This window comes from Oncorhynchus keta, unplaced genomic scaffold (genome assembly GCF_023373465.1).
Source record: "Oncorhynchus keta strain PuntledgeMale-10-30-2019 unplaced genomic scaffold, Oket_V2 Un_scaffold_12605_pilon_pilon, whole genome shotgun sequence".
In the NCBI taxonomy this organism is placed as follows: Eukaryota; Metazoa; Chordata; class Actinopteri; order Salmoniformes; family Salmonidae; genus Oncorhynchus; species Oncorhynchus keta.
In genome coordinates this window covers 289238-394237 of record NW_026290766.1, presented here as the reverse complement: position 1 = coordinate 394237, position 105000 = coordinate 289238, and the positions used below count along the sequence as shown (strand labels likewise).

Below are 105000 nucleotides of genomic sequence, written 5' to 3'. Positions count from 1 at the left end.
TTTGAAATCAACAAAGCATGAGAAGACTTTGCCTTTGTTTTGGTTTGTTTGGTTGTCAATTAAGGTGTGCAGGGTGAATACATGGTCTGTTGTACGGTAATTTGGTGAAAAGCCAATTTGACATTTGCTCAGTACATTGTTTTCATTGAGGAAATGTACAGTCTGCTGTTAATAATAATGCAGAGGATTTTCCCAAGGTTACTGTTGACACATATTCCACGGTAGTTATTGGGGTCAAATTTGTCTCCACTTTTGTGGATTGGGGTGATCAGTCCTTGGTTCCAAATATTGGGGAAGATGCCAGAGCTAAGTATGATGTTAAAGAGTTTTAGTATAGCCAGTTGGAATTTGTTGTCTGTATATTTGATCATTTCATTGAGGATACCATCGACACCACAGGCCTTTTTGGGTTGGAGGGTTTTTATTTTGTCCTGTAACTCATTCAATGTAATTGGAGAATCCAGTGGGTTCTGGTAGTCTTTAATAGTTGATTCTAAGATCTGTAGTTGATCATGTATATGTTTTTGCTCTTTGTTCTTTGTTATAGAACCAAAAAGATTGGAGAAGTGGTTTACCCAGACATCTCCATTTTGGATAGATAATTCTTCGTGTTGTTGTTTGTTTAGTGTTTTCCAATTTTCCCAGAAGTGGTTAGAGTCTATGGATTCTTCAATTGCATTGAGCTGATTTCTGACATGCTGTTCCTTCTTTTTCCGTAGTGTGTTTCTGTATTGTTTTAGTGATTCACCATAGTGAAGGCGTCTCAGGTTTTCCGGGTCTCTATGTTTTTGGTTGGACAGGTTTCTCAATTTCTTTCTTAGATTTTTGCATTCCTCATCAAACCATTTGTCATTATTGTTAATTTTCTTCGCTATTTGAGATTTTTAGATTTGATAGGGAAGCTGAGAGGTCAAATATACTGTTAAGATTTTCTACTGCCAAGTTTACACCTTCACTATTACAGTGGAACGTTTTACCCAGGAAATTGTCTAAAAGGGATTGAATTTGTTGTTGCCTAATTGTTTTTTGGTAGGTTTCCAAACTGCATTCCTTCCACCTATAGCATTTCTTAATGTTACTCAGTTCCTTTGGCTTTGATGCCTCGTGGTTGAGTATTGCTCTGTTTAAGTAGACTGTGATTTTGCTGTGGTCTGATAGGGGTGTTAGTGGACTGACTGTGAACGCTCTGAGAGATTCTGGGTTGAGGTCAGTGATAAAGTAGTCAGTACTACTGGTCTGAGCTGGTGTATCTACCATAGGAGTCCCCTCGAAGCCTGACTATGTACATACCCAGCGTGCGACAGAGCTGCAGGAGTTGTGACCCGTTTTTGTTGGTTATGTTGTCATGGTGCCTGGGGGCATATGTGGGAGGGGATGCTGTCAGCCTGGCAGATGTTTGTCCCCCTGTGTGCTGAGGGTGTCAGGTTCTTGTGGTTCTGGCATTTAGGTGACAGACTAGCATGTCCTCTCTCTCTCTCTCCCTCTCTCTCTCTCTCACGCTCTCTGTCTTTCCTCTCTCTCTCTCTTTCACTCCCACTCTCTCTCTCTCTCTTTCACTCTCTCTCTCTCCCTCTCTCTCTCACGCTGATCTGTCTTTCACTCTCTCTCTCTCTCTTTCACTCCCTCTCTCTCTCTCTCTTTCACTCACTCTCTGCTCTCTGTCTTTCACTCTCTCTCCCTCTCTTTCACTCCCACTCTCTCTCTCTCTCTCTTACTCTCTCTCTCTCTCTCTCTCTCTCTCTCTTTCACTCACTCTCTCTCTCTCTCACGCTCTCTGTCTTTCACTCTCTCTCCCTCTCTTTCACTCCCTCTCTCTCTCTCTCTCTCTCTCTCTCTCTATGTGTGTCTTTCTCTGTGTGTGTCTCTCCTCTGTATGTCTCTCTCCTTCTTTCTTTCTACCTCTCATTCTCTCTCCTCCCATCACTCATTGCAACTGTGATCTTGTTGGCACCCATTAGATCCACCAGCAATGTGGTCACATATATCAGTGTTAAGTAGTGATATTAGAGTTCAGGTGGTCCTTCACGCTTCAGCAAACTAAGGAGGGGTGATCAACAACAATGACAAAAATCACGAAAATGACTTACCAAGAAAAATGTTTAAAAAATAACTAATTTGAGGTAAAAACTAATTGGAGCACTCATCAAAAAAGATAGATTTATTTTTGCTCACTTTAATCCATTGTAGTCACCTGTTCACATCCTGTACAATATTAACATTAGACTCAATATCTTAACTAACGTTAAGTCTAAGTGTAGCAGCCTGGTCCAGCTGAGTGTGAAGTAGCGGCCTTGGTCCAGCTGAGTGTGAAGTAGCGGCCTTGGTCCAGCTGAGTGTGAAGTAGCAGCCTGGTCTGGCTGAGTGTGAAGTAGCAGCCTGGTCTGGCTGAGTGTGAAGTAGCAGCCTGGTCTGGCTGAGTGTGAAGTAACAGCCTGGTCTGGCTGAGTGTGAAGTAGCAGCCTGGTCTGGCTGAGTGTGAAGTAGCAGACGTGGTCTGGCTGATTGTGAAGTAGCAGCCTGGTCTGGCTGAGTGTGAAGTAGCAGCCTGGTCTGGCTGATTGTGAAGTATCAGCCTGGTCTGGCTGAGTGTGAAGTAGCAGCCTGGTCTGGCTGAGTGTGAAGTATCAGCCTGGTCTGGCTGATTGTGAAGTATCAGCCTGGTCTGGCTGATTGTGAAGTAGCAGCCTGGTCTGGCTGAGTGTGAAGTAACAGCCTGGTCTGGCTGATTGTGAAGTAGCAGCCTGGTCTGGCTGAATGTGAAGTAGCAGCCTGGTCTGGCTGAGTGTGAAGTAACAGCCTGGTCTGGCTGATTGTGAAGTAGCAGCCTGGTCTGGCTGATTGTGAAGTAGCAGACTTAGTCTGACTGATTGTGAAAGTTAAGGCAGACTTGCTAGAACAGCATTAGCCGAAATCAAGCCGTAAAAGCACATTTCCTGCTGACCCTTAAGTACACCGGCCAAAGCAACTACTTATTTTTCAGCCTGGTCAACAGGCTCCCACATTTGTTGATGTTTGTCTAAGGTAGTTGTAGATTTGTTTTCAATAGAGAAACTCAATTTGAGTGAAACGTGTGCTGTGATAACCTAGTGCTCTACTCCTATACCAAACAGACTGGTTAAATCATCTATTACCCAACCCTTCTCTCTGTCAGTACAGTGTAGCTAGCCGTATAGCTAGCCTAGCGCTCCACTCCTATACCAAACAGACTGGTTAAATCATATATTACCCAAACCCTTCTCTCTGTCAGTACAGTGTAGCTAGCCGTATAGCTAGCCTAGCGCTCCACTCCTATACCAAACAGACTGGTTAAATAATATATTACCCAACCCTTCTCTCTGTCAGTACAGTGTAGCTAGCCGTATAGCTAGCCTAGCGCTCCACTCCTATACCAAACAGACTGGTTAAATAATATATTACCCAACCCTTCTCTCTGTCAGTACAGTGTAGCTAGCCGTATAGCTAGCCTAGCGCTCCACTCCTATACCAAACAGACTGGTTAAATAATATATTACCCAACCCTTCTCTCTGTCAGTACAGTGTAGCTAGCCGTATAGCTAGCCTAGCGCTCCACTCCTATACCAAACAGACTGGTTAAATAATATATTACCCAACCCTTCTCTCTGTCAGTACAGTGTAGCTAGCCGTATAGCTAGCCTAGCGCTCCACTCCTATACCAAACAGACTGGTTAAATAAACACAGCAGAACCAGAGCGGAGCTTGTTACCTCATAACGTTTGACATGCCGTTTGTTTGTTTAAATGTGCTTCTACTGAAATGCCTGGTTAGTGACCTAATGCCTTCTACACTGAGCACTTAGAGGAGTAGGAGGGATGGAGGAAGGAGGGACTTCAGAGGCAGAAAAATTACCTCCATATTTTTCCAATATGCTGGTATGACCGTAGGCCCTATGAGCAGACTGGGGTATATCCCAAATGGATCCCTATTTCTTATTGGTCCTCGTCAAATGTAGTACACTTCACAGGGAATAGGGTGCTGTTTGGACGCGTCCTATTCCATTCGTGAGGCGGACTGAAGGCTGACACACTACTTTAAACTGAGTACGATCAACAATTCGGTGGAAAAGTAAGAGGTGGAAGAAGGAAACTCAGCTCAACAAATGTCACCAGTAATCTGGGCGACAGACGGATGGTGAGAAGAGGAAAGTTCTGGAAAAGATGAAAAGATGTCATTCCTGGGGAACCAGCGTACAGTACATCACTACTTCCTGCTCTTGATTAGAGGGACAAACTGATTTGTTGCTGAATGTAATGAATTAAGACCAAGTCGACATTCCAAATTGGTGCCCTATTACCCATAGAGCTCTGTCTAAAGTAGTGCACTATATGTAGGGAATAGGGTGCCAGCTCTGGTCTAAAGTAGTACACTATATATAGGGAATAGGGTGCCAGCCCTGGTCTAAAGTAGTGCACTATATATAGGGAATAGGGTGCCAGCCCTGGTCTAAAGTAGTGCAGTAGTGCACTTGGTCTAAAGTATACTGTATGTAGGAATAGGGTGCCAGCCCAGGTCTAAAGTAGTGCACTATATTTAGGGAATAGGGTGCCAGCCCTGGTCTAAAGTAGTGCACTATATATAGGGAATAGGGTGCCAGCCCTGGTCTAAAGTAGTGCACTATATATAGGGAATAGGGTGCCAGCCCTGGTCTAAAGTAGTGCACTATATATAGGGAATAGGGTGCCAGCCCAGGTCTAAAGTAGTGCACTATATTTAGGGAATAGGGTGCCAGCCCAGGTCTAAAGTAGTGCACTATATATAGGGAATAGGGTGCCAGCCCAGGTCTAAAGTAGTGCACTATATTTAGGGAATAGGGTGCCAGCCCTGGTCTAAAGTAGTGCACTATATATATAGGGAATAGGGTGCCAGCCCTGGTCTAAAGTAGTGCACTGTATGTCGGGAATAGGGTGCCAGCCCAGGTCTAAAGTAGTGCACTATATATAGGGAATAGGGTGCCAGCCTTGGTCTAAAGTAGTGCACTATATATAGGGAATAGGGTGCCAGCCCTGGTCTAAAGTAGTGCACTATATGTAGGGAATAGGGTTCCATTTAGAATGCAATCAGAGACAAAGATCTCAACTACCCCAGAGAGAACTCCAGAAGGAGAGCGCTATGTAGGATGCTACCAAATTAACTTCCAGGAAATTAGTACTGTACATCAAGGCTTTAACAGTTGTTAGTTGAAGTTGACAGAAACAAGACGTATCCAATACAGACAGAGACAGTGATTTACCAACCAGAACCCACACAATCATCTACTATCTAAACACGGCGACATGTCTGATCTGCATTGACATCACCAGCGTTGCCTAGAGACAGTTTTCAGAGTGGTTCATTACAGCAGGCCACGTAAACTACATGTTGATGTATAAAGACACATCAAAACTATCAATCCAGTTCATTATATATTATATAGTTGGCACTGGCAGAATATTAGGATGTTCTGATGTTGTGATGTTCTGATGTGATGTAATATTAGGATGTTTTGATGTTCTGATGTGATGTAATATTAGTATGTTTTGATGTTCTGATGTGATGTAATATTAGTATGGTTTGATGTTCTGATGTGATGTAATATTATGATGTTCTGGTGTTGTGATGATCTGATATCAGGATGTTGTGATGTTCTGATGTGATATTATGATGTTTTGATGTTCTGATATTATGATGTTCTAATAATATGATGTTCTGATTTTGTGATGTTCTGATGTGATGTAATATCAGGATGTTGTGATGTTCTGATGTGATGTAATATCAGGATGTTGTGATGTTCTGATGTGATGTAATATCAGGATGTTGTGATGTTCTGATGTGATGATGTTCTAATAATATGTTGTGATGTTCTGATGTGATATTATGATGTTTTGATGTTCTGATATTATGATGTTCTAATAATATGATGTTCTAATAATATGATGTTCTAATGTGATATTATGATGTGATGTTCTGATGTTGTGATGTGATATTATGAAGTTGTGATAATATGATGTTCTGATGTTGTGATGTGATATTAGGATGTTTTGATGTTCTGATGTAAGTGTATTTCCTGCTTTTCCTTCCATCTGATTGTATTAATGAAATCCAGACAGTAAAATTGATAAACTCCCATTTGTGCACAAAAATGTGTGTGCATTACAAAACCTACAATGAATAATTAGTCAATTGCCCACCAGTAGTCCATAGTAATAAGGCTGTTCTTCCACCTATCCAGTCCTTTCAGATAGGAGGCCAAGGAAACGTGGTAGAAGCCAGCGAGCAACCAGCCCCTGGTGTTGCACCACCTCCTCTAAGCTGAGTCTGGTTTTGACTGATGCATGCCCCGACCATGGTGTCCACGGCCTGGCGTGTGGTGTGGTGTCCACGGCCTGGCGTGTGGTGTGGTGTCCACGGCCTGGCGTGTGGTGTCCACGGCCTGGTGTGGTGTCCACGGCCTGTCGTGTGGTGCGGTGTCCACGGCCTGTCGTGTGGTGTGGTGTCCACGGCCTGTCGTGTGGTGTGGTGTCCACGGCCTGTCGTGTGGTGTCCACGGCCTGACGTGTGGTGCGGTGTCCACGGCCTGTCGTGTGGTGTGGTGTCCACGGCCTGGCGTCGTGTGGTGTGGTGTCCACGGCCTGGCGTGTGGTGTCCACGGTGTCCACGGCCTGGCGTGTGGTGTCCACGGCCTGGCGTGTGGTGTCCACGGCCTGGCGTGTGGTGTGGTGTCCACGGCCTGGCGTGTGGTGTGGTGTCCACGGCCTGTCGTGTGGTGTCCAGGGCCTGGCGTGGTGTGGTGTCCACGGCCTGGCGTGTGGTGTCCACGGCCTGGCGTGTGGTGTGGTGTCCACGGCCTGGCGTGTGGTGTGGTGTCCACGGCCTGGTGTGTGGTGTCCACGGCCTGGCGTGTGGTGTGGTGTCCACGGCCTGGCGTGTGGTGTCCACGGCCTGGCGTGTGGTGTGGTGTCCACGGCCTGGTGTGTGGTGTGGTGTCCACGGCCTGGCGTGTGGTGTCCACGGCCTGGGGTGTGGTGTCCAGGGCCTACCGTGTGGTGTGGTGTCCACGGCCTGTCGTGTGGTGTGGTGTCCACGGCCTGTGTGGTGTGGTGTCCAGGGCCTGTCGTGTGGTGTGGTGTCCACGGCCTGTCGTGTGGTGTGGTGTCCAGGGCCTACCGTGTGGTGTCCAGGGCCTACCGTGTGGTGTCCAGGGCTTGGCGTGTGGTGTGGTGTCCAGGGCCTACCGTGTGGTGTGGTGTCCAGGGCCTACCGTGCGGTGTGGTGTCCAGGGCCTACCGTGTGGTGTGGTGTCCAGGGCCTACTGTGTGGTGTGGTGTCCAAAGCCTGTGGTATTTGTATTTATTATGGATCCCCATTAGCTGCTGCCAATGCAGAAATTCAATAATTTAAAAAAAACATTACAATACATTCATTACAGAATTCACAATACACTGAGTGTGTGCCCTCAGGGCCCGACTCCACTACCACATATCTCCAACACACTGAGTGTGTGCCCTCAGGGCCCGACTCCACTACCACATATCTACAACACACTGAGTGTGTGCCCTCAGGGCCCGACTCCACTACCATATATCTACAACACACTGAGTGTGTGCCCTCAGGGCCCGACTCCACTACCACATATCTACAACACACTGAGTGTGTGCCCTCAGGGCCCGAGTCCACTACCACATATCTACAACACACTAAGTGTGTGCCCTCAGGCCCCTACTCCACTACCACATATCTACAACACACTGAGTGTGTGCCCTCAGGCCCCTACTCCACTACCACATATCTACAACACACTGAGTGTGTGCCCTCAGGCCCCTACTCCACTACCACATATCTACAACACACTAAGTGTGTGCCCTCAGGCCCCTACTCCACTACCACATATCTACAACACACTGAGTGTGTGCCCTCAGGCCCCTACCACATCCACTACCCTCACATATCTACCTAACACACTGAGTGTGTGCCCTCAGGCCCCTACTCCACTACCACATATCTACAACACACTGAGTGTGTGCCCTCAGGCCCCTACTCCACTACCACATATCTACAATACACTGAGTGTGTGCCCTCAGGCCCCTACTCCACTACCACATATCTACAATACACTGAGTGTGTGCCCTCAGGCCCCTACTCCACTACCACATATCTACAACACACTGAGTGTGTGCCCTCAGGACCCTATTCCACTACCACATATCTACAACACTGAGTGTGTGCCCTCAGGCCCCTACTCCACTACCACATATCTACAACACACTGAGTGTGTGCCCTCAGGCCCCTACTCCACTACCACATATCTCCAACAAAACATACGTGTACGTGTGTATGTTATCATGTGTGTGTGTGCATGTGCCTATGTTCGGGTTACTTCACAGTCCTAGTGGTCCATAGGGTGTATTTTTACCTGCTTTTTAAATCTGATTCTACTATAATATATGTAAGGGAATACCCCCTGTATTGGACAAAAATGAATGGCATGTCATTGGCATCGGACAAACCATATACACATTGGCCAATACCACCCAATTCGGCGTTGATTCATGCAAAGTGTATTGCAAATGCCATATGGTAATTGCCAGTTGTAACACTTTAAAAAATTCAACAGGGGGCAAATGCGCTCCACCGGGGTTTTTCATATTGGAGATGTAATCCAAATTAATGTCCAAAAGTAAAATTTTGAAAAAATGAACTTTTTTCAAAAACTTATCACCCCTTAAAAAGTGCTTTCTGGACCGTTTTTCAAATTCTTTCGATTTTTTGTCATTACACATGTGTAAGAACTGTATGAATATACTTTTGTCCAATTTTATTATCATAATTTTTAATTTTTTTTTTATATGCGCATAAGGAATATGTTTTGTCCAATTCCAATATGATTTCATAGGAAGTCAAAAGTCAAAAGTCAAAAATGTCAAAATTTTGTAAAAACTTCACACACCCATAAAAAGTGCTTTCTGGACCGTTTTTCGAAATTCTTTCGATTTTTTGTCAATTACACATGTGTAAGAACTGTATGAATATACTTTTGTCCAATTTTATTATCATAATTTTTTTTTTTTTTTTACATGCGCATAAGGAATATGTTTTGTCCAATTCCAATATGATTTCATAGGAAGTCAAAGTCAAAAGTCAAAAATGTCAAAATTTTGTAAAAACTTCACACACCCTTAAAAAGTGCTTTCTGGACCGTTTTTTGAAATTCTTTCAATTTTTTTGTCAATTACACATGTGTAAGAACTGTATGAATATACTTTTGTCCAATTTTATTATCATATTTTTTATATATTTTTTTAAATTGTGCATAAGGATTTTTTTTGTGGGCCAAATGACGTAAGAAATTTGACATGCTCAAAAAATCCTGCAGAAATGCAAAATTGACTGGCCTGATGAACTCGGGATGGCCGGGCAGTGATAGTTGTTCCTTTCCATCACTCGTTGTGTTGACTTCATCATGTCCATTTTGTGATGTTTTTTCACTATATAATCATATTGCAAGTGCACGTGCATTTGCAATATGTTTCAATGTGCATTTACCATATGAAATTTGACCTTGCTCAAAAATGCAAAATTGACTGGTCTGATGAACACAGGATGGCCGAGCAGTGATAGTTGTACATTTCCATCACTCGTTGTGTTGATTTCATCATCTCCGTTAGGTGATGTTTTTACACTATAGAATCATATTGCAAATGCACGTGCATTGTTGTGCAACTGGTAACCCAAAATAAAAATATGGTTGTAAATGCATTTACCGGTCATTCTGATATTAATGCTCGCTATGGGAACACAGGATGGCCGGGCAGTGATAGTTGTACATTTCCATCACTCGTTGTGTTGATTTCATCATGTCCATTAGGTGATGTTTTTACACTATAGAATCATATTGCAAGTGCGCGCGCATTTGCAATATGTTTCAATGTGCATTTACCATATGAAATTTGACATGCTCAAAAATGCAAAATTGACTGGTCTGATGAACACAGGATGGCTGAGCAGTGATAGTTGTACATTTCCATCACCTGTTGTGTTGATTTCATCATGTCCATTTGTTTATGTTTTCTCACTTTTGCAAAGTCACTGTGCATTTGCAATATGGTTCAATGGGCAGGTACCATCACGAATTTGTCATGCTATAAAAATCCTGCAGGAATGTGAAATTGACTGGCCCGATGAACTCGGGATAGCTGGGCAGTGATTCTGGTTCATCTCCATGGCTCGTTAGGGTTGATTTCAGAATGTCACTTTTGGTGATGGTCCCTCTCCGTTTAAACATATTGCTAATGTACAAAAGTCAACTAGCAAGTCAGTGTCCATCAGTCAATTAGATGTCATTTTGACACCAAACTGATACCAATTGACACCAAACCCACTTTTTCCAACTCATTTAGAAGCCAACTATCATATATGTCAGAGCAGGCCCATAATTCACAGCGCCTTTAGTTTAAAACATAATAAAAACCTAAAACACATAGTTACGTTCTAGCTGCGGGTCCAGGTCAGACATTATGTGAAGGCCTATGTGAGGCGACCCCGAATCCCGAGTTTCGGCTCGATAGGTCCTTCGGTGCCCGAGTAAAACCCTAATTGGTGCTGAAAATCCACTTTTTCCATGCCTTGCTATGGGGTCCTTGAATGAGCTATCGGACCGAAACGTTGGGGTCCGTCTCTATGGGCCGAGCCGGTTCCAATGCACCTAGTCTTGTGTCTCTGAGACTTTTCTAAATGTCGCCATTTTCGTAATGGTCAAAATGAATTGAAATCATTGCAAATGTACGAGGCTATTTCTCGGTCCGAGAACCTTCTAGAGCCACCTAACTCACCACGCACTATCGACCCGAGGTCTAGAACAGGTTTCTAAAGTTTCGGAACTCTAGGTCTGACGGTTCTTTTTAGCTCGAACAAAGCTAACTATTGGAGGCACTGTCTGTCTCTACAACCCCCAATACGTCCCTCCTTCCAAGTTGTGTGTCTGTGTGATTTAGTTTTCCTTTGAAATTTTATGGGAAAAATGACTGATTTACAGTTCATGGGGGTTGCCTAATCACACATATGAAGTTTTGGACAGATCTGACTTTTTTAACCCCTCGAAACAGCCCCTGAGACACCAATTAAGGCACTTCCGGTTGGCACAGGAAGCTATAAGTCAACACATATCCTCACTGGGCTATGCTTTTACAGAATCCTGTGTTTTAAGTCCTTACGTTAAGAATTGACTGATTTACACAGGGTTGAATGCACTATGTCTATCAAACTGCAGGCAGGTAATGGAAAAACACTTTTAGGGTGATTTTAACCACTTCCGGTTGGTCCAGGAAGCTTAGAATCAACACAGGTAGACCTCATACTGGCCTGATGGACTGTCATCAAAGACAGGTTCATACGGCATTCATAACCCATATAGACTTCAGGTTGAATTTAGGGGTTCAGGCAATGTATTCCTATGGGGAGAGAAGTCAATGCAAACTCTTTGAAGTAAACACCTTCTTTTAACTATTAAGGGTTAATGCCACACGGTCAAGGTTAGGCTTGCACGGATCGGAAGGACCTTAGGAACGTACCTGAGGTCGAATTGTGCTTCTCACCCTAACGGTTCTCTCACTGTCACCCAAAAGCAAATGACGTTGTGGGGCAGGCTTCATTTTGGGCCTACTTTTCTAATGGTCGCTGCGCTCAGACCGAGCGAGCTACGGTCAAGCGGGATATCTCGTTGAACTCGGCACGGCCTAGAGATTATGTTTATGCCATTGCCTGCTCTCTGTGTCTTTGAGAACCGCACTTTTTCACTCCATCCTTGCTGTGTGTGCGTGTGAGAGCTTTTCTTTGACATCTGTTGGGAGAAATGACTGATTTACAGTTCATGAGGGTTACCTAGTCACACATATGAAGTTTTGAAAAGATCTGACCTTTTTAACCCTTGGAAACTGCCACTGTGACATCATTAAAGGCACTTCCGGTTGGCACAGGAAGCTATAAGTAAACCCATGTCTTGATTGACATAGAAACTTACAGAATCCTGAGTTTTAAGTCCTTACGTTAAGAATTGACTGATTTACACAGGGTTGAATGCACTATGTCTATCAAACTGCAGGCAGGTAATGGAAAAACACTTTTAGGGTGATTTTAACCACTTCCGGTTGGTCCAGGAAGCCTAGAATCAACACAGGTAGACCTCATACTGGCCTGATGGACTGTTACCAAAGACAGGTTCATACGGCATTCATAACCCATATAGACTTCAGGTTGAATTTAGGGGTAAAGGCAATGTATTCCTATGGGGAGAGAAATCAATGCAAACTATTTGAAGTAAACACCTTCTTTTAACTATTAAGGGTTAATGCCACACGGTCAACGTTAGGCTTGCACGGATCGGAAGGACCTTAGGAACGTACCTGAGGTCGAATTGTGCTTCTCACCCTAACGGTTCTCTCACTGTCACCCAAAAGCAAATGACATTGAGGGCCAGCCTTCCTTTTGCGCCTTCTTTTTTTCAAGGTCGCTGCACTCAGAGCGAGCTACGGTCAAGCGGGGCGTCTCGTTGAACTCTGCACAGCCTGGAGACTATGGTGATGCCATTTTTTGTGTTGATTTCAGAATGCCATTTTGGTGATGGTCCCTCTCCGTTTAAACATATTGCTAATGTACAAAAGTCAACTAGCAAGTCAGTGTCCACCAGTCAATTAGATGTCATTCTGACACCAAACTGATACCAATTGACACCAAACCCACTTTTTCCAACTCATTTAGAAGCCAACTATCACATATGTCAGAGCAGGCCCATAATTCACAGCGCCATTAGTTTAAAACATAATAAAAACGTAAAACACATAGTTACGTTCTAGCTGCGGGTCCAGGTCAGACATTATGTGAAGGCCTATGTGAGGCGACCCCGAATCCCGAGTTTCGTGGATAGGTCCTTCGGTGCCCGAGTAAAACCCTAATTGGTGCTGAAAATCCACTTTTTTCCATGCCTTGCTATGGGGTCCTTGAATGAGCTATCGGACCGGCGTTGGGGTCCGTCTCTATGGTCCGAGCCGGTTTCAATGCACCTAGTCTTGTGTCTCTGAGACTTTTCTAAATGTCGCCATTTTCGTAATGGTCAAAATGAATTGAAGTCATTGCAAATGTACGAGGCTATTTCTCGGTCCGAGAACCTTCTAGAGCCACCTAACTCACCACGCACTATCGACCCGAGGTCTAGAACAGGTTTCTAAAGTTTCGGAACTCTAGGTCTGACGGTTCTTTTTAGCTCGAACAAAGCTAACTATTGGAGGCACTGTCTGTCTCTACAACCCCCAATACGTCCCTCCTTCCAAGTTGTGTGTCTGTGTGATTTAGTTTTCCTTTGAAATTTTATGGGAAAAATGACTGATTTACAGTTCATGGGGGTTGCCTAATCACACATATGAAGTTTTGGACAGATCTGACTTTTTTAACCCATCGAAACAGCACCTGAGACACCAATTAAGGCACTTCCGGTTGTCACAGGAAGCTATAAGTCAACACATATCCTCACTGGGCTATGCTTTTACAGAATCCTGAGTTTTAAGTCCTTACGTTAAGAATTGACTGATTTACACAGGGTTGAATGCACTATGTCTATCAAACTGCAGGCAGGTAATGGAAAACACTTTTAGGGTGATTTTAACCACTTCCGGTTGGTCCAGGAAGCCTAGAATCAACACAGGTAGACCTCATACTGGCCTGATGGACTGTTATCAAAGACAGGTTCATACGGCATTCATAACCCATATAGACTTCAGGTTGAATTTAGGGGTGCAGGCAATGTATTCCTATGGGGAGAGAAGTCAATGCAAACTATTTGAAGTAAACACCTTCTTTAACTATTAAGGGTTAATGCCACACGGTCAACGTTAGGCTTGCACGGATCGGAAGGACCTTAGGAACGTACCTGAGGTCGAATTGTGCTTCTCACCCTAACGGTTCTCTCACTGTCACCCAAAAGCAAATGACGTTGTGGGGCAGGCTTCATTTTGGGCCTACTTTTCTAATGGTCGCTGCGCTCAGACCGAGCGAGCTACGGTCAAGCGGGATATCTCGTTGAACTCGGCACGGCCTAGAGATTATGTTTATGCCATTGCCTGCTCTCTGTGTCTTTGAGAACCGCACTTTTTCACTCCATCCTTGCTGTGTGTGCGTGTGAGAGCTTTTCTTTGACATCTGTTGGGAGAAATGACTGATTTACAGTTCATGAGGGTTACCTAGTCACACATATGAAGTTTTGAAAAGATCTGACCTTTTTAACCCTTGGAAACTGCCACTGTGACATCATTAAAGGCACTTCCGGTTGGCACAGGAAGCTATAAGTAAACCCATGTCTTGATTGACATAGAAACTTACAGAATCCTGAGTTTTAAGTCTTTAAGTTAAGAATTGACTGATCTACGATCTACACAGGGTTGAATGTAGTCATTTTCACCTTTGAAGGTTATGTACATCAAAACACCTTTTGGGTCAATTTAACCACTTCCGGTTGCTTCAGGAAGCTTAGAATCGGCACAGGTAGACCTCATAGTGAGCTGATGGACTGTCATAGAAGACAGGTTCATAAGGCATTCATAACCCACATAGGCCTCAGGTTGAATTTAGAGGTGCAGGCAATGTATTCCTATGGGGAGAGAAGTCAATGCAAACTGTTTGAAGTAAACACCTTATTTTAACTGTTAAGGGTTAATGCCACACGGTCAAGGTTAGGCTTGCACGGATCGGGAGGACCTCAGGAACGTACCTGAGGTCGAATTGTGCTTCTCACCCTAACGGTTCTCTCACTGTCACCCAAAAGCAAATGACATTGAGGGCCAGGCTTCCTTTTGCGCCTTCTTTTTTTCAAGGTCGCTGCACTCAGAGCGAGCTACGGTCAAGCGGGGCGTCTCGTTGAACTCTGCACAGCCTGGAGACTATGGTGATGCCATTTTTTGTGTTGATTTCAGAATGCCATTTTGGTGATGGTCCCTCTCCGTTTAAACATATTGCTAATGTACAAAAGTCAACTAGCAAGTCAGTGTCCACCAGTCAATTAGATGTCATTCTGACACCAAACTGATACCAATTGACACCAAACCCACTTTTTCCAACTCATTTAGAAGCCAACTATCACATATGTCAGAGCAGGCCCATAATTCACAGCGCCATTAGTTTAAAACATAATAAAAACGTAAAACACATAGTTACGTTCTAGCTGCGGGTCCAGGTCAGACATTATGTGAAGGCCTATGTGAGGCGACCCCGAATCCCGAGTTTCGGCTCGATAGGTCCTTCGGTGCCCGAGTAAAACCCTAATTGGTGCTGAAAATCCATTTTTTTCAATGCCTTGCTATGGGGTCCTTGAATGAGCTATCGGACCGAAACGTGGGGTCCATCTCTATGGCCCGAGCCGGTTTCAATGCACCTAGTCTTGTGTCTCTGAGACTTTTCTAAATGTCGCCATTTTCGTAATGGTCAAATGAATTGAAGACATTGCAAATGTACGAGGCTATTTCTCGGTCCGAGAACCTTCTAGAGCCACCTAACTCACCACGCACTATCGACCCGAGGCCTAGAACAGGTTTCTAAAGTTTCAACTCTAGGTCTGACGGTTCTTTTTAGCTCGAACAAAGCTAACTATTGGAGGCACTGTCTGTCTCTACAAACCCCAATACGTCCCTCCTTCCAAGTTGTGTGTCTGTGTGATTTAGTTTTCCTTTGAAATTTTATGGGAAAAATGACTGATTTACAGTTCATGGGGGGTTGCCTAATCACACATATGAAGTTTTGGACAGATCTGACTTTTTTAACCCCTCGAAACAGCCCCTGAGACACCAATTAAGGCACTTCCGGTTGTCACAGGAAGCTATAAGTCAACACATATCCTCACTGGGCTATGCTTTTACAGAATCCTGAGTTTTAAGTCCTTACGTTAAGAATTGACTGATTTACACAGGGTTGAATGCACTATGTCTATCAAACTGCAGGCAGGTAATGGAAAACACTTTTAGGGTGATTTTAACCACTTCCGGTTGGTCCAGGAAGCTTAGAATCAACACAGGTAGACCTCATACTGGCCTGATGGACTGTTACCAAAGACAGGTTCATACGGCATTCATAACCCATATAGACTTCAGGTTGAATTTAGGGGTAAAGGCAATGTATTCCTATGGGGAGAGAAATCAATGCAAACTTTTTGAAGTAAACACCATCTTTTAACTATTAAGGGTTAATGCCACACGGTCAAGGTTAGGCTTGCACGGATCGGAAGGACCTTAGGAACGTACCTGAGGTCGAATTGTGCTTCTCACCCTAACGGTTCTCTCACTGTCACCCAAAAGCAAATGACGTTGTGGGGCAGGCTTCATTTTGGGCCTACTTTTCTAATGGTCGCTGCGCTCAGACCGAGCGAGCTACGGTCAAGCGGGATATCTCGTTGAACTCGGCACGGCCTAGACATTATGTTTATGCCATTGCCTGCTCTCTGTGTCTTTAAGAACCACACTTTTTCACTCCATCCTTGCTGTGTGTGCGTGTGAGAGCTTTTCTTTGACATCTGCTGGGAGAAATGACTGATTTACAGTTCATGAGGGTTACCTAGTCACACATATGAAGTTTTGAAAAGATCTGACCTTTTAACCCATGGAAACTGCCACTGTGACACCATTAAAGGCACTTCCGGTTGGCACAGGAAGCTATAAATAAACTCATATCATGATTGGGGTATGCCTTTACAGAATCCCGAGTTTTAAGTCTTTACGTTAAGAACTGAGTTATTTACGGAGGGTTTAGTGAGTGTGTGTTATTTCAGAAAATCATAGAAAATCACAGAAATCTCGCAGAGCTCCGCAGCACACTTTAAAAAGATTCGTAAGAACAACCTGCAACTGGATCTGTAACCGTTGAAAAAAAAACACCTATCCGTGAACATCACCAAGGTGTCGTTGTACGATTTCTCTTAAATGACGATAGATAAATGGCTGGTTCTTTTTTATTGACACCGGAGGCCCTTGACTTTGACGTGAAGTGGAAAAATAATTTCTCTATTTTCATTTTGGACCTTTAATCCCAGATAAATGGCCATAACTCAAAAACCGTTGAGGCCTAGACGCCATCTTGTTCGGGGCCAACTGCCCATTATGCCGCCCTACGCTCACCGAGTTTCGGCTTCTAAATATTTTCAGTTTTCGAGATAAGGCCCCGTCGTGAATCGTGATGTTTTGTAGCAATAGCCATATGATTGCTTATGCCCTCTTGTGGGAATTTCCGGGACATGGGAAAAATGACATAAATCTTATTATTTTTGTAAAACGGAAACCGAATGTCCGACAACGTTCATTTGATGACTTCCTGGTAGGTCCGGCCCTGCCGCTCGGCCCGACGCCGTCCGCGAATTTTACAAACGATTTCGGACGTCTAGTAAGGGACCGTACATTTGCAATATGGACTTTCTCACTAACCATACAGGTACTGCCGAATTCTTCCCTTAAGGTATGATAACCCTACTACCCATCCCCTAACTGGAGGAAACGAATGGACAACAAGTCTACTTCCAGCTTGTACATACTATATACATACTATATACATACTTTATACATACTATATACATATATACATACTATATACATACTATATACATACTATACATTTTACAGACACAGTATATTTTATAATAGTTATCTTTTGATTGTTTTTAGTCCCATAGCTATCCCATCTATCTCTACACCATCCAGTCCCATCCTTCAGCTCCCTCAACCCTCCCATCTATCTCTGAACACCTTCTAGTCCCAGCCTTCAGCTCCCCTCAACCCTCCCATCTATCTCTGAACACCATCCAGTCCCATCCTTAGCTAACATCTATCTCTGAAGACCATCCAGTTCCATCCTTCATAACCCTCCCATCTATCTCTGAAGACCATCCAGTCCCATCCTTCATATCCCATCTATCTCTGAAGACCATCCAGTCCCATCCTTCATAACCCTCCCATCTATCTCTGAAGACCATACAGTCCCATAGCTCCCTCAACATTTTAAGACCATCCAGTCCCATCCTTTTATATCTATCTCTGAAGACCATTATCTTTTCCTTCAGCTTCAACCCTCCCATTATCTCTGAAGACCATCCAGTCCCATCCTTCAGCTCCCTCAACCCTCCCATCTATCTCTGAAGACCATCCAGTCCCATCCTTCAGCTCCCTCAACCCTCCCATCTATCTCTGAACACCATCCAGTCCCATCCTTCAGCTCCCCTCAACCCCCCCCATCTATCTCTGAACACCATCCAGTCCCATCCTTCAGCTCCCTCAACCCCTCCCATCTATCTCTGAACACCATCCAGTCCCATCCTTCAGCTCCCCTCAACCCCTCCCATCTATCTCTGAACACCATCCAGTCCCATCCTTCAGCTCTCCTCAACCCCTCCCATCTATCTCTGAACACCATCCAGTCCCAGCCTTCAGCTCAAACCTTCCCATCTATTTATTCATTTATTTATTTCCTTCCCATTCTATCTCTGAAGAAAGCAGTTCATCCAGTTCCATGCAAACATAGAAAATACAATAAACAAGTCTAATGGGGAGGTGAGAAAGGAAAGGCAAAATAAATAAATAAATTAAATACAGTTGGGTAAATGGAAGAATGTAAAGTAGAAATACAAATAATGGGGTGCAAAGGAGCAAAATAAATAAATAAATTAAATACAGTTGGGAAAGAGGTGTTTGGGCTAAATGTACAGGTGCAGTAATCTGTGAGCTGCTCTGACAGTTGGTGCTTAAAGCTAGTGAGGGAGATAAGTGTTTCCAGTTTCAGAGATTTTTGTAGTTTGTTCCAGTCATTGGCCGCAGAGAACTGGAAGGAGAGGCGGCCAAAGAAAGAATTGGTTTTGGGGGTGACTAGAGAGATATACCTGCTGGAGCGTGTGCTACAGGTGGGAGATGCTATGGTGACCAGCGAGCTGAGATAAGGGGGGACTTTACCTAGCAGGGTCTTGTAGATGACCTGGAGCCAGTGGGTTTGGCGACGAGTATGAAGCGAGGGCCAGCCAACGAGAGCGTACAGGTCGCAATGGTTGGTAGTATATGGGGCTTTGGTGACAAAACGGATTGCACTGTGATAGACTGCATCCAGTTTGTTGAGTAGAGTGTTGGAGGCTATTTTGTAAATGACATCGCCAAAGTCGAGGATCGGTAGGATGGTCAGTTTTACGAGGGTATGTTTGGCAGCATGAGTGAAGGATGCTTTGTTGCGAAATAGGAAGCCAATTCTAGATTTAACTTTGGATTGGAGATGTTTGATATGGGTCTGGAAGGAGAGTTTACAGTCTAACCAGACACCTAAGTATTTGTAGTTGTCCACGTATTCTAAGTCAGAGCCGTCCAAAGTAGTGATGTTGGACAGGCGGGTAGGTGCAGGTAGCGATCGGTTGAAGAGCATGCATTTAGTTTTACTTATATTTAAGAGCAATTGGAGGCCACGGAAGGAGAGTTGTATGGCATTGAAGCTTGCCTGGAGGGTTGTTAACACAGTGTCCAAAGAAGGGCCAGAAGTATACAGAATGGTGTCGTCTGCGTAGAGGTGGATCAGAGACTCACCAGCAGCAAGAGCGACCTCATTGATGTGTACAGAGAAGACAGTCTGTCCAAGAATTGAACCCCCATAGAGACTGCCAGAGATCCGGACAGCAGACCCTCCGATTTGACACACTGAACTCTATCAGAGAAGTAGTTGGTGAACCAGGCGAGGCAATCATTTGAGAAACCAAGGCTGTCGAGTCTGCCGATGAGGATGTGGTGATTGACAGAGTCGAAAGCCTTGGCCAGATCAATGAATACGGCTGCACAGTAATGTTTCTTATCGATGGCGGTTAAGATATCGTTTAGGACCTTGAGCGTGTCTGAGGTGCACCCATGACCAGCTCTGAAACCAGATTGCATAGCAGAGAAGGTATGGTGAGATTCGAAATGGTCGGTAATCTGTTTGTTGACTTGGCTTTCGAAGACCTTAGAAAGGCATGGTAGGATAGATATAGGTCTGTAGCAGTTTGGGTCAAGAGTGCCCTTTGAAGAGGGGGATGACCGCAGCTGCTTTCCAATCTTTGGGAATCTCAGACGACACGAAAGAGAGGTTGAACAGGCTAGTAATAGGGGTGGCAACAATTTCGGCAGATAATTTTAGAAAGAGAGGGTCCAGATTGTTTAGCCCGGCTGATTTGTAGGGGTCCAGATTTTGCAGCTCTTTCAGGACATCAGCTGAACGGATTTGGAAGAAGGAGAAATGGGGAAGGCTTGGGCGAGTTGCTGTTGGGGGTGCAGTGCTGTTGACCGGGGTAGGAGTAGCCAGGTGGAAAGCATGGCCAACCGTAGAAAAATGCTTATTGAAATTCTCAATTATGGTGGATTTATCAGTGGTGACAGTGTTTCCTATCTTCAGTGCAGTGGGCAGCTGGGAGGAGGTGTTCTTATTCTCCATGGACTTTACAGTGTCCCAGAACTTTTTTGAGTTAGTTATCTATCTCTGAACACCATCCAGTCCCATCCTTCAGCTTTCCTCAACCCCTCCCATCTATCTCTGAACACCATCCAGTCCCATCCTTCAGCTACCCTCAACCCCTCCCATCTATCTCTGAACCCCATCCAGTCCCATCCTTCAGCTTTCCTCAACCCCTCCCATCTATCTCTGAACACCATCCAGTCCCATCCTTCAGCTCCCCTCAACCCCTCCCATCTATCTCTGAACACCATCCAGTCCCATCCTTCAGCTCCCCTCAACCCCTCCCATCTATCTCTGAACATCATCCAGTCCCATCCTTCAGCTCCACTCAACCCCTCCCAAGCTTTCCTCCTATCAGTGATCTTTATCCAGAAGGGCTTTCCTCCTTTCAATGATCTTTATCCAGAAGGGCTTTCCTCCTTTCACTGATCTTTATCCAGAAGGGCTTTCCTCCTATCAATGATCTTTATCCATACAGGTCAAGCTGTCCTCCTATCAATGATCTTTATCCAGACAGTTTAGGCTTTCCTCCTATCAGTGATCTTTATCCAGAAGGGCTTTCCTCCTATCAGTGATCTTTATCCAGAAGGGCTTTCCTCCTATCAGTGATTTTTATCCAGAAGGGCTTCCCTCCTATCAGTGATCTTTATCCAGAAGGGCTTTCCTCCTATCAGTGATCTTTATCCAGAAGGGCTTTCCTCCTATCAGTGATCTTTATCCAGAAGGGCTTTCCTCCTGGTACATATAAATGGTGAATAAAAGGTAATATTTTCCTCGTACTGTTACTTCATGGAGATTCTCCTGACCCAAGATGTTACTGAAAACAGTCCAGACGAGCCTCGACAGGATCACACAAATTATTCAGTGAATAACACTGATCAATATGCTCCCAAAATGTCCATTTGTTTTCAATGAAATAGCTCAACATAAATACACCAACTGCATTCTCTTTCACTTTTATTGAATGATACCAGAACAGCGTTGATCACATTCAATCACTTTCATTCTAACAGAAACATCATGTCAAAGCACCACCCATCCAAGGCTCGGCCCGATACAACACATCCAAGTTCAGTCTCTGTCAAGGAGTTAAGCACATAGTCACACGTATTGTATGTGTGGAGGCTAGAAGTACAAGGTTGAGGGATGATATAAATATGTTTGCCCAGCTTTGTCTTGCTTGTCAGGAATGGGAACACCCACCTCAAGTGAAAATAAATATATATAAAATATAAAGGAACAATTAAGAGGAGGAGACTGAGGGGCGATCTGTGATGTTGACAGATATCCCCATGAACAATCCTGACTTTAAATAAAAATATGCCTCCATCAGAAGCAAGACAAAACATATTTTTAACATTCTGAATATGGAACAGAGCAAGATGTCTTCCTTACTTGGATGAGTGTCAATATGCTCTAGGAAATTACAATCCTCTTCTTCACACAAAAGCAACACATTTTTTATTGTGTCAGTTGAAAATATGTTTTCAAACTAAAAAGTGGGTAACAGCTGGTGTATGGTGCTAATAGTAGAACATATCGTTGTTGTTCAACTGTGTGGAAGGTTGAAGGTTTAACGAAGATGTAAAGTCAGACTGGAACGTCTTCATTTCTTTCTGTTTCCTCCGGACAGAATCATCACCATCCTCATGAAGATGTTCAGAGTGTCCATGTAGATCCCCATGCACCTACAAGACAGGATAACACCACAGAGCACCAACCGTCAGCTTCATATATCACTATACAAGACAGGATAACACCACAGAGCACCAACCGTCAGCTTCATATATCACCATACAAGACAGGATAAACACCACTAGGCCAGTATTCTACTGTATAGTAGGCCAGAATTATACTGTATAAATGGTATTTAGTATAATATACTGTATCATAATGTATTTAGTATATTAGGACAGTATTATACTGCATCACAGTGGTACTGACAGTATTATACTGCATCACAGTGGTACTGACAGTATTATACTGCATCACAGTGGTACTGACAGTATTATACTGCATCACAGTGGTACTGACAGTATTATACTGCATCACAGTGGTACTGACAGTATTATACTGCATCACAGTGGTACTGACAGTATTATACTGCATCACAGTGGTACTGACAGTATTATACTGCATCACAGTGGTACTGACAGTATTATACTGCATCACAGTGGTACTGACAGTATTATACTGCATCACAGTGGTACTGACAGTATTATACTGCATCACAGTGGTACTGACAGTATTATACTGCATCACAGTGGTACTGACAGTATTATACTGCATCACAGTGGTACTGACAGTATTATACTGCATCACAGTGGTACTGACAGTATTATACTGCATCACAGTGGTACTGACAGTATTATACTGCATCACAGTGGTACTGACAGTATTATACTGCATCACAGTGGTACTGACAGTATTATACTGCATCACAGTGGTACTGACAGTATTATACTGCATCACAGTGGTACTGACAGTATTATACTGCATCACAGTGGTACTGACAGTATTATACTGCATCACAGTGGTACTGACAGTATTATACTGCATCACAGTGGTACTGACAGTATTATACTGCATCACAGTGGTACTGACAGTATTATACTGCATCACAGTGGTACTGACAGTATTATACTGCATCACAGTGGTACTGACAGTATTATACTGCATCAGTGGTACTGACAGTATTATACTGCATCATAGTGGTACTGACAGTATTATACTGCATCACAGTGGTACTGACAGTATTATACTGCATCATAGTGGTACTGACAGTATTATACTGCATCATAGTGGTACTGACCATATTATACTGCATCATAGTGGTACTGACAGTATTATACTGCATCATAGTGGTACTGACAGTATTATACTGCATCACAATGGTACTGACAGTATTATACTGCATCATGATGGTACTGACAGTATTATACTGCATCATAATGGTACTGACAGTATTATACTGCATCATGATGGTACTGACAGTATTATACTGCATCATAATGGTACTGACAGTATTATACTGCATCATAATGGTACTGACAGTATTATACTGCATCATAGTGGTACTGACAGTATTATACTGCATCATAGTGGTACTGACAGTATTATACTGCATCATAGTGGTACTGACAGTATTATACTGCATCATAGTGGTACCGACACTATTATACTGCATCATAGTGGTACCGACACTATTATACTGCATCACAGTGGTACTGACAGTATTATACTGCATCATGATGGTACTGACAGTATTATACTGCATCATGATGGTACTGACAGTATTATACGGCATCATGATGGTACTGACAGTATTATACTGCATCACAGTGGTATTGACAGTATTATAATGCATCATAGTGGTACTGACAGTATTATACTGCATCATAGTGGTACCGACACTATTATACTGCATCATAGTGGTACCGACACTATTATACTGCATCACAGTGGTACTGACCATATTATACTGCATCATGATGGTACTGACAGTATTATACTGCATCATGATGGTACTGACAGTATTATACTGCATCATGATGGTACTGACAGTATTATACTGCATCATGATGGTACTGACAGTATTATACTGCATCATAATGGTATTCTACACTGAACAAAAATATAAAATGCAACATGGAACCACTGAGTTACAGTTCATATAAGGAAAATCAGTAAATTGAAATAAATTAATTAGGTCCTAATCTATGGATTTCACATGACTGGGAATACAGATATTCATCTGTTGGTCACAGATACCTAAAAAACAAAGGTAAGGCGTGGATCAGAAAACCAGTCAGTATCTGGTGTGACCATCGTTTGCCTCATGCAGCGCGACACATCTCCTTCACATAGAGTTGATCAGGCTGTTGATTGTGGCCTGTGGAATGTTGTCCCACTCCTCTTCAATGGCTGTGCGAAGTTCCTGGATATTGCCGGGAACTGGAACAAGCTGTCGTACACGTCGATCCAGAGCATCCCAAACATGCTCAATGGTTGACATGTCTAGTGAGTATGCAGGCCATGGAAGAATGGGCATTTTCAGCTTCCAGGAATTGCGTCCAGATGTATTATCATGCTGAAACATGAGGGGCGGCAGCGTAGCCTAGTGGTTAGAGCGTTGGACTAGTAACCGGAAGGTTGTGAGTTCAAACCCCCGAGCTGACAAGGTACAATCTGTCGTTCTGCCCCTGAACAGGCAGTTAACCCACTGTTCCCAGGTCGTCATTGAAAATAAGAATATGTTCTTAACTGACTTGCCTGGTTAAATAAAGGTAAAAAAAATTTTTAAAAATGAGGTGATGGCGGCAGATGAATGGCACGACAATGTCAATGTGCCATCAATAAAACGCAATTGTGTTGGTTGGTCCGTAGCTTATGCAGACAAATACCACAACCCCACCATGGGGCACTCTGTTCACAACGTTGGCATCAGCAAACCGCTCACCCACTCGACACCATACATGCTGCCTGCCATCTGCCCGGGTGTTGAAACAGGGTTTCATCTGTGAAGAGCACATTTCTCCAGCGTACCAGTGGCCACTGAAGTGAGCATTTTGCACTCTGAAGTCAGTTATGATGCCGAACTGCAGTCGGGTCAAGACCCTGGTGAGGAAGACGAGCACACAGATGAGCTTCCCTGAGATGGTTTCTGACCGTTTGTGCAGAAATTCTTTGGTTGTGCAAACCCCCAGTTTCATCAACTGCCCAGGTGGCTGGTCTCAGACGATCCCACAGGTGAAGAAGCCAGATGTAGAGGCCCTGGGCTGGCGTGGTTACACGTGGTCTCCGGTCAGACGATCCCACAGGTGAAGAAGCCAGATGTAGAGGTCCTGGGCTGGCGTGGTTACACGTGGTCTCCGGTCAGACGATCCCACAGGTGAAGAAGCCAGATGTAGAGGTCCTGGGCTGGCGTGGTTACACGTGGTCTCCGGTCAGACGATCCCACAGGTGAAGAAGCCAGATGTAGAGGTCCTGGGCTGGCGTGGTTACACGTGGTCTCCTAGAACTGGACTAGTTGACTATATGTTTAAACAGTGAGGAACAGAACTGGACTAGTTGACTATCTGTTTAAACAGTAAGGAACAGACCTGGACTAGTTGACTATCTGTTTAAACAGTAAGGTACAGAACTGGACTAGTTGACTATCTGTTTAAACAGTAAGGTACAGAACTAGAGTGACTATCTGTTTAAACAGTAAGGTACAGAACTAGTTGACTATCTGTTTAAACAGTAAGGAACAGAACTGGACTAGTTGACTATCTGTTTAAACAGTAAGGAACAGACCTGGACTAGTTGACTATCTGTTTAAACAGTAAGGAACAGACCTGGACTAGTTGACTGTCTGTTTAAACAGTAAGGAACAGAACTGGACTAGTTGACTATCTGTTTAAACAGTAAGGAACAGAACTGGACTAGTTGACTATCTGTTTAAACAGTAAGGAACAGAACTGGACTAGTTGACTATCTGTTTAAACAGTAAGGAACAGACCTGGACTAGTTGACTGTCTGTTTAAACAGTAAGGAACAGAACTGGACTAGTTGACTATCTGTTTAAACAGTAAGGAACAGAACTGGACTAGTTGACTATCTGTTTAATCAGTAAGGAACAGAACTGGACTAGTTGACTATCTGTTTAATCAGTAAGGAACAGAACTGGACTAGTTGACTATCTGTTTAATCAGTAAGGAACAGACCTGGACTAGTTGACTATCTGTTTAAACAGTAAGGAACAGACCTGGTTGACTAGTTGGACTATCTCTGTTTAAACAGTAAGGAACAGACCTGGACTAGTTGACTATCTGTTTAAACAGTAAGGAACAGAACTGGACTAGTTGACTAACTGTTTAAACAGTAAGGAACAGAACTGGACTAGTTGACTATCTGTTTAAACAGTAAGGAACAGAACTGACTGGACTAGTTCCGGTCAAACAGAAGAACAGAACTGGATCTGTTTAAACAGTAAGGAACAGAACTGGACTAGTTGACTATCTGTTTAAACAGTAAGGTACAGAACTGGACTAGTTGACTGTCTGTTTAAACAGTAAGGAACAGACCTGGACTAGTTGACTATCTGTTTAAACAGTAAGGAACAGACCTGGACTAGTTGACTATCTGTTTAAACAGTAAGGAACAGAACTGGACTAGTTGACTATCTGTTTAAACAGTAAGGAACAGACCTGGACTAGTTGACTATCTGTTTAAACAGTAAGGAACAGACCTGGACTAGTTGACTATCTGTTTAAACAGTAAGGAACAGACCTGGACTAGTTGACTATCTGTTTAAACAGTAAGGAACAGAACTGGACTAGTTGATTATCTGTTTAAACAGTAAGGAACAGACCTGGACTAGTTGACTATCTGTTTAAACAGTAAGGAACAGACCTGGACTAGTTGACTATCTGTTTAAACAGTAAGGAACAGACCTGGACTAGTTGACTATCTGTTTAAACAGTAAGGAACAGACCTGGACTAGTTGACTATCTGTTTAAACAGTAAGGAACAGACCTGGACTAGTTGACTATCTGTTTAAACAGTAAGGAACAGAACTGGACTAGTTGACTATCTGTTTAAACAGTAAGGAACAGACCTGGACTAGTTGACTATCTGTTTAAACAGTAAGGAACAGAACTAGTTGACTATCTGTTTAAACAGTAAGGAACAGAACTGGACTAGTTGACTATCTGTTTAAACAGTAAGGAACAGAACTGGACTAGTTGACTATCTGTTTAAACAGTAAGGAACAGACCTGGACTAGTTGACTATCTGTTTAAACAGTAAGGTACAGAACTGGACTAGTTGACTATCTGTTTAAACAGTAAGGAACAGAACTGGACTAGTTGACTATCTGTTTAAACAGTAAGGAACAGACCTGGACTAGTTGACTATCTGTTTAAACAGTAAGGAACAGAACTGGACTAGTTGACTGTCTGTTTAAACAGTAAGGAACAGACCTGGACTAGTTGACTATCTGTTTAAACAGTAAGGAACAGACCTGGACTAGTTGACCATCTGTTTAAACAGTAAGGAACAGACCTGGACTAGTTGACCATCTGTTTAAACAGTAAGGTACAGAACTGGACTAGTTGACCGTCTGTTTAAACAGTAAGGAACAGACCTGGACTAGTTGACCGTCTGTTTAAACAGTAAGGAACAGACCTGGACTAGTTGACCATCTGTTTAAACAGTAAGGAACAGACCTGGACTAGTTGACTATCTGTTTAAACAGTAAGGTACAGAACTGGACTAGTTGACTGTCTGTTTAAACAGTAAGGAACAGACCTGGACTAGTTGACTATCTGTTTAATCAGTAAGGAACAGACCTGGACTAGTTGACTATCTGTTTAAACAGTAAGGAACAGAACTGGACTAGTTGACTATCTGTTTAAACAGTAAGGAACAGAACTGGACTAGTTGACTATCTGTTTAAACAGTAAGGAACAGACCTGGACTAGTTGACTATCTGTTTAAACAGTAAGGAACAGACCTGGACTAGTTGACTATCTGTTTAAACAGTAAGGAACAGAACTGGACTAGTTGACTATCTGTTTAAACAGTAAGGAACAGAACTGGACTAGTTGACTATCTGTTTAAACAGTGAGGAACAGAACTGGACTAGTTGACTATCTGTTTAAACAGTAAGGAACAGAACTGGACTAGTTGACTATCTGTTTAAACAGTAAGGAACAGACCTGGACTAGTTGACTATCTGTTTAAACAGTAAGGAATAGAACTGGACTAGTTGACTATCTGTTTAAACAGTAAGGAACAGAACTGGACTAGTTGACTATCTGTTTAAACAGTAAGGAACAGAACTGGACTAGTTGACTATCTGTTTAAACAGTAAGGAACAGAACTGGACTAGTTGACTATCTGTTTAAACAGTAAGGAACAGAACTGGACTAGTTGACTATCTGTTTAAACAGTAAGGAACAGAACTGGACTAGTTGACTATCTGTTTAAACAGTAAGGAACAGAACTGGACTAGTTGACTATCTGTTTAAACAGTAAGGAATAGAACTGGACTAGTTGACTATCTGTTTAAACAGTGAGGAACAGAACTGGACTAGTTGACTATCTGTTTAAACAGTAAGGAACAGAACTGGACTAGTTGACTATCTGTTTAAACAGTAAGGAACAGAACTGGACTAGTTGACTATCTGTTTAAACAGTGAGGAACAGACCTGGACTAGTTGACTATCTGTTTAAACAGTAAGGAATAGAACTGGACTAGTTGACTATCTGTTTAAACAGTAAGGAACAGAACTGGACTAGTTGACTATCTGTTTAAACAGTAAGGAACAGAACTGGACTAGTTGACTATCTGTTTAAACAGTGAGGAACAGAACTGGACTAGTTGACTATCTGTTTAAACAGTAAGGAACAGACCTGGACTAGTTGACTATCTGTTTAAACAGTAAGGTACAGAACTGGACTAGTTGACTATCTGTTTAAACAGTAAGGTACAGAACTAGTTGACTATCTGTTTAAACAGTAAGGTACAGAACTAGTTGACTATCTGTTTAAACAGTAAGGAACAGAACTGGACTAGTTGACTATCTGTTTAAACAGTAAGGAACAGACCTGGACTAGTTGACTATCTGTTTAAACAGTAAGGAACAGACCTGGACTAGTTGACTGTCTGTTTAAACAGTAAGGAACAGAACTGGACTAGTTGACTATCTGTTTAAACAGTAAGGAACAGAACTGGACTAGTTGACTATCTGTTTAAACAGTAAGGAACAGAACTGGACTAGTTGACTATCTGTTTAAACAGTAAGGAACAGACCTGGACTAGTTGACTGTCTGTTTAAACAGTAAGGAACAGAACTGGACTAGTTGACTATCTGTTTAAACAGTAAGGAACAGAACTGGACTAGTTGACTATCTGTTTAAACAGTAAGGAACAGAACTGGACTAGTTGACTATCTGTTTAATCAGTAAGGAACAGAACTGGACTAGTTGACTATCTGTTTAATCAGTAAGGAACAGAACTGGACTAGTTGACTATCTGTTTAATCAGAAAGGAACAGAACTGGACTAGTTGACTATCTGTTTAATCAGTAAGGAACAGACCTGGACTAGTTGACTATCTGTTTAAACAGTAAGGAACAGACCTGGACTAGTTGACTATCTGTTTAAACAGTAAGGAACAGACCTGGACTAGTTGACTATCTGTTTAAACAGTAAGGAACAGACCTGGACTAGTTGACTATCTGTTTAAACAGTAAGGAACAGAACTGGACTAGTTGACTAACTGTTTAAACAGTAAGGAACAGAACTGGACTAGTTGACTATCTGTTTAAACAGTAAGGAACAGACCTGGACTAGTTGACTATCTGTTTAAACAGTAAGGAACAGAACTGGACTAGTTGACTATCTGTTTAAACAGTAAGGAACAGACCTGGACTAGTTGACTATCTGTTTAAACAGTAAGGAACAGACCTGGACTAGTTGACTATCTGTTTAAACAGTAAGGAACAGACCTGGACTAGTTGACTATCTGTTTAAACAGTAAGGAACAGACCTGGACCAGTTGACTATCTGTTTAAACAGTAAGGAACAGACCTGGACTAGTTGACTATCTGTTTAAACAGTAAGGAACAGAACTGGACTAGTTGACTATCTGTTTAAACAGTAAGGAACAGACCTGGAGTAGTTGACTATCTGTTTAAACAGTGAGGAACAGAACTGGACTAGTTTAAACAGTGAGGAACAGACCTGGACTAGTTGACTATCTGTTTAAACAGTAAGGAACAGACCTGGACTAGTTGACTATCTGTTTAAACAGTAAGGAACAGACCTGGACTAGTTGACTATCTGTTTAAACAGTAAGGAACAGAACTGGACTAGTTGACTATCTGTTTAAACAGTGAGGAACAGACCTGGACTAGTTGACTATCTGTTTAAACAGTAAGGAACAGACCTGGACTAGTTGACTATCTGTTTAAACAGTAAGGAACAGAACTGGACTAGTTGACTATCTGTTTAAACAGTAAGGAACAGACCTGGACTAGTTGACTATCTGTTTAAACAGTAAGGAACAGAACTGGACTAGTTGACTATCTGTTTAAACAGTAAGGAACAGAACTGGACTAGTTGACTATCTGTTTAAACAGTAAGGAACAGAACTGGACTAGTTGACTATCTGTTTAAACAGTAAGGAACAGAACTGGACTAGTTGACTATCTGTTTAAACAGTAAGGAACAGAACTGGACTAGTTGACTATCTGTTTAAACAGTAAGGAACAGAACTGGACTAGTTGACTATCTGTTTAAACAGTAAGGAACAGAACTGGACTAGTTGACTATCTGTTTAAACAGTAAGGAACAGAACTGGACTAGTTGACTATCTGTTTAAACAGTAAGGAACAGACCTGGACTAGTTGACCGTCTGTTTAAACAGTAAGGAACAGACCTGGACTAGTTGACCGTCTGTTTAAACAGTAAGGAACAGACCTGGACTAGTTGACCATCTGTTTAAACAGTAAGGAACAGACCTGGACTAGTTGACTATCTGTTTAAACAGTAAGGAACAGAACTGGACTAGTTGACTGTCTGTTTAAACAGTAAGGAACAGACCTGGACTAGTTGACTATCTGTTTAAACAGTAAGGAACAGAACTGGACTAGTTGACTATCTGTTTAAACAGTAAGGAACAGAACTGGACTAGTTGACTATCTGTTTAAACAGTAAGGAACAGACCTGGACTAGTTGACTATCTGTTTAAACAGTAAGGAACAGACCTGGACTAGTTGACTATCTGTTTAAACAGTAAGGAACAGACCTGGACTAGTTGACTATCTGTTTAAACAGTAAGGAACAGACCTGGACTAGTTGACTATCTGTTTAAACAGTAAGGAACAGACCTGGACTAGTTGACTATCTGTTTAAACAGTAAGGAACAGACTGGACTAGTTGACTATCTGTTTAAACAGTAAGGAACAGACCTGGACTAGTTGACTATCTGTTTAAACAGTAAGGAACAGAACTGGACTAGTTGACTATCTGTTTAAACAGTAAGGAACAGAACTGGACTAGTTGACTATCTGTTTAAACAGTAAGGAACAGAACTGGACTAGTTGACTATCTGTTTAAACAGTAAGGAACAGAACTGGACTAGTTGACTATCTGTTTAAACAGTAAGGAACAGAACTGGACTAGTTGACTATCTGTTTAAACAGTAAGGAACAGAACTGGACTAGTTGACTATCTGTTTAAACAGTAAGGAACAGAACTGGACTAGTTGACTATCTGTTTAAACAGTAAGGAACAGAACTGGACTAGTTGACTATCTGTTTAAACAGTAAGGAACAGAACTGGACTAGTTGACTATCTGTTTAAACAGTAAGGAACAGAACTGGACTAGTTGACTATCTGTTTAAACAGTAAGGAACAGAACTGGACTAGTTGACTATCTGTTTAAACAGTAAGGAACAGAACTGGACTAGTTGACTATCTGTTTAAACAGTAAGGAACAGAACTGGACTAGTTGACTATCTGTTTAAACAGTAAGGAACAGAACTGGACTAGTTGACTATCTGTTTAAACAGTAAGGAACAGAACTGGACTAGTTGACTATCTGTTTAAACAGTAAGGAACAGAACTGGACTAGTTGACTATCTGTTTAAACAGTAAGGAACAGAACTGGACTAGTTGACTATCTGTTTAAACAGTAAGGAACAGAACTGGACTAGTTGACTATCTGTTTAAACAGTAAGGAACAGAACTGGACTAGTTGACTATCTGTTTAAACAGTAAGGAACAGAACTGGACTAGTTGACTATCTGTTTAAACAGTAAGGAACAGACCTGGACTAGTTGACTATCTGTTTAAACAGTGAGGAACAGACCTGGACTAGTTGACTATCTGTTTAAACAGTAAGGAACAGAACTGGACTAGTTGACTATCTGTTTAAACAGTAAGGAACAGAACTGGACTAGTTGACTATCTGTTTAAACAGTAAGGAACAGAACTGGACTAGTTGACTATCTGTTTAAACAGTAAGGAACAGAACTGGACTAGTTGACTATCTGTTTAAACAGTAAGGAACAGACCTGGACTAGTTGACTATCTGTTTAAACAGTAAGGAACAGAACTGGACTAGTTGACTATCTGTTTAAACAGTAAGGTACAGAACTGGAGTTGACTATCTGTTTAAACAGTAAGGTACAGAACTAGTTGACTATCTGTTTAAACAGTAAGGAACAGAACTGGACTAGTTGACTATCTGTTTAAACAGTAAGGAACAGACCTGGACTAGTTGACTATCTGTTTAAACAGTAAGGAACAGACCTGGACTAGTTGACTATCTGTTTAAACAGTAAGGAACAGAACTGGACTAGTTGACTATCTGTTTAAACAGTAAGGAACAGAACTGGACTAGTTGACTATCTGTTTAAACAGTAAGGAACAGAACTGGACTAGTTGACTATCTGTTTAAACAGTAAGGAACAGACCTGGACTAGTTGACTATCTGTTTAAACAGTAAGGAACAGAACTGGACTAGTTGACTATCTGTTTAAACAGTAAGGAACAGAACTGGACTAGTTGACTATCTGTTTAAACAGTAAGGAACAGAACTGGACTAGTTGACTATCTGTTTAAACAGTAAGGAACAGAACTGGACTAGTTGACTATCTGTTTAAACAGTAAGGAACAGACCTGGACTAGTTGACTATCTGTTTAAACAGTAAGGAACAGAACTGGACTAGTTGACTATCTGTTTAATCAGTAAGGAACAGACCTGGACTAGTTGACTATCTGTTTAAACAGTAAGGAACAGACCTGGACTAGTTGACTATCTGTTTAAACAGTAAGGAACAGACCTGGACTAGTTGACTATCTGTTTAAACAGTAAGGAACAGACCTGGACTAGTTGACTATCTGTTTAAACAGTAAGGAACAGACCTGGACTAGTTGACTATCTGTTTAAACAGTAAGGAACAGAACTGGACTAGTTGACTATCTGTTTAAACAGTAAGGAACAGACCTGGACTAGTTGACTATCTGTTTAAACAGTAAGGAACAGAACTGGACTAGTTGACTGTCTGTTTAAACAGTAAGGAACAGACCTGGACTAGTTGACTATCTGTTTAAACAGTAAGGAACAGACCTGGACTAGTTGACCATCTGTTTAAACAGTAAGGAACAGACCTGGACTAGTTGACCATCTGTTTAAACAGTAAGGAACAGAACTGGACTAGTTGACTATCTGTTTAAACAGTAAGGAACAGACCTGGACTAGTTGACTATCTGTTTAAACAGTAAGGAACAGAACTGGACTAGTTGACTATCTGTTTAAACAGTAAGGAACAGAACTGGACTAGTTGACTATCTGTTTAAACAGTAAGGAACAGAACTGGACTAGTTGATTATCTGTTTAAACAGTAAGGAACAGACCTGGACTAGTTGACTATCTGTTTAAACAGTAAGGAACAGACCTGGACTAGTTGACTATCTGTTTAAACAGTAAGGAACAGACCTGGACTAGTTGACTATCTGTTTAAACAGTAAGGAACAGACCTGGACTAGTTGACTATCTGTTTAAACAGTAAGGAACAGACCTGGACTAGTTGACTATCTGTTTAAACAGTAAGGAACAGAACTGGACTAGTTGACTATCTGTTTAAACAGTAAGGAACAGACCTGGACTAGTTGACTATCTGTTTAAACAGTAAGGAACAGACCTGGACTAGTTGACTATCTGTTTAAACAGTAAGGAACAGAACTGGACTAGTTGACTATCTGTTTAAACAGTAAGGAACAGACCTGGACTAGTTGACTATCTGTTTAAACAGTAAGGAACAGAACTGGACTAGTTGACTATCTGTTTAAACAGTAAGGAACAGAACTGGACTAGTTGACTATCTGTTTAAACAGTAAGGAACAGACCTGGACTAGTTGACTATCTGTTTAAACAGTAAGGAACAGAACTGGACTAGTTGACTATCTGTTTAAACAGTAAGGAACAGAACTGGACTAGTTGACTATCTGTTTAAACAGTAAGGAACAGAACTGGACTAGTTGACTATCTGTTTAAACAGTAAGGAACAGACCTGGACTAGTTGACTATCTGTTTAAACAGTAAGGAACAGACCTGAACAGACCTGGACTGGAGTTGACTATCTGTTTAAACAGTAAGGAACAGACCTGGACTAGTTGACTATCTGTTTAAACAGTAAGGAACAGAACTGTTGACTATCTGTTTAAACAGTAAGGAACAGAACTGGACTAGTTGACTATCTGTTTAAACAGTAAGGAACAGAACTGGACTAGTTGACTATCTGTTTAAACAGTAAGGAACAGACCTGGACTAGTTGACTATCTGTTTAAACAGTAAGGAACAGAACTGGACTAGTTGACTATCTGTTTAAACAGTAAGGAACAGACCTGGACTAGTTGACTATCTGTTTAAACAGTAAGGAACAGAACTGGACTAGTTGACTATCTGTTTAAACAGTAAGGAACAGAACTGGACTAGTTGACTATCTGTTTAAACAGTAAGGAACAGACCTGGACTAGTTGACTATCTGTTTAAACAGTAAGGAACAGACCTGGACTAGTTGACTATCTGTTTAAACAGTAAGGAACAGACCTGGACTAGTTGACTATCTGTTTAAACAGTAAGGAACAGACCTGGACTAGTTGACTATCTGTTTAAACAGTAAGGAACAGAACTGGACTAGTTGACTATCTGTTTAAACAGTAAGGAACAGACCTGGACTAGTTGACTATCTGTTTAAACAGTAAGGAACAGACCTGGACTAGTTGACTATCTGTTTAAACAGTAAGGAACAGACCTGGACTAGTTGACTATCTGTTTAAACAGTAAGGAACAGAACTGGACTAGTTGACTATCTGTTTAATCAGTAAGGAACAGACCTGGACTAGTTGACTATCTGTTTAAACAGTAAGGAACAGAACTGGACTAGTTGACTATCTGTTTAAACAGTAAGGAACAGAACTGGACTAGTTGACTATCTGTTTAAACAGTAAGGAACAGAACTGGACTAGTTGACTATCTGTTTAAACAGTAAGGAACAGACCTGGACTAGTTGACTATCTGTTTAAACAGTAAGGAACAGAACTGGACTAGTTGACTATCTGTTTAAACAGTAAGGAACAGAACTGGACTAGTTGACTATCTGTTTAAACAGTAAGGAACAGAACTGGACTAGTTGACTATCTGTTTAAACAGTAAGGAACAGAACTGGACTAGTTGACTATCTGTTTAAACAGTAAGGAACAGAACTGGACTAGTTGACTATCTGTTTAAACAGTAAGGAACAGAACTGGACTAGTTGACTATCTGTTTAAACAGTAAGGAACAGAACTGGACTAGTTGACTATCTGTTTAAACAGTAAGGAACAGAACTGGACTAGTTGACTATCTGTTTAAACAGTAAGGAACAGAACTGGACTAGTTGACTATCTGTTTAAACAGTAAGGAACAGAACTGGACTAGTTGACTATCTGTTTAAACAGTAAGGAACAGAACTGGACTAGTTGACTATCTGTTTAAACAGTAAGGAACAGAACTGGACTAGTTGACTATCTGTTTAAACAGTAAGGAACAGAACTGGACTAGTTGACTATCTGTTTAAACAGTAATGAATAGAACTGGACTAGTTGACTATCTGTTTAAACAGTGAGGAACAGAACTGGACTAGTTGACTATCTGTTTAAACAGTAAGGAACAGAACTGGACTAGTTGACTATCTGTTTAAACAGTAAGGAACAGACCTGGACTAGTTGACTATCTGTTTAAACAGTGAGGAACAGACCTGGACTAGTTGACTATCTGTTTAAACAGTAAGGAACAGAACTGGACTAGTTGACTATCTGTTTAAACAGTAAGGAACAGAACTGGACTAGTTGACTATCTGTTTAAACAGTAAGGAACAGAACTGGACTAGTTGACTATCTGTTTAAACAGTAAGGAACAGAACTGGACTAGTTGACTATCTGTTTAAACAGTAAGGAACAGACCTGGACTAGTTGACTATCTGTTTAAACAGTAAGGAACAGAACTGGACTAGTTGACTATCTGTTTAAACAGTAAGGTACAGAACTAGTTGACTATCTGTTTAAACAGTAAGGTCAGAACTAGTTGACTATCTGTTTAAACAGTAAGGAACAGAACTGGACTAGTTGACTATCTGTTTAAACAGTAAGGAACAGACCTGGACTAGTTGACTATCTGTTTAAACAGTAAGGAACAGACCTGGACTAGTTGACTATCTGTTTAAACAGTAAGGAACAGAACTGGACTAGTTGACTATCTGTTTAAACAGTAAGGAACAGAACTGGACTAGTTGACTATCTGTTTAAACAGTAAGGAACAGAACTGGACTAGTTGACTATCTGTTTAAACAGTAAGGAACAGACTGGACTAGTTGACTATCTGTTTAAACAGTAAGGAACAGAACTGGACTAGTTGACTATCTGTTTAAACAGTAAGGAACAGAACTGGACTAGTTGACTATCTGTTTAAACAGTAAGGAACAGAACTGGACTAGTTGACTATCTGTTTAAACAGTAAGGAACAGAACTGGACTAGTTGACTATCTGTTTAAACAGTAAGGAACAGAACTGGACTAGTTGACTATCTGTTTAAACAGTAAGGAACAGAACTGGACTAGTTGACTATCTGTTTAAACAGTAAGGAACAGACCTGGACTAGTTGACTATCTGTTTAAACAGTAAGGAACAGACCTGGACTAGTTGACTATCTGTTTAAACAGTAAGGAACAGACCTGGACTAGTTGACTATCTGTTTAAACAGTAAGGAACAGACCTGGACTAGTTGACTATCTGTTTAAACAGTAAGGAACAGAACTGGACTAGTTGACTATCTGTTTAAACAGTAAGGAACAGAACTGGACTAGTTGACTATCTGTTTAAACAGTAAGGAACAGACCTGGACTAGTTGACTATCTGTTTAAACAGTAAGGAACAGAACTGGACTAGTTGACTATCTGTTTAAACAGTAAGGAACAGAACCTGGACTAGTTGACTATCTGTTTAAACAGTAAGGAACAGACCTGGACTAGTTGACTATCTGTTTAAACAGTAAGGAACAGACCTGGACTAGTTGACTATCTGTTTAAACAGTAAGGAACAGAACTGGACTAGTTGACTATCTGTTTAAACAGTAAGGAACTGGACTAGTTGACTATCTGTTTAAACAGTAAGGAACAGAACTGGACTAGTTGACTATCTGTTTAAACAGTAAGGAACAGACCTGGACTAGTTGACTATCTGTTTAAACAGTAAGGAACAGAACTGGACTAGTTGACTATCTGTTTAAACAGTAAGGAACAGACCTGGACTAGTTGACTATCTGTTTAAACAGTAAGGAACAGACCTGGACTAGTTGACTATCTGTTTAAACAGTAAGGAACAGACCTGGACTAGTTGACTATCTGTTTAAACAGTAAGGAACAGACCTGGACTAGTTGACTATCTGTTTAAACAGTAAGGAACAGACCTGGACTAGTTGACTATCTGTTTAAACAGTAAGGAACAGAACTGGACTAGTTGACTATCTGTTTAAACAGTAAGGAACAGACCTGGACTAGTTGACTATCTGTTTAAACAGTAAGGAACAGACCTGGACTAGTTGACTATCTGTTTAAACAGTAAGGAACAGAACTGGACTAGTTGACTATCTGTTTAAACAGTAAGGAACAGACCTGGACTAGTTGACTATCTGTTTAAACAGTAAGGAACAGAACTGGACTAGTTGACTATCTGTTTAAACAGTAAGGAACAGAACTGGACTAGTTGACTATCTGTTTAAACAGTAAGGAACAGAACTGGACTAGTTGACTATCTGTTTAAACAGTAAGGAACAGAACTGGACTAGTTGACTATCTGTTTAAACAGTAAGGAACAGAACTGGACTAGTTGACTATCTGTTTAAACAGTAAGGAACAGACCTGGACTAGTTGACTATCTGTTTAAACAGTAAGGAACAGACCTGGACTAGTTGACTATCTGTTTAAACAGTAAGGAACAGACCTGGACTAGTTGACTATCTGTTTAAACAGTAAGGAACAGAACTGGACTAGTTGACTATCTGTTTAAACAGTAAGGAACAGACCTGGACTAGTTGACTATCTGTTTAAACAGTAAGGAACAGACCTGGACTAGTTGACTATCTGTTTAAACAGTAAGGAACAGACCTGGACTAGTTGACTATCTGTTTAAACAGTAAGGAACAGAACTGGACTAGTTGACTATCTGTTTAAACAGTAAGGAACAGAACTGGACTAGTTGACTATCTGTTTAAACAGTAAGGAACAGAACTGGACTAGTTGACTATCTGTTTAAACAGTAAGGAACAGAACCTGGACTAGTTGACTATCTGTTTAAACAGTAAGGAACAGAACTGGACTAGTTGACTATCTGTTTAAACAGTAAGGAACAGAACTGGACTAGTTGACTATCTGTTTAAACAGTAAGGAACAGAACTGGACTAGTTGACTATCTGTTTAAACAGTAAGGAACAGAACTGGACTAGTTGACTATCTGTTTAAACAGTAAGGAACAGACCTGGACTAGTTGACTATCTGTTTAAACAGTAAGGAACAGACCTGGACTAGTTGACTATCTGTTTAAACAGTAAGGAACAGAACTGGACTAGTTGACTATCTGTTTAAACAGTAAGGAACAGACCTGGACTAGTTGACTATCTGTTTAAACAGTAAGGAACAGAACTGGACTAGTTGACTATCTGTTTAAACAGTAAGGAACAGAACTGGACTAGTTGACTATCTGTTTAAACAGTAAGGAACAGACCTGGACTAGTTGACTATCTGTTTAAACAGTAAGGAACAGAACTGGACTAGTTGACTATCTGTTTAAACAGTAAGGAACAGAACCTGGACTAGTTGACTATCTGTTTAAACAGTAAGGAACAGAACTGGACTAGTTGACTATCTGTTTAAACAGTAAGGAACAGAACTGGACTAGTTGACTATCTGTTTAAACAGTAAGGAACAGACCTGGACTAGTTGACTATCTGTTTAAACAGTAAGGAACAGAACTGGACTAGTTGACTATCTGTTTAAACAGTAAGGAACAGAACTGGACTAGTTGACTATCTGTTTAAACAGTAAGGAACAGACCTGGACTAGTTGACTATCTGTTTAAACAGTAAGGAACAGAACTGGACTAGTTGACTATCTGTTTAAACAGTAAGGAACAGAACTGGACTAGTTGACTATCTGTTTAAACAGTAAGGAACAGAACTGGACTAGTTGACTATCTGTTTAAACAGTAAGGAACAGACCTGGACTAGTTGACTATCTGTTTAAACAGTAAGGAACAGAACTGGACTAGTTGACTATCTGTTTAAACAGTAAGGAACAGACCTGGACTAGTTGACTATCTGTTTAAACAGTAAGGAATAGAACTGGACTAGTTGACTATCTGTTTAAACAGTAAGGAACAGAACTGGACTAGTTGACTATCTGTTTAAACAGTAAGGAACAGAACTGGACTAGTTGACTATCTGTTTAAACAGTAAGGAACAGAACTGGACTAGTTGACTATCTGTTTAAACAGTAAGGAACAGACCTGGACTAGTTGACTATCTGTTTAAACAGTAAGGAACAGACCTGGACTAGTTGACTATCTGTTTAAACAGTAAGGAACAGAACTGGACTAGTTGACTATCTGTTTAAACAGTAAGGAACAGACCTGGACTAGTTGACTATCTGTTTAAACAGTAAGGAACAGACCTGGACTAGTTGACTATCTGTTTAAACAGTAAGGAACAGACCTGGACTAGTTGACTATCTGTTTAAACAGTAAGGAACAGACCTGGACTAGTTGACTATCTGTTTAAACAGTAAGGAACAGACCTGGACTAGTTGACTATCTGTTTAAACAGTAAGGAACAGAACTGGACTAGTTGACTATCTGTTTAAACAGTAAGGAACAGAACTGGACTAGTTGACTATCTGTTTAAACAGTAAGGAACAGAACTGGACTAGTTGACTATCTGTTTAAACAGTAAGGAACAGAACTGGACTAGTTGACTATCTGTTTAAACAGTAAGGAACAGAACTGGACTAGTTGACTATCTGTTTAAACAGTAAGGAACAGACCTGGACTAGTTGACTATCTGTTTAAACAGTAAGGAACAGACCTGGACTAGTTGACTATCTGTTTAAACAGTAAGGAACAGAACTGGACTAGTTGACTATCTGTTTAAACAGTAAGGAACAGACCTGGACTAGTTGACTATCTGTTTAAACAGTAAGGAACAGAACTGGACTAGTTGACTATCTGTTTAAACAGTAAGGAACAGAACTGGACTAGTTGACTATCTGTTTAAACAGTAAGGAACAGACCTGGACTAGTTGACTATCTGTTTAAACAGTAAGGAACAGAACTGGACTAGTTGACTATCTGTTTAAACAGTAAGGAACAGAACTGGACTAGTTGACTATCTGTTTAAACAGTAAGGAACAGACCTGGACTAGTTGACTATCTGTTTAAACAGTAAGGAACAGAACTGGACTAGTTGACTATCTGTTTAAACAGTAAGGAACAGAACTGGACTAGTTGACTATCTGTTTAAACAGTAAGGAACAGAACTGGACTAGTTGACTATCTGTTTAAACAGTTTAAGGAACAGAACTGGACTAGTTGACTATCTGTTTAAACAGTAAGGAACAGAACTGGACTAGTTGACTATCTGTTTAAACAGTAAGGAACAGAACTGGACTAGTTGACTATCTGTTTAAACAGTAAGGAACAGAACTGGACTAGTTGACTATCTGTTTAAACAGTAAGGAACAGACTGGACTAGTTGACTATCTGTTTAAACAGTAAGGAACAGAACTGGACTAGTTGACTATCTGTTTAAACAGTAAGGAACAGAACTGGACTAGTTGACTATCTGTTTAAACAGTAAGGAACAGAACTGGACTAGTTGACTATCTGTTTAAACAGTAAGGAACAGACCTGGACTAGTTGACTATCTGTTTAAACAGTAAGGAACAGAACTGGACTAGTTGACTATCTGTTTAAACAGTAAGGAACAGAACTGGACTAGTTGACTATCTGTTTAAACAGTAAGGAACAGAACTGGACTAGTTGACTATCTGTTTAAACAGTAAGGAACAGAACTGGACTAGTTGACTATCTGTTTAAACAGTAAGGAACAGAACTGGACTAGTTGACTATCTGTTTAAACAGTAAGGAACAGAACTGGACTAGTTGACTATCTGTTTAAACAGTAAGGAACAGAACTGGACTAGTTGACTATCTGTTTAAACAGTAAGGAACAGAACTGGACTAGTTGACTATCTGTTTAAACAGTAAGGAACAGACCTGGACTAGTTGACTATCTGTTTAAACAGTAAGGAACAGAACTGGACTAGTTGACTATCTGTTTAAACAGTAAGGAACAGAACTGGACTAGTTGACTATCTGTTTAAACAGTAAGGAACAGACCTGGACTAGTTGACTATCTGTTTAAACAGTAAGGAACAGAACTGGACTAGTTGACTATCTGTTTAAACAGTAAGGAACAGACCTGGACTAGTTGACTATCTGTTTAAACAGTAAGGAACAGACCTGGACTAGTTGACTATCTGTTTAAACAGTAAGGAACAGAACTGGACTAGTTGACTATCTGTTTAAACAGTAAGGAACAGAACTGGACTAGTTGACTATCTGTTTAAACAGTAAGGAACAGAACTGGACTAGTTGACTATCTGTTTAAACAGTAAGGAACAGAACTGGACTAGTTGACTATCTGTTTAAACAGTAAGGAACAGAACTGGACTAGTTGACTATCTGTTTAAACAGTAAGGAACAGAACTGGACTAGTTGACTATCTGTTTAAACAGTAAGGAACAGAACTGGACTAGTTGACTATCTGTTTAAACAGTAAGGAACAGAACTGGACTAGTTGACTATCTGTTTAAACAGTAAGGAACAGAACTGGACTAGTTGACTATCTGTTTAAACAGTAAGGAACAGAACTGGACTAGTTGACTATCTGTTTAAACAGTAAGGAACAGAACTGGACTAGTTGACTATCTGTTTAAACAGTAAGGAACAGAACTGGACTAGTTGACTATCTGTTTAAACAGTAAGGAACAGAACTGGACTAGTTGACTATCTGTTTAAACAGTAAGGAACAGAACTGGACTAGTTGACTATCTGTTTAAACAGTAAGGAACAGAACTGGACTAGTTGACTATCTGTTTAAACAGTAAGGAACAGACCTGGACTAGTTGACTATCTGTTTAAACAGTAAGGTACAGAACTGGACTAGTTGACTGTCTGTTTAAACAGTAAGGAACAGACCTGGACTAGTTGACTATCTGTTTAAACAGTAAGGAACAGAACTGGACTAGTTGACTATCTGTTTAAACAGTAAGGAACAGAACTGGACTAGTTGACTATCTGTTTAAACAGTAAGGAACAGAACTGGACTAGTTGACTATCTGTTTAAACAGTAAGGAACAGAACTGGACTAGTTGACTATCTGTTTAAACAGTAAGGAACAGAACTGGACTAGTTGACTATCTGTTTAAACAGTAAGGAACAGAACTGGACTAGTTGACTATCTGTTTAAACAGTAAGGAACAGAACTGGACTAGTTGACTATCTGTTTAAACAGTAAGGAACAGAACTGGACTAGTTGACTATCTGTTTAAACAGTAAGGAACAGAACTGGACTAGTTGACTATCTGTTTAAACAGTAAGGAACAGAACTGGACTAGTTGACTATCTGTTTAAACAGTAAGGAACAGAACTGGACTAGTTGACTATCTGTTTAAACAGTAAGGAACAGAACTGGACTAGTTGACTATCTGTTTAAACAGTAAGGAACAGAACTGGACTAGTTGACTATCTGTTTAAACAGTAAGGAACAGAACTGGACTAGTTGACTATCTGTTTAAACAGTAAGGAACAGAACTGGACTAGTTGACTATCTGTTTAAACAGTAAGGAACAGAACTGGACTAGTTGACTATCTGTTTAAACAGTAAGGAACAGAACTGGACTAGTTGACTATCTGTTTAAACAGTAAGGAACAGAACTGGACTAGTTGACTATCTGTTTAAACAGTAAGGAACAGACCTGGACTAGTTGACTATCTGTTTAAACAGTAAGGAACAGACCTGGACTAGTTGACTATCTGTTTAAACAGTAAGGAACAGAACTGGACTAGTTGACTATCTGTTTAAACAGTAAGGAACAGAACTGGACTAGTTGACTATCTGTTTAAACAGTAAGGAACAGAAATCCGACAGCAGGACTGATTACTCTGCAGACGTCACTTACGAGTTGATGGGGTCGTATTTCTGCATCCCGTACATGGGGTACGTCTCCGCCCTCTTGATGACCTTCTGGGTGTCGTAGAGCAGGAACATGCTGAAGAGGACCAGACCTCCGTAGATGGCGATGGAGTAGAGGCCTGCTCCCATCGCTGAGGTAGGGGGCAGAAACATTGAGCCTGGGGACAGAGAGAGGACATTACATTAACACCATGTCCTCAAGCTCAATTAATAACTGAGGGGAAATTATGTGTCAAGGGTGTTTGTCACCAGAGAGCCAGATCCTAAATAATGCTGTTTGAAAGAAGAAGAAACTCCAGCACAATACTCCACTAACAATGTACTGGGATTGATGAAACAAAAGGCTACGGTTCAACAGACTTCAATGATGTCTGTCTACCATGTTGATGTCTGTCTACCATGTTGTTGTTCATTGATGTCTGTCTACCATGTTGATGTCTGTCTACCATGTTGTTGTCTGTCTACCATGTTGTTGTTCATTGATGTCTGTCTACCATGTTCATTGATGTTGTTGCTCATTGATGTCTGTCTACCATGTTGATGTCTGTCTACCATGTTGTTGCTCATTGATGTCAGTCTACCATGTTGTTGCTCATTGATGTCTGTCTACCATGTTGTTGTTCATTGATGTCTGTCTACCATGTTGTTGTCTCATTGATGTTGTCTGTTCATTGATGTCTGTCTACCATGTTGATGTCTGTCTACCATGTTGTTGTTCATTGATGTCCGTCTACCATGTTGATGTCTGTCTACCATGTTGTTGTTCATTGATGTCTGTCTACCATGTTGATGTCTGTCTACCATGTTGTTGTTCATTGATGTCTGTCTACCATGTTGTTGTTCATTGATGTCTGTCTACCATGTTGTTGTCTGTCTACCATGTTGTTGTCTGTCTACCATGTTGTTGTTCATTGATGTCTGTCTACCATGTTGTTGTTCATTGATGTCTGTCTACCATGTTGATGTCTGTCTACCATGTTGTTGTTCATTGATGTCTGTTGTTGATGTCTGTCTACCATGTTGTTGTTCATTGATGTCTGTCTACCATGTTGTTGTTCATTGATGTCTGTCTACCATGTTGTTGTTCATTGATGTCTGTCTACCATGTTGTTGTCTTGATGTCTGTCTACCATGTTGTTGTTCATTGATGTCTGTCTACCATGTTGTTGTTCATTGATGTCTGTCTACCATGTTGTTGTCTGTCTACCATGTTGTTGTTCATTGATGTCTGTCTACCATGTTGATGTCTGTCTACCATGTTGTTGTTCATTGATGTCTGTCTACCATGTTGTTGTCTGTCTACCATGTTGTTGTTCATTGATGTCTGTCTACCATGTTGTTGTTCATTGATGTCTGTCTACCATGTTGTTGTTCATGTCTGTCTACCATGTTGTTGTTCATTGATGTCTGTCTACCATGTTGTTGTGTCTCTATTGATGTACCATGTTGATGTCTGTCTACCATGTTGTTGTTCATTGATGTCTGTCTACCATGTTGTTGTTGTCTACCATGATTGATGTCTGTCTACCATGTTGTTGTTCATTGATGTCTGTCTACCATGTTGTTGTTCCATTGATGTCTGTCTACCATGTTGTTGTCTGTCTACCATGTTGTTGTTCATTGATGTCCATCTACCATGTTGTTGTCTGTCTACCATGTTGTTGTTCATTGATGTCTGTCTACCATGTTGTTGTTCATTGATGTCTGTCTACCATGTTGTTGTTGATGTCTGTCTACCATGTTGTTGTTCATTGATGTCTGTCTACCATGTTGTTGTTCATTGATGTCTGTCTACCATGTTGTTGTTCATTGATGTCTGTCTACCATGTTGTTGTCTGTCTACCATGTTGTTGTTCATTGATGTCTGTCTACCATGTTGTTGTTCATTGATGTCTGTCTACCATGTTGTTGTTCATTGATGTCTGTCTACCATGTTGTTGTTCATTGATGTCTGTCTACCATGTTGTTGTTCATTGATGTCCATCTACCATGTTGTTGTTCATTGATGTCTGTCTACCATGTTGTTGTTCATTGATGTCTGTCTACCATGTTGTTGTCCATTGATGTCTGTCTACCATGTTGTTGTTCATTGATGTCTACCATGTTGTTGTCTGTCTACCATGTTGTTGTTCATTGATGTCCGTCTACCATGTTGTTGTCTGTCTACCATGTTGTTGTTCATTGATGTCTGTCTACCATGTTGTTGTTGTCTACCATGTTGTTGTCTCTACCATGTTGATGTCTGTCTACCATGTTGATGTGTCTGTCTACCATGTTGTTGATGTCTGTCTACCATGTTGTTGTTCACCATGTTGATGTCTGTCTACCATGTTGATGTGTCTGTCTACCATGTTGTTGTTCATTGATGTCTGTCTACCATGTTGTTGTGTCTGTCTACCATGTTGTTGTTCATTGTGTCTGTCTACCATGTTGATGTCTGTCTACCATGTTGTTGTTCATTGATGTCTGTCTACCATGTTGTTGTTCATTGATGTCTGTCTACCATGTTCATTGATGTCTGTCTACCATGTTGTTGTTCATTGATGTCTGTCTACCATGTTGTTCATTGATGTCTGTCTACCATGTTGTTGTTCATTGATGTCTGTCTACCATGTTGTTGTTCATTGATGTCTGTCTACCATGTTGATGTCTGTCTACCATGTTGTTGTTCATTGATGTCTGTCTACCATGTTGTTGTCTGTCTACCATGTTGTTTCTGTCTACCATGTTGATGTCAGTCTACCATGTTGTTGTCTGTCTACCATGTTGTTGTCTGTCTACCATGTTGTTGTTCATTGATGTCTGTCTACCATGTTGTTGTTCATTGATGTCTGTCTACCATGTTGTTGTTCATTGATGTCTGTCTACCATGTTGTTGTTCATTGATGTCTGTCTACCATGTTGTTGTTCATTGATGTCTGTCTACCATGTTGTTGTTCATTGATGTCTGTCTACCATGTTGTTGTTCATTGATGTCTGTCTACCATGTTGTTGTCTGTCTACCATGTTGATGTCTGTCTACCATGTTGTTGTTCATTGATGTCTGTCTACCATGTTGATGTCTGTCTACCATGTTGTTCATTGATGTCTGTCTACCATGTTGATGTCTGTCTACCATGTTGATGTCTGTCTACCATGTTGTTGTTCATTGATGTCTGTCTACCATGTTGATGTCTGTCTACCATGTTGTTCATTGATGTCTGTCTACCATGTTGTTGTTCATTGATGTCTGTCTACCATGTTGTTGTCTGTCTACCATGTTGTTGTTCATTGATGTCTGTCTACCATGTTGTTGTTCATTGATGTCTGTCTACCATGTTGTTGTTCATTGATGTCTGTCTACCATGTTGTTGTTCATTGATGTCTGTCTACCATGTTGATGTCTGTCTACCATGTTGTTGTTCATTGATGTCTGTCTACCATGTTGTTGTCTGTCTACCATGTTGTTGTCTGTCTACCATGTTGTTGTCTGTCTACCATGTTGATGTCTGTCTACCATGTTGATGTCTGTCTACCATGTTGTTGTTCATTGATGTCTGTCTACCATGTTGTTGTTCATTGATGTCTGTCTACCATGTTGATGTCTGTCTACCATGTTGTTGTTCATTGATGTCTGTCTACCATGTTGATGTCTGTCTACCATGTTGTTGTCTGTCTACCATGTTGATGTCTGTCTACCATGTTGTTGTTCATTGATGTCTGTCTACCATGTTGATGTCTGTCTACCATGTTGTTGTCTGTCTACCATGTTGTTGTTCATTGATGTCTGTCTACCATGTTGTTGTCTGTCTACCATGTTGTTGTCCGTCTACCATGTTGTTGTTCATTGATGTCTGTCTACCATGTTGTTGTCTGTCTACCATGTTGATGTCTGTCTACCATGTTGATGTCTGTCTACCATGTTGATGTCTGTCTACCATGTTGATGTCTGTCTACATGTTGTTGTTCATTGATGTCTGTCTACCATGTTGTTGTTCATTGATGTCCGTCTACCATGTTGTTGTCTGTCTACCATGTTATTGATCTAAAGATACTAACCGATAGAGACCACTGAAACCCACAGCCAGGGTTATTGATCTAAAGATACTAACCGATAGAGACCACTGAAACCATGCCAGGGTTATTGATCTAAAGATACTAACCGATAGAGACCACTGAAACCCACAGCCAGGGTTATTGATCTAAAGATACTAACCGATAGAGACCACTGAACCCACAGCCAGGGTTATTGATCTAAAGATACTAACCGATGAAACCCACAGCCAGGGTTATTGATCTAAAGATACTAACCGATAGAGACCACTGAAACCCACAGCCAGGGTTATTGATCTAAAGATACTAACCGATAGAGACCACTGAACCCACAGCCAGGGTTATTGATCTAAAGATACTAACCGATAGAGACCACTGAAACCCACAGCCAGGGTTATTGATCTAAAGATACTAACCGATAGAGACCACTGAAACCCACAGCCAGGGTTATTGATCTAAAGATACTAACCGATAGAGACCACTGAAACCCACAGCCAGGGTTATTGATCTAAAGATACTAACCGATAGAGACCACTGAACCCACAGCCAGGGTTATTGATCTAAAGATACTAACCGATAGAGACCACTGAAACCCACAGCCAGGGTTATTGATCTAAAGATACTAACCGATAGAGACCACTGAAACCCACAGCCAGGGTTATTGATCTAAAGATACTAACCGATAGAGACCACTGAAACCCACAGCCAGGGTTATTGATCTAAAGATACTAACCGATAGAGACCAGAAACCCACAGCCAGGGTTATTGATCTAAAGATACTGAACCACCCACAGCCAGGGTTATTGATCTAAAGATACTAACCGATAGAGACCACTGAAACCAGAGACCACTGAGACCACTGAACCCACAGCCAGGGTTATTGATCTAAAGATACTAACCGATAGAGACCACTGTTATTGATCTAAAGATACTAACCGATAGAGACCACTGAACCCACAGCCAGGGTGGAGGAGACCACTGAAACCCACAGCCAGGGTTATTGATCTAAAGATACTGAAGAGACCACTGAAACCACAGCCAGGGTTATTGATCTAAAGATACTAACCGATAGAGACCACTGAAACCCACCAGCCAGGGGTTATTGATCTAAAGATACTAACCGATGGAGAAACCCACAGCCAGGCTAAAGATACTAACCGATAGAGACCACTGAAACCCACAGCCAGGGTTATTGATCTAAAGATACTAACCGATAGAGACCACTGAAACCCACAGCCAGGGTTATTGATCTAAAGATACTAACCGATAGAGACCACTGAAACCCACAGCCAGGGTTATTGATCTAAAGATACTAACCGATAGAGGAGGCGAAGACCACTGAAACCCACAGCCAGGGTTATTGATCTAAAGATACCAACCAATAGAGACCACTGAAACCCACAGCCAGGGTTATTGATCTAAAGATACTAAGACCACTGATAGATAACCACTGAAGCCAGGGTTATTGATCTAAAGATACTAACCGATGGAGGAAACCCACAGAGGGTTATTGACTAAAGATACCCGAAGACCACACAGCCAGGGTTATTGATCTAAAGATACTAACCGATGGAGGAGGCGAAGACGACTCCGAAGCCCACCGCCAGGGGTCCTCCCATGTTGAGGAACTTCTCACTGGGGGCACACATGGCCACTGTGGACAGACCCCCCACTATGCCCGCTGTGTACCAGGCTGCCCTCATCATCAGGGGCCCACCTAGCAGAGTCATGGGGGCTATGACCGCTCCCATCACACCTGGAAACACAGGGACAAATGGATGGATTTATTTATTAGGTGTGTTTTTTTAAAGGGACCATGTACGTACATCAAACATGAAAAAGCACCAGATTTTAGCTACACAGCTATTTATCATCTGAGGTCCAAATAAAGAGGTTTTATATATATATAACAAGATGTTCTACTTAAAGAAAACAGATCTGGTATTTAACAGTCTTCTCAGAATATTCTCACAGGCACAGAACCGGTGTCAGTAAGTACGAGAAAACCCTGTTCCATTCAAGTCGACTGCTGCTGCATAGTGAGGGTATTCTGAACCTTTATAGTACTGCCCTCTAGTGGCGAAAACAAGCAAGTGGGACGTTTCAATTGACAAATGCTTGGTAAAGTGAGAAGGTGAAGCAGTCCAACACCTGCATGTAGCATCCAGGCTAGATGTTTGGGTCCTGGGCTCTGGTCATAAGAGATAGATCTGACCAGCATGCCTGCTCCAATCATGGCTGCAAAGGTAGCTCCAATAGCCTGGTGAAAAAAATGACAAATGTCTGTATTATTTGAACAAAAAAAATACCCACAGTGGCTATTGAAAAGTGTCTCGAAATCATACACAATGGTTTGAAAATCAGCACCAGTTTTGGTTCCTTGGCTACCCTGCTGTTTTGGTCTCTTGGCTACCCTGCTGTTTTGGGTCTCCTGGCTACCCTGCTGTTTTAGGTCTCCCGGCTACCCTGCTGTTTTGGTCTCTTGGCTACCCTGCTGATTTGGGTCTCCTGGCTATCCTGCTGTTTTGGTCTCCTGGCTACCCTGCTGTAACAGCTATCCTGCTGTTTTGGTCCCTTGGCTACCCTGCTGTAACAGCTACCCTGCTGTTTTGGTCCCTTAGCTACCCTGCTGTTCTGGTCCCTTGGCTACCCTGCTGTTCTGGTCCCTTGGCTACCCTGCTGTTCTGGTCCCTTGGCTACCCTGCTGTTCTGGTCCCTTGGCTACCCTGCTGTTCTGGTCCCTTGGCTACCCTGCTGTTCTGGTCCCTTGGCTACCCTGCTGTTCTGGTCCCTTGGCTACCCTGCTGTTCTGGTCCCTTGGCTACCCTGCTGTTCTGGTCCCTTGGCTACCCTGCTGTTCTGGTCCCTTGGCTACCCTGCTGTTCTGGTCTCCTGGCTACCCTGCTGTAACAGCTATCCTGCTGTTTTGGTCCCTGGCTACCCTGCTGTAACTACCCTGCTGTTTTGGTCCCTTGGCTACCCTGCTGTTCTGGTCCCTTGGCTACCCTGCTGTTCTGGTCCCTGGTCCCTGCTGTTCTGGTCCCTACCCTGCTGTTCTGGTCCCTGGTCCCTGCTGTTCTGGTCTACCCTGCTGTTCTGGTCCCTTGGCTACCCTGCTGTTCTGGTCCCTTGGCTACCCTGCTGTTCTGGTCCCTTGGCTACCCTGCTGTTCTGGTCCCTTGGCTACCCTGCTGTTCTGGTCCCTTGGCTACCCTGCTGTTCTGGTCCCTTGGCTACCCTGCTGTTCTGGTCCCTTGGCTACCCTGCTGTTCTGGTCCCTTGGCTACCCTGCTGTTCTGGTCCCTTGGCTACCCTGCTGTTCTGGTCCCTTGGCTACCCTGCTGTTCTGGTCCCTTGGCTACCCTGCTGTTCTGGTCCCTTGGCTACCCTGCTGTTCTGGTCCCTTGGCTACCCTGCTGTTCTGGTCCCTTGGCTACCCTGCTGTTCTGGTCCCTTGGCTACCCTGCTGTAACAGCGTAAAGCTAAATCTATGCAAATGGCAGATCTTGCATCTCGCTTATCTCAATATCTGTGGTGCTGCTCATGACAACGTCATTTAGCTGAATCTACCTTTTAAAAACAATCTGTCTTGACTGGTTAAATCCAGGTGAAATAATAAAAATGTGAATTACCAGCCAGGATCCTCTCATCATGACACCCATGAGGGCTGGGGTCCTGCTGACGGCTACAGCCGACAGAGCTGTCATCCCCACACTGCCTGCAAAGTACATGTAGGTCGAGTGGATCCTGTCCTTCACGTACTGGGGCCAGATCCTGGGGCAGGAGACACAGGGGAAATAAACATTTACAGAGGACAGCACGTTGATATCAGAGGTCGACCGATTCACCCGAATGGACGATTCATTAGGGCTGATTTCTAGTTTTCAGAACAATCGGTAATCTGCATTTTTGGACACCGATCATGGCCGATTACATTGCACTCCACGAGGAGACTGCGTGGCAGGCTGACTACCTGTTATGTGAGTGCAACAAGGAGCCACGGTAAGGTGCTAGTTAGCATTAAACGTATCTTATAAAAAACAATCAATCTTAACATAATCACTAGTTAACTACATTACTAGTTGATCTAGCTTGTCCTGCGTTGCATATAATCAATGCGGTGCCTGTTAATTTATCATTGAATCATAGCCTCCTTCGCCAAACGGGTGATTTAACTTCACTAGGGTAGGGGGCAGCATTCGGAATTTTGGATGAAAAGCGTGCCCAAATTAAACTGCCTGCTACTCAGGCCCAGAAGCTAGGATATAGAAAACACTAATGTTTCCAAAACTGTTAAAATAATGTCTGTAACAGAACTGATATGGCAGGTGAAAAACTAAGGAAGTTCTATTATTTTCAAAATCTGTTTTTCCATTGAAAGCCTATCCACCATACAAAGACTTAGGACCCAGTTCACGATCTCTATGGCTTCTTCTACATGTGGCCAGTCTTTAGGCATTGTTTCAGGATTTTACTCTGAAAAATGAGGGAGATACAGCACTTTCAATGAGTGGACAGTGGACATTTACAGACATGAGCCAAGCGTGTGATCGGGAGCGCGCCTTTCTTGTTTCTCCTTTTCTATTGACGAAGCTTTTGTCCTGTTGAAATATTACTGATTATTTATGACAAAAACAACCTGAGGATTGATTTTAAACATCGTTTGACATGTTTCTACTAAGTTTTATTGTATTTTTTAAAAACTTTGTCTCGATGTTGAGAGCGCGCAATGTGCCTTTGGATTACTGAACTAAACGCACCTACAAAACTGAGGTTTTTGGACATAAAGATGGACATTATTGAACATTTATTGTCCTAACATAAATCGCGTTGTGTGCTTTCGCCGTAAAGCTTTTTTGAAATCTGACACAGAGGTAGCCTTAAGGAGATGTTTATCTGTATTCGTATGTTTAACACTTGTATCTTTCATCAATGTTTATGATGAGTATTTCTGTAATTTGACGTGGCTCTCTGCATTTTCACCGGATGTTTGTTTGAGACAGTGTACAAAACTTTACAACTGTACAAAAAACGCGCCAATTTCAACTGAGGTTTTTGGACATAAAGATTAACTTTATCGAAAAAAAACACACATGAACATGAAGTCCTGTGAGTTCTGATGACCCGTCTGGTACAGCAGGGTACCAGACAGGTTAACAAGCGCATTCGCGAAAAAAGCACTGTCGTTGCACCAGTGTGTACCTATCCATAAACATCAATGCCTTTCTTAAAAATCAATACACAAGTATATATTTTTAAACCTGCATATGTAGTTAATATTGCCTGCTAACATGAATCAGGGTATATGCAGCAGTTTGGGCCGCCTGGCTCGTTGCGAACTGTGCGAAGACTATTTCTTCCTAACAAAGACAGCAAACTTCGCCAAAGGGGGAATTATTTAACAAAAGCGCATTGTGACAAAGCACAATCGTACCTAAGTATAAAGTCAATGCACAGAAATATATTTTATTAAACCTGCATATTTAGTTAAAAAGAAATTCAGGTTAGCAGGCAATAATAAACTAGGGAAATTGTGTCACTTCTCTTGCGTTCATTGCACGCAGAGTCAGGGTATATGCTGCAGTTTGGGCCGCTGCCTCGTTTTGAACTAATTTGCCAGAATTTTACGTCATTATGACAGCATTGAAGGTTGTGCAATCTAACAGCAATATTTACACTTATGGATGCCACCTGTTAGATTAAATATGTAACGTTTCCGTATTTCACTGAAAGAATAAACATTGTGTTTTCGAAATTATAGTTTCCGGATTTCACCATATTAATGACCTAAGGCTCGTATTTCTGGGTGTTATTATATTATAATTAAGTCTATGATTTGATAGAGCAGTCTGACTGAGCGGTGGTAGGCAGCAGCAGGCTCGTAAGCATTCATTCAAACAGCACTTTCGTGCATTTCCCAGCAGCTCCCGAGATTAGGCTGGCAATACTAAAGTAATACTAAAGCAATACTAAAGTACCTATTAGAACACCCAATAGTCAAAGGTTAATGAAATACAAATGGTAGAGAGAGAAATAGTCCTATAATAACTACAACCTAAAACTTCTTACCTGGGAATATTGAAGACTCATGTTAAAAGGAACCACCAGCTTTCATATGTTCTCATGTTCTGAGCAGGGAACTTAAACGTTAGCTTTTTTACATGGCACATATTGCACTTTTACTTTCTTCTCCAACACTTTGTTTTACATTATTTAAACCAAATTGAACATGTTTCATTATTTATTTGAAACTAAATAGATTTTATTGATGTATTATATTAAGTTAAAATAAGTGTTCATTGTTCATTCAGTATTGTTGTATTTGTCATTATAAATATATATATATATTTTAAATCTGCCGATTAATCGGTATCGGATTTTTTTGGTCCTCCAATGATCGGTATCAGTGTTGAAAAATCAGAATTGGTCGACCTCGAGTTGATATACCTGCACAATAGGCACCCTGTTCCCAACATAGGGCACTATACTCAACCAGGAATCATTAGGGCTCCGAGTGCACTCTGTAGGGAATAGGGTGCCATTTGGGACACAGGTAAAGTAACACTTTCCTTTGAGTTGTGGTGAAACCTATGGAACTACACAGAAATAGCTGCAGTAATAACAATGACACAAGCACTTGATACCGGTTGAATTGTTAAACCACTGTACCTTCATGGGACAAGACCAGTACAACAACACACTACCATGGGACAACACCAGTACAACACACACTACCATGGGACAACACCAGTACAACACACACTACCATGGGACAACACCAGTACAACACACACTACCATGGGACAACACCAGTACAACACACACTACCAATGGAAGCATTAGCACTCACACTGCCCTCTCGATGGCTCCGATCTCATTGGACATTCCTAGTCCGTAGTAGCACAGAGCTCCCAGGCCTACAGCAGCCCCTCCAGCCAGGAACATCCTGCCCATGTTATCCACTGCAAGGGAATACAGAGCACATTTACACCAGTTAAAACCTGCTGCTGACCGGCACAAGGCACTGACTTCATGATGTAACTGTGAGGGGTGTGAGACGGGCCTGTGTTTACATGACAGGTCCATCCTGCCCCCCCCCCCTAGCAAGCAGACGTTTGTGTTGCGAGGTGACATTTTTAAAAATGGTTTAGTAAGTCAATATATTCACTTCTGATGGCAGTATCAGTTGCTGGTTGGAAAGCTGCCTGTTGGAGCTGGTCCTTGGCCGTTTTCCCACGGCGGAAACCAAATCTGGATTTGGTGGAATAGCCCTGATGAAAGAGGAAAGTAAAAGGTTAGTATTACACAGAATCAGTTATTATTACGGCATGTTGACCTACAATTGAAGACATATAATTTGTCCACGGGTCGGGTCTTTCAGAGAAAAACGAGTCACGAGCCCCACGGATATCTTAGAAATGATAAATTTTACATTTAAATTATTTATATATATTTTTTAAATCGCCATAAAAATATGTGTCAGTTTAAAACTGGTTAAACTGGTTAAATCACAGCTGTGACTATAACAGAACGTGTGTTTCGTGAAAAAACCCAAGGAAAACTGATCACCAAAAAAATATATATATATCAATGCGCCAGTTGCCTGTATTGTCTATGGCAAGGCAAAATAGATAGCTCCCAGTTTATACAAGTCCTACAGCTTCCACACGATGTCGCCAGTCTTGGCAATTGCCTTGAGGTTGTTCCTTGGTCAAATGAAGAAGAGACACCCCATGTCATCCGGTACACGACATGATGTTTTGGAAGAGAGATTTTCGACCATCATTTGTAGACGTGGAGCTATTGAATACACATCGCCCCGTGATCAATTTGATAGATTATTAACGTTTACTAATACCTAAAGTTGGATTACAAAAGTAGTTTGAAGTGTTTTGTCAAAGTTCATAGGCAACTTTTTTAATTTTAAAAAATGACGTTGCGTTTTGAAACAGTGTTTTTTCCTGGATCACACAGTCTTCATAAACGGACATTTTGGGTATATATGGACCGATTTAATCGGAGAAAAAGACCCAATAGTGATGTTTATGGGACATATAGGAGTGCCAACAAAGAAGCTCGTCAAAGGTAATGAATGTTTTATATTTTATTTCTGCGTTTTGTGTAGCGCCGGCTATGCTAATTATTTTGTTTACGTCCCCTTCAGGTATTTCGGGGTGTTGCATGCTATCAGATAATAGCTTCTCTTGCTTTCGCCGAAAAGCATTTTAAAAATCTGACTTGTTGGCTAGATTCACAACGAGTGTAGCTTAAATTCAGTACCTTGCATGTGTGTTTTAATGAAAGTTTGAGTTTTAGCGAGTGCTATTAGCATTTGGCGTTGCGCATTTCCATTTCCTGTTGGCTAGTTGGGACGCAGACGTCTCACTTATCACTAAGAGGTTAAACAGGTTAACATTCAGATTACCAGGGCTCGTACTCAGAGCTAGCGCTGACCAGCTGGCAAGTGTCTTCACTGACATTTTCAACCTCTCCCTGACCCAGTCTGCAATACCAACATGTTTCAAGCAGACCACCAAAGTCCCTGTGCCCAAGAACGCCAAGGTAACCTGTCTAAATGATTATCATCCTGTAGCCATGAAATACTTTGAAAGGTCGGTCATGGTTCACATCAACACCATTATTCCAGACACCCTGGACCCACTTCAATTTGCATACCACTCCAACAAAACCACAGCTGACACAATCTCTATTGCACTTCATACTGGCCTCTTCCACCTGGACTATGTGAGAATACTGTTCATTGACTATAGCCAAGCTTTCAACACCATAGTACCCGCCATGCTCATCACTAAACTAAGGAGCCTGGGACTGACCACCTCCCTCTGAAACTGGGTCCTGGACTTCCTAACGGGCCGCCCCCAGGTGGAGAGGGTAGGCAACAACACATCCCCCAAACTGATACTCAAGATGGGGGCTCCTCAGGGCCGCGTGCTAAGTCCGCCTCCTGTACTCCCTGTTCACCCACGACTGCGTGGCTACGCATAGCTCCAACACCATCATTAAGTTTGTTCAGCCTCCCGAGGGGGAGCTGAGAATACTTGGCATGGGGCCCTCAGATTCTCAAGAAGTTCTACAGCTGCACCATTGAGAGCATATTGACTGGCTGCATCTCCGCTTGGTATGGCAACTGCTTGGCATCCAACCACAAAGTTCTACAGAGGGAAGTTTGTACAGCCCAGTACATCACTGGGGTCGAGATCCACACCATCCAGGACCTCTATACCAGGCGGTGCCAGAGGAAGGACCTAAAAATTGTCAAAGACTCCAGCCACCCAAGTCATACTGTTCTCTCTGCTACCACACAGCAAGCGGTACCAGCGTACGAAGTCTGTAACCAATAGGATCCTAAACAGTTTATACTCCCAAGCCATAAGACTGGTAAATAATTAACCAATAGCTACCAGGACTACCTGCATTGACCTGAAAAGATCCTGAGACATGACATGCTAAAGATCCTGAGACATGCCAGCTGAAACATGGCATGCTAAAGACCCTGAGACATGTCAGCTGAAACATGACATGCTAAAGACCCTGAGACATGTCAGCTGAAACATGACATGCTAAAGACCCTGAGACATGTCAGCTGAAACATGACATGCTAAAGACCCTGAGACATGTCAGCTGAAACATGACATGCTAAAGACCCTGAGACATGTCAGCTGAAACATGACATGCTAAAGATCCTGAGACATGCCAGCTGAAAACATGACATGCTAAAGACCCTGAGACATGTCAGCTGAAACATGACATGCTAAAGACCCTGAGACATGTCAGCTGAAACATGACATGCTAAAGACCCTGAGACATGTCAGCTGAAACATGACATGCTAAAGATCCTGAGACATGCCAGCTGAAAACATGACATGCTAAAGACCCTGAGACATGTCAGCTGAAACATGACATGCTAAAGACCCTGAGACAAAGAAGGGGGCATTGGAGGGTGCCAACACGTGACAGGGACAATACCAGAGAAAAAAATATATATATATTTTTTTTTAAACACACACACCTGCAAAACAAGCTACACATATCCAAATATTTGCCGCCTTAGGGGACTTACATATGCAAATATTTGCAGTCTTAGGAGAGATTCAAGCTCTCATTGAGCCTGTGCCAGCAATGTGACTGCATGGGAATGTATGTGAAGTAGCTATAGAAACCTTCACGCTTTGGGGCCAAAACATTTGGACTTGGAGAAGTCGGTAACCAAGGAGTAAATCAGCAGCATAACAAACCAGGGCAGGGAGCCACCAGCTACAGAGAGACTGGTCTCTCTTCATCTCCCCCTCTCAGAGAAAACTCAACAGATATATAGCAACTACATACAGACAAGAGTTGTTCTGTATGGCTCAATCAATTCCAACCGTGTGTCTTCATGTAGTGTAATTAATTAATCTAGTGTTGATTATTAACTTTGTTATCTTATGACTTATTTCTCTATTTTATGTCTATCTGTATTACTGGTAAGGACAAAACAGAAGAAAACCAAGCCAAGCATCCCACAGTTCTTCTCCCTAAACTCCCTTTCCCCTCGGTGTCTCACTCAACTGTGTTTCCAACCACTCCCTGTAAACACAAGCTCCCGTTAGACCTACAGAAATAAACGCCTATAAAAACGAGTCTAACTGATTCTGCATCTGCATTACTTGCTGTTTGGGGTTTTAGGCTGGGTTTCTGTAAATGCCAACATCATTATCACAAACTCAAACTGGACTTGTTGAATAAAGTTGGGGAATATGTGTTCCAACAACAACCTGCAGGTTGGTAATAACTGCGTCCAGTCTATTTTCCTCTTAGGCTACTTTGTGGTTGTCACTAGTTACCACAGCCACAAAGTAAAAATTGGCTATAGAGTAAAAAATCATGGGGGGAAAAAAGTGCTTTTGGTCTTCTTTAGGTTAGGGTTAGCAGTGCGGTTATGGTCTATGGTTAGGTTTAAAATCTGATTTTAATCAGACCAAATTGTAGAAATAGGCAGGGTTTATGACTTTGTGGCTGTGGTAACTAGTGATGACCCTACTTTGTGAACTGCTAGTCCCTCTTTGGCTTTACGTTTTGGATTTAACTGACCTGGAAGACCTTGTGTATTTCATTTAGGGAATAACTGAACTGAACAACTGATTGGGAGTCCAATAGGGCGGCACACAATCGGCCCAGCGTTGTCCGGGTTTGGCCGTCATTGTAAATAAGAATTTGTTCTTAACCGACTTTCTAGTTAAATAAAGCTTAAACAAAATCAATAAAAAGGTGTGGTGCCTAGTTGGAACAAAATCCCACAGTGCAGGTAACAGGATTAACAGGATTGATTAGCAGGTTTATAGCCTAGGCCAGTGGTAAACATAGACAGGTTTCACACTGAAAATATGCTAAAACATTACATTCATAAAAAGCGTATTTTAAATCAGAATCATTAAGCCTGGGCCTACTCTCCAAACAGATGTCGTAGCCGTAATTCATCCCCATGCAGCGCTCAATGTGGAATTGCTAATCCACTTAGAAAATTCCAAAGGGCAGGCGGAATAAACTACATTGAACAGCTGTATATCGAAAATAATAAATTGTGTTTTGTAACCCTGATTTTTTTTATCTACTTACCAAATTGAGCCGCGTTTCAAATTCTCTTCTATTTTATTCTGTAATATTACAATGTTTTTTTTTACAATAAAATAGGTGTCTTGACTGATAAGGCCTCGGGAAATAAGAGCATATTGTCTGCTAAATTAACAAAACAAGGCTATTCCATTGCATAGGCTTCTACAAGCAAGCGCCACTTATGACATCACTGCCTTATTGAATATGGTGTTCCACGATACAATTTAATCAAATGTATTTGTCACATACACATGGTTAGCAGATGTTAATGCGAGTGTAGCGAAATGCTTGTGTTTCTAGTTCTGACAATGCAGTTATAACCAACGAGTAATCTAACCTAACAATTCCAAAACTACTACCTTGTACACACAAGTGTAAAGGGATAAAGAATATGTACATAAAGATATGAATGAGTGATGGTACAGAACGGCATAGGCAAGATGCAGTAGATGGTATCGAGTACAGTATATACATATGAGATGAGTAATGTAGGGTATGTAAACAAAGTGGCATAGTTTAAAGTGGCTAGTGATACATGTATTACATAAAGATGCAGTAGATGATCGAGTACAGTATATATATATACATATGAGATGAATAATGTAGGGTATGTAAACATTATATTAAGTAGCATTGTTAAAAGTGACTAGTGATATATTTTACATCAATTCCCATTATTAAAGTGGCTGGAGTTGAGTCAGTGTGTTGGCAGCAGCCACTCAATGTTAGTGGTGGCTGTTTAACAGTCTGATGGCCTTGAGATAGAAGCTGTTTTTCAGTCTCTCGGTCCCAGCTTTGATGCACCTGAATGTCAACCAGTTGATATTACGGTTTCAATAAATTAAACAAAAAGGTACTTGTCTTTCATTGTTTAAGTATGAGGCAATTTAACAATTAGGATGTTATCTGTACTGGTTATGATCATTAAAGGCATTTTTTAAAACTGTTGGCAGTGCAAGCATTGTGTTCTATAAATGTCTTACTTTATTTTAGTAAAAATGTGAGTGTTGGAACAGTCCAACAATGTCAAAAGCCCTGATGTGTTACCTGGTGGACCTTGAGGAGGGGCGGGCAGCTCTTCAGGGTGGAGCTCCTCAGGGCTGGAGAGCCCTGGGTCAACACAGGACGCAGCCCGGACACAGGGAGACTGCGCAGGCATGCTAGCCTCACCAACATGGTCATGATGAAGCTCTGGAATTACAGCTCTGAAAACAGGCCCGATTTCTATCAACTGAAGCATGAGGTAAGCAGAGAGGAAATGGGTCTACAACAGATACACGTTTTCAAACGTTCCTTTAGATATTTTGTCTCAAATTCCCCGTCATAATGACCAACTGTCCTGCCCATCGGCACAGTAAGTTGATTGAATTGTATTTAAGATTCTGGCTTCCCACTGACTATTTTTGTGCCACCCAATAGGGAGCAACACTTGTCTATGTAAATACAACCGTGTGGCTAAAGCTAACTTTAGCACACGAGCCTGAAAACCAAATGTTGAATTGCATTGATTTCTATGTCGGGCATTAATGAGCGTTTGGATCAGGAAAGTTTCTTCATGACCTCAGCAAGCCAGATTGTCAAATAGATAAAATATATTAACTTACTTTCATTTTTAGGAATGTGATACATAATCTCTACAGGAAAGTATAATTAAAGTCAACTTTTCAAAGCGCTGGTAGTGAGTTAACATTTCTATCACCTGAAGCATGAGTGCAAGATGAAAATACAGACAGGAGAAGCATGGGATACTTAAATACAGGCAGGAGAAGCATGGGATACTTAAATACAGGCAGGAGAAGCATGGGATACTTAAATACAGGCAGGAGAAGCATGGGATACTTAAATACAGGCAGGAGAAGCATGGGATACTTAAATACAGGCAGGAGAAGCATGGGATACTTAAATACAGGCAGGAGAAGCATGGGATACTTAAATACAGGCAGGAGAAGCATGGGATACTTAAATACAGGCAGGAGAAGCATGGGATACTTAAATACAGGCAGGAGAAGCATGGGATAAAATACAGGCAGGAGAAGCATGGGATACTTAAATACAGGCAGGAGAAGCACGGAAACTTAAATACAGGCAGGAGAAGCACGGAAACTTAAATACAGGCAGGAGAAGCACGGAAACTTAAATACAGGCAGGAGAAGCAGGGATACTTAAATACAGACAGGAGAAGCATGGGATACTTAAATACAGGCAAGAGAAGCATGGGATACTTAAATACAGGCAAGAGAAACATGGGATACTTAAATACAGGCAAGAGAAACATGGGATACTTAAATACAGGCAAGAGAAACATGGGATACTTAAATACAGGCAAGAGAAACATGGGATACTTAAATACAGACAGGAGAAGCATGGGATACTTAAATACAGGCAAGAGAAACATGGGATACTTAAATACAGACAGGAGAAGCATGGGATACTTAAATACAGACAGGAGAAGCATGGGATACTTAAATACAGACAGGAGAAGCATGGGATACTTAAATACAGACAGGAGAAGCATGGGATACTTAAATACAGACAGGAGAAGCATGGGATACTTAAATACAGGCAAGAGAAACATGTATACTTAAATACAGGCAGGAGAAGCATGGGATACTTAAATACAGACAGGAGAAGCATGGGATACTTAAATACAGACAGGAGAAGCATGGGATACTTAAATACAGACAGGAGAAGCATGGGATACTTAAATACAGACAGGAGAAGCATGGGATACTTAAATACAGACAGGAGAAGCATGGGATACTTAAATACAGACAGGAGAAGCATGGGATACTTAAATACAGGCAGGAGAAGCATGGGAAACTTAAATACAGGCAGGAGAAGCACGGAAACTTAAATACAGGCAGGAGAAGCACGGAAACTTAAATACAGGCAGGAGAAGCATGGGATACTTAAATACAGACAGGAGAAGCATGGGATACTTAAATACAGACAGGAGAAGCATGGGATACTTAAATACAGGCAGGAGAAGCATGGATACTTAAATACAGGCAGGAGAAGCATGGGATACTTAAATACAGGCAGGAGAAGCAGGAGGCAGGAGAAGCATGGGATACTTAAATACAGACAGGAGAAGCATGGGATACTTAAATACAGACAGGAGAAGCATGGGATACTTAAATACAGACAGGAGAAGCATGGGATACTTAAATACAGACAGGAGAAGCATGGGATACTTAAATACAGGCAGGAGAAGCATGGGATACTTAAATACAGGCAGGAGAAGCATGGGATACTTAAATACAGGCAGGAGAAGCACGGATACTTAAATACAGGCAGGAGAAGCACGGATACTTAAATACAGGCAGGAGAAGCATGGGGATACATTAAATACAGACAGGAGAAGCATGGGATACTTAAATACAGACAGGAGAAGCATGGGATACTTAAATACAGACAGGAGAAGCATGGGATACTTAAATACAGGCAGGAGAAGCATGGATACTTAAATACAGGCAGGAGAAGCATGGGAAACTTAAATACAGGCAGGAGAAGCACGGAAACTTAAATACAGGCAGGAGAAGCACGGGCAAACTTAAATACAGGCAGGAGAAGCACGGAAACTTAAATACAGGCAGGAGAAGCACGGAAACTTAAATACAGGCAGGAGAAGCATGGGATACTTAAATACAGGCAGGAGAAGCACGGATACTTGTAAATAGGAGCAGGAGAAGCACGGATACTTGTAAATAGGAGCAGGAGAAGCACGGATACTTGTAAATAGGAGCAGGAGAAGCACGGATACTTGTAAATAGGGGCAGGAGAAGCACGGATACTTGTAAATAGGAGCAGGAGAAGCACGGATACTTGTAAATAGGAGCAGGAGAAGCACGGATACTTGTAAATAGGAGCAGGAGAAGCACGGATACTTGTAAATAGGAGCAGGAGAAGCACGGATACTTGTAAATAGGAGCAGGAGAAGCACGGATACTTGTAAATAGGAGCAGGAGAAGCATGGATACTTGTAAATAGGAGCAGGAGAAGCATGGATACTTGTAAATAGGAGCAGGAGAAGCATGGATACTTGTAAATAGGAGCAGGAGAAGCATGGATACTTGTAAATAGGAGCAGGAGAAGCATGGATACTTGTAAATAGGAGCAGGAGAAGCATGGATACTTGTAAATAGGAGCAGGAGGAGCATGGATACTTGTAAATAGGAGCAGGAGAAGCATGGATACTTGTAAATAGGAGCAGGAGAAGCATGGATACTTGTAAATAGGAGCAGGAGAAGCATGGATACTTGTAAATAGGGGCAGGAGAAGCATGGATACTTGTAAATAGGAGCAGGAGAAGCATGGATACTTGTAAATAGGGGCAGGAGAAGCATGGATACTTGTAAATAGGAGCAGGAGCATGGATACTTGTAAATAGGAGCAGGAGGAGCATGGATACTTGTAAATAGGAGCAGGAGGAGCATGGATACTTGTAAATAGGAGCAGGAGGAGCATGGATACTTGTAAATAGGAGCAGGAGGAGCATGGATACTTGTAAATAGGAGCAGGAGGAGCATGGATACTTGTAAATAGGGGCAGGAGGAGCACGGATACTTGTAAATAGGGGCAGGAGAAATATGGATACTTGTAAATAGGGGCAGGAGAAGCATGGATACTGGATACTTGTAAATAGGGGCAGGAGAAGCATGGATACTTGTAAATAGGGGCAGAGAAGCATGGATGCTTGTAAATAGGAGCAGGAGAAGCATGGATACTTGTAAATAGGGGCAGGAGAAGCATGGATACTTGTAAATAGGAGCAGGAGAATGGATACAGGAGTAAATAGGAGCAGGAGAAGCATGGATACTTGTAAATAGGAGCAGGAGAAGCAGGAGAAGCAGGATACTTGTAAATAGGGGCAGGAGAAGCATGGATACTTGTAAATAGGAGCAGGAGAAGCATGGATACTTGTAAATAGGAGCAGGAGCATGGATACTTGTAAATAGGAAAGCATGGAGGAGCAGGAGGAGCATGGATACTTGTAAATAGGAGCAGGAGAAGCATGGATAGGGAGCAGGAGAAGCATGGATACTTGTAAATAGGGGCAGGATACTTGTAAATAGCATGGAAAAATAGGAGCAGGAGAAGCATGGATACTTGTAAATAGGGGCAGGAGAAGCATGGATACTTGTAAATAGGGGCAGGAGAAGCATGGATACTTGTAAATAGGGGCAGGAGAAGCATGATACTTGTAAATAGGGGCAGGAGAAGCATGGATACTTGTAAATAGGGGCAGGAGAAGCATGGATGGATAAATAGGAGCTTGTAAATAGGAGCAGGAGAAGCATGGATACTTGTAAATAGGGGGAGAAGCATGGATACTTGTAAATAGCAGGAGAAGCATGGATACTTGTAAATAGGAGCAGGAGAAGCATGGATACTTGTAAATAGGAGCAGGAGAAGCATGGATACTTGTAAATAGGAGCAGGAGAAGCATGGATACTTGGATATACTTGTAAATAGGAGCAGGAGAAGCATGGATACTTGTAAATAGGATACTTGTAAATAGGAGCAGGAGAAGCACGGATACTTGTAAATAGGAGCAGGAGAAGCATGGATACTTGTAAATAGGAGCAGGAGAAGCAAATAGGAGCAGGAGAAGCATGGATACTTGTAAATAGGAGCAGGAGAAGCATGGATACTTGTAAATAGGAGCAGGAGAAGCATGGATACTTGTAAATAGGAGCAGGAGAAGCATGGATACTTGTAAATAGGAGCAGGAGAAGCATGGATACTTGTAAATAGGAGCAGGAGAAGCATGGATACTTGTAAATAGGAGCAGGAGAAGCATGGATACTTGTAAATAGGAGCAGGAGAAGCATGGATACTTGTAAATAGGAGCAGGAGAAGCATGGATACTTGTAAATAGGAGCAGGAGAAGCATGGATACTTGTAAATAGGGGCAGGAGAAGCATGGATACTTGTAAATAGGAGCAGGAGAAGCATGGATACTTGTAAATAGGGGCAGGAGAAGCATGGATACTTGTCGCTCTGGATAAGAGCGTCTGCTAAATGACTTAAATGTAAATGTAAATGTTGTAAATAGGGGAAGGAGAAGCATGGATACTTGTAAATAGGAGCAGGAGAAGCATGGATACTTGTAAATAGGAGCAGGAGGAGCATGGATACTTGTAAATAGGAGCAGGAGGAGCATGGATACTTGTAAATAGGGGCAGGAGAAGCATGGATACTTGTAGCAACGTTGAAAGACTTCCGGGAACACTTGCGAAACAGACCAAGCAGACCAGGTTGGGGTTTGAGAAGTCAACGAGAGAAGTGAACAATTCTTCCTTAGTTGTTGACTTTCTCAATCTAAAAAGGCACAATGTCTTCAGTAGTTGAACATGTCATTACTTCAACCTCGTGACAAACTGACACGTTTTCATTTTCTTCTAAATCAACTTTAAAATCGAAGGAGTGCCTTTGATTTGACGGCCTACATATCTGCAGTTTGGCGCGAGCCGATGACGTTTCTGTGTATGAGCTAATCAACGTCGCCACGATCTGGGATTTCTATTGGAGAAGCAGTCTCTGCCTGTCTCTATACTGTAGGTCTTTGCTTGCAGAGTTCGTCCATGTGAATACATGTTTCTGCCCATGTTTCAGGTGATAGAAATATTAACTCAATACCAGCGCTCTGAAAAGTCTGTAATTAAACCTTCCTGTGGATATATTGTCTCACATCCCAACCTGCAAAAGGAGAAACTGAACAGACAACTGGTAAAGTAAGTTCAAATAGAATTGTATTCAACATTCTGGTTTGTAGTAGAGCTTGTGAGAATACATTTTCCAGACAAATATATGCCAATAATCTCAGACTGTGAACCAGAGGTATCACCACAGATAGAACAATGAGCCAGATATTTTAAAGGATGTATAAATATGAAGCATCCAGTTGGCGTTTCCACTCACTACCAAATATGGTGATGAGGATGCCCAGTGGCCGGAATTTTCTCATCAATTAAATATTTTATCTCCATACAGTTCATTTCCAAAACTATGATTCATTTGCTCCCATTGGAAACGACATGTTCTGGTCTATCTTGGGTTAGTTATAAAAATATATATTTGCTATCACAGTCATTGTCAGGCAACTAGCTCGTTTTCTATAGTGAACCAAATATAAACAACATGTAAAGTGTTGCTCCCATGTTTCATGAGCTGAAATGTTTCAGAAACCCAAGATGCTTACTTCTATCAAATTTGGCTCTCAAATTTGTTTACATCCCTGTAAGTAAGCAATTCTTCATTGTTTGGCATATCAAGAAGTTGATTAAACAGCATGATCATTACCCAGGTGCACCTTGTGCTGGGGACAAAAGGCCTCTATAAAATGTGCAGTTTTGTCACAACACAATGCCACAGATGTCTCAAGTTGAGGGAGCGCGCAATTGGCATGCTGACTGCAGGAATGTCCACAAGATCTGTTGCCAGAGAATGTAATGTTCATTTCTCTACCATAAGCCGCATCCAAAATCATTTTACAGAATTTGGCAGTAGTCCAACCGGCCTCAAAATGACTACATGTAACCACACCAGCCCAGGACCTCCACAGCCGGCTTCTTCACCTGCATGATCATCTGAGACCAGCCACCCGAACAGCTGAAGAAACTGAGGAGTATTTCTGTCTGTAATAATGCCCTTTTTTGTGGAAAAACTCCTTCTGATTGGTTGGGCCTGGTATGCCCACCAATGGCTGTGCCCCTGCCTAGAAACTTGAACTCGTTAGATTAGGGCATAATGAATGTATTTCAATTGACTGATTTCCTTATAAGAACTGTAACTCAGTCAAATCTTTTAATTGTTGCTTTTATATTTTTGTTCAGTATACAAAGGGGAGTGATAAACATAGCTCGCTTACAAGCTGATCATTCTGGTTTTCATAACACAGTATGTTAGCTAACATTAGCTAACTACAGAATCCCAAAGCTTGGAAAAGTTCAATTAAATAACGAGGATCATGAACACAAAAGTACCATAACTATCTATCATAGTCACAAAAAATATACATTTAATTTGGCAGAGAATGTTCCTTGCTTTGTAACCATTGCGTAAGTCATTTAACTTAGCAGGTTGCTCGCTATAGTAGCTAGTCGCTGTTGTGAATCATATCGAGTTGACAAGTTAGCAACGCATTCAAGGAGGAAACGAGAAAACAAATATATACATTGATAGAGCATGTCAACAATAAAACACAGTAATCCTACTTACAATGTTTAAAAGACAAGTCAAATCGCTATATATTACATACCAAGCGTGTAGCTAGATTTCTGTTCACCTTCCTTAAGATAAGTGCGCACTTCACCGACGTAATATGACGCAATTTCTTGAACGTTCTGACAGATGTCGTCATAATCAAGGGACGAATTTCATCGAAATTATGTGACTTGTAGTTCTTAGGTCAATTTTTTCTTCTTCTAGAGATTCTAAAGAAGTGTAAAATGAATTCCAACAGGTGGCGGCACATCTTCATCCACCAAAAAGTGCTGCAACCTTTGCAAGTCAACTTTTTAGGATAGCATATCTGTCAGTTTCAACTTGCTTATGACTCTTTGGAAATCTTTTTTTATTTTTTAACGGGCCTTTGCACATTTACGTTGACAAAGAAATACATATGTTTACTATGGGTGTAATGTTTACTGTCATTTCTGATTGTTTATTTAACTTTGATCTATTTCACTTGCTTTGGCAATGTAAACATATGTTTATCATGCCAATAAAGCCCTCTGAATTTAATTGAATCGAGAGAGGGAAAGATGGAGTGAGGGAGGCGAAAGCGAGCGAGACAAAGAGTGGCCCTCTATATTCGGCTATGTAAAAACAGCGATGGGTGAGGGGCCAACCTCTCCACATGTGACTACAGTGTCCATTTTTAGAGGAAGAGCGGCACACTCGGTCACGGTGTGTTCTTGCCCTTTCGTTGGGATTAGAGATGTAAAATAATAATAATTCAACCGTTAATGCGTTTTTTTGTTTGTTTGTTTCATATATCTTCACAAGTTTATTTCATCTCATTATTGATCGGATTTTTCCACCTTTTTTTTCGTGTGGACATTTAGAGAAAAATACTTTTTTGTATTTCTAAACTTTTATTTCTAAAATGTCAAAGTTTGCTCGCGTGTTTTTGTAGCCCACCTTCGTCTATGGAATCATCTTGGGGATATTAGAAATAGCCTAACGGACATGGAGGAGTTTATCAACTTTTCCCACACAAGGTGCCTTTTGTTCGTGAATAAGGCAGCGTGCTTTTGGAAGACTAGACCATGAGGGAACCTATCGAGCGCACAACTGTCGATTAGGCGACTGGTCGCTTGAGAGCGTCAAAATAAAATGGTAAGGAATGCTCCGTTTTAAACCAATTTCTTTTTTATAAATGTTTTCATTTTTTAAAAAGTTGTTGCTTTAGGGTTTTCATTATTTTTTTAAAGTATTTGCTACTTTTCATTATTTGAGAACAAATAACATGGTATGGTCTATTGATTTATTTATGACCTATTCCTACTTTATTACTAGCCTATTAACTTATTACTGTATAAGGACTTCCTGCTGTATAAATGATGTACTGTATCCAGTGTATCCATACACAGGATTTGTGTTGTTTCTTACCTGATAGCCCTTGGCTTGATTTCTAAAGACCAAACACTATATTTTACTGTCTGGGTATACCTGCATGAGCTTTCTAAAGACCAAACACTATATTTTACTGTCTGGGTATACCTGCATGAGCTTTCTAAAGACCAAACACTATATTTTACTGTCTGGGTATACCTGCATGAGCTTTCTAAAGACCAAACACTATATTTTACTGTCTGGGTATACCTGCATGAGCTTTCTAAAGACCAAACACTATATTTTACTGTCTGGGTATACCTGCATGAGCTTTCTAAAGACCAAACACTATATTTTACTGTCTGGGTATACCTGCATGAGCTTTCTAAAGACCAAACACTATATTTTACTGTCTGGGTATACCTGCATGAGCTTTCTAAAGACCAAACACTATATTTTACTGTCTGGGTATACCTGCATGAGCTGGAAGCACCACCAATGGATGAGGACTTCTAGGGTATCAAACAACCCACAGTGATATGAGACCAGCGCTGCCCTCTGTCAATGTGCCAGCCTGTCAAGATCCAATACAGCCTGGTGCGGCAGGTAGCCTAGAGTGGTTAGAGGCGGGCCAGTGGCCGCAAGGTTGCTGGTTTGAATCCCGGGTCTGATAGGACAAATCTTTCTGGAAGTGAGCTGGCAACCTGGATGGTTGCTGGTGTCAAGTCCTAGAGGCATTACCTGCTGTTGTGCTCTTGACCAAGGCACTTAACCCCTCTCAACAACAGCTCCCCGGACACCCAGTGTGACAGCGCTGCTCCAAAACCTGTACATGTATGTGTTTCCTTCGGAGGGGTTGGTTAAAGGCAGAAGTGACATGTCGGTTGGACCTTGTGTGCAATTCACCAATAAAGTCATCTTGATCTTAATCTTAGCCTGGTCCCAGATCTGTTTGTACATTCTTGGCCATAGGGTTTGGTAAGACAGCACAAACCTATCTGAGTCCAGGCTAGATCCATTACAGAGTACCACTGAACTGCTCTCTGTAAATATGATGCAACCTGCCATAGGGGCATGGGGCACAGCCTTTACTTTATCATGCTTTAAATAGCCCTGTGTAATTACAGTATGCTAAGCTAAACGTCTGTTGATAGGGGTAAGGCAAAATCACCCCAAGTGAAGTCATGTTGCTATATGTCTGTGGTGCCTATGGTCGCCTAATGTACCTGCAATGGTAAACTGTTAATTACTTTGTCAAGGTAGGGTAAAAAAAACTCAAATAAAACAGCTGATAGTTTCTATTCTGAAATGATTCAAGATTTCACTTGATACACTTCTTTGCACCGCCAGAACAGGTGAAAATTAAACCATATGCTCTTCAAGCTTCGCTGAGTGCATTAATTGAAATTTCACACAGAGAAATGGTTACAAATGTGATTGTCATGCTGGCTCTTCTATCTTCAGTCCCCTTTCATTTAAAAAAAATAAATAAATAAAAAATCCTATTTGAGCCTTAAGAAGGAGGCATCCATTAAAAGCATTTGTAACATGCTGATAAATGGGGAGATGGTGGTTCCTTCATGAGCTGATCATCAAATGTGTCATACGCCTCGGTGGGTTGTGAATGTTTCCATGGCAGCTCGATAAAGATGAGTTCTGACACCACGCTTCTACGGGATAATAAGCTCAGATAATTGGTGTGTACTGGCTTACATTATAAATCATGAAACCATTTGAAAGAAAATACTATTTTTGTAGATGTTCTTTTGATGGTTTGCACAGTGATCTATGATCCCTAGTGGCGCAAGCGGTCTAAGGCACTGCATCTCAGTGCAAGAGGTGTCACTACAGTCCCTGGTTCAAATCCAGGCTGTGTCACATCCGGCTAGGATTGGGAGTCCCATAGGGCGGCTCACAATTGTTCCGGGTTTGTCCAGGGGTAGGCTGTCATTTAAAATAAGAACTTGTTTTTAACTGACTTGCCGAGTTAAATAAAGGTTAAAAAAATTAAACATGCTATTCCATTCTATAGCTCATGCTATGGGACTTAGCGACAATGTTGTACATGTAGTGTAGTAGAGTTTTTACTGAAGATACAAATACAACATGTTAGAGAACAACCGTTGGACCCAACACAGTCACGTGGTGTTATTAGACTATGCCAAAAACCACCCGTATGACACATAGCAAATGAAGCAATCTTCGTCCAGCTATGGGCAATTGTTAAGCAATCGTCAGGAAGCTCTCAATGCATTTCCCTTCTCATTTCCCCTGGCATGTCTCCCATTGGCTGAGGTCTGTGGCTATATGATGATGGCATGTCTCCCATTGGCTGAGGTCTGTGGCTATATGATGATGGCATGTCTCCCATTGGCTGAGGTCTGTGGCTATATGATGATGGCATGTCTCCCATTGGCTGAGGTCTGTGGCTATATGATGATGGCATGTCTCCCATTGGCTGAGGTCTGTGGCTATATGATGATGGCATGTCTCCCATTGGCTGAGGTCTGTGGCTATATGATGATGGCATGTCTCCCATTGGCTGAGGTCTGTGGCTATATGATGATGGCGTGTCTCCCATTGGCTGAGGTCTGTGGCTATATGATGATGGCATGTCTCCCATTGGCTGAGGTCTGTGGCTATATGATGATGGCATGTCTCCCATTGGCTGAGGTCTGTGGCTATATGATGATGGCATGTCTCCCATTGGCTGAGGTCTGTGGCTATATGATGATGGCGTGTCTCCCATTGGCTGAGGTCTGTGGCTATATGATGATGGCATGTCTCCCATTGGCTGAGGTCTGTGGCTATATGATGATGGCATGTCTCCCATTGGCTGAGGTTTGTGGCTATATGATGATGGCATGTCTCCCATTGGCTGAGGTCTGTGGCTATATGATGATGGCATGTCTCCCATTGGCTGAGGTCTGTGGCTATATGATGATGGCATGTCTCCCATTGGCTGAGGTCTGTGGCTATATGATGATGGCATGTCTCCCATTGGCTGAGGTCTGTGGCTATATGATGATGGCATGTCCCCCATTGGTTGTGGTATGTGGCTACATGATGATGGCATGTCTCCCATTGGCTGTGGTCTGTGGCTATATGCTGATGGCATGTCTCCCATTGGCTGTGGTCTGTGGCTATATGATGATGGCATGTCCCCCATTGGTTGTGGTCTGTGGCTACATGATGATGGCATGTCTCCCATTGGCTGTGGTCGGTAGCTATATGAGGATGGCATGTTTCCCATTGGCTGTGGTCTGTGGCTATATGATGCTGAGTACCTCTCATGCATGCACTCAAATGTCCTCCTCGATTAGTCTTTCCACGATTCCTGGCGTCCTCTTCCTTCTGAAACAGCGTTGGAGGAAAAGATCCAAGGTCCATCCCTCCTGACCTTATCCTCCAATGTGTTTTGAGGAGAAAGGACGCAGGGAATGGAGAAAGGATGAAATGGGAAAGAGTCACAGAGTGAACTTAAAAAGGCCTGAGTTGGGATCTTTAGTGACTGACCAGTTGAGGGACACTGGGCCCTCTCTGTGCGGACAAACTGTATTGTGACTGACTGGTTTTACGCACCAACAACCCTTTGGGAGAGTACAATGGTTTTCCAATGAGTAACATGTTACACCTTAGGCCTTGGCATGGCAGGGATCCAAACGGGCCAGGGGGTTGTCAGTCTCTGACCAGCTGACGTGCAGGTGACTCTAGGGCTGGTCGGCATTTATTGAGATGATTCATGTATTGGAGGCAGCTCTACAGAGTGGTCACTAGCTGACACAGCCACAAAGTCATACAATCTGATTTTAAACCTAACCCTAACCTTAACCATTCTGCTAACCCTAATTCCTAACCCTTACATTTACAATATAGATCATTTTGACTTTGTAGCTGGCCAATCTAGTCGGAAGCGTCTCATTTCTGCCTCCAAATCAAGACTATTGACAAACTTCAACCTGTGACCTAAAAATGTTTTAGCCTGTTGCGACGAGCAATCCCGTATCCGGGAGCGTAATTATAGCCTCAAGCTCATTACCATAACGCAACGTTAACTATTCATGAAAATCGCAAATGAAATGAAATAAATATATTGGCTCACAAGCTTAGCCTTTTGTTAACAACACTGTCATCTCAGATTTTCAAAAAATGATTTTCAACCATAGCTACACAAGCATTTATGCAAGAGTATTGATAGCTAGCATAGCATTAAGCCTAGCATTCAGCAGGCAACATTTTCACAAAAACAAGAAAAGCATTCAAATAAAATAATTTACCTTTGAAGAACTTTGGATGTTTTCAATGAGGAGACTCTCAGTTAGATAGCAAATGTTCAGTTTTTCCAAAAATATTATTTGTGTAGGAGAAATCGCTCCGTTTTGTTCAGCACGTTTGGCAAAGAAAAAATCCCGTATCCGGGAGCGTAATTATAGCCTCAAGCTCATTACCATAACGCAACGTTAACCTCTTCGAGATAGGGGGCGCTCTTTTCATTTTGGATAAAAACGTTCCCGTTTTAAACAAGACATTTTGTCACGAAAAGATGCTCGACTATGCATGGAATTGACAGCGTTGGAAAGATAAAACTCTGACGTTTCCAAAACTGCAAAGATATTATCTGTGAGTGCCCCAGAACTAATGCTACAGGCGAAACCAAGATGAAGTTTCATACAGGAAATGCCCCAGATTCTGAAGGCGCTGTGTTCCAATGTCTCCTTATATGGCTGTGAATGCGCCAGGAATGAGCCTGCGCTTTCTGTCTATTCCCCAAGGTGTCTGCACCATTGTGACGTGTTTGTAGGCATATCATTGGAAGATTGACCATAAGAGACTACATTTACCTGGTGTCCCGCCCGGTGTCCTGTTTCGAAATTATTGCGTAATCTGTAGGTCCATGCGCGTTCCATTTCTTCAGAAGAGAAAGTCAACTGCCACGATGGATTTTATCGTCGATAGATATGTGAAAAACACCTTGAGGATTGATTCTAGACATCGGTTTGCCATGTTTCTGTCGATATTTTGGAGTTAATTTGGAAAAAAGTTTGCGTTTTAATGACTTAATATATATATTTTTTTTTTTCCTTACCCAAACGTGATGAACAAAACAGAGCGATTAGTCGACACAAATAATATTTTTTGTAAAAACTGAACATTTGTTATCTAACAGAGTCTCCTCATCGAAAACATCTGAAGTTCTTCAAAGGTAAATTATTTTATTTGAATTATTTTCTGTTTTTTGTGGAAAATGTTGCATGCTGAAATAGAGGCATGATCCTATGCTAGGCTACCAATACTGTTACACAAAAGCATATTTTGAGAATCTGGGATGACAGTGTTGTTAACAAAAGGCTAAGCTTGAGAGCAAATAGATTAATTTAATTTAATTTGCGATTTTCATGAATAGTTAACGTTGTGTTATGCTTATGAGCTTGCGGATAGATTTACACAATCCTGGATACAGGTTTTTTTTCGTAGCTAAACGTGACGCAGAAAACAGAGCGATTTGTCCTAAACAAATAATCTTTCAGGAAAAACGGAACATTTGCTATCTGAGAGTCTCCTCATTGAAAACATCCGAAGTTCTTCAAAGGTAAATGATTTTATTTGAATGCTTTTCTGGTTTTTGTGAAAATGTTGCCTGCTGAATGCTAACGCTAAATGCTACGTTAGCTATCAATACTGTTACACAAATGCTTGTTTTGCAATGGTTGAGAAGCATTTTTTGAAAATCTGAGATGACAGTGTTGTTAACAAAAGGCTATGCTTGAGAGCAAATAGATACATTTCATTTCATTTGCGATTTTCATGAATAGTTAACGTTGCATTATGGTAATGAGCTTGAGGCTGTATTCACGATCCCGGATCCGGGATGGCTCGACGCAAGAAGTTAACTATTCATGAAAATTGCAAATGAAATGAAATAAATATATTGGCTCACAAGCTTAGCCTTTTGTTAACAACACTGTCATCTCAGATTTTCAAAAAATGCTTTGTAAATTTAACTAGACAGGTCAGTTAGGGCCTATACCCCCATGGCTGTGCCCCTGCTTAGAGACTTGAAATCCATTGATATTTTTATTTATTTAACAAGGCAAGTCAGTTAAGAACAAGTTCTTATTTGACGGCCAAACCCAGACAACGCGGGGCCAATAGTGTGCTGCCCTATGGGACTCCCAACCACAGCCAGATGTGATACAGCCTGGATTCAAACCAGGGACTGTAGTGATGCCTCTTGCACTGGGCTGCAGTGCCTTAGACCACTGTGCCACTCGGGAGCTGAAAAAGATCGCAATGCTGTCATCTCAGGCCAGAAGTTTTTTTACAGTCTGAACTCTGTGAGAGATGTTTGTGTCTGTGTCATGTGGGCAGACGGTGTAAGACGGAGATGGTCAGAGGGAGATTTCCTCTCTGGAGAAAACACAGACTCAGTGTACTCTGTGTAAGTCCAACTTGTGATTACCAACTAGTCCACGTCAACAGTGAGTGCTGGGTCTAGTTCCAATTCAAAACTTTTACTCTAAGTCCTACAACTCATTCACTTTTTGAGAGGGTTTCACAGGATTTGTCTAATCATTTTGGGAGTTAAGATTTGCAGTGTTTTGGGCAGGCTACTGTAGCAGCCTGAGGCAGACAGAGGTTGCAACAGGGTGTTGGAACTCAGCCTTCATAGCACCAAAAAAAATAGATAGGAAATCTGAGACATCATGGGAATTCAGAAGACAGAAAGGGGGGAACATCAGGTATACTGGGATTTTGGATGAATACATGGATACCATTTTTATGCCTCTGCATCCAGAATAAAATAAGTTAGAGGTAGTTTCGCAAGCTAATGCTATAACTAGCGATGGCACAAAGGACGTTAGAGGTAGTTTCGCAAGCTAATGCTAACTAGCAATGGCACAAAGGACGTTAGAGGTAGTTTCGCAAGCTAATGCTAACTAGCGATGGCACAAAGGACGTTAGAGGTAGTTTCGCAAGCTAATGCTAACTAGCGATGGCACAAAGGACGTTAGAGGTAGTTTCGCAAGCTAATGCTAACTAGCGATGGCACAAAGGACGTTAGAGGTAGTTTCGCAAGCTAATGCTAACTAGCGATGGCACAAAGGACGTTAGAGGTAGTTTCGCAAGCTAATGCTAACTAGCGATGGCACAAAGGACGTTAGAGGTAGTTTCGCAAGCTAATGCTAACTAGCGATGGCACAAAGGACGTTAGAGGTAGTTTCGCAAGCTAATGCTAACTAGCGGTGGCACAAAGGAAGTTAGAGGTAGTTTCGCAAGCTAATGCTAACTAGCGGTGGCACAAAGGAAGTTAGAGGTAGTTTCGCAAGCTAATGCTAACTAGCGATGGCACAAAGGACGTTAGAGGTAGTTTCGCAAGCCAATGCTAACTAGCGATGGCACAAAGGAAGTTAGAGGTAGTTTCGCAAGCTAATGCTAACTAGCGATGGCACCATGACTGGAAGTCTGTTATGACAAAGCACAAACCTAATGTCAAAGACTATAGTGTCAGAGTGAAAATGTCTAAAATACACCAAGGCTGCAGTGTATTTGGGTCGGGAGTTACAACAAGAGCTTCATCCTCAGCTTTAATGGCAGCTGGCGTATCTCTGGGTTGTGTCCCAAACTGCTTTCAAACATAGGCTCTGATCTGATCTGAAAAAATACCAATTGTTGGAAAAAAGATCCGAATTTGGCTGCCTGTCTAAACGCAGCCAGGGACAAGTGAATACGAGTCAGTTGTTGTGTTTGCAGCAGTTTGTATGAATCTGAGTGGTTACATACAGTACATGTTAAATGGTTACGAGACAGAGATAATGAGACTCTTGCTCTACTCGAAGGGAAGGTACCACTGAAGGCCTCCGTATTCAGGCAGGCAGCTTGAAGCAGAAGTGTGTCACCATCCAGGCCCTGAAGAAGGCACAGTTATACCGAAACATTGGTGATTTACCTAATCAATTACATAGAGTTTATATATACAGTCATGGCCAAAAGTTTTGAGAATAACACAAATATTAATTTCCACAAAGTTTGCTGCTTCAGTGTCTTCAGATGTTTTTTGTCAGATGTTACTATGGAATACTGAAGTATAATTACAAGCATTTCATAAGTGTCAAAGGCTTTTATTGACAATTACATGAAGTTGATGCAAAGAGTCAATATTTGCAGTGTTGACCCTTATTTTGATGGCAGCCCATTCTTGCATAATCAATGCTTGGAGTTTGTCAGAATTTGTGGGTTTTTGTTTGTCCACCCGCCTCTTGAGGATTGACCACAAGTTCCCAATGGGATTAAGGTCTGGGGAGTTTCCTGGCCATGGACCCAAAATATCGAAATGTTGTTACCCTAGCAACTTAGTTATCACTTTTGCCTTATGGCAAGGTGCTCCATCGTGCTGGAAAAGGCATTGTTCTGGATGGTTGGGAGAAGTTGCTTTCGGAGGATGTGTTGGTACCATTCTTTATTCATGGCTGTGTTCTTAGGCAAAATTGTCAGTGAGCCCACTCCCTTGGCTGAGAAGCAACCCCACACATGAATGGTCTCAGGATGCTTTATTGTTGGCATGACACAGGACTGATGGTAGCGCTCACCTTCTCTTCTCCGGACAAGCTTTTTTTCCGGATGCCCAAAACAAACGGAAAGGGGATTCATCAGAGATAATGACTACCCCAGTCCTCAGCAGTCCAATCCCTGTACCTTTTGCAGAATATCAGTCTGTCCCTGATGTTTTTCCTGGAGAGAAGTGGCTTCTTTGCTGCCCTTCTTGGCACCAGGCCATCCTCCAAAAGTCTTTGCCTCACTGTGTGTGCAGATGCACTCACACCTGCCTGCTGCCATTCCTGAGCACGCTCTGTACTGGTGGTGCCCCGATCCCGCAGCTGAATCAGCTTTAGCAGATGGTCCTGGTGCTTGCTGGACTTTCTTGGGTGCCCTGAAGCCTTCTTCACAACAATTGAACCGCTCTTCTTGAATGCATATTGCCATCATACAAACTGAGGCAGCAGACTGTGAAAATTAATATTTGTGTCATTCTCAAAACATTTGGCCACGACTGTAGAATGTGACTGTCTTTATTTCCATAGCTCAGGGAACTGATTTCTCAGGAGCAGTGGTGTAAAGTACTTAAGTAAAACTACTTGAAAGTACTACTTAAGCTATTTTGTTGGGTATCTGTACTTTACTTTACTATTTATATTTTTGACAACTTTTATTTTTACTTCTCTACATTCCTAAAGAAAATTATGTACTTTTTACTCCAAACATTTTCCCTGACACCCAAAAGTACTCATTACATTTTGAATGCTTAGAAGGACAATAAAAATTGTCTAATTAAAAAAAAAACTTTATTTAACTAGGCAAGTCAATTAAGAATTAAGAAGAAATTCTTATTTTCAATGACAGCCTAGGAACAGTGGGTTAACTGGTCTAGGATCAGTGGGTTAACTGGTCTAGGAACAGTGGGTTAACTGGTCTAGGAACAGTGGGTTAACTGGTCTAGGAACAGTGAGTTAACTGGTCTAGGAACAGTGGGTTAACTGGTCTAGGAACAGTGGGTTAACTGGTCTAGGAACAGTGGGTTAAGTGGTCTAGGAACAGTGGGTTAACTGGTCTAGGAACAGTGGGTTAACTGGTCTAGGAACAGTGGGTTAACTGGTCTAGGAACAGTGGGTTAACTGGTCTAGGAACAGTGGGTTAACTGGTCTAGGAACAGTGAGTTAACTGGTCTAGGAACAGTGGGTTAACTGGTCTAGGAACAGTGGGTTAACTGGTCTAGGAACAGTGGGTTAACTGGTCTTGGAACAGTGGGTTAACTGGTCTAGGAACAGTCTAGGAACAGTGGGTTAACTGGTCTAGGAACAGTGGGTTAACTGCTTGTTCAGGGGCAGAACAACATATTTGTACCTTGTCAGCTTGTACCTTAGCTTCCGGTTACTAGTCCAACGCTCTAACCACTAGGCTACCCTGCCGCCCTGGTCACACACATCCCCGGTGAACATTCCTGGTGATCCCTACAGCCTCTTATCTGGTGGACTCACTAAACACACCCTTCGTTTGTAAAGGATATCTGAGTGTTGGAGCGTGCCCCTGGCTCTCCTTAAATATATATATTTTTAAATAAAATGATGCCACCTGGTTTGCTTAATATAAAGAAATTATTTATACTTTTACTTTGATACTTAAATATATTTTATCAATGACATTTACTTTTGATACTTAAGTATATTTAAAACCAAATACTTTTAGACTTTTACTCAAGTCATTTTCTATTAAGATATCTTTACTTTTACTCAAGTCATTTTCTATTAAGGTATCTTTACTTTTACTTTATGAATAAATTGGGGACTTTTTCCACCACTGGTCTGGAGTAAAAGGTCCTGTCCTCAGAGCTGCTCAAATCAAAACATATTTTACTGGTCTGGAGTAAAAGGTCCTGTCCTCAGAGCTGCTCAAATCAAAACATCTTTTACTGGTCTGGAGTAAAAGGTCCTGTCCTCAGAGCTGCTCAAATCAAAACATATTTTACTGGTCTGGAGTCAAAGGTCCTCAGAGCTGCTCAAATCAAAACATCTTTTACTGGTCTGGAGTAAAAGGTCCTCAGAGCTGCTCAAATCAAAACATCTTTTACTGGTCTGGAGTAAAAGGTCCTCAGAGCTGCTCAAATCAAAACATATTTTACTGGTCTGGAGTAAAAGGTCCTCCTCAGAGCTGCTCAAATCAAAACATATTTTACTGGTCTGGAGTAAAAGGTCCTCAGAGCTGCTCAAATCAAAACATATTTTACTGGTCTGGAGTAAAAGGTCCTCAGAGCTGCTCAAATCAAAACATCTTTTACTGGTCTGGAGTAAAAGGTCCTCAGAGCTGCACAAATCAAAACATATTTTACTGGTCTGGAGTAAAAGGTCCTGTCCTCAGAGCTGCTCAAATCAAAACATCTTTTACTGGTCTGGAGTAAAAGGTCCTGTCCTCAGAGCTGCTCAAATCAAAACATATTTTACTGGTCTGGAGTAAAAGGTCCTCAGAGCTGCTCAAATCAAAACATATTTTACTGGTCTGGAGTAAAAGGTCCTGTCCTCAGAGCTGCTCAAATCAAAACATATTTTACTGGTCTGGAGTAAAAGGTCCTGTCCTCAGAGCTGCTCAAATCAAAACATATTTTACTGGTCTGGAGTAAAAGGTCCTCAGAGCTGCTCAAATCAAAACATATTTTACTGGTCTGGAGTAAAAGGTCCTGTCCTCAGAGCTGCTCAAATCAAAACATATTTTACTGGTCTGGAGTAAAAGGTCCTCAGAGCTGCTCAAATCAAAACATATTTTACTGGTCTGGAGTAAAAGGTCCTGTCCTCAGAGCTGCTCAAATCAAAACATCTTTTACTGGTCTGGAGTAAAAGGTCCTGTCCTCAGAGCTGCTCAAATCAAAACATATTTTACTGGTCTGGAGTAAAAGGTCCTCAGAGCTGCTCAAATCAAAACATCTTTTACTGGTCTGGAATAAAGGTCCTGTCCTCAGAGCTGCTCAGTCAATCAAAACATCTTTTAAGTAAAAGGTCCTGTCCTCAGAGCTGCTCAAATCAAAACATATTTTACTGGTCTGGAGTAAAAGGTCCTCAGAGCTGCACAAATCAAAACATATTTTACTGGTCTGGAGTAAAAGGTCCTGTCCTCAGAGCTGCTCAAATCAAAACATATTTTACTGGTCTGGAGTAAAAGGTCCTGTCCTCAGAGCTGCTCAATCCATTTTTTACTGGTCTGGAGTAAAAGCTGCTTTCACAATCAAAACAATTTTTTGGTTTTAGTCTGGAGTAAAATTGGTCTCTCAGAGCTGCAAAGATTCAAAACATATTTTACTGGTTTTAATCTCAGGAACTGTGAAATCATTGAAAGAACCTCAGGCTGCAAAAGGTCCTCAAAGACAAATCAAAACATATTTTTTTGTTTTTGTTCACTGGTCTGGAGTAAAAGGTCCTCAGAGCTGCTCAATCCAGAGCGCACGGAGATTCAAAGACAAATACAATTTGATTTGGTTTTAGTCTCTTGGTAACGTGACAACATTGAGAGAACTCCAGCGCGCACGCAGATTCAAAGACAAATACAATTAGATTTGGTTTTAATCTCTTGGTAACGTGACAACATTGAGAGAACCCCAGAGCGCACGCAGATTCAAAGACAAATACAATTTGATTTGGTTTTAATCTCTTGGTAACGTGACAACATTGAGAGAACTCCAGAGCGCACGCAGATTCAATGTCTGCAAGTGTATTTTTGGATTCACAGCAGAATATTCGTACTCTTTAAATGGATTTGTAATAATTCTGAAAATGTCAAGTCACAAGTTTTCGGCCGTTGTTAAATATTTAACACATCGTGATACAACTTTGCAAAATTCAATTACACATTTGCTAATTGTACTTGCAAACACAAATCTCAATGTGCCACAAATGTCAAATACAAGCTGGTGTAGTTCTGTCATCATTATAATCCCATACTTAGGAGGCTCTATTCAACAGTAGTGTACTATATGGGGTGCCATTTGTTCCATATGGAGGAGTCAGCCAGGCCTTGGATCTTTCACGGTCTCAGGATACTTTTATTGTCACCCCCTGACCTTAGATATCTCTGTTTTTCTATATATTTTGGTTAGGTCAGAGTGTGACTAGGGTGGGTACTCTAGTTTTGTATGTCTGGGGTTTTTGTATGTCATGGGGTTTTGTATGTCTATGTTGGCCTGATATGGTTCCCAATCAGAGACAGCTGTTTATCGTTGTCTCTGATTGGGGATCATATTTAGGTAGCCATTTTCCTCATTTGGGGTGTGGGATCTTGACTATGTGTAGTTGTCTGTCAGCACTAGTTTGTATAGTGTCACGGTTTGGTTGTTATTTTGTTGGTTTGTTCAGGGTTCATTCAGTTAATAAAGAGAATGTACGTTTACCACTCCGCCTTGGTCCGATCCTTACAACCAACATGACATTTATATTTATTTAACCTTTATTGAACTAGGCAAGTCAGTTAAGAACAAATTCTTATTTACAATGACTGCCTACCCTGGCCAAACCCTAACCCTGGACGACACTGGGCCAATTGTGTGCCACCCTATGGGACTCCCAATCACGACCGGTTGCGATACAGCCTGGAATCAAACCAGGGTCTGTAATGACACCTCTAGGACTGAGATGCAGTGCCTTTAGACCCCTTCGCCACTCGGGAGCCCCTACTTAATGATCACAGCCTTTTACTGTAGCTACTGCCAGGGGGACCTCATAAACTGATACATTATGTGGCCCTAATTGCTCCTTGTTCCCCATATAGGGCACCTCTTTAGGGGCCGCTCGTCAGAAGTCGTACACTATGTAGCGAATCGGGTGACATTTAGGACACAGTATTAATGATCACGGGTTACTATAGCAACCATTAAAGGGACCTAATGAACTGACCTTTTCACACACACACAGATGTGTCTTTTGAAACATACAGTTTACACGTTTTAGCCAGCTATACGATTCAAATCAGATGGTTTACACGTTTTAGCCAGCTATACGATTCAAATCGGATGGTTTACACGTTTTAGCCAGCTATATGATTCAAATCAGATGGTTTACACGTTTTAGCCAGCTATACGATTCAAATCAGATGGTTTACACGTTTTAGCCAGCTATACGATTCAAATCAGATGGTTTACACGTTTTAGCCAGCTATACGATTCAAATCAGATGGTTTACACGTTTTAGCCAGCTATTTTCAAATCAGATGGTTTACACGTTTTAGCCAGCTATACGATTCAAATCAGATGGTTTACACGTTTTAGCCAGCTATACGATTCAAATCAGATGGTTTTACACGTTTTAGCCAGCTATACGATTCAAATCAGATGGTTTACAGCTTTAGCCAGCTATACGATTCAAATCAGATGGTTTACTGTTTTAGCCAGCTATACGATTCAAATCAGATGGTTTACACGTTTTAGCCAGCTTTTCGATTCAAATCAGATGGTTTACACGTTTTAACCAGCTATACCATTCAAATCGGATGGTTTACACGTTTTAACCAGCTATACCATTCAAATCGGATGGTTTACACGTTTTAGCCAGCTATACCATTCAAATCAGATGGTTTACACGTTTTAGCCAGCTATACGTTCAAATCAGATGGTTTACACGTTTTAACCAGCTATACGATTCAAATCGGATGGTTTACACGCTTTTTTTAACCAGCTATACCATTCAAATCGGATGGTTTACACGTTTTAGCCAGCTATACGATTCAAATCGGATGGTTTACACGTTTTACCAGCTATACGATTCAAATCAGGTTTACAGTTTTAGCCAGCTATACGATTCAAATCAGATGGTTTACACGTTTTAGCCAGCTATACGATTCAAATCAGATGGTTTACACGTTTTAGCCAGCTATACGATTCAAATCAGATGGTTTACACGTTTTAGCCAGCTATACGATTCAAATCAGATGGTTTACACGTTTTAGCCAGCTATACGATTCAAATCAGATGGTTTACACGTTTTAGCCAGCTATACGATTCAAATCAGATGGTTTACACGTTTTAGCCAGCTATACGATTCAAATCAGATGGTTTACACGTTTTAGCCAGCTATACGATTCAAATCAGATGGTTTACACGTTTTAGCCAGCTATACGATTCAAATCAGATGGTTTACACGTTTTAGCCAGCTATACGATTCAAATCAGATGGTTTACACGTTTTAGCCAGCTATACGATTCAAATCAGATGGTTTACACGTTTTAGCCAGCTATACGATTCAAATCAGATGGTTTACACGTTTTAGCCAGCTATACGATTCAAATCAGATGGTTTACACGTTTTAGCCAGCTATACGATTCAAATCAGATGGTTTACACGTTTTAGCCTCATGTTTATACACTTTTCCCGATATCGATATTAGATAGACATTTGAATAGAAAGAGACCATAGTGCTGTCGGCCTACAGCTGGTTTGTCACAACACCATGGTAGTTGTGGTGGCAGACACATAGACAACGGGTTAACCTGTCTCTGTTCATTGAATGGGCCATTATATCAAACCGGTTCAATAATGATGTACATTTTCACCTCAATCATCACCTCAATCTATGTAGTAATTGTTACTGTGGGTGAATAGCCACAGTCTCTCAGCATGTAACATACCCTTTCTAATGTTGTTACTGTGGGTGAATAGCCACAGTCTCTCTGCATGTAACATACCCTTTCTAATGTTGTTACTGTGGGTGAATAGCCACAGTCTCTCAGCATGTAACATACCCTTTCTACTGTTGTTACTGTGGGTGAATAGCCACAGTCTCTCAGCATGTAACATACCCTTTCTAATGTTGTTACTGTGGGTGAATAGCCACAGTCTCTCTGCATGTAACATACCCTTTCTAATGTTGTTACTGTGGGTGAATAGCCACAGTCTCTCAGCATGTAACATACCCTTTCTAATGTTGTTACTGTGGGTGAATAGCCACAGTCTCTCAGCATGTAACATACCCTTTCTAATGTTGTTACTGTGGGTGAATAGCCACAGTCTCTCGGCATGCATACCCTTTCTATGTAACATACCCTTTCTAATGTTGTTACTGTGGGTGAATAGCCACAGTCTCTCTGCATGTAACATACCCTTTCTAATGTTGTTACTGTGGGTGAATAGCCACAGTCTCTCTGCATGTAACATACCCTTTCTAATGTTGTTACTGTGGGTGAATAGCCACAGTCTCTCAGCATGTAACATACCCTTTCTAATGTTGTTACTGTGGGTGAATAGCCACAGTCTCTCAGCATGTAACATACCCTTTCTAATGTTGTTACTGTGGGTGAATAGCCACAGTCTCTCGGCATGTAACATACCCTTTCTACTGTTGTTACTGTGGGTGAATAGCCACAGTCTCTCTGCATGTAACATACCCTTTCTAATGTTGTTACTGTGGGTGAATAGCCACAGTCTCTCTGCATGTAACATACCCTTTCTAATGTTGTTACTGTGGGTGAATAGCCACAGTCTCTCAGCATGTAACATACCCTTTCTAATGTTGTTACTGTGGGTGAATAGCCACAGTCTCTCTGCATGTAACATACCCTTTCTACTGTTGTTACTGTGGGTGAATAGCCACAGTCTCTCTGCATGTAACATACCCTTTCTAATGTTGTTACTGTGGGTGAATAGCCACAGTCTCTCTGCATGTAACATACCCTTTCTACTGTTGTTACTGTGGGTGAATAGCCACAGTCTCTCAGCATGTAACATACCCTTTCTAATGGCAGGCAGTGAGTTTAAAGGGGCAATCTGGAATTGGTACATTGGTACATTTTTCTGAATGATATAATAGCCATTGATATTTGAAGAATATAACTTAATTTAAGAGTGGTTACATTTCTCCAGCCACATCCTTCAGTTGTTTACAACAACAAAAACCACAGTGGTGTGTTGACCGCTTTGGTTTAGTTTAAAACCCAGATCGCCCGTTTCATCTTGGATCATTAGTCAGGGATTACAGCCAAGCTAACATTATCCCAACAGTAACATTATAGTAATCCTTCAGCAGAATGGGCAGGATATCCCTAAATAGGCCTCATTACATCTGTCTTTGTCTTCAATGGATAGACTCTACTCACTCTGCAAGCCAGGTACTGCTGCGGATGCATCCCAAATGGGACCCTATTTCCTACAATGGACCCTGGTCAAAAGTAGTGCACTTTAAAGGGAATAGGGGTCAAAAGTAGTGCACTATATAGGGAATAGTGGACAAAAGTAGTGCACCATAAAGGGAATAGTGGTCAAAAGTAGTGCGCTATAAAGGGAATAGTGGTCAAAAGTAGTGCACTATAAAGGGAATAGTGGACAAAAGTAGTGCGCTATAAAGGGAATAGTGGTCAAAAGTAGTGCGCTTTAAAGGGAATAGTGGACAAAAGTAGTGCACTATAAAGGGAATAGTGGTCAAAAGTAGTGCACTATAAAGGGAATAGTGGACAAAAATAGTACACTATAAAGGGAATAGGGGTTCATTTGGGACCGATACCAGGTTTTATATCCTGCTGCAGTTCTGCTTGCTCACAGTCTCATAATGTTTACAATTTATGGCCACGTGACCAGCAGGTTTTCCCCCTTCCATTTCTGTTTACTTTCTGCCTCTGTGCTGTTTCCCATATATCCCCCGTTCAAAGGTAACTGTTTTACTGCAGTGTTAGGTCACTGTTTAGGTGCTCAGTCTGGGAGCTCTCTGTTGGAATAATGAAAGCCCTTCTTCGCTATTCATAGCCCCTCCATCACTCGGTCCCGTCAAGAACATTCTCAAGCCGCCCTCTGCCGGCGGCGCAACAGTGGTGCCTTAATAAGGATCTCTACAGATCGGTGTCCCATCCTCGGGACGGTTGAGCTAATGTGCGCTAATGTGATTAGCATGAGGATGTAAGTAACAAGAACATTTCCCAGGACATAGACATATCTGATATTGGCAGAAAGCTTAAATTCTTGTTAATCTAACTGCACTGTCCAATTTACAGTAGCTATTACAGTGAAATAATACCATGCTATTGTTTGAGGAGAGTGCACAATTATGAACTTGAAAAGTTATCAGTAAACCAATTGGGCACATTTGGGCAGTCTTGATATCACATTTTGAGCAGTAATACAATGGTTCATTGGATCAGTCTAAAACTTTGCACATGCACTGCTGCCATCTAGTGGCCAAAATCTAAATTGTGCTTAGCCTGGAATAATACATGATGGCCTTTCTCTTGCATTTCAAAGACGGTGGTACAAAAAAAAACGTTTGGCTTTTACTTTGTACTATCTTTTACCAGATCTGTTATATTCTCTCCTACATTCAGTTCACATTTCCACAACCTTCAAAGTGTTTCCTTTCAAATGGTACCAAGAATATGCGTATCCTTGCTTCAGGTCCTGAACTACAGGCACGTAGATTTGGGTATGTCATTTTAAAAAAATGGGCAGATCCTTTTAAAGTGGTGATAAGCCCAGTCATTCTGGACGGAGGCTAAATTTACACTACAGTGCCTGGAAAGGCGATGAAATTGCTAAAGTAGTCAAATATTTAGTAGGAAATATCTTTGCTAGCATTAACATCTAGTCAAATTGACTTTAGACAGATGTCAATGTTGTCATTAGCTAGTTCTTAAAGAATAGCTGGCAATACTGACGCTAGCTAGCTAAAATCCGATGGACTCCCCTCAAGCTTAGCTAGCTAGTTAACGTTATACTGCATCTAAAGTCAATCTGGTGACATCAAAATGATGACAAAAGGTTTCCCCACTAATTATTTGACTCCTTATGAATGCGATGGCATTTACATGCCACTGTAATGCACTTTTGATGAAATCTTCATCGGTGCTCATTGACGATACATTGAGTAGAATGCTCAGTCCAAAACAAATTGTGACAAAACCAACAACCCATGAATAGCCTGGTCCCAGATCTGTTTGTATTAACTTGTGAACTCCTATCTCCATCATTGAATAAATAATTAGGGGTTGGTAAGACAGCACCAACATATCTGAGACCAGGCTACAGTACGTCTTCACCAGACAGTGGTTTGTTCTAGTAGCCTGCTGGACATGTCACTGAGTGCTCTTGAGTCTTCTCTTAAAATACCTCATTGAGTGCTGACATAAAGGAGCAGCTGGTGGATTGGGTACCTTGGTGACATACATTACATGGACAACAGTGGATTAGGTTATTTCAGCCACACCCGTTGCTGACAGGTGTATAAACTCGAGCACACAACCATGCAATCTCCATCTGCTAGAGCTGCCCCTGCTAGAGCTGCCCCCTGCTAGAGCTGCCCCTGCCTGCCCCTGCTAGAGCTGCCCCTGCTAGAGCTGCCCCTGCTAGAGCTGCCCCTGCTAGAGCTGCCCCTGCTAGAGCTGCCCCTGCTAGAGCTGCCCCTGCTAGAGCTGCCCCCTGCTAGAGCTGCCCCTGCTAGAGCTGCCCCCTGCTAGAGCTGCCCCTGCTAGAGCTGCCCCTGCTAGAGCTGCCCCTGCTAGAGCTGCCCCTGCTAGAGCTGCCCCCTGCTAGAGCTGCCCCCTGCTAGAGCTGCCCCGGTCAACTGCAAGCGCTGTTACTGTGAAGTGGAAGTGTGTAGGAGCAACAACGTCTGTTTCAGTATAACAATGCCCCTGTGCACAGAGCGAGGTTCATACAGAAATGGTTTGTCGATGATTTTGGAATGAGATGTTCATTGAGCAGGGGTCCACATACCTTTGGCATGTCGTGTTTGACAGTATTGGTTGCATTCAAAGCCTAGATATTTTGTTCCTCTGTGTGGGTCATGTTACAACACATTTTTATGCTATTATCGCCATGTAGATGCAATATGATCGACCTATATGCAATATTAAATATTATTGTACTTGATTTGAGACAGAGAGATTGAGAGACAGAGAGATTGAGAGAGATTGAGACAGAGAGATTGAGAGACAGAGAGATAGAGAGAGACAGAGAGACAGAGAGATTGAGAGACAGAGAGATTGAGAGACAGAGAGACAGAGAGATTGAGAGACAGAGAGATTGAGAGACAGAGAGACAGAGAGAGAGAGAGACAGAGAGATTGAGAGACAGAGAGATTGAGAGACAGAGAGACAGAGAGAGAGACAGAGAGATTGAGAGACAGAGAGATTGAGAGACAGAGAGATTGAGAGACAGAGAGAGAGACAGAGAGACAGAGAGATAGAGAGACAGAGAGACAGAGAGATTGAGAGACAGAGAGATTGAGAGACAGAGAGATTGAGAGACAGAGAGACAGAGAGAGAGAGAGAGAGACAGAGAGACAGAGAGAGAGAGAGAGAGACAGAGAGATTGAGAGACAGAGAGAGGCTCAGTCCGAGCAAACATTATTTTATCTCTAGAGGGACACCAGCTTTCAACACTTTGCATTGTGGGTGGGTTCTTTAAATCCCCCTGTAGTCCTAAAGAAAACACAGACAGACCCAAGGGATGTAGCAGATTAAATTCCCCCTGTGAAACCACTCTGACGCTTTCTATTCTTACACCACTGTGGTATGAAATGATATTATCGTCTCCGAAAATGGGTCCGACACCAATTGACGGGAAGCTGGCATGACCCATAAACACAGCTATTAAACTCCCACCTCAAACCACCAACATGCTGACCAAGCGACGAGGCACTGATACATTTACATCAAGCTATACTATAGCATACTGTGTGTAGAACCTGGGATACTTTCTCCTCCATTTCACTGGTTATCAACAGATTTGTTTTCAGAAGATTTAATCTAACACAACTATACAGTTGAAGTCCTCTATACTGTAACAGTTGAAGTCCTCTATACTATAACAGTTGAAGTCCTCTATACTATAACAGTTGAAGTCCTCTATACTATAACAGTTGAAGTCCTCTATACTATAACAGTTGAAGTCCTCTATACTATAACAGTTGAAGTCCTCTATACTATAACAGTTGAAGTCCTCTATACTATAACAGTTGAAGTCCTCTATACTGTAACAGTTGAAGTCCTCTATACTGTAACAGTTGAAGTCCTCTATACTATAACAGTTGAAGTCCTCTATACTATAACAGTTGAAGTCCTCTATACTATAACAGTTGAAGTCCTCTATACTATAACAGTTGAAGTCCTCTATACTATAACAGTTGAAGTCCTCTATACTATAACAGTTGAAGTCCTCTATACTATAACAGTAAGTCCTCTAGTATAACAGTTGAAGTCCTCTATACTATAACAGTTGAAGTCCTCTATACTATAACAGTTGAAGTCCTCTATACTATAACAGTTGAAGTCCTCTATACTATAACAGTTGAAGTCCTCTATACTATAACAGTTGAAGTCCTCTATACTATAACAGTTGAAGTCCTCTATACTATAACAGTTGAAGTCCTCTATACTATAACAGTTGAAGTCCTCTATACTGTAACAGTTGAAGTCCTCTATACTATAACAGTTGAAGTCCTCTATACTGTAACAGTTGAAGTCCTCTATACTATAACAGTTGAAGTCCTCTATACTATAACAGTTGAAGTCCTCTATACTGTAACAGTTGAAGTCCTCTATACTATAACAGTTGAAGTCCTCTATACTATAACAGTTGAAGTCCTCTATACTATAACAGTTGAAGTCCTCTATACTGTAACAGTTGAAGTCCTCTATACTGTAACAGTTGAAGTCCTCTATACTATAACAGTTGAAGTCCTCTATACTGTAACAGTTGAAGTCCTCTATACTATAACAGTTGAAGTCCTCTATACTGTAACAGTTGAAGTCCTCTATATTGTAACAGTTGAAGTCCTCTATACTATAACAGTTGAAGTCCTCTATACTGTAACAGTTGAAGTCCTCTATACTGTAACAGTTGAAGTCCTCTATACTATAACAGTTGAAGTCCTCTATACTATAACAGTTGAAGTCCTCTATACTGTAACAGTTGAAGTCCTCTATACTGTAACAGTTGAAGTCCTCTATACTATAACAGTTGAAGTCCTCTATACTGTAACAGTTGAAGTCCTCTATACTATAACAGTTGAAGTCCTCTATACTATCCTCTTACTGTAACAGTTGAAGTCCTCTATACTATAACAGTTGAAGTCCTCTATACTGTAACAGTTGAAGTCCTCTATACTATAACAGTTGAAGTCCTCTATACTGTAACAGTTGAAGTCCTCTATACTATAACAGTTGAAGTCCTCTATACTGTAACAGTTGAAGTCCTCTATACTATAACAGTTGAAGTCCTCTATACTATAACAGTTGAAGTCCTCTATACTATAACAGTTGAAGTCCTCTATACTGTAACAGTTGAAGTCCTCTATACTATAACAGTTGAAGTCCTCTATACTATAACAGTTGAAGTCCTCTATACTATAACAGTTGAAGTCCTCTATACTATAACAGTTGAAGTCCTCTATACTATAACAGTTGAAGTCCTCTATACTATAACAGTTGAAGTCCTCTATACTATAACAGTTGAAGTCCTCTATACTATAACAGTTGAAGTCCTCTATACTATAACAGTTGAAGTCCTCTATACTATAACAGTTGAAGTCCTCTATACTATAACAGTTGAAGTCCTCTATACTATAACAGTTGAAGTCCTCTATACTGTAACAGTTGAAGTCCTCTATACTATAACAGTTGAAGTCCTCTATACTATAACAGTTGAAGTCCTCTATACTATAACAGTTGAAGTCCTCTATACTGTAACAGTTGAAGTCCTCTATACTATAACAGTTGAAGTCCTCTATACTGTAACAGTTGAAGTCGTTTGTGTTCTTGTTTACAGTACTGTAGCGTGTTCATTTCATTTTGCAGAACGATGCAGCCGTGTATACGATGTAAAACAACGATCAACCGGAGGACTGTTTGAATAGGCAACGGGAGTCTGGAGAAGAGAAGGAGATTGGCAGAAGCTATTAAAGAAGACACTCCGTGACAGCAGCAGATCCCGACACAGCTACATCACAGGATGAGGATGAAATACACAATCTCCCTTGTCTTCATTGTGGCACTGGTCATCATTGAGAAGGAAAACAACATTATCTCACGGTAAACCTAAGCCCATCTCCATGATCAACAGAGAGAGGGAGTGTGTGTGTGTGTGTGTGTGTGTGTGTGTGTGTGTGTGTGTGTGTGTGTGTGTGTGTGTGTGTGTGTGTGTGTGTGTGTGTGTGTGTGTGTGTGTGTGTGTGTGTGTGTGTGTGTGTGTGTGTGTGTGTGTGTGTGTGTGTGTGTGTGTGTATGCGTTAGGCCTGTCTGTTATACTGATCTCCCTCAGATTGAAACAGGCTCACCTTTATTCATAGCGGTGTGTTTGAGACATTCGTTTCAGCTACTCGGCCTCAAGTGTCATGCCGTGTTTTCCAAGTCGTCTGATTGGATGAAGTAGTCATGTTTCAATTGCATAGATTGTTTACTCACCTTTAATTGATTTCACTGTCTGTGGATAAGATGGTCTTGTAAAACTATAAAACATGTTGTTTAACACTGCCAACCCTGTCTTGTAGGGTTTCAGACAAGCTCACCCCAAAGCAGACCCCCCAGACACCCCTTCAGCCCAGTAACTCTGCCTCAGCCTCAGCCCTGGGTCTCCTGAAGTACAATGGCTCCTCCTTCTCTACCCTGAGCAAGCTGGACCCTGTCTTCGCCCTCATGAAGAGACGCCTGGAGAACGACACCGAGCAGAGGTCTGTGTGTGTAGCATGATATACTATTTATCATACAGTAAGACAAGCAGTCTGGCCTTAATGGCTACATGTACTCCTAAATCTACACCCTGTACAGCCAGGAGAGGACTGGCCACCCCTCAGAGCCTGGCTCCTCTCTACCCTGTACAGCCAGGAGAGGACTGGCCACCCCTCAGAGCCTGGCTCCTCTCTACCCTGTACAGCCAGGAGAGGACTGGCCACCCCTCAGAGCCCGGCTCCTCTCTACCCTGTACAGCCAGGAGAGGACTGGCCACCCCTCAGAGCCTGGCTCCTCTCTACCCTGTACAGCCAGGAGAGGACTGGCCACCCCTCAGAGCCTGGCTCCTCTGTACCCTGTACAGCCAGGAGAGGACTGGCCACCCCTCAGAGCCTGGCTCCTCTCTACCCTGTACAGCCAGGAGAGGACTGGCCACCCCTCAGAGCCTGGCTCCTCTCTACCCTGTACAGCCAGGAGAGGACTGGCCACCCCTCAGAGCCCGGCTCCTCTCTACCCTGTACAGCCAGGAGAGGACTAGCCACCCCTCAGAGCCCGGCTCCTCTCTGCCCTGTACAGCCAGGAGAGGACTGGCCACCCCTCAGAGCCCGGCTCCTCTCTGCCCTGTACAGCCAGGAGAGGACTAGCCACCCCTCAGAGCCCGGCTCCTCTCTACCCTGTACAGCCAGGAGAGGACTAGCCACCCCTCAGAGCCCGGCTCCTCTCTACCCTGTACAGCCAGGAGAGGACTAGCCACCCCTCAGAGCCTGGCTCCTCCTACCCTGTACAGCCAGGAGCTGGCCACCCCTCAGAGCCTGGCTCCTCTGTACCCTGTACAGCCAGGAGAGGACTGGCCACCCCTCAGAGCCTGGCTCCTCTCTACCCTGTACAGCCAGGAGAGGACTGGCCACCCCTCAGAGCCTGGCTCCTCTCTACCCTGTACAGCCAGGAGAGGACTAGCCACCCCTCAGAGCCCGGCTCTTCTCTAGATTTCTTTCTATGTTCCTGCCTTCCAGGGAGTTGTTGTACACACTGTGCTTCTGCCTCTGCATTGCTTCTTCTCTGGGGTTTTAGGCTGGGTGTCTGTAAAGCACTTAGTGACAACTGCTGATGTAAAAAGGCATTTATAAAATATATGTGATTGAATGACACTACAGTGCCTAACATATCATGTTTGATCTCAGTAAAGAAATTCCTGAAGCCAGCATAGTGGTGTCCCCACTCCTGATCAGTATTTGTATGTGTGATGTCCAAGTGGTTGGGAATAATGTTTTTTTATTTTTATATCCGATTCGATTGACATTGGACAATAACGTTTTATATTTTGTACTGTATTGTAGGTCAGAGGTCATAGGGTCAGCTGGAAACAGAAAGCACATCCTCCTATTGGCCACCACGCGGACAGGCTCCTCCTTCGTGGGCGAGTTCTTCAACCAGCAGGGAGACAACATGTTCTACCTGTTCGAGCCGTTGTGGCACGTGGAGAGGTCGCTGACATTAGAGAGCGGCGGGACCAACGCCACAGCCGCCGCCCGGGCCTACCGGGAAGTCCTCCAGGGGCTCTTCCTGTGTGACTTCACCCCTCTGGAGAGCTTTATTGACCCACTTCCTGTAGACCACGTCACCTCAGCCCTGTTCAGGAGAGAATCTAGCAGCTCTCTCTGTGAGGAGTCCGTCTGTAGCCCGTTCGTTAAGAAAGTCTTTGAACGCTACCATTGCCGGACCAGGAAGTGTGGTCCCCTCAACCTGACCATGGCGTCCGAGTCCTGCCAGCAGAAGGAGCACAGGACCATTAAATCCGTCCGGGTGCGCCAGCTGGAGACCCTGAGACCCCTCGCCGAGGACCCTCGTCTGGACATCAAGTTCATCCAGCTGGTGAGGGACCCCAGGGCGGTTCTGGCCTCCCGCATGGTGGCCTTCTCCGCCAAGTACAACAACTGGAAGAAGTGGGCGGTGGACGGAGACGTGCCCGTTGACGACGACGAGGTGAGGAAGCTGAAAGGCAACTGCGACAACATCAGGATGTCTGCGGAGGTCGGCCTGAGGCAGCCGTCTTGGCTGAGGCGGAGGTACATGCTAGTACGGTACGAGGATATCGCTAGATTCCCTATGAGGAAGGCAGCGGAGATGTACAAGTTCACCGGGATCCCGTTCACTCCTCAGGTGAAAGACTGGGTGTTAAAGAACACCCAGGCTTCCAATGAAGCTAGTGGAGTGTATTCAACACAGAAGAACTCCTCCGAGCAGGTGGAGAAATGGAGGTTCGGCATACCCTACAAACTAGCCCAGGTGGTGCAGAGGGTTTGCGGACCCACGATGAAACTGTTTGGGTACAAGTTTGTGAACAGCGAGGCGATGCTGACGGACAAGTCTATCAGTTTGATCGAAGAAAAGATTTTCATACAAAACTTTTCATAGACATTTTACGGTAACTCTGAACTCTGCTCATCAGACAAAGGGACCAACAGATATGATTATGAAGTGATAGTTGTGAGGATATTTATTGGGGACTGTACTAGTATACAACAATGTATGAGACACTTTATAGATACATATTAAATTATAACATGTTACACTCCAGGGTGGAGAAGGAAATACACATTTTTGTGTGTAATAAAAAGGAACGAATACAAAAACGAGTACTACCTTTTAACTGTTTACAGGGACATTTAACAAAAGAAAACCCTTGTTACATGAGTACTACATGGTAGAAATCCCCTTGTTACATGAGTACTACACGGTAGAAAACACTTGTTTTATAAGTACTACATGGTAGAAAACACTTGTTTTATAAGTACTACATGGTAGAAAACACTTGTTTTATAAGTACTACATGGTAGAAAACACTTGTTTTATAAGTACTACATGGTAGAAAACACTTGTTACATGAGTACTACATGGTAGAAAACACTTGTTATATGAGTACTACATGGTAGAAAACACTTGTTTTATAAGTACTACATGGTAGAAAACACTTGTTTTATGAGTACTACATGGTAGAAAACACTTGTTTTATGAGTACTACATGGTAGAAAACCCTTGTTTTATAAGTACTACATGGTAGAAAACACTTGTTACATGAGTACTACATGGTAGAAAACCCTTGTTACATGAGTACTACATGGTAGAAAACCCTTGTTACATGAGTACTACATGGTAGAAAACACTTGTTTTATAAGTACTACATGGTAGAAAACACTTGTTTTATAAGTACTACATGGTAGAAAACCCTTGTTACATGAGTACTACATGGTAGAAAACCCCTTGTTACATGAGTACTACACGGTAGAAAACCCTTGTTACATGAGTACTACATGGTAGAAAACACTTGTTTTATGAGTACTACATGGTAGAAAACCCTTGTTACATGAGTACTACATGGTAGAAAACACTTGTTTTATAAGTACTACATGGTAGAAAACCCTTGTTACATGAGTACTACATGGTAGAAAACCCTTGTTACATGAGTACTACATGGTAGAAAACACTTGTTTTATAAGTACTACATGGTAGAAAACACTTGTTTTATGAGTACTACATGGTAGAAAACACTTGTTTTATGAGTACTACATGGTAGAAAACACTTGTTTTATGAGTACTACATGGTAGAAAACCCTTGTTACATGAGTACTACATGGTAGAAATCCCTTGTTACATGAGTACTACATGGTAGAAATCCCTTGTTACATGAGTACTACATGGTAGAAATCCCTTGTTACATGAGTACTACACGGTAGAAAACCCTTGTTACATGAGTACTACATGGTAGAAAATCCCTTGTTACATGAGTACTACATGGTAGAAATCCCTTGTTATATGAGTACTACATGGTAGAAAACACTTGTTTTATGAGTACTACATGGTAGAAAACACTTGTTTTATGAGTACTACATGGTAGAAAAGTTGTTTGTTATCACCTTTGCCAAGTAGTTGAAGCTTTTTAAATCTGGTTTTAGGGTGACCAAGCTCGAGTCCTTGCACAGTTTCCCTGTTGAAGTGTATTGTTTCTCTGTTCAAGCCACGGGTTCATAACAGTAGCTGATTTTGAACTGAGCTGTAGAGAAGGGAGTTAAATGACCGGCTTTGCTCTGTGTGTGTGGAAAGCAAGACAGTGGCAGGACATTCCAATGTTTTGCTCTTGTATGTTCTATAGCATTTTACCTATAAAGAAGGGATGTTTCTTTTTCATGTTAATTTAATATATGATTTTATTTGTATTGAGATGGAGAGATTATGGCCATGGCTTTTGCACATGCTACATAGATGGATAGTCTTCTCCCCGCTAACTGATGGGACCCCTTACTTCCAGACCTGGGTTCAAATAGTAGTCGAAATCTTTCATACGGTTTCAGCATTTGCTTTAGCCTGCCAGGAGTGCCATATGGATGGGTTTTGCTGTTTTGAGATTATTCTATTGGTTAATAACAGCAGCTAAAGTATTTGAAATGATTTTGAATACTATTTGAACCCAGGTCTGCTTCGTGAACACATCGGCTAGGTGAGTGAGTATCTGTACATGCATGTTGCTGTTTTAGTTTTAATTGGCTGTTAGTGTTTCACGTCGAGGAAGTCGACGGTGAGCGTAGCGACTCATTCTGTAAAAACAGATGTCTTCGGTGGTCCTGTATGTACAGACAATGTGTGTCCCAAAAGGCACCCTGTTCCCCATAATGCACCATAGGGAATAGACACATACATTCCTCCTGCAGCTGGTTTGCAGAATTGTGTGAGGTTTATCAGCAGCTTTCTGTCCTTTGACACAAGTCTCCTGGCTGGTGATGATGGACGAGAAGAGGACCAGGGGACTAAAAGACTGGGGGTACGTTCCAAATGGCACCCTATTCCGTATATGGTGCACTATTTTTGACCACTGCCCCATTGAGATCTGGTCATAGGTAGTGCACTATGTAGGGAATAGGTTGCCCTTTGGGAGGCGTTATGGTTTTTGTCTATATGTATGCCTATGCCCTTTCTCATTCCGGTGTTAAAGTTAAGTTTGCTTTTCATTTCAGTGGAATTCACTGTTGTTGTATGTGGTTGTTTGGCCTTTTACTGTACGAGTAAATTGAATACTGACAAGTCTACATTTGTTGTTTCCTTGTTTTGCTGTCAGATGTATTTTAAACTGTTAGGTGACATTTCTTCAAATATATGTTCTATGTGTAGTGCTTATTCATATGGAGAAATCTCAAACCGATTTGAAGCAGACTAGCCACGAACATCGGAGACATTCATTAAGCCCAGAGCTAGGCTCTTCAACCCAGTTTTTGGTAAGAGCAGGACTCTCCAACCCTGTTCCTGACCAGAGCAGGACTCTCCAACCCTGTTCCTGACCAGAGCAGGACTCTCCAACCCTGTTCCTGGCCAGAGCAGGACTATCCAACCCTGTTCCTGACCAGAGCAGGACTCTCCAACCCTGTTCCTGACCAGAGCAGGACTCTCCAATCCTGTTCATGGCCAGAGCAGGACTCTCCAACCCTGTTCCTCGCCAGAGCAGGACTCTCCAACCCTGTTCCTGACCAGAGCAGGGCTCTTCAACCCGGTTTTTGGTAAGAGCAGGACTCTCCAACCCTGTTCCTGACCAGAGCAGGACTCTCCAACCCTGTTCCTGACCAGAGCAGGGCTCTCCAACCCTGTTCCTGACCAGAGCAGGACTCTCCAACCCTGTTCCTAGCCAGAGCTGGGCTCTTCAACCCTGTTCATGGTCAGAGCAGGACTCTCCAACCCTGTTCCTGACCAGAGCAGGACTCTCCAACCCTGTTCCTAGCCAGAGCAGGACTCTCCAACCCTGTTCCTGACCAGAGCAGGACTCTCCAACCCTGTTCCTAGCCAGAGCAGGACTCTCCAACCCTGTTCCTGACCAGAGCAGGACTCTCCAACCCTGTTCCTGACCAGAGCAGGACTCTCCAACCCTGTTCATGGCCAGAGCAGGACTCTCCGACCCAGTTTTTGGTAAGAGCTGGGCTCTTCAACCCGGTTTTTGGTAAGAGCAGGACTCTCCAACCCTGTTCCTCGCCAGAGCAGGACTCTCCAACCCTGTTCATGGCCAGAGCAGGACTCTCCAACCCTGTTCTTCACCAGAGCAGGACTCTCCAACCCTGTTCCTCGCCAGAGCAGGACTATCCAACCCTGTTCCTGACCAGAGCTGGGCTCTTCAACCCTGTTCATGGTCAGAGCAGGACTCTCCAACCCTGTTCATGGCCAGAGCAGGACTCTCCGACCCTGTTCCTCGCCAGAGCAGGACTCTCCAACCCTGTTCCTGACCAGAGCTGGGCTCTTCAACCCGGTTTTTGGTAAGAGCAGGACTCTCCAACCCTGTTCCTGACCAGAGCTGGGCTCTTCAACCCTGTTCATGGTCAGAGCAGGACTCTCCAACCCTGTTCATGGCCAGAGCAGGACTCTCCGACCCTGTTCCTCGCCAGAGCTGGGCTCTTCAACCCGGTTTTTGGTAAGAGCAGGACTCTCCAACCCTGTTCCTCGCCAGAGCTGGGCTCTCCAACCCTGTTCCTGACCAGAGCAGGACTCTCCAACCCTGTTCCTGGCCAGAGCAGGACTATCCAACCCTGTTCATGGCCAGAGCAGGACTCTCCAACCCTGTTCCTGACCAGAGCACGACTCTCCAACCCTGTTCTTGGCCAGAGCAGGACTCTCCAACCCTGTTCCTGACCAGAGCAGGACTCTCCAACCCTGTTCCTGACCAGAGCAGGACTCTCCAACCCTGTTCCTCGCCAGAGCTGGGCTCTCCAACCCTGTTCCTGGCCAGAGCAGGACTCTCCAACCCTGTTCCTGACCAGAGCATGACTCTCCAATCCTGTCCCTCGCCAGAGCAGGACTCTCCAACCCTGTTTCTGACCAGAGCAGGACTCTCCAACCCTGTTCCTGACCAGAGCAGGACTATCCAACCCTGTTCCTGACCAGAGCAGGACTCTCCAACCCTGTTCCTGACCAGAGCAGGACTCTCCAACCCTGTTCCTGACCAGAGCAGGACTCTCCAACCCTGTTCCTGACCAGAGCAGGACTCTCCAACCCTGTCCCTCGCCAGAGCAGGACTATCCAACCCTGTTTCTGGCCAGAGCAGGACTATCCAACCCTGTTTCTGGCCAGAGCAGGACTCTCCAACCCTGTTTCTGGCCAGAGCAGAACTCTCCAACCCTGTTCCTGACCAGAGCAGGACTCTCCGACCCTGTTCCTCGCCAGAGCAGGACTCTCCGACCCTGTTCCTCGCCAGAGCAGGACTATCCAACCCTGTTTCTGGCCAGAGCAGGACTCTCCAACCCTGTTCCTGGAGAGCTACCATCCTGTAGGTTTTCACTCCAACCCTGTTCCTGGAGAGTTACCATCCTGTAGGTTTTCACTCCAACCCTGTTCCTGGAGAGCTACCATCCTGTAGGTTTTCACTCCAAACCTGTTCCTGGAGAGCTACCATCCTGTAGGTTTTCACTCCAACCCTAATGTAGCACATCTGATTCTAATAATTAGCTGGTTAATAAGCAGAATCAGGTTAGTTGGAGCAAACACCTACAGATCGGTAGCTCTCCAGGAACAGGGTTGGAGCAAACACCTACAGATCGGTAGCTCTCCAGGAACAGGGTTGGAGCAAACACCTACAGATCAGTAGCTCTCCAGGAACAGGGTTGGAGCAAACACCTACAGATCGGTAGCTCTCCAGGAACAGGGTTGGAGCAAACACCTACAGATCGGTAGCTTTCCAGGAACAGGGTTGGAGCAAACACCTACAGATCGGTAGCTCTCCAGGAACAGGGTTGGAGCAAACACCTACAGATCGGTAGCTCTCCAGGAACAGGGTTGGAGCAAACACCTACAGATCAGTAGCTCTCCAGGAACAGGGTTGGAGCAAACACCTACAGATCGGTAGCTCTCCAGGAACAGGGTTGGAGCAAACACCTACAGATCGGTAGCTCTCCAGGAACAGGGTTGGAGCAAACACCTACAGATCGGTAGCTCTCCAGGAACAGGGTTGTTATTTGTATTTATTATGAATCCCCATTAGCTGCTACCAAGGCAGCAGCTACTCTTCCTGGGGTTTATTATGAATCCCCATTAGCTACTACCAAGGCAGCAGCTACTCTTCCTGGGGTTTATTATGGATCCCCATTAGCTACTACCAAGGCAGCAGCTACTCTTCCTGGGGTTTATTATGAATCCCCATTAGCTGCTACCAAGGCAGCAGCTACTCTTCCTGGGGTTTATTATGGATCCCCATTAGCTGCTACCAAGGCAGCAGCTACTCTTCCTGGGGTTTATTATGGATCCCCATTAGCTGCTACCAAGGCAACAGCTACTCTTCCTGGGGTTTATTATGGATCCCCATTAGCTGCTACCAAGGCAACAGCTACTCTTCCTGGGGTTTATTATGGATCCCCATTAGCTGCTACCAAGGCAGCAGCTACTCTTCCTGGGGTTTATTATGGATCCCCATTAGCTGCTACCAAGGCAGCAGCTACTTTTCCTGGGGTTTATTATGAATCCCCATTAGCTACTACCAAGGCAGCAGCTACTCTTCCTGGGGTTTATTATGGATCCCCATTAGCTGCTACCAAGGCAGCAGCTACTCTTCCTGGGGTTTATTATGGATCCCCATTAGCTGCTACCAAGGCAGCAGCTACTCTTCCTGGGGTTTATTATGGATCCCCATTAGCTGCTACCAAGGCAGCAGCTACTCTTCCTGGGGTTTATTATGGATCCCCATTAGCTGCTACCAAGGCAACAGCTACTCTTCCTGGGGTTTATTATGGATCCCCATTAGCTGCTACCAAGGCAACAGCTACTCTTCCTGGGGTTTATTATGGATCCCCATTAGCTGCTACCAAGGCAGCAGCTACTCTTCCTGGGGTTTATTATGGATCCCCATTAGCTGCTACCAAGGCAGCAGCTACTTTTCCTGGGGTTTATTATGAATCCCCATTAGCTACTACCAAGGCAGCAGCTACTCTTCCTGGGGTTTATTATGGATCCCCATTAGCTGCTACCAAGGCAGCAGCTACTCTTCCTGGGGTTTATTATGGATCCCCATTAGCTACTACCAAGGCAGCAGCTACTCTTCCTGGGGTTTATTATGGATCCCCATTAGCTGCTACCAAGGCAGCAGCTACTCTTCCTGGGGTTTATTATGGATCCCCATTAGCTACTACCAAGGCAGCAGCTACTCTTCCTGGGGTTTATTATGGATCCCCATTAGCTACTACCAAGGCAGCAGCTACTCTTCCTGGGGTTTATTATGGATCCCCATTAGCTGCTACCAAGGCAGCAGCTACTCTTCCTGGGGTTTATTATGGATCCCCATTAGCTGCTACCAAGGCAACAGCTACTCTTCCTGGAGTCCGGCAAAATTAAGGCAGTTTATACAATTTTAAAAACATTACAATACATTCACAGATTTCACAACACACTGTGTGCTCTCAGGCCCCTACTCCACCACTACCACATATCTACAATACAAAATCCATGTGTACGTGTGTGTGTAGAGTGCATATGTTATTGTGTGTGTAGAGTGCATATGTTATTGTGTGTGTGTGTGTGTGTGTGTGTGTGTGTGTGTGTGTGTGTGTGTGTGTGTGTGTGTGTGTGTGTGTGTGTGTGTGTGTGTGTGTGTGTGTGTGTGTGTGTGTGTGTGTGTGTGTGTGTGTGTGTGTGTGTGTGTGTGTGTGTGTGTGTATGGTGCATATGTTATTGTGTGTGTGTGGACAGAACAGAACACACATCATGACAAGAGACACAACACTACATATAGAGAGACCTAAGACAACAACAGGATCTTGCTATTATCATTGCGTTTACTTGATAGCTACCTACACAAATAGCTAGCTAGAACAAAGTGTTAATAAGATAAATTCATTTAAAAAGATTAAAAGCAATACAAATAATTTATAACTTGCATTAATAACGATAAGGCCAAAAAGTCTATGCCGCTTTGATCTCAAACATGAGAGTTCTGCAACCGGGCCAGCTTCTGTTTCAAATGTTCACTTTTCCTCCTTAGCTGCTCTTTGAAGTTGACAAGTCTGTGTAGGCCACAGACAACAGCACAAAGGGCAAGCAGGTAGAGACAACAATACATCTTGCAAAGCAGCCACAACTGTCAGTAAGAATGTCCATGATTGAGTCTTTGAATGAAGAGATTGAGATAAAACTGTCCAGTTTGAGTGTTTGTTGCAGCTCGTTCCAGTCGCTAGCTGCAGCGAACTAAAAAGAGGAGCGAACCAGGGATGTGTGTGCTTCAGGGACCTTTAACAGAATGTGACTGGCAGAACGGGTGTTGTATGTGGAGGATGAGGGCTGCAGTAGATATCTCAGATAGAGGGGAGTGAGGCCTAAGAGGGTTTTATAAATAAGCATCAACCAGTGGGTCTTGTGACGGGTATAAAGAGATGACCAGTTTACAGAGGAATATAGAGTGCAGTGATGTGTCCTATCAGGGGCATTGGTGGAAAATCTGATGGCCGAATGGTAAAGAACATCTAGCCGCTCGAGAGCACCCTTACCTGCCGATCTATAAATTATGTCTCCGTAATCTAGCATTTGTAGGATGGTTTATTTGAGGAGGAGGGTTTACTCTCCAGGTCTTTAACCGTTTTCCAGAACTTCTTGGGGTTAGACCCACAGAGAGAGAACTGCTCCTTACAGTAACTATCTTTGGCCTTACGGATATCCTGAGTGCACTTATTTCTCATTTGCCTGAACGAGAGCCAGTCAGCCTGAGTATGCGTGTGCCGAGCCTTTCACCAAATATAATTCTTGAGGTGGAGTAACTCTGCTAGATCGCGGTCGAACCACTTGATGTGGAATAGAGTTCCATGTAGTCATGGCTCTATGTAGTACTTTGCACCTCCCATGGTCTGTTCTGGACTTGGGGACTGTGAAGAGACCTCTGGTGGCATGTCTTGTGGGGTATGTATGGGTGTCCGAGCTGTGTGCCAGTAGTTCAAACAGACAGCTCGGTGCATTCAACATGTCAATACCTCTCACTAATACAAGTAGTGATGAAATCAATCTCCTCCCCTTTAAACCAGGAGAGATTGACATGCATATTATTAATGTTAGCTCTCTGTGTACATCCAAGGGCCAGCCGTGCTGCCCTGTTCTGAGACAATTACAATTTTCCTGAGTCCCTTTTTGTGGTACCTGACCACACAGTGGTCCAGGTATGACAAAACCAGGGCCTGTAGGACTTGCCTTGTTGATAGTGTTGTTATGAAGGTAGAGCAGCGCTTTATTATGGACAGACTTCTCCACATCTTAGCTACTGTTGAATCAATATGTTTTGACAGGTTACTCTAAGCTTTTTAGTCACCTCAACTTGCTCAATTTCTACACTATTTATTACAAGATTCAGTTGAGGTGATGATTTTTGTCCCAAATGTAAATGCTTTTAGTTTTGGAAATATTTAGGACTAACTTATTCCTTGCCATGCACTCTGAAACGATGTAGTAGTGTTTCACCTCCCAGTCGGAGAGACCTGAATCAGAGCAATATGTTTAGAATATGAATATACATTCTAGATATATGGTTCTGATTCAGACAAACAATTCATTTTCTATTATGACTTAACAGTAGAATCAAACAGGAGCCTACTTTTTGAATCGCCGGTCATTTCACGGAAGCTCTATAAAAGAATCCCCAACCAAGAGGTCTATGAGAACCGGGACACGAGACTTGACAGTTTGGGGTTTGTGGCACACTTCTGTTTAATAATAGTGACTTATTCATTTTCTTCAGTCAGAGAATGAATTTGATTGAGCGTATCCCATTTTTTACTTCCCCTTGACCTCTGTCCACAGCATGTGCTTATACATAGCCCAACCCTCCAACCATCCCTCCAACAAACCCTCCAACCAACCCTCCAACCTTGCCTTCGAGGAAGCTGGAAGCACGATGGTTGTGGGAGCCAGCTGCTCAGCTAGCAGCATGTTTACTATGGTGCTGGCCTCGCTATTTAAGTTTTCTCAACCTAGCAATTTCCTCCAGCTTTACATATAATATGGTCAGAGTGATTTTTGTCTCCACCTGACAACGCCTGCATACATAAACCAATGGGAGCCTATCGTCTGCGACACAGATGCAGGGGCACACACACTCTCACAGACACGCGCACACACTCAGGCAAGGACACACACACACACATGGAGTCAAAAACAGCGTGTTCTTGTATATACCATAACATGTGTAGGCTACCACAGCAACACCCCTAAATCAAGGCAACCACACATTCACAAAATCACTGGTCCTTTTGTAGGTCTATCTCAAGTAGACTGGTTGATTATGCATCTCTCCCTTAGCTAACACACACACACACGCACACACACACACACACACACACACACACACACACACACACACACACACACACACACACACACACACACACACACACACACACACACACACACACACACACACACACACACACACACACACACACACACACACACACACATGCACACACACACACAGACACACACACACACACAGACACACACACGCGCGGACACACACACACACAAACCCTTTCCGTGGAATCAGAGATCTGAGTCCTCTTGGGAGAGACGTAATGAGGTGAAGCAGGGCATTCATAAACTCCTATATTGCAGCCGTGGCTTTATGTGAGGAGGCAGGGAGGGTGGAGTCCTCCTCAGGAAGGTCGGGTGGGGCAAATATAGCACAGAAACAACCACTTTCCACTGAATTAAAGCTCTCTCACTTCTTAGAACGAGTTCCAGTGAAATAAGGGAATCTCAATCCAAACTCCCCATCCTGCCTCCCTGTTATATGGTTATATCTCCTCCCTGTT

The 105000-nt window shown here is 42.3% G+C and overlaps 2 protein-coding genes and 1 long non-coding RNA gene across 6 annotated transcripts; 1 reads left to right on the top strand and 2 right to left on the bottom strand.

Annotated features, from left to right (window-relative positions):
- Positions 1 to 21412: 21412 nt before the first annotated feature.
- ghitm (growth hormone inducible transmembrane protein) lies at positions 21413 to 67876 on the bottom strand. 3 transcript variants are annotated; one of them, XM_052513482.1, is made up of 9 exons: positions 67722 to 67876; positions 60506 to 60663; positions 55014 to 55116; positions 54696 to 54807; positions 51478 to 51619; positions 49997 to 50105; positions 49413 to 49601; positions 43800 to 43971; positions 21413 to 22160 (listed from the first exon to the last, which is right to left on the bottom strand). In XM_052513482.1, the coding sequence occupies exons 2-9, from the start codon at positions 60638 to 60640 to the stop codon at positions 22079 to 22081; spliced, it is 1044 nt and encodes a 347-aa protein (XP_052369442.1). In that variant the 5' UTR covers positions 60641 to 60663; positions 67722 to 67876; the 3' UTR covers positions 21413 to 22078. The 3 variants fall into 3 exon arrangements, with proteins under 3 accessions (XP_052369442.1, XP_052369443.1, XP_052369444.1); XM_052513483.1 differs by having other exon boundaries at positions 60506 to 60689; positions 67722 to 67828; XM_052513484.1 differs by lacking the exon at positions 67722 to 67876 and adding an exon at positions 67682 to 67703.
- A 199-nt stretch (positions 67877 to 68075) lies between these two features.
- chst3a (carbohydrate (chondroitin 6) sulfotransferase 3a) lies at positions 68076 to 96026 on the top strand. 2 transcript variants are annotated; one of them, XM_052513481.1, is made up of 5 exons: positions 68076 to 68803; positions 74548 to 74609; positions 91325 to 91558; positions 92017 to 92196; positions 93532 to 96026. In XM_052513481.1, exons 3-5 carry the CDS (start codon positions 91479 to 91481, stop codon positions 94607 to 94609), a joined length of 1338 nt encoding a protein of 445 aa, XP_052369441.1. In that variant the 5' UTR covers positions 68076 to 68803; positions 74548 to 74609; positions 91325 to 91478; the 3' UTR covers positions 94610 to 96026. The 2 variants fall into 2 exon arrangements, with proteins under 2 accessions (XP_052369441.1, XP_052369440.1); XM_052513480.1 differs by lacking the exon at positions 74548 to 74609 and having other exon boundaries at positions 68077 to 68803.
- A 3676-nt stretch (positions 96027 to 99702) lies between these two features.
- Positions 99703 to 100300, bottom strand: LOC127927322 (uncharacterized). Its single transcript, XR_008126944.1, has 3 exons — positions 100054 to 100300; positions 99925 to 100010; positions 99703 to 99795 (listed from the first exon to the last, which is right to left on the bottom strand). It is a non-coding gene; the product is annotated as an uncharacterized LOC127927322 (long non-coding RNA).
- Between the last annotated feature and the right edge of the window lie 4700 nt (positions 100301 to 105000).

Excerpts from the sequence above, each read along its gene's own strand:
- ghitm (XM_052513482.1), bottom strand. The coding sequence starts at position 60,640 with ATGACCATGTTGGTGAGGCTAGCATGCCTGCGCAGTCTCCCTGTGTCC. Across the intron at positions 49,602-49,996 it reads AGCCTGGATGCTACATGCAG|GTGTGATGGGAGCGGTCATA; the intron begins GTGTTGGACTGC and ends CTGTGTTTCCAG. Across the intron at positions 22,161-43,799 it reads AAATACGACCCCATCAACTC|GTGCATGGGGATCTACATGG; the intron begins GTAAGTGACGTC and ends CCTGTCTTGTAG.
- chst3a (XM_052513481.1), top strand. The coding sequence starts at position 91,479 with ATGAGGATGAAATACACAATCTCCCTTGTCTTCATTGTGGCACTGGTC. Across the intron at positions 91,559-92,016 it reads GAAAACAACATTATCTCACG|GGTTTCAGACAAGCTCACCC; the intron begins GTAAACCTAAGC and ends CCTGTCTTGTAG. Across the intron at positions 92,197-93,531 it reads GAGAACGACACCGAGCAGAG|GTCAGAGGTCATAGGGTCAG; the intron begins GTCTGTGTGTGT and ends ACTGTATTGTAG.